Genomic DNA, 141,112 nt, shown 5'->3' on the forward strand with positions numbered 1-141,112 from the left:
AAGGAATAAGTGGGGGAGAATGTCACAGACAAACTTCTAAACAAGATGTTTGATGTAATGCTTATGTATGTCCGTGTCTTTTGGCATGTTCATGCCTTGTACAGCATGTAGAGGGGCGGTCGAAGGCTTAATAGTCTCATTTTAGTTGGGTTGGTGGCCTCTTTAGGCTTGTAAATAAAGGTTGTGTCATGTGGACACGTGTGAGAGATCTTCGGTCTATAATGAATCATTTTACCCTTTGTTGTGCAACTGTTCAGAGCTTGTAAAGTCTGTTTGTAATTCGCATTGTCTATGAAGTTTTTTTTCAGAGATGTCTGCTTGTGGATCCCGATTGAGGCATTCTCTCTAACCTGTTCTCTCTTTTGTTGGTCCTAAAGGACAATGGGAGGCTTCGGGGAGGCTGACCTTTGCGGACGGACACGCAAGGGTACCGCACGACTTAGGCAAAACCAGCTAAGTCCGTGACAATGTGGCCAGGACTCCTTGGCCACTTGGGGTTTGTTGCTTGGCCAAGAGCAGCATGGCTGCTCTCAATTTGCAACAAGTGGCCAAGCCAAGAGCCATATCTAGGGCTTTCAGCTAAGACTGCAAGCAAGCTTCGATCGATCCATAGGGCAGCAATAGTTGCTACCCCTTTCTCATACTTTTGCATCAGCAATTTTGATACCAAAACACCTCTCTATAGCACCTCTCAGTGGTGAGAAAGGGTGCTATCCAGATCTGAAAACTATGAAGAGAAATTACAACAACAATGCATAAAACTATTCTACGTAATTTATCAACACACGTAGTTCAAAAACTAATCATCACACAATGAACTTGGCTCTAATACCACTATTGGGAAACCTTAATAGAGCATCACATGTGCAATAGAAGAATAGAAAATAAAATAATTTCCTATAGTTTCGATATTGGATCATCGTGTGAAGATTGGTATGCCAAAAAACTATAAAACTAAAAAATTTGCACATCATGTGAGATTTATTACCTAAGGAGATTGTATATATCTAACATTTCTAGGTCTAAAGGAGAGGATGAAAGAGGTCAGCTATCCTCCTCTCCAATGGTGATCCACATGGTAGATGCAGCGATTACGCTCCTCCAATCGCAGCACGATCTTCCTCTCCACGCGCACCACAAGGCTGCATTATCTTCAAGGGGTCGATCCTTCTTGCTGTCCACACACCCCAGACAGGGGCTATTAGCTAAGAAGGAGAGAAGAGGGAGGAGATTATGAGGAGTGGCCAAGAGGAGACTAGCTTATGCCACCTTTTAGTCTCTCCTATTTATAGAGATTCCTACCACTTAACCTTAATGAATCCTGCCCTATTGGGTACTGGATCTCTATCCAATTATCCAAGCCACTTGGATTAATGGATCTTTATCCATTAATCCCTTATTGGCTCTTATTGGATCTTATCCAGAAGATCCAATAATACAAGGGCTTGTTGGGCATCCAATAAATAGAGGCTCCAGTAGATATCTCATATATGAACCTCTATTTGTTACAACACCGGCCATATATATGATCCTCTGGGCCTAATATTGAGTTAGCCATGAGTCATATCTATCAGAACTCCTTCTGACTTAGTGAATTATTATCTTCATGATAATTCACTCGACTCGGCGACTATGGATGTGCTAAGACACTACTACTAGTCATAGGTGCTCAGCAAGCCAATCACATGAGTGATAGCACGTGTGACTTGACACGAAATCTTTTTGCTTATTATATTTTGGTATTTATCACTTTATATTGACTATTACATATATATATATATATATATATATATATATATATATATAGTGATGTCCTTGGATCTGTGTAATAGAAATCGGATCATGATGAGATCACGATAATGAGACCGATTCATCTTTAAACACATATCCTAAATAATCCCGATCATAGGTTACTCAAGAGGGACATCAAGATAACTAGACAGACTGGTATGCTATATACCCGTCCATATGATGGATGTAGCTGGACTCATAGTTGCTCGTGTGGGGACACTATGGATATAGTACAGGTGCTTATTGGAGAATGAGTTCACTAATTGATCCACTTACAAAATGTTGGATGGTTGATGATGCCTTATTGTCAAACAACGATTTCTAGTCCCAGTGGTGTATATGGTCCTTAGACTTGAAACACCAAGGATGTCTTACATGAGTGCTTCATTCTTTGATACTGGATTTATAGGTTTGGATGTCTAAGATTTAGTACAGCCGGTCATTGGGAGTGGTAATCGACCTTACGAGGGATATTGAGTATCGATAGAGGATTATTCACTCTCGATGTCATAAGGGGAATATCCCATGTATTCTTTCTCAGACAAATCCCTGGCCAGGGTCATTCGAATTGAGAGAGAAAGAGTTCTTCGAGAGAATCCGATTAGAGCGAGACTCGAGTAGAAACTGTATGGATCTGATAGCACCATGCCTAGTATATGGCCTTTGGGATATTAGATGGATGAGGGATTATAGATATATGGTAACTGAGGACAGATGGGTCTAATGGATTCAATTCCCCTATATCGTCTAGGGACTACGGCGTAATGGCCTAGTACGTCCGCAATCGATGAGTCGAGTGAATTATTATGGAGATAATAATTTACTAAGCCAAAAAGAGTTCTGACAGGTATAACTCAAGACTAGATCGATATTGGGCCTAGAGGGTCACACACATATGGTAGGCATTGCGATGAGTAGAGGTACGGATATGAGATATCCTCCGGAGCCCCTGAATTATTGGATCCTCTAGATGAGATCCAAAAAGAGCACATGAGAGATTATTGGATAGAGATCCATTAATCTAAAAGGCTTGGGTAGTTGAATGCATATCCAATACCCAATAGGGGAGGATCCATTAGGGTTTGACAGGGGACCTCTATAAATATAAGAGATTCAGTGGTTCATAGGCTAGAGCTTTTGCTTACCTCTCCTATTCTCCTCCCCCTCTCCACGTCAGAGTAGGCCTAGAGTTTTGAGGAGCATCGTCGTAGCTATGCTGTGTGGATCATCGCTAGAGTGGAGGGCGCTTGACCTCCTTCACCCTCTCCTAGAAATCTGTAGGGAAACAGGGATATACGATCTCCCTAGGTAACACAATCTATTATATACGCGGTTTTAAGTTTTGCAGATATTTACTCACCAATCTCCGCACGATGATGAACATCTCTTTGGGAATAGGGGATTTTATTTTTTGTTCTTCCGTTGCGCATGTGATGTCGCCCCCAAGATTTCCCAACAACTACTCTATAGTCCATAAATAATACATGGGGATCTAAACCATTGGACCTATCTATCCTCAGTTATCATGCATCTATAGTCCCTTATTTATATAATATCCCAGAGATCATATACCAAGCATGGTGTTGTCTGGCCCATAAAGAATCTACTCAAGTCTCGTTATGATCTGATTCTCCCGAAGAACTCTTTTCTCTCTAAATATAAATGACCCTGGCCAGAGATTTGCCTTAGCGAGAATACATAGAATATTTTTTTTATGACACTGAAAGTGGATGATCCTCTATCGACACTCAATTTCCCTCGTAAGGTTGGTTATCACTCCCGATGACCTACTATGCTAAATCTGAAACTTTCAGACCTATAAGTTTGATATCAAAGAGTAAAGTACTCATATAGAGTATTTTTAGTATCTCAAGTCTAAGGACTAGACACACAATTGAGACCACAAAATCGTTGTCTAACAATGAGGTATCATCAACCATCCAGCATACCATGAGCGGATCATTCAATGAACTTATTCTCTAATAAGCACCTGCGCTATATCCCTAGTGTCCCCACACAAACAGCTATGAGATAAGCCACCTCTATCATATGGATGGGTATATAGCACACTGGTCTATTCGACTATCTCAATATCTCTCTCGAATAACTTATGATTGAGAATATTTAGGGTCTATGTTTATAAGTGAGTTGGTCTCATCATCATGATCTAATTCTAATTGCACAGATCCAAGGATATCATAATATATGCAACAGGCAACACAAAGTGAGAATATACCAATAATAATAATAATAATAAGGAAAAAGACTACATAATATGTCATACATGCCATCATCATGTGACTGGCTTGCACGGCACCTATAACTAGCAGGTTGCACCTAGGCCGAGTCCCTATGCTCGTTAGTCGTGCACCTCAGCATGAAGACCTGAGATCAGCACCTAGGCCAAGCTTACATGCTCCCTAGTCGTGCATTTGGTTTAAAGACCGTTAGGACTCTAGCTTAGAGAGTCCTAATTGATAGGGACATTCATGTAAAAATGTTAGGACTCTAGCTATGAGAGTCCTAATTGAGAGGGGCATTCATGTATGAGGTTTTTTCTTAGAGAAGAATTCGGAGTTGTAAGGGAATAGGAGTCTTATTAGGAGTTGGTTAGAAGTAAGAGTCTTAAGTAGGAGTCCTATTAGGAGTTAGGGTTTAGAAGCCCTATAAATAGCCATGTATTCCTTCTCTTTTCATAAGCAATAGATGAATCTTTTCTGCGGCCTTTGAGCAGCAACTTGGAGGGAGGAACCCCTATAGAGTTCCAAGGAGGCTGATCCCCTAAAGAGATCAACCCCAAGTTTAGAATCTGCAAGGGTTCTAACACCTGGTATTAGAGCAGCGTTCTTGGCATCTCGCTGCCCTTCCATTGCCATCCATCAGCCCTCCACAACCTCCCAAAGCAATTCCCACAATTGCTTTAAAGATCGTCGTCGAATTCCGCCATCATCTCCACCACCGTGGATCATCCTTTGATCTCCCCGTGAATTGCAACAGGTTCTGGTTTCCTACCTTACTGCTGCTGCAATTTAGTTATCCGTATTCAAAAATACAAAAAAAAAAAAAATGTTCCTATATTTCTGCATAAACCTTTCGTCACAAAGTTTTCATCTCTACGACGAAAGATACATTGCAGAATTCCAGCCGCATAGCACCATCTGTTTGATCTTGCTACTGTGCTTTTTCTATCCAAATTTCTATGAAATATTTATGACATCTTTGACACTTCCTAACAACAGATTTCCCTTTGGTTTTTTCAAAAAATTCTCAATATAAACCATTGATCTTTTACGTCTAATCTACTATACTTGAAAATCTGCACTGTAAAATTTCAGCCGCATAGCACTGTTTGTTTGATCTTGATACTATATTGTTTCTATCCAAATCTCTACGAAATTTTTATGATAGCTTTGACACTTCCTAACAGTGGATTTCCCTTTGGTTTCATCAAAAAATTCTCAATATAAACCACTAATCTTTTACGTCCAATCTGCTATACTTAAAAATCTGTGCTGCAGAAAATTTCAGCGGCATATTGTTGCCTTAACCCATCTATTTGCAATCTTTTTTGAATGAAATTTCTTATACACTTCATAGATCATCTTGGATTTCATCTAAGATTAATATATTAAGGAATTCATCTCTAAAAATAATTTTGTGTTACTGCAAATTTTCATCGTAACCCGCTGAAATTTTTCGACGATAATTCTGCAATCTCAACTTGCACCAATTTCCTTGCTGTTATACTACCAAAATTTTCTTGATTAAATTAGATATCCTTGCTGTCATATAAACTGTGATTTTGCTATCAATTCTCTCCTCAATTATCTTAAGTTTTTGGTAGAAATTACGTCGAGAAACCATTGTTTCTTCGACGACAATTCTACTCTTACAAGACAGCACATACTTGCTGCAACTTCCACTGATTTCTATCAAACCTTTGCTACCATCTACCACAGATCCAAAATATTCATCCATAGCCCTAAAACTCCACTAAACCACACCCTCAAACTACACCCAAAACAGCCACAAAACAAGCCTAAATCGTAGCCTACATCCACCAATCCACCAACCCTTTCGACCATCACTTCTCTCAACATATACATGCCTTTAACCTAACAACAAAAGAGAGATCTTAACATCATAGATTTGGAGGCATATACTATGGCATCTAAGGAGGCAATCAATGCTAAATTCGAAGCCTTGGAGGCGCGAATGGAGGATAAGATTCGGACGCTCTTTACCGAACTCAGATTGGGCCGACCACTAAGCCCGAAGAAATCATATCAAGGAGAGAGCTTTACCCAATCACACCAAGCTCAAAGATATGACTTCCAAGAGAGGAAAAGCTCTATGACCAACCCCAACTATCCATGCATGAGAGTAGACTTCCCTAGATGGGAAGAAGGAGACCCAATTGGTTGGATCTCGCGCGTGGAGCGATATTTTCAGTACCACAAAACCGTGGATGCATCTATGGTGAAAATTGTAGCTATACATCTTGAAGGGGATGCTATACAGTGGTTTGACTGGTTTGAACATACTTATGGAGTCCTTTCATGGCAACAATTCAAAGAAGGACTGCTGATCCGCTTCAGACCAACCGATTACGAGAATATTGATGGACAACTAGCAAAGATCCGACAAACTTCCACCATTCAGGAGTATCAAACCAGGTTTGAAAGGTTATCTAATCAAACTCATGATTGGTCTCAAAAATAGCTATTGAGGACCTTCATTGAGGGCTTGAAGCCGGAGATCCGAAGAGAAGTTAAAGCGCGACAACCGTATACGCTTATGGCAGCCATCTCTTTCGCATGACATCAAGAGGAGCAATTGAACCATGAAGCTCGGAGGAATAGGGTCGCTCCTCAACCAGTAATATTGAAGCCCTTAGCCCCCCTACTATTGACCAAGTCCCTACACCAAAGAGGTTAACAAGAGAAGAGCTTCGGGAGCCATATGCGAAGGGGTTATGTTGGCATTGTGACGAGCCGTGGAGCCGTGAGCATCGTTGTAGTAAAGGGAGACTTCTTATGATTGAGCCAATAGAAGAAGAGGTCATTGAATATCCAGAAGAGAGCCTTGAACATGAAGAAGAAGATGCAGAAGAAGAGCCACAACCGACTGATGTTACGGTACATGCACTAGCCGGCTACTCAAACCCGGAAACGATGAAAGTTGGAGGCCTTCTCAAACAACAACCGATCACTATTCTCATCGACACGGGCAGTTCTAATAACTTTATAAATAGTAAGGTTACTATCCAGATGGCCTTACCTATTGAGAATTGCAGCAGGTTTGACGTTAAGGTCGTCGACGGACGGATTTTGAATTGTGATCGTAGGCGCCCGCAGGAGAAACTATTGCTGCAGGACCAAGAGATAATTGCATATTTCTTCCTTCTCCCTCCTGATGATCATAAGGCCATGTTCATAATTAAATGGTTGACGACATTAGGTGATATTTCTTGGAATTTTATGCAACTAATTATGAAATTTTACAGTAAGGAGAAACAGGTGATACTGAACGGGAAACAAGGGGGCGACATAATGACGATTTGCACACAACAAATGGAGAAGGTTTTGCATAAAGCATGCAGCAGATTTTTTATACAACTTGAGCAGCAAACTAAGGGAGAGCCAATACAATTTGAAGATCCAAACCTACTTCCTTTGCTTGCTGAATTTTCAGATATATTTGACGAACCGTACAACCTACCTCTTACCCGTCGGCATGATCATTATATAATGATTCTTTCAGGCAAACCTCCAGCAAATACTCGGCCATATCAATATCTATATCTCCAAAAGGATGAAATAGAAAGGATTGTAAAAGAAATGCTCAAAATAGGAGTTATTCGGCCAAGTTGCAACCTCTATTCTTCACCGGTGCTACTTGTACGCAAGAAGGACGGAACATGGCGAATATGCGTTGATTACCGAGCTCTCAATGGCATAACCATCAAGGACAAATACCTTATTCCAATAGCAGATGAATTACTAGATGAAAGGGAGCATAAATCTTTACAAAGCTGGACCTTTGATCCGGGTATCATCAAATATGAGTGTGCGAAGAAGACATACCGAAAACCACCTTTTGAACCTCCGTGTCTCATTACAATCGGGACTCAAAAGAATTATGCTATAAGGGACGCTTGTGCTTGTGACAAATTCTACTTGCATCTTCAAGAGCAGATTTTGGACAAAGTTATTCCATATGCAGGGTACTAAATTGAAAAGGAGTACGACATATCACCCACAAACCAACAGCCAGCCGGAAGTTTTAAACAGGTGCTTGGAGACAGCCCAAAGCCACCCACCAAATATGACTACCCAAAGAGAACTCCAGACCCAGCCAAGTGCCATTATTGATCGACGGATAGTGACTCGATGACGACGACCCACTAATGAAGTGCTAATACAGTGGGCGAACCTACCAATAGAAGATGTCACTTGGGAGAATTATGACGACTTGAAGATCAAATTATCAGAATTCACGAATCATCAGCTTCGAGGACAAGGCTGATTTGAAGAGAGCGGGTCTGTTAGGACTCTAGCTTGGAGAGTCCTAATTGATAGGGACATTCATGTAAAAATGTTAGGACTCTAGCTAGGAGAGTCCTAATTGAGAGGGGCATTCATGTAGGAGGTTTTTTCTTAGAGAAGAATTAGGAGTTGTAAGGGAATAGGAGTCTTATTAGGAGTTGGTTAGAAGTAAGAGTCTTAAGTAGAAGTCCTATTAGGAGTTAGGGTTTAGAAGCCCTATAAATAGCCATGTATTCCTTCTCTTTTCATAAGCAATAGATGAATCTTTTCTGCGGCCTTTGAGCAGCAACTTGGAGGGAGGAACCCCTATAGAGTTCCAAGGAGGCCGATCCCCTAAAGAGATCAACCCCAAGTTTAGAATCTGCAAGGGTTCTAACAAAGACCCAAGAGTAGCATCTCGAATGAGTAAGAGTTAAAAAGGACTCGCTCCTAAGCAATACATCTCAGTGTGAAGACCCAAGGGATGCACCTAGGCTGAGTTTACACAATCTTAAGCCGCACACTCGGCATGAAGACCCCAGTATCATACCTCAACCAGATCGACGCAACACCCTAGCTTGCAAACTTCCATCAGAACACATGTAGCTGAAAGGCCTAAGTGCACATTGTTGGATAGAGTAATGAGTATCTTACGTCATTATGGATGTATCATCATTATCTAAATAATTTTAAAATCTCCATTTAAATTATAGACCGAAACAAAACTCAATTTAAGATATCTATATATTTGAGATTATCCGATAAAAATAAAACTTTATAATTTATAAAAATTAGATTTTAGAATGATGATAGAATCTTCATTATTTATTCAAAAAAATTCAAAGGTATTAATTTTTTTATCCTAATTATAGTCCAAAAACCGTAAAAACTGAAAATGGTAGATTCATTGAAAATGATAATATTAGTGGGAGTGGTAAAATATTAAATATGATTATTCAAGAAATTCAAATAGAGATACCTTTATCAGTAACTCCTAAAGTTATTCCTAACTGTTTAACAGTTTGAATAAATGATCGATCACTCTATAATGAAACTATTACCATTAAATCTACAATAAGTGAACCATAAGAAATAATATTAAGACGAACTCAAAAGCAAAGATGATTTAGACAATCTGAAAGACAAAGATGATCTGTTATTCATCATTATTATATGGTCTATTTATAAAAGTCAAAAATTGGTTTAAGTAGATGATCCAATTTTATTTTCATAAGTTGTTGAAAGCATAAATTCTAAAAAATAGACTAATGAAAGTAAAAATTCTAAAAAATAGACTGATGCTATGAAAGAAGAATTGAAATGAATGAAAATCTAAGTATGGAACCTCATTGAACTGATTGAAAGAGGATCGATTATAAATAAATTTTCAATATCAAACACAATTGAAATGATAATATCAAAAGGTATGAGACTAGACTTGTTGCTAATTGTTTCACTCAAAGAGATGCATCTAATATAAAGAGGTATTTTCACCTCTCTTGAAAAGATTCTTTCATAATTATTATGACTTTAATAGCTCATTATAACTTAAAGTTACATTAAATGAACGTGAAAAATATGAAAATTTTAAAAAAATTATATGAACAACCTGAAGGTTTTCGAATCAAAAGGAAGGAACCTATAGTGTGAACTTAAGAAATCAATATATAGACTTAAACAAGTTTCTGGATAATAGAATCTGAAGTTTAATGATATCATAAAATTTTTTAAACTTAAGAAAAACATCATTGATCTTACTAATAATTTTGACTTATTATGTAAAACTAAGAAATATCTGTATAAGGACTTTAAAAGAAAAAAATATGAGAGAGCTAATGTATGTGATATAGGAATTTAAATATTTTAAGTTTGATCACAAGACTTTTTAGGATAGTCTCAAAAAATATATATTAATAAAGTTTAGAGAGATTTAAGATGAAAAATTACTCAGTAGGTATTGTTCCAATTGACCCTTATGCAATAAAATAAATTTACCCTTATGTAATATCTAAAGAATTAATTAAAATGAGACGAAATGAAAAGACTTTGTTATTCGTGTGTCTTGAGAATATTAGTGTAACCCAAACTTACACAATTTTTATATTCTTGAAAGAAATAAAAGATTATATGCTCACTTATAAATAGATCAAATGATCTTAAAGTAACTGGATATTTAGATTCAGATTTTACTCGATGTATTAATACAAGAAAATCAATGCTCAACTATTTATTCCTTTGAGTCGGAGAAACAATTTTGTGAAGATGTGTAAAGCTCCTTTTTGCATCTATCGTAAAGTTGAGTTTGTGACGTGCTTTGAGGTTATTGCTCGTAAAATTTTATTTTAGAATTTGAGGTTATCGATGATATTGCGGAGCACTAGCCCAAGTTTATGGTGCTAATATGCTCAATTGATATTTTTTTGTTTATGAACTTTCGTTCACAATCAAATATTTTAATTCTATATGTTTATACACCTTTCCATTTGTCTCAATCTCTAAGTTGATGGTTTCGGACTCTCAACAACTGTAAGTGACAGGTAGACTATTTATTGTACTAATGTTTTAGCTTTTTAAAAAATTATCTCAACATAAGTGTAAAATTTATAGTTTTTGTCAGAGCATTTATCTCAACATAAGTTGATGGTTTTGCCTTTGGAGTAACGCTCATTGGTTACTCCCTCTCACCCATGCACAATGTGTTGACTGAAGTGGGCATTTCAGCTCGTCGGTGCCAAGTGGATCATTCATAAGCTGCCACATGATAATCCTCGATTGATAAAATAAAAAATAAAAAATCTATAATTTATTCTTTTTTATATAACTCAACCTTTTTTTCAGCGTACACCTCTCATTATTTTTTAATTTATTTTGCTAGTATCAAAACGTCCTCCTGATTGTTCGCACAGAATAATCTGTATCCCAATTGTATCTTATCTTGGAATAAATTTAGGATAATGAACATTGGCCTTGGTGTTTTACTTTTTTTATTTCGCTTTATAATATTTTAGTTATTTTGTTCTAATTGAAAGTTAAAAATTATTAATCCTGTTCTACCAGTATATATAGAGAGAGACTTTTATTATTTCCGTATCTATTATTATATACTAAGAATAATGGAATCTATCCATCCATATAATTAAGAACTTACAATAATCATGGAAAATAAATAGGCACCCACCATCACAATGCAGTTTGATGGGAATCTACACCACTGGCACCGGTCACCAATGTGAGTGTATACATTTTGGCATTCATTATTTATATTAAGAAGACGACTCATGTCGAACAATTACATGCTCAACAAAACTATATTACATGGACTCATCATTCTCAACTTACTAAACTGATATAAAGTATTCCCTAATTTACATATATCACTTTATAAAATAATATATATATATATATATATAATGTCTTAATCACAAGATTATCTAATTTAGCGTCTCCTCATCGGTTCTCTCACAACATAGTACAAGTAACATTTGTTAGTTATAAAAAGTTAGCACGTTCCCCGACAGTTCAAGATTGTCTCTCAAGATTTTATATGTAAAATTATATTATAATAATTTATCTTAGTTAAATATCGAAATTGTTAAGTCAAAATATGATTCTTGGATTGAGATATTAATTCAGAACCAATTATGATCCTATTTTTTGTTTATTTTTTATTAGTGTTGGGAAACATCAAGATGTCGAATCTTATAAAATTACCTCGGGATATGTCCATTATAACTCCCTTCATGATTAAGATATCAACTTAATGCTAAGTCAAATACATAAAAGTTTTATAAATTTTTATATGTTGAAAAATATATTTAAAAAGCCTTAGGGTTTTAGACCCAAAGGATACACGTTAATATCGGAGATGATTATATATTTTTCCTGATCTTAATAGAATTATGTTGAGAAAATTCACGAAATGTATCATACCTATATGATATGATCGGTAATGTCCAATGGATAATGATAAAATCATATGATATGTTGAAATATTAGAGATATAATATTGAAACGTTGATAATGTAGTATCATGTGTTGATCACATAACGTTAAATTATCAATCACATAATGCTATGTCATGATAATATGATAATTCAAACTCAAGTCAACGTCTCCTCTGCTAGGTATTATGGCAGTGGCGTGTAATTCTCGAACATTATTGGTTTTTGATGGGTTGACGTTGCGCCAGGAAAAATGCAACCAAATTTTGCATTAGGAATATTTTTGTTTATATTAGGGGTTGAAATATATATATATATATATATATATATATATATATATATATATATATATATATATATATATATATATATATATATATATATATATATATATATAAGCGAATAAAATAGAAGAAATTTTGAAGTCGGGTGGATAAGATTGCTCGCCTAAATCACAAATCTCGTGTGATGCATGACGGATAAAGTTCACACGTCATCCGGGCCCACGAAATCCGGATCATAATTGCACTGAATTGACAGAGTGTCATGGTGGACCCCACAGTTCACGTGGAACCTAGAGTAGTGGTGGTTGACGCAACACTGATGGGGGCCCGCCAGATGCCGAACACGGGGGACGACAGCAGGCATCCTCGCCACGTTGTAAACGAGCCACGGGCGAGGTGCATGCATCTGCCCCTCGCGTTGGACGGGGTCCCCAAAGGAAAAGCCCGGAGTGGAGGCTGGACGTGGGTCCCGCCTCTTCATACGAGCGGTGGGCAGGACGTGGATGCTGACGTAGTTCTGTTGACGTTTCGTGTTTTAACGAAGCACATAAATCAGTTTTTTTTTAGTTAAATCGTATGCGTAGTATTTTTATAAGCATACAATTCATAATTATTTAAAATAATTTTAAATTTTAATGTAAAATTATTTAATATTTTTTGTACTACGTATAGTGTTCTTTTAGTATGATTGAAAATTCATAATTATTTCATATTTTAAATAATTTAGTATTACTACATAATTATTACTACGTAATAATGTGAAAATAACTCATGTTTTTTTAAGTTGAATCTTACACCTCGTATTTTCACAAATATATAATGCATAGTTATTGTTGAAGAATATTAGGAATTGACACAAAATTCTCTTAGTTACCTTATTTTTACACTATGTTATAATTTTTTTAGTATTATTAAAAAAATATATTATTAAGAAATTCTAAAAATAGGATCACTTCCCGAAAACACTAAAAAATATATATTGTTTTTGGGAATTCATCCTACATATACTTTATACCAAAATACTTTAATATCTGTGCCCTATTTTTCATATAAATATTTTTATATAATGTGGATTAAAAAAAAATACTAACACACAAACTTTCAAAGTTAAGAACACCAAAACATAATTATATCAACTCAGTTAGCTCATATGTCATGGTTCCGTAAAGAAATATCGCACTAAAATAAAAAGTATTCCCATCATCATTAGAAAAAAAAATATCATTCATGGTTGAGCAACATTATATTATTCTTTATTTATCATACATATTCTTGTTTAAAAAATAAATAATAAAAATAAATTTTGATCCAAAGAGCTCTCGATGATTTGATAAAGTTTTTATTAGTCAAGACAGCTATAGCATTCAAACCTTTTGTTTATAGGTAAAACTTTATGTCGGATATAATTCAAGATTTAGAATCCTCAATCTTAAATATATTTGATACATCATAATTATACTAATGTCTAATGTTTTCATATATCATTATACTAATATCAATATATCCATTTTTACCTCAATATGCATCTCCGTATATTTCATCTACACATATTTCAATTAAAGAGAGTCTGATTAAATAGAACATCACAGATTTAAAAATAAATAAATAATATTATTTCTCTATTCCTATCTAAGATTAAGAAAATAAGTAATATTATTTCTCCACCCCTATCTACATAAATTTACCAAATAGGGAATTAGAGATATGCATTTAAACTATTTCCCCACCCCTATCTACATAAAACATATGAAATAGGGAATAGAGATATACATTTCTTTGTTGGTTAGCTTGACAACAACAGGAAGAAGAATGGGTCAATGTACATATCTATTTCGTTCTCAAATTTGTTTCTTTCAACAATAGCCGTCTCGTCATCAGTCGTATTCTGAAGTTTGATGGCCTTCTAAAGAGGAAAAGTCTTCTGCGAAGGTCACATCAATTTCTTATCGTGAATTTTTTTGTCTTTCTTTAATTTGTTTCGATTTTCAATTATATTCACCCAATCAAAATTATTATCGAAACATTAAAGGAAATTACACCATAATTCGAAATTTTAAAGCATATACAACTAGTTTTAGCACTGATATTATCTTCAGTCAATTTGGATTCATAAAATTATTTTCATGATGCAAAACCTGTACCACATTTATATCAGAGGATGTGGTGTCATCAATTGCTTGACTATAAAAAAAACAAAAAGTGCATAAAATATGATAACATTTTAAAGTTGGCATTATTATCACCATACGTGATAGAATTCCATCTAATGAGTGGAATTTTGACTTTAGTTGACTTTGGCCTCGAGAGAAACCTCCTTCAGGCAAACGTCGCCCCTGGCTTAACCACACGATTTGCTTGATGTGATGAGTGGTCGTTCGTCAATCTCACCTCTCTTTCTCGGCAACTACTTGGTGAGCCAAATCCTTTCCTCCGTGAGCAGACCGGAGGGTGTTGGTAAGCATCGTTGGTGGGGCACGTGACGAAGCCGGACGGAAGCAGCCGTGGCGAATGGGCGGCGCTGCCCCGCCCCCACTCCACCCTCGGTCACGTGACCTAATGGCTTCCTTTGCCAAGATATAATATGTAATTATATAATATTTATTTATTGGGAATGGATATGATGTGCTGCTGCGCAAATCATTGACTTTGATGTCATGGATTACTTATTAGAATGATTACGTGTGTGGGACTACAAATTATAATAATGATGGTGGAATTATTATATTGTTATATTGATATAATCTAAATTATAGATAAGCATTAGAGCACATGCGATATTTTCCTGAGGCAGACTCCACGCACGCATAGTGATGGTAAGTTAACCATCACCCAAAATGATGACCCACTACGCCACCGCCAGTAAAAATAAAGGATGTCGTCCACAGCCTAGAGAAGATAAAGGACGGGCCCCACTCTGACGTAAAACCTAAACGTCCGATTCCCGGGGTCGCTTTAGTGAGGAAATAAGAAACGTTTACCTCTTTCTACCTCGCTTCCTCGGCCGCTCCACGTTTCGGTCACGGGCCACCATCGGATCCGCTCACCTCCCTGGCGCCGCCAACGAGGGATATTCCCACCGGTTCGGTCTGGGTAATCGACCCTAAGGTGGTGACCACATGCTCACTCATCCGCATTCCACTCACTCTTTATAAAAGCCCACACCTATCGATTCTTTTCCAACCGTTCCCAAATCGAGTCCCGACTTCCCCCAATCCGCATGGCCGTCGTCCGCGACCGAAGGCTCCCTCACCTCAACCTCACTCTCGAGCTCCCCGACACCGGCGCCACCGCCGACTGCCGCCTCCGCTTCGCGCTCCCGCCCCTGCTGCCGCCATGCTCCATGTCTTCTGCCTTCTCCTCCGCCTCGGCCTCGGCCTCCGCCGCCACCCCGCCGTCGGCCGAGTTCCGGTTCTCGGACTTCGAGAAGATCCGGGTTCTCGGCCACGGCAACGGGGGAACCGTCTATAAGGTCCGCCACCGCCGCACCGCCGCCTTGTACGCGCTCAAGGTGGTGAACACCGACGCTGCTGACGTCTCGCTTCGCCGCCAGGTGTACCGCGAGGTCGACATCCTCCGCCGGGCGGTCGACTCCGACCACGTCATCCGCTTCCACGCCGTCGTCCCCACCTCGTCCGGCGACGTCGCACTCCTCCTCGAGCACATGGACGGCGGGTCCCTCGACGTGCTGCTCCGCCGCCGTGGCCGCCCCTTCCCGGAGCCCGCTCTCGCGGCTATCGCCCGCCAGGCCCTCCTCGGTCTGGCCGAGCTTCATTCCCGCCAGATCGTCCACCGCGACATCAAGCCGGCCAACCTCCTCATCAACGCTGCCGGGGAGGTCAAGATCGCCGACTTCGGGGTGGGCAAGGTGCTGCGGCGGTCGCTCGACCCCTGCGACTCCTACGTGGGCACGTGCGCTTACATGAGCCCGGAGCGGTTCGACCCGGTGTCCCACGGCGGTGACTACGACCCCTACGCGGCCGACGTGTGGAGCCTGGGGCTGGCGGTTCTGGAGCTGCACCGCGGCCACTTCCCGCTGCTCCCGGAGGGGGCGCGCCCCGATTGGGCGGCGCTGATGGTGGCGATCTGCTTCGGCGAGGCCGCATGCGCCGTCCCCGAGGGTGCGGCGTCGGGCGAGTTCCGGGGCTTCATCGAGTGCTGCCTGCAGAAAGAGAGCGGGAAGCGGTGGTCGGTGGCGGAGCTCCTGGGCCACCCTTTCGTTGCGGGGGCTGACCGAGTCGACTCGGAACGGGCGCTCCGTGACCTCCTCCTGGAAGGCTCGGACGAGTCGTGACTCGCCGCGCCGCCCGCTGTGTCGTTTCCCATGTACATAATGGAGGCTTTCTTGGAATTCTTTAATCCACTTACTTGAGAGGGAGGACATCGACTCTCCAGTGAAACGCACTGGAGACTAGTTCTTGGCTAGGAGTGGTGTTGATGTCATCCGCTGTGTAAAGATGTTTGAGCTAGCAAATCAAAGTCTTTTTTTCTTCATCTTCTTGGTGGTATAATACTAGCAATACTTAAACAACAACATGATGTTAATTAGGAGTGATGATTATATCCCCTTTGATAAGGGTAAAAATGGTGATGTAATACGCCATGATGTCAGCCATGCCTGGACAACACACTGCCCGAGGAAGTCGGTATTAACACCTAACTCAGGCTTAGTTCTTCACGCCACGCCAACCCCATGTCAGACGCTATCAGCCTGCCTCCTGCAAACAACCACATCAGGTAACATCAAACTCATCTATAAATACCCCAGAGTTCTAAACGAGCAGGGAGAGGACAAGCACAACGCACTTGGAGGCATCTCTTCCTCCAAAACCCTCTCCACATCGCTAACTTGATCGTCGGAGGGGTCGGGCCGAGCTCCCGGCCTGACCTATGTGCAGGTCCGAGACGGTGTCGCCTCTTCCCGGCGCTACGACGGAGCTTTCTCCCCTCCCGACCTGACCTCCCGACCCGAACCACCGTGCTCGGCCTTCGGGAGACCCCGAGGGACGGAACCCGAGATCCCCGAGATCCGAACCCCCGAACCGAGCCGCGACGGCCCCGAGGCCACGGCTTAAACAGTTGCCCCCCGCATCATTTTGGCGCTAGAAGGAGGGCCCCGTATGTCGAGGGATCCTCATACTGATCCCGACGAACTCCCTGTCGAGGGATCGTTCTTAGCAGGGGCGCAGGTCGTGCGTCCCTTGCGTGACGGGCCGTGGGATGACGACCTCCCCACGACCTCTGAACGCTACTGGCGTTCATTCAACAACCCGTATCTGCTTCCGCCTGAGGGCGCTTCGAGCGTCCCCTCGCCGGTGTCATCCGAGGCCTTTCACGACCTCGCTCGTCAAGTCCGAGCTCTGACGGATATGGTGCAAACCATCATCCCGCTCGTCTCCCAACCGACACCCCCACTTATGACTCAGCCGCTACGGCAACAAGAGCCGCCCGCTTGGGCCCACATGACGCTTCTGGAGCCTTCCACTTCTCCTCGGGTCAGACCGACCCCACTCGGGGATCCAGTAAGGACAAACCCGAGCGGTCGCCCGGAGCCCGAGGTATTATCTCCGGAGTCAACGGACTCCCTGCGAGCCCAACTATGTTTTCTTAGTCAGCGGCTCGACGAACTAGAGAAGGAGTTTTGCAACTCAGAGGGAGAGCTCGGGATGGACACACACCGAGGATCTCCGTTCGCACTAGAGATACGAGATCACGCCGTTCCCCCGAACTTTCAGCTCCCTTCTTTGGACGCATACGACGGCTCCACTGACCCGGCGGACCATGTCGCCGCTTTCCGTGCCCATTCGGCACTGTACGGAACGTCTGACGCTTTAATGTGCAGGGCATTTCCCACAACCCTGAGGGGTCCGGCCCGCACATGGTATAGCGGCCTGAAGATCGGAACGATCACTTCCTTCGGGCAACTCGCCAAGGACTTTGAGCTCCACTTCGCAACCCATGCCCGGCCGAAGCCCTCCGCGACACTGCTCCTCGGATTCAAACAAAGAGAGGACGAGCCCCTCTCACATTTCGTGGATCGCTTTACCACGCAAATCCGGAGCTTACCAGACACTCATCCCTCTCTGTTAGTGCAGGCGTTCATGGTAGGCTTGCGACCTTCCAGATTCTGCTGGTCCCTCGTAGAGCGACCCCCCACCACAGTACCAGATATGCTCTAGCGAGCCAACCAGTACGTCACGGTGGAAGCTTGGGTGACCGCAAGGAAGAGGAGTGACTCTGGGCGACAGGCCCCTTAGCAGCGGTCAAGCACCCGCGGTTGCTATCCGGTGTAATCCTCGTGCAAGGAATCTAGCCCCTTCCTCAGTCTCCTCCAAGCAAAGGCTCCATATTTACCTGACCGCCTCTTGGCTCACGGTTAGCTTTGGTCTAACCCCCCTCTTTTTTGCATTCGCACGGCTCGATCGGAGACGCCCGAGTCCACCTCAGTGCGGCCTACCCGCTTGAGCCATGTCCCTCGGTCGCAGTCTGCCCGAGTCCACCTCAGTGCGGCCTGCCCGCCTGAGCGGTGTCCCTCGGCCGCAGCCTGCCTGCGTCGAGCTTCTCGGCCATACACCGCCGAGTTCACCTCAGAGCGGCCTGCCCGCCTGAGCGGTGTCCCTCGGCCGCAGCCTGCCTGCGCCGAGCTTCTCGGCCATACATTGTCGAGTTCACCTCAGCGCGGCCTGCCCGCCTAAGTTGTCTCTCGGCCCGAGCCACTTCCCTCGGCCATGCACTGCTCGAGTCCACCTCACGCGGCCTGTCCGCCTATGTCGTGCTACTCGGTTGCATGACCATCACGACCACGCCTGCGCGGTCTGTCCGCCTGCGTCATGCTACTCGGTCGCATGACCATCGCAACCACGCCTGCGCGGTCTGTCCGCCTGCGTCGTGCTACTCGGCCGCATGACCAATGCGACCACGCCTGCGTGGTCTGCCCGCCTGCGTCGTGATCCTCGGTCGCATAATGCCCGAGACCACACCTGCGCGGCCAGCCCGCCTGCGTTGTGCTCCTTGGCCCCATGTTCCCGAGACACACCTGCGCGGCCAACCGCCTGCGTCGTGCTCCTTGGCCCCATGCTCCCGAGACACGCCTGCGCGGCCAGCTCGCCTGCATCGCGCTCCTCGGTCGCATAATGCCCGAGGCCACCTCCTCGGTCGCATGATGCCCGAGCCCACACCTGCGCGGTCTCTCCGCCTGCGTCGTGCTACTCGGTCGCATGACCATCGCGACCACACCTGCGCAGTCTGTCCGCCTGCGTTGTGCTACTCGGCCGCATGACCAACGCGACCATGCTTGCGCGGTCTGTCCGCCTGCGTCGTGATCCTCGGCCGCATAATGCCCGAGACCACACTTGCGCGGCCTGCCCGCCTGCGTCGTGCTCCTTGGCCCCATGTTCCCGAGACACACCTGCGCGGCCAGCCCGCCTACGTCGTGCTCCTTGGCTCCATGTTCCCGAGACACGCCTGCGCGATCAGTACGCCTGCGTTATGCTCCTTGGCTCCATGTTCCCAAGACACGCCTGCGCGGTCAGTACGCCTGCGTCATGCTCCTTGGCCCCATGCTCCCGAGACACGCCTGAGCGACCAAGCCCGCCTGCATCGGGCTCCTCGGCCCTTCGGCTCCATGTTCCTCGAGACCTCGTCCGCGCGGCCAGCCTGTCTGAAGACAGAAGCCATGCATCGGACTCCTCTTATACAACAACTGACGTATAGCTCCTTTCGGGGGGGGGAATATGATAAGGGTAAAAATGACGATGTAACACGCCATGATGTCAGCCATGCCTGGACAACACACTGCCCGAGGAAGTCGGCATTAACACCTAACTCAGGCTTAGTTCTTCATACCACGCCAACCCCATGTTAGACGCTATCAGCCTGCCTCCTACAAGCAGCCACATCAGGTAACATCAAACTCATCTATAAATACCCCAGAGTTCTAAACGAGCAGGGAGAGGACAAGCATAACGCACTTGGAGGCATCTCTTCCTCCAAAACCCTCTCCACATCGCTAACTTGATCGTCGGAGGGGTCGGGCCGAGCTCCCGGCCTGACCTGTGTGCAGGTCCGAGACGGTGTCGCCTCTTCCCGGTGCAGATAAGACAAGTATAGGTTGGTGAGTGGAAGAAGGGAGGAGAGGAATTAAGGAGTCATAATTCCCTACACCAGTGATGTACGTAACTCCATGAACGACAAGGAAGGGGTTCGCGGAAGCTGCTGCCGCCTGGTTTGGGAGACGGCCCGGACACATCAACAACGGTTGCCGCCGGCTCCTGTTTGCTTGGATAGCGATGCGTCACAAAGGACGCATGAGCCATAAATTAAATGCACATGTGACGTACTGTTAAAAGTCATGAGATAATGATATAAAGTATTGTTATTATTATTCTATTATACTTGAAATATTACTAATTCATCCTGATCATAATTGCTGATTCCGATTGACAAAAAAAAAAAAAAAACCAAAATTTAATCCAAATTTAAAATGCTAGCCAATGTACTAACACCATACCATGGAATCAATCTGTGTCTTTTTTTTTTTTCTCTTTTTCAACTGGTTTAGAACTGAATTAAAATCAAAATTAGTGTTGACCCGATTTAGTTTTGACTCTTAATCCATTCGATTTTGATTTGAAATGAACAAGATTGAAGATTGATTTAGATTATTTTTCATGGCCATGCAATCCAAATAGCTCCCAAGTATTTTAAGGTAAACTAATTTTAAGAAAAGAACCATGACGTCTTTTCTTAGAACTTTCTTCCTTAGGTCCCAACGTTGAATGTTTCGTCCTTTCTTTTATTCTCCTTCTGCCATGAAGGAATCTTTTATGATCTGATGTAAAAATTGCTAAGTCACATCATTATAAAAAACTCATGACAAAATAATGAAAAATCAAAACGACGACTAAAGAGACTAAGTAAATCAAAGAGATGATCACAAACAATGGTGGAAAGATCAAGTCGAACTTGATATTGCAAGGTTAGCACACACACCTTCTTTCATATTCATCGTACCTTAGGACTTTTCTATCCTTGAGAGATTTTGGATCATCATGGCTAGCAGTCGTGTAAACCCTAAAAGATCAATATTTTGTAATGAAAATTTACCAAATTATTGAGAAGGAAAGTAAGAAAAACTTTACTATTTCATTAAGATTCAAGTTCATCATTAGCATGAATATTTTTCTATTTCATCAAAAAATAAAATCAACACAGTAGATGAAATTTTTACAAAGCATAAGTTCAATAGATGCTGAACAAAAGAGATGGAGAGATTTTTTACTACGAAGGAAAAATTGTACTTATATGTAGTAAAATTAATCTTGGAGTGTTAGGATGATAATTTGATTAATTTAGACTACCTATTCTAAATAAGAATATGATAAACCATGATCTATTTATGTGTCATGAGTCTAAACTACCCGTGAGAACATCAAGTCAGATTAAGAAAAAATCGGTAAATACATCGTAAAGTACTAGTAAGGGTTATAATCAAGTTTTTTTCCTTGATAATTTTTTTATATTTTAAATTATTATAGTTCTTCTTTCTATCTATCTTTTTCTATCTTGATTTTTTATAGAATACCACTTGTCATGAAGACAGATAGAATACCACTCATCATGAAGACAACGCAAGTTAGCAAAGACAACTATGAAGCAACAAAAACAAGATAGAAACAACCACACTCAAAACCCACATGCGAGGAAAATAATCAAGAAGAAAATATCTCAACCGATCACTATATTTACAAGATTACTATTTATAAGCTTATTCTTTTTAAAATTTTAAATTTTAATATTATTTTTTAAAATAGACATAAATATATTTTTTCTTTCTCCTCGTATTCTCTCCTCCATCTATTTTTTTCTTTTTCTTCCTTCTTTTTTGTTTTTTTTTCTTCTTCTTTCTCATACTCCTTGGAGTATAGTGTTGAGGAGATGACGAGCACAATTAAATAATATTGAACTATGTAAGAGCACAAGCTTTATGACGATGATCGATAGCATGGAATATGAGCAAAGCATCGACGACAGAAAGCATAGGCTAGGAGATAAGAAATATGAGTTGGAAAGAGTGGGGGAGCAGTGATCGATGATAAGAAGCATGGGCTAAAGGAGCTTTGGTAACGACATAGTGCGTAGGTGACGATCATAGGGTCATGGGAAGAAAAAAAAAATAAAATGGGATGAATTAGTGGGATTGTAAATTATAAAAATATTTTATTAATTTTTTTAAACAATTATAACAAATAAAAAAAATCAATAGTAAAAGGGAGCTCTAAATAGGAAACTCACCACGTGAACGTGTGGACATAAGCATTTAGATCGCCGACCATCTATTTAATATCTCACGGTAGAGAGCAGAACAAAGAAATGGGAGCATGCCGCCATCAACCACTCCTTATTTATATGAAAAGAATAAAAAAGAACACTATTTAATCGTACGACCACAAAGCACCAGTGGGCTAGCTGATGGTGAACGTCCTAGTAGGTCCCATTAACATGCCAATAGACTGCAGTTTGAAACTAGCTACGTAGCCATTTTGTTAGAAGAAGAAAAGAAACGAATGATAAATACGAGAAAGGAATTGAACAAATGAAAGATAAATGTTGGCTGCCACATCGATCGATCGAGATTTAGGTGTCAGCTAAATAAAGACGACCATCATCTCGTTTGAATGAGAATCCAACTAAGCTAATAATTCAATGGTTTCAAATTGAATCAGAAGTAAAGCTAATCCGGTTTCGATTTTTAAAAATTAGAATCAAATTCAAAATCAATGATTTCAAATAGAATAAGTATATATATATATATATATATATATATATATATATATATATATATATATATATATAGTAATTTTTTCATCAATTAAAAGTAGTGGATAAAATCTAAATCAATAGTTTGTAGACTGCAATCGCCTTAAACCGATTCGGTTTTGATTCTCTATTTTGCAAAACATGGTTCACCCTAATCATGGGTACGGATTCAATTCAAATTAGAATCAAATTGAAATTGAATCGGTTTGAAATAGAAATTAAATAAGATAAACGTTTGACAATTTCGAACCGAACTGGAAGAAGGCAATATGATTATATTTTGATTTCAAACCGATTAAATATAAAAATAAAATATAAATAAGATCTTAGTATAGTGGTTAGTACTTTAGATTTAAAACTTATTAATATAGGATTTGGGTCTTGGTAAAGTCCTTTATTTTTAAAAATTACAATTAGTGGGTCAAATCAAAATCGAAACTAAATTAATGGTTTCCGATTCAATTTTAGTTCCAAATTTGATAAAATTGTAACGGGTTCATAAACCGTGGTCACCCCAGTGAGGTTTTGGGAAAGGCGAAAGGCATAGGGAATGTCTTGAGCTAACGGGTTCGGTGGTTAGCACAGCGCAAGCCCGATCCGGCCCGTTTAATTGAACCCGATTCGACCTGCATGTGGCCTACGGGCGAGCCAACTCGCCCGACTCCGGTTACAGTTGAGACGGCCCAACGTGGCTCGTCTCTAAACCCTAACTCCGTCGCTCGAACCTTCCGCCTTCTGCTAAAAGCCGTAGCTGCCTTCGGTTTCCTTCTCCCTTCGCCTCTCCTCCGCCTCTCACTTCGCCTCCTCCTTCCGCTCAGATGGCGGCGATGATGGTACATGATCTCTGTTCTATGATATCTATTTTGTCGTAGTTTTTCTTGTTTAGGGCTTACCGGTTAACCATTTGGATATTTTGGTGTGATGATTGCAGCAACCCCAGATCATACTGCTGAAAGAAGGGACGGACACCTCGCAAGGGAAGGCGCAGGTGGTGAGCAACATCAATGCTTGCACAGCCGTGGCTGACGCGGTTCGCACGACGCTGGGCCCCCGAGGAATGGACAAGCTCATCCACGACGATAAGGGCAACACCACCATCTCCAATGACGGCGCCACCATCATGAAGCTGCTCGACATCATTCATCCCGCTGCCAAGATTCTCGTTGACATTGCTAAGTCACAGGACTCCGAGGTAACGTGCCGCCTCCCAGATTTTCTGTAGGAACCCGGAGCATGAAATAGGTGTCAACTTTTAGGGTTTTGACGATATAGATTGGAGCACTAGTGGCTTTTCTACAAAACTTACAGTCTTGATTCTTGCTTATTGTGAAATAATCATTGAATCGCCGGGAACATGGAATGGGTGTCAACTTTTAGGGGTCTGATGATAAAGATTGGAGCACTAGTGGCTTTGCTACAAAAATTACGGTCTTTATTCTTGCTTATTGTGTTTGTATAATTTGCATTTTTGTCAGGGACGTATTTTGTAGGTTTTCCAGCAAGTAAAAAAATAATGTTAGCCAAAAGAATCTGTTGAAAGATCTTCATGCATTTACAAGACTAGGAATCTTCCAACAGTATTGCAAAAAGAAAAAAAAATCAACAAACTAACTCAAACCAGCAAAAATAATAGCAGCTTTGTGTTTTAACACAGCCAGTTCCACCTTCATTCTTAACAATAACATGCAAACAACATTTATGATGAGGTCAGTTATGCTCGTCCTACTGGATTAGACTGGGGAAACACCTGGGCCTTTCCTTGAGTGATACTGTGCCACGTCAAAGGGTCTGATGTGCGGATTGTCAATGGATTCTGACCTATCGAGACAGGAAAAGGGGGCTGATGAGGCCATTGTCCAAGGCTCAATCTAAGAAAATATTAGAAAGAGCTTAGAGCTTAAGGGTGCTTGAGTGCATGTAATACTTCACCTGATACATATTCTCCTTTTTTACTTGTTGCCCACAATGTGGTGCACTCTCATGCAAAGGAAGGTTAGGTTGGCTTCTTAATCCAATGTAGCAGGTGAAGTATTACATGCAGCAGGTGAAGTATCAGGTGAAGAATTACATGCAGCAGGTGAAGTATCACGATAATCAATATTGACTTTATGCCCAGTGTGCTAATATGTCCCCATTGGCAAGGTTGTCTTTGAATCCTGCTCTCAATAGGAAATTAACTCTGTAAATTTCAGGATATATTTAATTGTTATCTTAGTTAAGTTTTGCTGGTTCCTAAAGATCCCGTTATTTCCTTGAACCCAGATGTAATTGACAGCAGCAGCTACAGCACCTCTTCATGGGTTATTTACCACGGTGTTGGAAATCTGCATTTGCTAGAGAACCATCTAATCTCATGCCAAAATTCACAGATGGTTCTACTGATGTTGGAGAACTTCTGTGAAGTATCCAAATTTTTACAGACACACAAAATATGAACAATTTAGCGCTAAATCCAAGTTATATTGCAAGGCATTTCCTTTTTTTTCCGTCTTTACAATTTCTTGTGGCCAATGAATTTGTGTGGTTCTTAGCAAACTAAAAAAGAATCTTGTTTAACATGAATATCCTGTAGTGTTGGAGTTGTTGGTTTTGAACTAATGGATTGGAAGTTGCTTAAGTCAAAAAGTTCTTGTCATGACTCTTCATGGTAGGCCCATTGGCTTAGTAATTTAGATATAATGATCCTTCAATCATATAACCCAAATCGCTTCATCTTGTGTCATTGGTAGTGAGTCAATGTGGTTCTTGTATATTGTCATAACCGAGAGAAACTAGGCCATAAAAAACTTCATTCAAAAGATTGGACATCATTGTGAAGGTGTATTACATATCCTGGAGACATTTCCTATTTGGTGGCGTGTGAATCTCATGGTCTGGTCTCGCGTCTACATTGTGATATGCCTCTTGCGCTGCCCACTTGATTGGGCCCCATTGGTGGTTTAAATAGGCACATGGGCGCTCGCCTAGGCGCTTGGATGAGGCAAGGCGAGGCCCGAGTGCACTAGGCGGTGCACTTCAGTGAGGCGTCGCTTGGGCGCCTCGGGCTTGGTTCAAATGAAGCAACCGAACCAAACTTTTAAGTCTAGTTCGGCTCAACAGTGGTTAGTTAGTTCGATTGAATCAACTAACCACTTTCTTATTTGCAAAAAGCCACCCCACGCACCCTCGAGCCATCAACCCTAGAACAACTTATGCCTCTGTCACCGACGCTTCCACTACCTCCGTCGCAGACATGGCGAACTGAGGCTTCGTTTGTTGTTGATGGACAGGTCTAACAGCCTAGCCTTTGTCCATAGCTTCCTTCCACTGCTACTGCTTCCATGTGCAGCTCCTTCCACCATCGAGGTAGAGGACCGCAACTTCCTTCGTCATCGATGGACACCTCTGAAGCTTCCTTCACCCATGATGTCGTTTTAACTTCTGCTGCTGCCGCTGTTGTTGCTGCTGCTGCTGCTGCCATCTGCAGCTTCCTTCGCTATCATTCATAGCTTCCGTCGCTGCCACCGCTGCCATTCACAGCTTCCTCCACCGCTGTTGCTCTTGTCCGAAAGTTCCATTGTCGACGACTTTTTCTCCCCTTCTTAACAGTTCTTTTCTCCCTCTCTAACTACTGTTAATAGTCGTTTAATGTTGTATTTTTATTTATATAATCATATTTATCTATTATATTATATATTTTTTATATTTTAATATTTCAAAGCGTCTCGTTTCGCTCGGGCGAGTGCCTAGCACCTCGGGCATTTTGTGCTTTGGCGCCTTTTGATGCCTAGTGCCTTTTAAATCACTGGGCCCCATTCATCCACACATTTGCTTACTAGTAATCTGTGATACCAGATGTCATGATTTGGCCTAATAGGTCCATTAGCCTAGTAACTCAGATATAGGAGCCTTTAACCACATGATCCAAAAAAAGCAAACCTTTTTTAATGCAAGAGTTTCTTTTAGCTGGTGAAAGCAACATCATCTTGGTTTCATGCATTTATGGACTTATTTTTACAGTGCTAGACTTTTTATCTTATACTTAATTTGATGTGATATTTGTTAGTTTCAATTTGACAAATTCACTCATGCCCTCGTACCTTTATGGGCTTACTGATATCTGGCTAATGCTGGTTGGTTTTAACTGGTTCTTGCCTCTATGGTGATTGGACCTTTCTTTGCTGTGTTCCTGGTCAGGTGATTGTTGTCTTGTTGTTAATTGTTGCAGTGTTAATTGTGGTTAGATTTTGTGCTTATTTGATGTCCTAGGCAAACATAAAGCACTGGTGTTATAAATTATAAAAGCATGCATCTTTTTGGATATGTTTTTGGTGTTTAAACTAGTTCTGTTTGCTTGTCGGTGTCTTTCTTGACCTGAGGCTGGTTTTAGTATTGAGCCATTGTAGATAGGCCTCAAAGATGCATCTCCTTCCGGTGCAGGTTGGTGATGGAACCACCACTGTTGTGCTTCTTGCTGGTGAGTTCTTAAAGGAGGCAAAACCTTTCATTGAAGATGGAGTTCACCCTCAGAATCTTATTCGAAGTTACCGAACTGCATCCTCGTTGGTGAGTACCTGAAAATTGAAATTTCTTATGACTGGTTGTGAACCTCATTAACCAAATTTTGGATAACAAATTTCAGGCCATTAACAAAATTAAAGAACTTGCTGTAAGCATAGAGGGGAAAAGCCTTGAAGAAAAGAAATCTTTATTGGCAAAATGTGCAGCTACAACACTTTCTTCGAAACTAATAGGTGGTGAGAAGGAGTTCTTTGCTTCCATAGTTGTGGATGCTGTCCTTGCTATTGGCAACGACGACAGGCTTAATATGATCGGGATAAAAAAGGTCATGTTCGTCTTCCTAAAATGGTCCTCTAGTTCAGTAGTTTTGAACTTCCTATTATAATTTTTATGTTTTTTTGTGGGAGTATCAAATTACAGAGTAATAATATCTTATCCTACTGTTGCTTCACATGTGGACAACATATCCATCTAGATTCCTCATTATTCAAATGAATCGCAAAAAGTTTCTGTTCCATTTTACACCGAACATTTACTCATTGTTTTAAAGTATAGCTATTAGATATGTTTAGATACATGACTTGAATGCCAAAACTTGGTTCGAGTTCTAAATAAAAGATCCATATATCTTGAGAGTATCTAAAGCAGCAAATATCTATATGCTGCTTGTGGGAGTGAGAAGCTTGATAGTGATTATTTATACTGTGTCATAGTTTTTTTTTTTCTGGTTGGTGGGGGATTTTCTCTTTTTCAATCCTTTGGCTATACTTGCTTACAGGCAAAAATTAGCTCATTATTTTAATATAGAGAAATGCTAAGTTAATATTTGATATTTTCCTGGAATTTGGCTTTCAACGCGATCTTGCATTTTTGCTTCTAGTTTCGACATACAAAAGTATGATTTTGGATACTTCCTGCCTTTTCTGTCTGTTAGTATTAATATGTGGTTCCACGGCTACTTTTCTCCTTTCAATCAGTTCAAGCTAAAATAATGAAATTGTGAACGAAGATATAGCTTTTGGAAGATATTTCAACGTCTAAATTTTGGCTTTATCTGTGTAGGTCCCTGGGGGTAACATGAGAGATTCATTTCTTGTTAATGGTGTTGCTTTTAAAAAGACATTTTCTTATGCTGGTTTCGAGCAACAGCCCAAGAAATTTGTAAATCCGAAGATACTTTTATTGAACATTGAGTTGGAACTGAAGTCAGAGAAAGAAAATGCGGAAATCAGGTACACCAGCTCCAATTTCATTTATATATAGTTCTTTCTCTCTCTCTCTTTCTCTCTATATACTTTTGCCTTCTGGTTCTTCTGTAGGCTATCGGATCCATTACAGTACCAATCAATTGTTGATGCTGAATGGAATATCATCTATGACAAGCTAGATAAGTGTGTTAAGAGTGGTGCAAAAATTGTCCTCTCTCGATTGGCAATTGGTGACCTTGCAACTCAGGTATCTTCAGTCAGTTGTTAGTCACTTGAGTCATAGTACATTGAACCATAACACTTTGTCCTTTTGTGCAGTATTTTGCTGATCGAGATATTTTCTGTGCCGGTCGTGTCACAGAGGAAGATTTACAACGAGTTGCTGCTGCAACAGGTGGAACTGTTCAGACATCTGTCAACAACATCATCGATGAGGTTTCTGTCATGCTTGCTTATTTTTCATTGTTAGTTATTGACATGATGCATGAGTTATGCTTATTTTATTGAACTCTTTGATTTTGAAAACAAAGCATTTTGGTTTGATATAATTTCTAATTTCTCACAAGTATCTCTGCTTTTGTGTCAAGATTCTCGGATCCTGTGAAGTGTTCGAGGAAAGACAAGTAGGCAATGAACGGTTTAACATTTTTAATGGCTGCCCTTCTGGTCAGACAGCAACCATTGTTCTCCGAGGTGGTGCAGATCAGGTTTGTTGCTTGAAGTGGTGGTGTTCCTTTGTGTTGACTTTGAGATCTTGATGCACACAGCTTCTTGTCATTAATTTTTTTGCTATCCCTCTTCAGTTTATTGATGAGGCAGAAAGGAGCCTTCATGATGCTATAATGATTGTTAGGAGAGCTTTAAAGAACTCTACCATTGTGCCTGGTGGTGGCGCTATTGATGTAATTATATGTAGCAAAGCATTGTTTTGTTCTACTTTATCTCTTTCGGACCATAATATTTTTCTGTCAATGACAGATGGAGTTAAGCCGATATTTGAGACAGCATGCACGTACAATAGCGGGGAAGTCACAGCTATTTATCAATTCGTATGCCAAAGCTCTTGAGGTAGACAACAATGAGTATTTATGTCCTAGTTCCCTTAATATATCGGTGGTTATATCTGTTGAGCACGAGCATTTAGAGAGTTATCAATTTGCCATCAATTTTACTACTTTCTTGTCTATTTTTCTTTGGAACTCCTTTAGTAGGTTTAAATGCTGTGCAACTTAGGCAGTAAAGTGTAAATGTTTTGGTATCTTTGGATTGTGAAGATTAGAAAAACATGAGATAGTTCAAATGGAGGGGATGTACAGTGTTATTTCACATTGAATGGTTTTGAACTAAAAGAGAACAAACATGTTATAGGATTAGGATCAACTAAAATGTGAATTATAAGAAGAGCATTGAGAAGTGTCATGTTTTAAGAAAGAAAAGGAAACAATTGTCTCTTGAAAAATCATGTTCAGTTATAATGAAGAACAAAATTATGACTTCTAATAAGATGTTTGTGTCTTATTTGGTGCTATAGTGATCTAGTTGGCACTTGGGCTTCCAGAATAGCTTACCTGTAATGAATGTAGCTTTTTGACCTGGAAGGATTGCTATATATTTTCTTTGGATTTCTAGTCTTAAGAGTTCTATTTTTCTTACTCTGCAGGTCATTCCACGGCAACTTTGTGACAACGCTGGATTTGATTCAACTGATGTACTGAACAAACTAAGACAGAAGCATGCGTCTGGTTAGTTTCTTCCTTTTCTTCATAAATGAGATCACTTGGATGTTTACTTTTAGTAACACATGCTGAAATTCACAACATCAACAGGGGAAGGTTCAAACTATGGTGTGGATATAAATACTGGTGGAATTGCTGATTCTTTTGCTAACTTCGTATGGGAACCTGCAGTTGTGAAAGTAATTTTTCTATTTTCTTTGCTCTCTATCAAAATTGTGTTAATTAATGTTAATAGCATCAATAAACATGATTTGCAGATCAATGCTATAAATGCTGCAACAGAAGCTTCTTGTCTTATCTTAAGTGTGGATGAGACTGTGAAGAATCCTAAGGTAAATATTTCTTTTGAGACAGAAGCTTTCTTTAACCATGAGTTTTATGACAGGTCATTTTAGGCCTATTAAGTCCTTAGTGTTTGCTTGCTTTCCATCATTGAAAAGACATATTTATGTAGTTCTTTCTTTCCTGTTATTTCTATATTTCTTTTTAAGGGTGCTTAATCGTCTAGATATTTTTTTAGCTTTGTGTATCTTTATTGTTACAAGGGAAATCCTAATGGAAGTGAAGCTTTAAGATTTATCTATCTAATTTGACCCATCGATACTCTAATACATAACAAGTTATAATGTTCCAACTATTTTGGTTCGTTGCGTGAATCTTTTTCCATCATTGTGCTCTGCATGAAATAACATTAGTCAAACCAAGGTTCGCCATACTGATTCGAACTGATTTATCAAATGGTTGACAGTATGGTATGTACCGTTTTGTATCGACGTATCGTGTATCGGTACGACAGGGCATATCGACAACACGAAAAAATGGTTCAAAATAGCTCCAAAAATTCCTTTAAAAAAGTTAGATTATAGTTTTTAAGTTGAAAATAAATATAAATTTAATATATTTTTAGCAAAAATAATCTGAATTAGGAAAGAATAGTGGCATATATCTTTTTTGGGCTTGAGGAGTAGCGTTGCGGTACGTTTCAAGTCGTTTTTTCATTGATATTAAATTATATACGATGAAATGATTTGAATTGTTAGATTATTTATCATTCAACTTAAGGTTTAAGATTCAAATGAATTAAGTAATCGATCAACGCTTATACTTGGTTCTACCACTAAAAAGAACTACGAGACTCTACGGGTGATGCATCGGGGTCCTCGATCCTGTGTATCTATATATCAATTTGATATGTTTGTCAGACCCAATCTTGAAATTAATCTCATGATATAGTATATTAATACATTGTATGTCATTGGTACATCAATGTGATGATGGTTGTAGTCTGATCATTATGAATCACATATGTCTAAGATGGCTCCTAAGGCAAGTACGATTGTGGCATGTCTTAAAGGTTAGAGAATGTCAGTACTTTCGCCACTGATCTGTTGCTCCGTATCATAAGATTGATTACCGTATTGTTGCTCGGGGAAGAATGACCAACTATTTTCGTTCTGTTGTTGATCGTAAGATTCTCCATAGTACAATGACTATGAATACGATGAGCTTCGCTTTGTGTCTACGTTGTGGAGGTTCTGTCGCATTTACTCAAAATCATCCATTGCCTTATCGGTCGCCATTATCGGTCGAGGCACTGTTGTCTACATCATTGTCATGTCTCCGGACTGAGCGGGTTATTGAATACGATTGAGGTGTTTTGTCGCCCGACTCGTTTCTTTCCAATAGTGTCGATGATGCTACTACTTTCCCCTTTGCCTTTGCCTTGCACGTTGGGCATCTCTAGTTTCTCGAGTAGTCTGACTTGATGCTGATTGGCTCCTTCCGTCACGTTCTAATCGAGGGTGATCTTCCTCTTGTTGGGGATGTGCTTTCTCTTCTATTGCCTTGGTGGTTATACGTGAATAGCGTAGACGATCTCCCACCTCATCAAATAGAGGATCATCTTGGTTCTTTGTTGCTATGACCCACTCTAACATCGGCTGGGAATTCTCGTTGTAGTATTGGAGGTCGATGAGATCAATCTATGGTTTCTCTCGCTCCTTGTCTAGCTCGCCACATTGTAACCTTAGCCATATGTTGTAATGGATATATACAAGTTTCTCTCACCAGTAACATTCACAACCATTTGATGTCATCGTTTGTTAAAAGTACACGGACGACAACCTTCCTTTAATTGACCCAACATAGGTTAAATTTCGATTAAATCAATACTAAATACACTAATCACAGCATTAACATAGTTAATCATTCCCTAATTAGTTTTCTTTCATCATTATAAACATGTCAAACACTCTAATTGGTATTAAAGGCATTGAATTGACCCAATATGAGTCAAATTTTAATTAAATCATCATTAAACCACTAATCACAGTATTAAAAAAAATTAATTAAAACATAATTAAACCTATTATATCACAAAGATGTAAATCACCTTAATATGCTTGAAATACAAAGATTTGACTCATTAAGTGTCTAATTTAAAAAAATCAACATTAAATGTACTAATCACAACTTTAAAGGCCTTAATTTCTCTCTAATTAACACTACTCTACTATCTTAAAGACCTTAAACAACATATTAGATATTGAGAACATAGAATAGGTTTAATTATCTCATAAATCATCAAAAATCGAGAAAAAAATACATATATTTGATTAGAGAGTTCTTCCTCTAACTTAGGAGTGATCTAAAATCCTCTCTAATTAGCCTTCCAAACTTGATTCAAACTAAAAATCACAGTTTTGTGAAGTTTTAAGAGAATGCAAATGTGGGAATGAGAGAAGTGAGTGAGAAAGATATTGAGAGGGTAGAAGAGTTTGAGAGAGTGAAAGAGGGGCAGGAAAGGGTTTAAAAACCCTTTCAAATGGATTTGATCGTTATAACTAGTCAGATCTAAGTCGTTCGTTTGTAACGGTCGAAATCCGACAGGTATCGATCGGTGCAAGTTAACGATCTAATTTTGACCATTCCGATCATTACATACCCTGTAGCCAGTGATACAAGGTCATTTAGCATATACCACCTAGTACAGGGTGGTTTGCGTGTCAGTCCCCTATTGGATCGGTGTATATCGCTCATACCGGGAGGTATACCACAGCATGACGAACCTTTGGTGAAACTAATGCAATTATATTTCCTATGATTTCTAAGAAAAGTTGCTTAGGTCGTCTATCTCACATCATTCTATTGTGAAGTTTATAGGTCTCCTTTGGATCAAGGATTGGAATATCATATCATACTGGAGTTTCGAGATACGCTCGGTACGGTACGGTATTGTATATTGAGCGGTATGTTTCGGTATATCGCTTGATATATATATATATATATATATATATATATATATATATATATATATATATATATATATATATATATATATATATATATATATATATATATATATATCTTCTCCCCACGCGAGGCGACGTCGCCTCTCTTCTCCCTAAGCGGGGTGACATTGTAGAAAAATGAGACGATGCTGCCTCTTTCTATATATATATAAGTAAAAAGAATCTTATATATATATTTATTTATATATAAAAGTAAAAAAAATCTGCGACGTCGCCTCTCTTCTCCCCAGGTGGGGTGACGTTGTAGAAAAACGAGGAGACGTCGCCTTTATATATATATATATATATATATATATATATATATATATATATCTCGCCCGATAGTGGGCGGTTTATGTATCGGTCTACTGGCGGACTGGTACATACCACCCGGTACGAGCGGTATTATTCGAAATTGACGACCTTGTTTTGGATATATTCATATATTCATAAATTATTTTCTTATCACCGGCTAGAGGTGTACCTAATTGCTCACAAATGTAAACATTTCATATTCTATTCTTTTAATAAACCCATGTATCCATTTCAACATCCTCAAAGTTTAGCAACTTGACTTTTGAAACATGTTTTTCAATATACAACATTCTGTATATGAAAGCATGATTTGTTTCTTATAATTTCTTTTTATAAACTAAGAAGCATCCTATCACAGCCGAAGGAGCACACTATCAAATAAAACTCCTGGTGCTTTTCCACGCTATGACATAGAACTCCTGAAGCCTTCTTGTATCTGTATCTGACTCCAGATAGCTGCCTTTTTCTGATAATGCTTAAATATATTTTTATATGCCTATTAATATATGTTGAAATATATTTTTTATATGCCTATTAATATATGTTGAAATATATTTTTATATGCCTATTAATATATGCCAAATAATGCTTAAATATATTTTTATATGCCTATTAATATATTTTTATCTTTTTTTTTGTTGCATTTTGCTTTGCTTTGGGGTTATGGTATTTGTGCTGCTGTGGTTCTCATATTGTACTCTAGAGCTTATGGTATTCAACTATTCATCTTGCTCTGAGCCATCCTTTACTCATTATAGCACTGAATTCAATATTCAGTTGGTTGGTAATAAATTTTAGGCAGTGTTAGGAATTCGATCATATTTTGAATAAACTTTTGATGTTTGTTTCACATCCTTTTCAACTACATCAGACGGAAAGTGCTCTCATATTGTACTCTAGAGCTTATGGTATTCAACTATTCATCTTGCTCTGAGCCATCCTGCTACTCGTTATAGTACTGAATTCATTATTCGGTTGGTTGGTAATAATTTTTAGGCAGTGTTAGGAATTAGATCATATTTTGAATAAACCTTTGATGTTTGTTTCACATCCTTTTCAACTACATCAGTCGGAAAGTGCGCAAGGTGAAGCTGCTGCAAGTGCTATGATGGGTCGTGGTCAGGGTGGACCAGCCTTCCGTGGCCGTGGTGGAAGAGGCATGCGGCGGCGTTGATTCCCGTTATCAGTTTTTGTCTCCACTTCTACGCTTAAGCTTGATTGAGAGTCGGTGTATCAGGAGAGCTGCTTCTTTTCGCTTCACCACCCCTTTTAACTTATGGACATGAGAAGTTTGGATTGCAGAACCTGCTTGAACTAAATGTTGTCTCAGTTTTGTCGCTGGCATGGTTTGTATTATTTGATATTTGGTAGTGGTTTAAGAATGTGATGTATTCTCTGTAGGTAGAAATGCTTGATTGGAAACTTCTAGCCCATTGGAAACACTTAACAAAAAATTGATTCTATGATCAAGTGATCTCTGATAATAATGTTTCTAGCCCATTTGCATGTTCTTTATTGGAAACTCACTATCGAATATATTTAATTTCTTAAGAATATTTAAGTTTTTTTTATTTATAATGATGTAAGAGAAGTTTATTACTATATTATTGTTTCCTTATTATCTTTTTTCACTATATCAGAAATCTGTTTATGATCTTATTTATAATTGTTTACTTAGAATTTATATATTTATTTTGTTTTAAAATAAATATTAAAGTACGTTTCAACTAGTTGGTTCATCGGGGTGTATATCATTAAATCATTAATTACTATTTTAAAATTTAAATTTAATGTAAATTACTTAGTTCAAAAAATTGGATTTGTATGATTTGTATAGCTGTCTTCAAATATATATATATATATATATATATATATATATATATATATATATATATATCGGCTCGACTCCCACGATGGAGGCATCCGCAGTGGGTCCAGATATATCTGTCTTCGGGCACATGACCGAGACGCAACTGGGTAATGGACGAACTGGCAGGGAAAGCATCGCTCCATCCATTAAAACCGGTTCAAACCGAATAATTAAAGGTGGAACTAAATTGAATTATTATTTTTATTTGATGTGATAAAAATAAAATAGTTTGAACCGGAATCGTTCGAGAGTTATCGAATCGATTCAAGATTGTTTAATCCGATTCGATTAACTGGTTAATTGATTTATAATTTTAAATAAAAAAAAATATATTTTTAAATGAATTGAATCGAATCTAAATATTGAACCAATTGAATGACCTGCATGCATCATTTGTAAAATTAAATCTTTGAATCAATTTAATTAATCGATTTGTATGACTTTCACATTTGATTCAGGTTGGATTTCGATCGACTTCGATTCGATTTAAACAACAAATATTTTATACGATGTTGGAGGTGTCAGCATCACACTACATCACATCACAATCACCCGGTGAAGAGGCTATATAACGAGCCAAACGGACCAACGGCTGCTCCATCTCCAAGCTTCCGCCTTTCCCTCTTCGAATGCGATCCCCGTTCCTTCGCAAGAAACCTTGGCCGATTCCAATCTCTCCCTCCCCGCTCCCCTTCCTCATAAAGCAAATCTCTTGTCGCCATCATCTTGTCGTTCTCGTCCCGTTCTCAGTCCACTTCCTGGACCCGGCGGCGGCAATGGGGGAGGAGCAGAGGAAGAAGAAGGATGTGATTCGGTTGGAGCGCGAATCCGTCATTCCGGTTCTCAAGCCCAAACTCATCATGAAACTGGCGTATCTCATCGGTAATCCTGCACTTGTCTCAGATGGTTTTGGGTGGATTGTGTCCCTTTAGGCCTCCAGATTCTCTGTTTTCTGTGTGTAGTTAGTTATAGCTCGAGAAGTTTCCTTCTAAATTCTCAATCTATTAAATATAATTCATAAAAATCCAAGCTCGAACGTTTTTTATATTAGAAATTGGGAGAAATCCGTAAAAGATTTGTGTAGGGTTCGCCGGAATGAGGATATTGTTTCTTACAGAATTCAATAATGGTAATCGGACATCAAGCAGGGGAACAAGAAAATCCTAATAGATATATTAGGATCGGTGAAATTTTCAGCATCTTAAAGATCTCGCCCTTATAACTGTCTTTATCACTGTCTTCACTAAATTCTGGTTTAAAAGTGTTCTTAATGTCATTTTTATTAGAGAATCCTATAGCTTTTGCTTTCCACAGTAACACTTATACCGACTTAGTCAATATGTTACATTCTAATGTGAAGATGATCTATACACCCAGGGAGGCTAATACTATTCATTGGGTAGCCAATTTTTTCTAGAATTAATAGGCTTCGTTAGGGAGGAACTAATCATCCCTCTGGTTTATCCTGTTGCTTCACTCTGATGCTCATGGTGAGTCTTATAACCGGTGTGTTTAGTTTTGTTGTTTTGGAAGGAACAAGCTTATACCTACTAAATCATACTCCTTGGATAAAAAAACAATGGGAGACAAGAAAAAGAGAAGTTGCTTAGTTCTTGATATAACTTCCTCATTTCTTTCGCTATTGTGTATGTTGGTGATTGTAGTTGATGGGCTAATAACCAAGCAATTTGGCTTCCTTAATTGAATCTCACTTTTCATATATGATAAATATTCCTAGTTTTGAAGTACCAATTAATCACTAGTAATGATTGATTGTGTATTTCGACGCTCATGACTTTGAATGAGTTGCTTTCTTTTTTTCCAGAGCTTGGTACTGACCGAGCTGAATTCCTTAGGCTATGCAAAAGAGTTGAGTACACTATTCGCGCTTGGTACCTTCTACATTTTGAAGATCTTATGGTACTACCTCTCTCCTATTCTTGCAACATATACGGATTGGTGAATGTTTAAGATATCCAATATAGAGTTAACTGTGCACTAATATCATAGCTGTTTTTTTGACTATTTTGCACTATGTTATGTTCACTTAGATGAAATCTTGATTGATGATTTCTTTTATCTCAACAACATTGCATCTGCAGCAACTTTACTCACTGTTTGATCCTGTTCATGGTGCTCGGAGATTGGAACAACAGCACTTATCTGATGAGGAGATCGATGTTCTGGAACTGAATTTTATAACATATTTATTCCAGGTTTTTCAGTTTCCTGGTAACTTTACTGCAGTTTTATCATGATATGAAGTTATGATTTCTCAGTAGACAGCTGAGATGAACAATGTTTTTGGTTTTGGTAAATTAGATTTAAGCTGATCCAATTTCTACATGCAAGATGCTATTTATTGCTTCCTATTCACTCCTTCCAAGATTCTCGTCAGATTGTTTGAGTATTATTTTCTATCCTACTTTTTTAATGGATGATTCCTCCTAAGCATATAAGTGTCCCTGAAGCAATGGTTCGTGTCTTTTACTTGGCATGAGTTCTGTTGCATCAATCTTGTGGTTGGATACAATTGCTTTGGTGACAAGTTTTTATATATCCTAAATCCCAATGTTTGAATTGCAATTGGTTTACTCAAATTAGAACAATAAAAGAGAAATAACTTCTAGCAACCAAAATCTTTTTCTTTGGAGCAACAAGACTTCCATTTGCATCGAATTTCCAGTTAAAATAGCCATAACAATCATAACTTCTCTTTTCTGATTGAAGCAGGTAATGGAAAAGAGCAACTTCAAACTAGTGACTGATGAGGAGATTGAAGTTGCGCAATTTGGGCAATATCTCTTAAATCTACCGATCAAAGTGGATGAATCCAAGGTAACATGGTCCAATATATACTTGAAGTGCTTAAAATCTTTGATATTACCTTAATTGATCTTGTAGTTCTTTCGATATCTAGCTGGACAAGAAGCTTCTGCCAAGGTATTTTAAGGAGCATCCTCATGAGAATCTCCCGGGATTTTCTGATAAGGTATTGTCTTATTCTCCTAGAGCATTGTGCTTTTGGCTCCTTTTATGCACACAATACATAACTTACATGTACTAAAATTTACCAATTTCATACTTTTAGTTTACTTGGTGCTCTTAAGACTGCGATATCTCGATGCAATTCGTATTTGTTAAGGTCATCTTGTACTTTTTCTCAAGGAAGATCACGTCTATTCAGTCATATCATGTCAATTAATGGGATTCTCATTCTCTCCATATAGTGCCATCCTCTTATAAGACGTTTTCAATTTAATATTAGAATATGATAATTAAATAAAAAGTTTCATTCCCTGTATTCTTCACGAATATGTAGAATTTTTTAACATATGTTCAAGTATAGTCACATTTATTTTTCTGTGATTTCCCAGTAAATTTTAATTTTCTCCCTTATGTTTGCAAATAAATATATCTCTCTGCAACAACTGTAGTGTTCCACTTCATTATGTGAAGTAAAATGGAATAGATGTTTTATCTGTACATCTTATTACACTTTTGTTGCTTAGCTTCCAATCCATGATAATAACACATGAAATCCAAACTGGAACCATCAGAGAATTTTGATCTTTGGAAATGTGATACTTCTTTCCTTGATGAAACAAATATTATCTACTGAATCTATGATGAGTGATAAGATGTTAGAGCAAAAAATGCATTGTATTTTTTATTAATGAACAGAGTATTGTATAATCTGTTTCCTCTAGTGTTGCTCATCTTTTAATACCATGTCTATATGATCTAATACACAGTTATGATGTAACATCATTTCCATTGCAGTATGCTGAAAACCTTTCTTCATGATTAAGATTTTTCTGACCTATGTTCCTTTCGTTTTGGAAGTACATGATATTTCGCAGGGGGATCGGAATTGATCGTACAACTGATTACTTTATCATGGAGAAATTGGATATGATCATATCTCGTATTTGGATGTGGTTTCTGAGAGTTACTAGGTATTCCTGTGACATTTGTTCTAATAAAAATAGATAACTCTCACTTATACTAGGATGTATTCGATGATTGCAGGCTCGAGAGACTATTCTCCAAAACCGAAAAGTTGATATCCAAGAAAGATACCAAGAAAACTGATGAAATCAGTTCTGATTCAGAGGATCAAGACATATTTGTGGAACGTATTCGAATTGAAAAATTGGAGCTTAGGTTTTAATATTTATATCGGACTTGATTAATTATAAGCTTGATCTGTCAATATTATATACTGATATATTTCATTTCATGTTGACTGCAGTATCGGAAATCTAATCGGCCAGATCACAATCCAAGAGCCAACTTTTGACAGGATGATCGTTGTGTACAGGTAGATACACTCCAGTTATCTGCAAAGAGATAAAGACATCTCCAATTTGCATTTAGGATCACAGAGATTGGATTCTATCATGACTAACATGCTTGAGAAACTTTGTTTTAAGTTACCATGAAAGATAGGAAGAATGTTTTCATTTGTGAATAATCAGATACAAAGATAAAACGTGTGAGAAACATTTAAACTAATACCACGTGTTCAAGAGGCCTATAGATATTATTGTTAGATAATATGAGACAATTAGTATTAGTAATACCAGAAGAGATAAGAGGTACAACTAAGAAGATTTTATTAAAAACTATAAATAACTCTTAGTTTAACTAAAGATAAATGTTGATAAAAAAATTGTACAGCTAACCTCAAATAGTTAGAAATTATGCAAAATCCTGATATTCATTGTAACTTTCTACAGGCGAGCAAGCACAAAGACACACATAGAACGAGGAATCTATGTAAAACATTTTAAAAATATTCCTATGGCTGACATGGAACTAGTATTGGTGAGATTCCTAAACTAAATATCAGGGGCAATACACAAGATATTGAAACTTTTTATGGTATTTATGCTTGACTTATACCCTGAGTTGATCACTAATTCAACAGCCTGAAAAGAAAAACCCAAGTTTGACTCCTATGGACTGGGTCAAGTTCCTCATTTCTGCTGTGCTTGGTCTTGTAAGTTATTGCACTTGCATAAATTGACTGGTTCAGCTTTACGTCTCTTTCTGGTTCTAACAAATAACATATGATCTCAGGTTACTCTTGTCAGCTCCCTTGAGATGCCTAAAGCGGACATCTGGGTTGTCATTGCCATCATCTCTGGTTTGGTTGGTTACTGTGCTAAGGTCTACTTCACGTGAGTATACAATGAGCTGTTCGGTACATTTCGCTGATTTTAAGGTTGGAAACGGTAGTTCTATAAAACCATGCAGGTTTCAACAGAACATGACGACCTACCAAAATCTAATCACCCAGTCCATGTATGACAAGCAACTTGATAGTGGCAGAGGCACGCTTCTACACTTGTGCGATGATGTGATTCAACAAGAGGTGAACTCATGGAAAATGTTTCCGTTATTGATTTGTTTGATGTACGTCCTAATATTGTTTTGCGATCTGGATGTGCAGGTCAAAGAGGTGATAATTTCTTACTTCATTTTGATGGAGCAGGGGAAACTAACAATAAAGGTGTGAACTTGTTGTCATTCTTTTCCTGCCATATTGTTCTTTGTTAATCCTCACTACCTATGTGATGTAAGTATAGGATCTTGACCACAAATGTGAAGAACTCATCAGAGAACAGTTTCACGAGGATATCAACTTTGAAGTCGAGGATGCTGTCCGAAAGCTGGAGAAACTTGGTATTGTTGCAAGAGTAAGTTTGCGTTCTGCTGTTTCTCCAGCTTTTTGGTTCATGATACTCCATTTTCAATGCCTGCCAAATGATGACAGTTCTTGATGCTTGCTACAAAAGAAAAAGAATACTAGAGAGAGACAAATGATTTATTGCCAAAATGTAATGCAAGGTTTTACTACTTCAGTAAGCTAACAAGAAAATATCCTAATGGAAGACAAAGGCAGATTGTATGTGTCCTCCCATGTTGCTTGATTTTAGTGAATAGACCATGGATTGAAGACATTATTAGTAAACTCTAGTTTACTCTAATGCACCTTTGCACAGTTAAAATGGCAAGCTTATGCATACAGGATTCTATTGGAAGAATCTACTGTGTTCCCCTGAAGCGAGCAAATGAGATCATTGGCACCACCACAGAAGAACTGGTGATCAAAGCCCAACAAGGTCTTCCAAGTTGATCAAAGTTGAGAATCCATCAACAGCATCCAGGTTTTTCCACAGCAATATATTATTCCTAGTCGAAGCCAAATTTCCACTTAATCTTCAGTTCGACCATGTGTCGTTTTACATTCTTTATCTGTAATTATGTATCTTTTATCCTTCATTCATTAGCTGGTCTTCTTTGACTGCTGAGGGGATAATAAGAACTGGAATAGAAATATTTATATTCTTTCTTTTACGAAATAACTTTGATTTGAGTTCAGAAATTGATTTCTTTTCATGTAATGACTGCACTAACTTTCCCTTAGAAATGTATGTGCTTTACGCACATTTATAATCCAACGTTTTTCTCCCATAACCTGCTACTTGTATTATCAAGTTTGTATTCCTTTTAATCGCGAAGGTTAATAGGTGATGTCAGAAACATAGTTTCTGTAAAATTATGAATTCTTTGGTCCATTTGGCCATCTTATGGACGGGTTGCAGTTTGCAGCCCAACAAAAGGGAGAAACAGAAAGAAGTTGTTCATGCTTGAACTTATAAGATCCAAAGAGTTCATCCTCTAAGAATGATAATGATTAGTAATTAGTGTCAATTTTCATTTATTATGGAAGGAGATGAAGAGGAGGAATGCTGAGTAGTAGATTGTACCTGAGAGGAGGAAGGTGGGACGTGAAGACGGTGCAGCATGGTGACATCTGCATTCTCCCATTATTCACCAACCAATCTGCCATGACATAAACGCAATGAAGATAATTCAGATCAAAATCACAAGTCGAATGACAAAATAATAATAACAGTAGTAAAATATAACTACTGACGATGAGGAAATTCAAGCAGGAATGCTGATACGTTAATGATCACAGAGAAATTGCAGCACGTTATTTCTTTGGTTTACAGGAAAACATTGATCATGAATAAACATTCAGTAAACTCCAAACAAATTAACCCGACATGGAGAACTAGTGCAGGTATTCCTTGAAACAAGGAATTTATCTGTTTTATCGAAAGAAATTTAGATTATTACATGACATGCTGATTCTTCATCACTAATAACATAGACCTGGTGTTTGCGACATTATCTTACATACTACTTGGAACATCTATGAGAGTTCTCATTATCTATTTGCAGTGGCAAAAAGATTCTAGCATCACTGGTTCCCGTATGTTGGACCACCTTCCACTCCCTTCTTATCATCCCATCCTCTTACCCATGGCTGACCAGGATTTGCTCGGGTCTCTGGAGCAGCATGGCTGTTGAGATTTGACATGACCTTGGATTGAATGGCACAAAATACCTACAAAACCATGTTTCAAAAAACTAAAACATGAAAAGAAAAACCAAATGATAGAATGAAAACATTTCATGTTTTCAAATGCTGTACAGGATTAATCTTGACTGCTTCTGGTGGTTGCTCTTGGCCTGTTAGCCACTTCCACAAATCTGGGTTTTCCTGAAGAATTTATTAGAACCCATGATAGTGTCAATGCTATATAAAAACTTAAATTTTAGAATTATCTCTTGTCAAAGAATCTTTCTAAAAAATATAGCAATGTCATTGGCACTGAGAGCTGCAGATAAAGTCAACAAAGTAGGTAATAAATGTTGCATGAATGTGTGGCAAGTACGACTAATGGAATAAGAACCATGTTACTATCTTAATTTGTTTTCCGAGTACTAATTCCAAGTTTCCTTCTTAATAACAGCATGAACTTGTATGATACTTGCAAGTTATTTGAGTTACCGGAATCAAGAAAGATTAGAAAAACACCACCACACTAGATGATTGGTGTAAAAACTTGATGTATGTTCAGCCAAACCCTGCAGGTATCCCTGATATCACATGCAACACCCTACAGCTCAGTACAACTTCATTGCAAACCACTTGCCTTCATTATCTAAACAAAAATCCAAGGTCTATGGGTAGCGATCTGATAACTAGGATCAACATCTCATGATGGTAATTTGAAGATCGAGGGCAATCGAGGGAAAGAGATAAAAAATGTAAATCTCAAAACATAGTGAAGTAAAAACAATCAAGCAAGTACCTTTGGGATGTTATTTCAGATTTCTTAAGATTTAATAGTTAAAGCTTTAATCACCCAATTGGGTCTTAAGGTGGAAAATAGTAAAGCTTCTAAACAACATAACAAACTTAGAAGTTGAAAAGAAGTATGTTATCTAAGTTGGAAAGAAGAAACACAATTGGGATCTCCTGGATTGTTGTTACCCAGCAACACAACATGGGCACGCCCATGTTTGTTTGCTAGGTAACAGAGTTCAACAGGTGAATCTAGCTAGCAAGGTGGAAAATACTGTCACCTAAGTTGAAAAGAAGAAACACAACCGTGGAGCCAAGGCTAGATTGAGGTTATTGGTAGCTACTTTAAAGAAGTTTGTTTTGTCTAAAATCTCACTTCACGGCTAAAGATTCTTCAAACCAAAGAACCTTGATATTTCTACAAGAATAGCTGCTAGTTCTGATTCTTCAAAAATGAATCCAAGCATCAAAAATCGAGTTGCCGCTGTTTCTAATAGTAATAACATAAGCATAAAGTTTCACAAGTTGGTTAGTGAAAAGGTTTAACACTACTTCCAGAGATCAAATACATGTAAATCCACATAAAAACTGTGTGGTTCAAATCTAAATGAAAACATTATAAATTGGAAGATCATTTCAGTTGTTGTAATATATGATAATAGCTCTTCCTTCGTCTATCTCAGAATATTATTTTGTTACGATGAGATGGTCTTTAAAATGTTACACACAATTGAAGAACACTTTTATTACTTTTTGTTGCTAGAATTATTGAACCTCAAAAATGATCATAAAAGGAATTATAAGACGATTTTGTCAAAGAAGAGAAGAACAAGGGAACCTCAGTGGTTCCTGTATACCATAAACCACAATGGTTTGGCTGTAATCTAAGCATAAGGTATAACAGAAGTAAGGTAGACTCACCAGGTCGAGAACATCCATGAGGGCTCTGATATGGAGCTGATCCATGGCACGAATGTTCTCCTCTACCCATGCCCCCAGAACCAAATCCAATTCAAGGAACCCCCTTTGCCTGCTCCTGTACAACAACCTACCCACGACAAGATGCAATCTTTATGGGTAGCAGGATCGCACTACACATGAATCGACTCGACACGATGGAATAAAGAGGGAAAAACCTGTTATGAAGCCGGCGCTTGCTCTCTTCGTCGGAGAGGTCAACGTCAACCGATCCATGACCCGAATAAAACCGAGAAATGGATCCAACATGCGATCTGAATCGAGATAGAAGACCAAATTAGACGAAAACCCTAGGATCCGAGGAACCACTTAGAAATGAGGCATGAATGGAGGATCGAATCGAGGAACGAAGCATACAGGGAACAGATCAAAGGAATGCTAGGTACCTGAGGGATACTGGAGATCTCGTATCACTTAGCATTAGGGTTTGGCGTAGACGGAGGAGGGATCTCCTTAACGTCGCCATGATCGCCGTCGCGAGCTAGAAAACAGGACCTCAATATAGGATTTGGATTGATATAACGACTCCAGATTTTGTACTTGGTAGCTCCTAAACAAGAGTGGGATATGGCTCAGCGACTCGGCTGTAAAGGAGCGCGGTGTAGACTACAGAATGGGGTATGCAGCATATCAAAGATTGGGCAGCAGAAGTGCCGCCACGTGTTGTGGATTTGGTGTTCGTTTGATATCCATGAATTGGGAAAATGGAATAAGCTATTCCGTCTTTCCGTCTTATTATTCGGAGAATCAACTATGGTGTTAGGAAAAATATTATAGTAATTTTTTTATTATCAAAATAGATTCTAATAGTAAAATAATAAATCAATCACAAAGTGAGACATCAAATTTTTTACATAAAAAAACTCAATACTAGAAAAATCATGAAACTGTATTCCACTTCAAACCTCCACTATTATCAATAACGATGATAATATGTTTATAATAAGTCTTTTTCAGAATAACTGAATGATCATAATAACATTAAAAACATAGATCTTGATTCAACAATAATATATCATCATCACCGTAAATGAATTTTATCAAAGGAAAAATTTAGGTCTCACCAAGTGGATATATTAAAAAAGCATATGACAAATCATATTTCGACACCATTAAGATTATAGAGTTTGTTGGAAGGATTCTCCTCATAAAATTTGAGCCAAAATCGCTTGATCATCTAGCAAAAGTCTCAAAACCCTAACTTTTTCTCTTTTCTCTCTTTCTTTTTGGGTATTATTTCTATCATCCCAAGTACCAAAAGGTCTTTATAGCCAAGAAAGTGGTGTTCCTTGAGAAGGAACACATTCTTGGCGGAGATAGTGGGAGCGTAATATAGTTGAGCGAGGTTGGAGAACCTAGCTCAAGCACCACTCTACAGCCCGAATCTGTTCAGGTATCTAGCACACAAGTTTCAACTTTACGTAGGTTCGATAGAGCATCTCATCCTCTTAAGAGATATATAAGACATATTAGAGGAGAGGATGCTGAAAATATTGCTCTTTAGACCTATGAGGAGGTTATTATGAGTATAGACTCTAGGAAGTGATAAAAAACCATGAATTTTGAGATGGATTTCATGTATTTGAACAATGTTTGGAACCTAGTTGATGCACTCGAGGGTATTGTACCCATCGGTTACAAGTTGATCTTTAAGAAGAAGATCAGAGTAGATGGAAAGGTAGAAACCTATAAAGCAAGGCTAGTGGCTAAGGGTTATTGTCAGAAGCAATGTGTTGATTATGATGAAACATTCTCACCCGTAGCTACGCTAAAATTCATATGAATTCTTTTGGCTATTGCAGCATATTATGATTATGAGATCTGAGAAATGGATATGAAAATTGTGTTCCTCAATGACAACCTCGATGAGGAGATATATATGATATAAACCGAGAGATTCATGTCTAAGGACTGTCTAGATAATGTGTGTAGGTTGCTTAGGTCTATTTATGGACTAAAGCAAGCTTTCTGAAGTTGGAACATAAAATTTAATGAGATAATCAGATCTTATGACTTTGTTAAGAACGAAGATAAACCTTGTATATACAAAAAGGTAAGTGGGAGCACTATTACCTTCTTGGTATTATACGTGGATGACATCCTGATCATTGGGAATGATGTAAGAATGTTACCTACAGTAAAAACTTGATTATCTAGACACTTCTCCATGAAGAACTTAGGGAAATCATCCTATATCTTGGGGATTCAGATCTATAAAGATAGATCCAAGAGGATGCTTGGATTGTTCTAGTCTAGGTATACAGACACCATTGTCAAAAAATTTGACGTGAAAAATTTCAAAAGAGGTTTTATACCAATGAGACATGGGACATCGCTTTCTAGGAGTATGTCCCCAAAGACTCATGAAGAAAGAACAAACATAGATAGGATATATTATGTCTTAGCAATAGGGTCTCTCATGTATGTCACGTTATATACCAGGCTTGATATAGTGCATGCTTTGAGTGTCACAAGCAAGTATCAAGCGGATCTAGACTTGGAGCACTAGAAAGCAATAAAGTATATCCTTAAGTACTTGAGAAGGACTAAGGATCTTTTACTAGTATATAGAGGTAGTAGTCTCAAGGTTGAAGGCTACACAAACTCGAGTTTCCAATCCGATGTTGATGACAGCAAGTCGAATTCAGGGTATGTGTACACTTTGAATGGAGGAGCAGTATGCTGGAAGAATTTCAAGCAAGATACTACTGCTAACTCGACCACAGAGGTGAAGTACATTGTTGTAGCAAAGGCAGCAAAGGAGGGAGTCTGAATGAAGAAGTTCATCACAGATCTAAAAGTCATATCAGTCAGCGAGGAATCGATTCTCTTATATTGCGACAACGGAGCGATTACTCAAGTGAAGGAACCCAAGTCTCATCAGAAGTCTAAGCACGTTCTGAGGAGGTTTCACCTGATCAAAGAGATCATGACCCGAGGAGATGTAGTAGTGGAAAAGTTCCATCTGAAGATAACATCATAGATCCACTGACAAAGCCATTGTCTTAGTTTATCTTTGAGCGTCACAAGAGTCTGATGGGGATTAGACACATAGGTGATTGACTTTAGGTCAAATGGGAGATTGCTAGTCATAGGTGCCCTGCAAGCCAATCACGTGAGTGATGACACGTGTGACATGACACACACTCTTTTTGTATATTATATATTGGTATTCTATCACTTTATATTGCTTATTGTATGAATATATTATGATGTATATGGATCTATACAATGAGAATCAAATCGTGATGAGATCACAATAATGAGACCGATTCACCTTTAAACATAGATCCTAAATAATCTCGATCATAGGTTACTCGAGAGGGACATTGAGATAACCAGACAGACTGGAGCTGCTCGTGTGGGGACACTAAGGATATAGTGTAGGTGCTCATTGGAGAATAAATTCACTGATTGATTTGCTCATGGAATGTGGATGGTTGATGATGTTATATTATCTGATTTTATAGTCCTAGTGGTGTATCTGGTCCTTAGACTTAAGACACTAAAGATGTCCTGTATGAGTACTCCACTCTGTGATACCAGACTTATAGGTCTTGAGGTTTCAGATCTAGCACAACCGATCATCGGGAGTGACAGCCAACCTTACAATGACTATTGAGTGTCGATAGAGGATCATCCACTCTCGATGTCATGAGAGAAATATTTCATGTATTCTTGCTCAGACAAATCCTTGACCAAGGTTATTCGGATTGAGAGAGAAAGAGTTCTCCGGGAGAATCTAATTAGAGTGAGACTCAAGTAGAAACCGTATTGGTCTAACAACATCATGCCCGGTATACAATATCTAGGATATTAGATGGATGAGAGATTATAGATATATGGTAACTGATAATAGACAGGTCCAATGGATTGGATTCCCCAATATCGTTTGGGGACTACGACGTAGTGGCCTAGTACATTCGCAGTCAATGAGTTGAGTGAATTATTATAGAGATAATAATTTACTGAGATAGAATGAGTTCTGACAGGTATGATTCATGACCAGCTTGATATTGGGCCTAGAGAGACACACACATATGGTAGGCATTGCGACGAATAGAGGTTATATCTGCGGAGCCCATATCTTATTGGATATCCAATAAGCCCCTGAATTATTGTATCCTATTGTTAGGAATGAGTTGGCACTAAGAGGGAGTGAATTAGTAGAGTGGTAAAAACGTCGATTTCGTAAATCTTTCGTACGTTAAAAACTGATCGGAAAGATATTAACTAGGAAGCGTAAGGGAGCGTAGTGAAAGCAATAAGAAAACAGTTTGTAGTTAAAGTGAATTACTCAAAAGAAATGCGAACCATATTTTATAGTGGTTCGGTCGTCGTGACCTACATCCACTATCGATTCCTCTTTCGTTGAGACCATTGACATCTACTAACGATCTTCCTTTAATGGGCGAAGATCAACCACTCTTACAACTTGATTCTCTTTTTGATAAGTTCAGGAGAGAACCTTTACAACCCCCTTCACTCCTCTCTTAAATAAGACTAATACTTAAGTTTTGAGTGGAGTTCACACGTAATTATAATAGCGTTTTCTTTTCTTTTTTGCTCTCAATTGTGTGTATGTTAACCAGGGATGAGAGGGATATTTATAGGCTTCAAGTGGATTCAAACTTGGAGCCTAAAAGTATCTCATCCCAGGTTTTTCGGGTCCTGACAGTACCACCGCCTACAGCACTAACATTGGGCGGTACCATCGCCTGATACCCTGCCACTGGGCGGTACCACCATCTGACACAGTCTCAAAGACTATGCCATGATGATGCTACTTGTTGGGTCACTGTTTAGGTCTTCCACTTGGCCCAACATAGTCCAAACTTGGGCATAATTGACCCCTAATTGAGTTGGCCCAATTCCAACCCAACTATGTGCTAACTACGAATTCTAAGACATTCACTAAGCTAAATAAGTCTATAAGTCTATGTTTCTTTTGGCGAGCATCTGGCGATCTTCCGGCGAACTTCCGAGGATCTCTCGGAAATGTTTCTGTGGACTCTCAGCAAGCTCCTGGACTTCACGACGATCTTCTTGAAGAGTTCCGATGAGCTTTTTTGGCAAGTTCCTATTGAATCTCAGATTTTAATGATGAAATTAATTATAAATTATTTGATCTAATCTATATGTTGAGAAAAGTGTGCAGGATTAACTACGATAGTAGTAAGACATAAAGCAGGTGATGTGCCGGAGTCAAGATCGAGATCTCGTTGGAGGTTTAAGAGTTCGTTAGAAGTCCGGACATTCGTCGGAAGGTCTGTCAGAACCAACCGAGAAGTCCAAGAGCTTGCCAAAGAAGCTCATTAGAACTCGCCAATAAGATCATCATAAAGTCCGAGAGCTTATCGAGAGTTGTCGGAACATTGCCAAGAGTTCGTCAGAAGATCGCCAGAAGCTCGCCGGAAGAGCAATTGACGTACTAGAATAAAAGTGCTTTGACTATGTCTTAGTTATTATAGTTAGATAGTAGATTGAGTTAGAATTGAGAGGTAATCTCACTAACTTAATTATGGGCTAATTGAGCCCTTAACAGGGCTGAATTGGGCCGGATTGAATAGCCCATTCAACCCCTGAAAATATGGCCGACGGTGGCACCGCCCGGTGACCAAATTTCCCAGGTGGTCTGGGTGATGGTACCATCGACAGTTAATACTACCAACGGTGGTACCGCCCCTATCAGGCGATGGTATCGTCGGAGCTTGGTCTCCGAGCTCTATCAAGCGGTGGTACCGCCTAGTGTCATGTGTTAGGTGGTATCGCCCAATAATGATGGTGGTATCGCCAGTACCCCGAAAACTAGGGATTTGACACTTTTTGGCTCTGCATGAAAGGGCACGAAAGCATTAGCATAATCCTGAATTCTTAAGTGTTAAAGTGTTGCAAAAAATGCTAGAGTCCTCGTCCTCCATTTCTAAGTGTTGAGATCATTCAATAGAGGTGTAAGACTTGTAAAGGTTCTCTCCTAAACCCGTGAAAAGGAGAAAGTGTTATAAAGAGGTGGTTAGTCTTCACCTATTGAAGGAAGGCTTTTAGTGGATGTTAGTGACCTCGACGGAGAAGGAATCCGAAGTGGATATAGGTCTCATTGACCGAACCACTCTAAATTCTGGTTTGCTTTTCTTTTTGTGCAATTTATTTTACTGCAAACCTCCTTGAGCTTCTCCTTACGTTCTTACAAAAGTTTTAAGTTCAACATCTTTCCAAAACGATTTGAATCGAGACAAACTTTATCGCTGCACTAATTCACCCCCCACCCCCCTAGTGCCGCTCTTGATCGTAACAGTTCTTGGACTTCTCGGTCAATTCCGGCATAACTTCCGACGAACTCTCGAACTCCCAACGAAATCTCGTTTTTGATTCCGGGACTTCATTTTGCTTTATGTCTTGATATCGTAGTTAATCCTGCACACTTGAAACCTACTTCAATCTAGACAATTATTATAAAGCTAATCAAGTGTTGTCCGGCATGTCATTGGTTTATCGATGCTTTGTCTGATTCTTCGATGCATCGTCCTCTCTTGCGGCCTATTGTCCAATCGACCAGTTAACCTCCGCAACTCCGATTTCCTTAGCATAATATCCGCTCTTTTTGGTTTAATGCCCAAACCCATGGCCCGAAGCCTTCTGTCAATACATCGATCGATCCTTCGGCACGATATCCAATCTTCTAATATATTTTTTCCGACCCAACATGATTCTTCCTGCTTTAATTGTCTCTCCCTGATCGAAACTTCTTGTGTCACTTAAAACACAGATTAATTCATAAACACTATCAATTGGTTTCATCATCAAAATACGAGATTCAATACCTATGGATAAGATCCAATAAGAGCCAATGAGAGATTATTGGATAGAGATCTACTAATCCAAGAAGATTGGGTAGTTGGATGAAAATCTAATACCCAATAAGGTAGGATTCATTATGGTTAAGTGGACAGGGACCTCTATAAATAAGAGGGAACCAAAGGTTCATAGGCTAGAGGTTTTTGGTTGCCACCTCCTTTTCTCCTCTTCCCTTCTCCTCCTCAGATAGCAGACCTAGAGATTTGAGGAGAGTCGTCATAGCCCTGCTATATGGAGCACCATTAGAGATAAGGACGCTCAACCTCCTTTACCCTCTCCTATATATTTATAGAGATTCAAGGATATACGATGTCCCTATGTAACACAATCTTTCATATACGCAATTTTTAGTTTTGTGGATTTTGTGCACTAATCTTCGCACAACATCAAATATAATTTATGAAAAATTTAAAGTTTTTATTTTTTATTTTTTCGTTGCGCATGTGATGTCACCCCCATATTTCCATATATGTTTCTCCTCGGGCATGAAGTTAGAAATTATCTCCATATATGTTTCCCAACTTTCTACTAAATAGTTAAGAAGTAATAATTCTTGTATCTCATAATCTATATTCATTTTCATATCAACCAGCTTGTTTGCAAGATTCTTAAGCAAGCTTACGTGCTTAACAATGTTACCACTATCTTTATACTTTAAATTGACAAGCTTTCTGAGGAGATAAATTATATTTCTCACTATCTTTTTCACAAAGAGATTTTTTAACTTTTGCTAAACAACATCAACTCTGGTTTCATCAAAAATATACTCATGCAAATTTACATTCATCTATCTTCTAATATAAGCAATAACTTTTCTATATTGAACCTTTCATTCCTCATCTTCTATAGTAAAATATTTTTCTTTAACTTTGATGAGCTTATATAAATCTTTGCAATATAGTAAATCTTTCATCATACGTCTCCATATAGAATAATTTGATGAGTTCAATTTAATTATACCGTCCAACTCTTCCCTCCATGTAGAATAATTTGATGAGTTCAATTTAATTATACCGTCTTACTCTTCCATTTCAATCACACAAGAAAAACTAGCACCAACAACATGGCTGTGATATCACTTTGTTGGGAAAAACTATTATAGCTTATCCTTACATTTACATATTATGTTCTAATAATCTCATTGTAGGGATGATCCTCTTCCTTAAAAAGTGTTTTTGATTATTAATGACATTAATAGTTAAATCTTAGGTGAGATATCAATGCTATGTGAAAGTAAAATGTATGATAGCTCATAAAGCATAAACGTTATTTTATTATAATGAAGAAGATGATGATGATAGCGGTGATGCGTTTACAAATGGAATCGCTGAAGAAAGAATAAGAGAAGAGTTTGATGGTAACATAAGCTCAAATATTTATACTTCACTTGATGTTGTTGATGAATGAGTTGTATAAGGTCAAGATATGTATAATAACAATAATGAAGGAATGATGAATGAATATAATGATAGCTAAGATGATGGCTTGTTATTAAATGTCATGGTTCCTTATATGATGAATTTGCCTCTAATGACCTTTTTATTGGTCAGGTATATATATATGATAAATACATATTATTAATGATATTAGTTTATATAATATTATCTAACCTAATTTAAGGTAGAAGTCCAAAAAGCATTGAAGGAGTATGTTATTTGTAGATACTTGAGATCAAATATGTTGCAAGTAAGAGATATAACTTGAGATAAAATATTCTCAAGTGTGCCCATGGTGGAGCCGATTGTTTTAGGATTACTAAGCTTTCTAAAATATAGTAATGTATTTTTTCAAGATTAAATAAGGATCACGAAGATTATAACAATTATTTTATATGGAGAAAATAAAAGAAATTTTTTTTACAAATGATTATTATACTCCAAACATGATTATTATAGATATTAAAAAAAAATTGGAGTTGTTATACCTTAAAAAAGCTTATTTTGCACAATAAATTATACTTAATAAAGTTTGTGGTGACTTTGAGCAATCATATGATGATGTAATTTTATGTATAGGGGAGTTAAAAATTCATGACTATGGTGAAGTGCTAATGACATCGGATAATCATTTTCTTAGGAGCATGCATTAGAAATTAAAAAAAATTATATATTACTTGTATTTGGTATTGACTTTGCACATCTATTTCACAAATATTCTAGTGACATAATGATTTACTATAACTATTGAGAGTTAATAAATTATTTTTAATTGTATTTACGTTCATCAAGATTCAAAGTAGGAATTAATAGAAGTGGTTGTTGAGAATATATATTATTGAATGTTCTAATTTATCCATTATTGATGATCATAATCTAGGAATTCTATTAGTTGTGAAGGAGATCTTTCTAGAAGCAAGTGGTTATTACATGATTCATCTTTCGAAGAATATAAGTTTTAACTTTTTTGTGTATATTTTTACGGTGATATAATATTAGAGATACTTTATAAGGATAAAGATATTATGTTGAATATCGTATTTAAAAGGTACATACCAATCTATTCTTGATCTATAAAATTTATAATTTTAATCTTAACATTAAGTTATTTTGCCTTGTAGTTTTTTATTTCTAACAATCGGTATTAGATCTAAGTTATTTAAAGAAACTAGATATTATTTCTTCTTTGATGATATCAAATTATTACTTTTATGATCTTGTGGTGCTTGCAATTTGGGTGGTTTGCAGCAGTGAAGGCGTGATGGTGGTGGGGTGTAGCGATACAAAGGTGTGGGCATGCATCGAAAGATGACACGTTAAAAGGCACCGCGGGATAGGTGTCGCAATAGTATTTGCTAGCCATGGTCGATGTCGACGAGATGTTGTTGGAGGCCACGCTTCACAATAGCACAGGTTGCGATAGTATAGCATCGTTGGCGCCTATGCAATGCAAGGTCGTCGTCAATGTGCGTGGAGGTGTCGAGGTGAGGATCCACCGTTGAGGAGTTCATTATGATGAGGAAACTATAATGAACAAGTTGGCACTATGCCATGATGAGAAATCACGAGCTGCGCAATTTGGTTAAGCCCTAATTTTGACTTTGGTCAAGATATAATTTTGACCTTGGTCAACTTTGATTTTGACCCAATTTAAATCTATCTTGTGATAGGTCAATTTTGATTAATTTGGTTGATTGGTTCTATTTTATCTGGCTCAATCTATGTGGCTCAATTTAGATGGCCTAATTCTAAGCTATCCAATCTATGTGGCCCACTTAGATAGCCACTTAGTTCATTTGGGTCCTTTATATAATTAAAAAATATAAATTATGGATTTCTTTTATAGTTTTCTCACATGATATATAAGTAAAATTTTTATTGCTTATGATACTTTAATTTTAATTATTATTTTTTAAATTTTATATAGTTATTCATATGCATATATTTTGAAACTATAAAATATATTTTATTTTCTCATGTTTATTATCATCATATTAGTTTTTATTATGCTGATTATGTTCAATTGTTATTATTATAATTATTTCTATTGAATAATTTATGTATAATTAAATTAAAAATTTCAATGAATATTATTTGTAACTTATTTCCCTAAGTTTTATTTGATTTGTAACCGTTAAAGTAGTTTAGGATGATAGACTTATCGAGTATAAATTATAATAAATATTTGATCATTTATAAGATATTTAAGATATATTTTATATTATTATATTGATCTTGTAATCATCACAGCTTGAACTAATAAATTTATAAAATTATATTAAAAAATTAGTCTTAAATGATATTAAAAAATAATATTCATAATGATATACATAATTTGTATATTTATATAATTTCGAAGAAGAATATACTTTAAATAATTATATGATTGAGTAGGATAATATTATTTTTAATATCTTTGCAATTCAATATTGTATATCCAAATATAGTAATACTATGAATAGTATTGATCCTCTATAATTATAAAATCTTTAGTAAATACTATATATATCAATATTTTATCTAAAGATAAAATATATATGATATCAATAATTTATTATTTCTTAAAAACTTAAAGTATTAGTATTATATTAATTTTTATTATAATGGTACTTCATTTATTGTATTTTTTTATGCTTCAGCTATGATTTATGGATTAAATGATTCCAAATAGCTTGAGCATATCTAATTTACACTAAATATTAAAATTTGACCTTATTTATTTAAACGAACACATATTTAACTATTAAAAGTTATATGAGATAAATAATTAAAATAAATAATTATAAAAGGTCTAATATACTTAGCTTTATGATAATTATTAGCGATATTTAGATTTTATTATAGTATTCAACTAACGTATTAGAATATTTAAATATTAATTTAAATTTACTAATAAGTTATTAATTAATACCTTAATGAAAAAACTAATTATAACTCAGTATTATATTATTTAAAAAATTCTAGAATATGTCTTTATTATTACTGACAAAACTATAAATCTCAAAATATGGGACATAAATGAGTCTTTCTGGTGTATTTCATAATTATAAAAATTATTAACTATGGAGGATATTATATATATAATTAAGTTTTCTAATAAAATACTACTAAGAGGGATATTATGTGCTAACTTAAATTTAGGGAGGTAAATGTAAAAAATCAATAACTTTTTTAGTATATATATATATATATATATATATATATATATATATATTCTTGAAAATTATACTAATAAGAGGGTTACATATGTGCTAAATTAAAGATCCATAATGATAAATATCGTATTTAGAAATTGTACAACGAATAATATACAGCGGAAATATAATTAATCAGGGAAACTACCCATCAAGCGGACTAAAGTGCTATTAGGACGGGCGTAATCCTCCGCTTAGATCGGGGATTAGTCGAGGCGTCGCGGAGCATTTATGCTCGCATTGCTGCCCTTTCGGCGCGTCTCTCGCGGACGCGAAGCGGAAGAGTAGGAGAGAGAGAGAGAGAGGGGTATCTCTCGATTCTCCTCTCTCACGCCATCGGTTGCTTCGTCTCGGCCTCCTCCCTCCGTCCTCGGCCTTCCGAATGGTGTATATAATGCGGATTTAGGGTTTTCCCGGTCGATTGCTTTAATCGTGATGGGAGTCTCGGAGAAGGCGCCGGATTCAGTCGTCTGATGTGAAATAGAAGCCAGATCCGGCGTCTCGGTGACTGTCGGCTTGCGTCGCAGGAGATAGGAGGGGATCCGCGAGTTTTACTCGGTAAGAATGCGAGTGATGTTAGGTCTTACCGTTGTTACTTTGATTCAGCATACTGATGGTCTTGTTTTGGTGGATCTCTGCAATTCCTACTTCAGTTATCTGTTTTTTTGTTTCTAAAGCTTTATTGCGGGGAATGAGTTCTCTTCGTTGTGTTGTTTTGCTGGTTTCCTTGAACTCGATCATTTGTCTCATTGGAATGCCCTGTTACCTCGATTCGTCAATCTTCGTGGCCCAAGATCTGACCTTTTCTCTTTCTTGAGGACGCAATTTGAGTTGCACGTCAAGTGGTTGTTGCTCTTATTTTGCTGGCTTTTCTTTGTTTGATTCTCATAAATTTTGTGATTAGGTTTTCTATTCTTTTTCGTTTTGAGGATTTTGGCTTTATTTCAGAAATGTGTATTACTGGGAACGAAAAGGTCGAATAAAGAAAATGTGTGATGGAAGAGTTGACAGTAATGGCATTTTACAGATCTTCATTGATTTCGCTGGCCTTTTGCAATAAGAATGTACACTTTCTTTTCTGTCACTTTCATGAGTGTGCCTACAAGAAATTTATGTAATCAGTTAGTGCTCATGTTATGCTAATGTCTGTCCGGTGGTTACTGTTGGAAGTGAACACATTAAACCGTTTTACAAATGGAAAAGATTCATCTGGATTGATTATTTGTTTGACTTGATGTATAGAGGTTCTTTAACTTGTTGTTTCTAACCTGAAATAGTTGCTTATAACCTGCAATGTGGTTTTGTTACCTTGTATGTGTGTTTACGTCTCTGTTGGTTGTACCAGTGTACACTTTTTTTTGTATATGACTGTTTCTTGTGTCATTGAGGCTCTCATTTATTACGTATTTGCTGTTATCGATGCTTTGGGTAGTATCCTCAGATTGTACTGATTACCTTTTATGTGGAAACTATCAATTTCCTATTGAATGACAGTAAAGTAGGTGCATTTGTTTAGAAGGACAACAAACCTTGCTGAATATGATTTCATCATAGATAGTTTACCATTATAGTTCTTTGGTTTAATGTAAACTACATTATCACCTCCTCCCTTCCCCTTCTAAAAATGCAGCCAAAGAAAAACATTTTCTTTAGCATGCTGTAAGTTCCTAGGTATAAACTTATTGGGAACTCTGGACCTTTGATATTGGTCTTTTTCTGGATGAAATGTCAGTCATACTTGCATAGAATTTTAGCTTATTAAAGATAAAGATTTTCTTGTTTTATGATAAATATGTTGAGGTAGAATTTTCTAGTACTTGTTATATATTACTACTTCTGAAAGATATTTCTGATAGGATCTGTTGGTATACATGCGTTATATCAATTTTATTGAATGGCTTAGCGGTAACGTTTGATTTCTTCTTTTCTATCATCTTAGTTGTCTTAAACTTTTTTCCTAGGTGCTACTATGGCAGGTTTTATGCAACTTTGGCTATGACTGTTGAGATTTATTCATTGCTGTTTAGACTACCGAGCTTATTATTATTATTTTATAAGCTTTATAAACATTGTCATTATTAAACTTTTGGTTGCTGAAGCTAACTATGCATCATTCCTTTTAGAACATAGACTTGTGGCCAACAATGCATATTTTTCTCTAAGCTTGTCTTTGTTCTACTGAATTGGATAAATGTAGTTAAATATCTTTTTTACTGTGCATATGAATGTTGCTTTGAGTCGGTGATCGCAATCCTTTATACATCATTGCCCTACACATGAAGAGGTGTGTTAAAGGGGCATTCTTGGAAACCAGATCCTTAAGAAATTGAGTTTTTGCAGTTTATGTTTTGGAAAAAGCATATGAAATATGCAAATGGTGATGAAGATTAACTAGTCTGCAAGCTTCAACTTCTCATGTGTATATGTTAATCATATTATTTGTGCATTTTGTTTAACAGTGAACGATCGAAATGGAGAACTGCCCGGTGAGAGTTAATACCATTGGACAACTATACACAGATTGCGTGTCTGATAGGAAATCAAGGTTTTGGCAAATTGATAACCAACCAAATCTCAGGTCTGACGCCATTTGTCCTCAACCTCGTCGAGCTGTAAAAGTTCCCTATTTGATTCATACCTTCAATGGTGTCATTTCTAAGCCAAAGGGGTGAGTGTGAATGAAAATTATTTTGTAAACATCACCATGGCTTCATTATTTTTTTCTTTTCTCAGTCCCACAAATTTCATATTGTTGACTTGATGGCCTTATGAGTCATTTTTTGTTTTCCGACCAAGAAGCTGACTCTTCTACCTTTATGTAGTGTGCTTGAGTTCTTATAATTTTTTATTTTGCTGTATCTTGAATTTAAGAGTATCTTATGACACACTTTATGTTGTTGGGATAAGAATCCACTCAGGACATGTGTCATAAGTTGATTAATCTCCATGTAGCCCCTAGATGAGGATCCTGTATTGGAATTTGGAAGTACTTTTGTTCTTTGTTTCATGTGTCAGTCACATGTTCATCATAAGTCACTATGAAAGCTTTGGATGGTGAATACAATTTCCAAGTTGTAAAATCCTTTATAGTGGTTATGACATAGAAAGCAGGAACAGTGTCCCTTTCTACTTCATATGAAAAGACTAGTCCTTGGGCATGCTCTTAAATTGTTCGCTAACTCTGCTAAACATTCTTTGCAGCATTTTGCCTATGCACAGAGTGGATTGTGCTCCAGAGATTCTTGATCTTATCCTGAGCCAGGTAATTTTCTGAGCAGCGTATTCATGGAAGAGGGGCTTCATGTTTCTTTTAAATATTCACCATGGGCGATGCTAACAATATACCTTTCGCTGCCAGAATGACCCATACAATGAGCCAGACTCCAGCAACCAAGTGGGTTTCATCTGCGGCTCTCCTCCTGTACGCACAAGCAATCCAGTTGTCCATGATGTACAGTTTGCCAAACAAGCCCAGTCCTCAGCTTCTTCTCCACTTGGAAACTCTCCTCGCATGAAGCACGCTGGAATAGTTGAAACAGGGTCTCCGACCTGTGGGTCTTCTCGTGGAGGGAGCCCTAAAGCAAGAATTGAGGGATTCGCCTGTGGGAGCTCCGAGAAGCAACATGTTGCCCCGGCGCTAGCATGATCTCCCATCATTAACTCTGACCCTAATGCATGTACTGGTCTTGCCTAGTAAACCTGGCTGTTTAAGATGCTGAAAATGCCAGTTTTAAGCAGAGTTAGTCCTGTAAATACATGAGGTATTGTCCATAATCAGTCTGTATAGCATCCAAGATATGTCCAAGCTGGGAACTGACACTACTTGGCCTAATCAGTCAGACGTGTCTTTGTAAAGTGTAGGTCTTTTTTTGTGTCAACTCTTTTGAGTTGCAGATGCATAAATCATCAACTATTTTGTTTCTCATCTAGCCAGCCATCCAAAAAAAATATGGCTGCGTCCGTTGTGCCCACAGTAGATGGATTTGTGTTTGCTCTGGGGATGTCTCCTCTTGGTTCATCGCATCTTTGTGAGTATAGATGGATTTGTGTGATTTGTGTTTGTTCTGGGGATGTCTCCTCTTGGTTCATCTCTTCTTTGTGAGTATAGATGGATTTGTGTTTGCTCTGGGGATGTCTCCTCTTGGTTCATCTCATCTTTGTGAGTATAGATGGATTTGTGTTTGCTCTGGGGATGTCTCCTCTTGCTTCATCTCATCTTTGTGAGTATAGGCTTCGTGCAAGTTTTGTCGTGCGTGAGGCATCCGCAACGGAACGGGGAACCCTGATGGTTCTTGAAAGTAACGGCTATGATTCATCTTGTCTCTTTTGTTCTCTGTTTTGGATGGTGAAATATTTTGGGGAAGACTGTTCAGCTCATACATAGGAAGAACTATGGGAACCGGAGATTACTGCTTTCTACATGGCCTCTCCATCCGACTAATGAACATTTTGGATTAAGTTATGATTCATGTCAAAGGCTCAGACTGTTAGGAATGAGATGGATATATTTATGAGCCTTTATAAGCTAATTAAAGAGGTACAAATATAGGTTTTGAATACATGAGTTGCTCTAAGATTTGCGATATATCAATCTGATTCAGTTTGATAAAAGATCTCCTGGTGAAAGGATTTTAGCCCGGGAGAGGGCTATGATGCGAGAGTTGGAAGTCTATACACAAAGACCTATATTTAACATCAAGCTTGAAACATTAAATAGATGACAAATACAGTAGAATGGAGTGAAAGTGAAAGAGCGAATCACCAACAAAACAACAGCTCATGCAGGCCTTTACAGACGTGTTTTTAGAACCCTATGCAGCAAAGAGTGGAAATTACGGGCACCTGCCTTCGCGGCTCGAACCAGACAAAAAGCCTTTCAACTCCATGTCTGCCTACTATTCTGCCGCACCTCAATATCCATGCTGAATCTTCACTCTGTGATCATGACTCCGAGTCTTTACTCTCTCGCCGTATCCATGCTGCACATCTTGTGTCTCCCATTTGCCTCCCATTCCGAACTCAACGGACAGTGCATCAACGTCATCTGTTGTATCCCAGATCGAGTGCGGTGGCCGCGCTTCGCATCTCTCTAACGCGCCGATCTCGAACTTGTTCTGTATGTCTCCGGGCTCCTCTGCGGCCACAGAGTGCCTCTTCAAGCCAACCTCGAGGTCGAAGTTTGGCTTCGCCATGTCTGTGCTCACGGTTCGCCCTAGAGAATGTGATGTGGTGAATCGAGATAAGTCATCTGTCACCTTTGCTCTGAAGTTGTTTATGGACTTGGGAATCCCCGAGAAGAGGACCTCCTTGACGTTATAGATGCAGCCACGGTTGTAAGGGTTCATTTTGCCATCGTACCGGTATCGGAAGTTCTCATATGTTGTCTGCAAGCAGAGTGAGTTGAAGCATCGATGCACATACAGATGAAACATGTGGAGTTGGTACCATATGTTTGATCCGAGACATAGAGAAAGCAAACCTGGTTGGTGCAGACTAAGTAAAGGTGGAAGGCAGTCAAGCCTCCGACGAACCAAGCTCCTATGAATGTGTAGATGATGAGCATGCCGGAAACAGGTGATTTCAGAACAGCTCGCCAGAGATTGCAATCATAGGCCCCCATGATCTTTGTGAGGTTGACCCAGCAGAAGGTGAAGACATACAGACACAGGATGGTTGTGGAGGACACGAACATAAAAAAGAAACGATAGTTCCTCTGTTTCAATATAATGAATGAAGCAGTAAGTCATAAAATATCCAATTGATGGTGTCTGTATTCCTCAGATAATTGCTATAGATTTTCCTTTTTTGATTAACTAGATTAAAGCTAATCAGAGAGGCATGATGGTGATGACATCAAAGGTATCAATAGAGTACTGGATATGTGCAAGATGAGTCCAAAAAAAAAAAAATTGTATATCGGTTCAACTTTTTAAGTTATTATTATTTTGGATGAAAATGATCAAAACTTGAAGAAGAAACCGACTATTTTCCAACAAAGTAAAGAAACAGCTAACTTCAGTTCATCACATAATTTTTGAAAATAGATGTTTCTACCCTCGCTAGTGGGAAAAGCTGGGAGCAAACACGTAAGTGCTAGCTCAGGTCTAAACTGGCCAGGCTTAGGCTTGCAATATGAGCTCTGGGCCTAAACTAAAACTTGGACCTTCAGAGGGGCCTTGCTCAAACCCACATAAAGTGTGTAGGTTTGGTAATCACTCGGTCTAAACCATCACACAAAATGTTGAATGGTCAAGAGTTCGCTCCAGAGGAGAGAGAGCTAACCTTTCGGTACCCCCTGCGTATCTCACCGGCTGAAGAAGCATTAGAAGACAAACTTCGTCACTCACTTTGAGGCTCTGCTTGCCACTAGAAATATAGTCAACAGGATTATAAGCTTGCCAATTTTATCAGTTTTGGCTTTTTGTTATAATTTTTATGTTAGATCCATGGATGATTTTGAAGCTATTCAGAAAATCTCTCCACGTCCTATGTTGCATTTGAGTTAATGCAAGTTTCCTAAAACATTCATCATCATCCTATGTAAGACTTGATGATCTTTTTTTTAGTTTTGGGGGGTTGGGAGATATTAATTGCTCAAAAAGCAAAATCCAAAATCTGACATAAGAACAGTAACTTATAATGATAAAACCTACTGTCTTCATTTTGTGAGCATTGCTTCAATTTCTAGACAACTAAGTTATTCAGTTCCTACTCTGTTCAGTCTGATGTAGCTATTATGGACTAAGGAGACTCGTGTAATTAATCAGGCACAATAACTCTGACACCTTAAACTTCTATGGGTTCTCGTTGTCTATCATCACAATCTCTACTTCAAAAGAACAGATAATTAGTAGGAAAAAGGAGACAACAGCGAAGGATGAGTCAAGAAAAAGGAAATATGTACGTACCCTTCCAATGCACTGCCCAACCCAGGGACAATGGTGATCAAAGCGCTCCACACAGTTGTTGCAGATCGAGCAGTGGGAGCAACGAGGGGGACGATAAAGCATGCATGTATTGCAATACTTGACCTTGACGATAATGCCATTCACAAAGACATCTTTGGTCGGCGGCAAAGTTGAGGCGGTACTGTAGCGCCCTGACCACTCTGCGGATAAACTGGGGGAGACACTACCAGCGTCTGTTGGCTCAGGATGACGCGAATTTCGAGGAACAATTCCTGGGTCTCTGCCGGAAGTAAGAAAGAGCACAAGAATGTCCTGCAAGTATCCATAACCAACAATGCCGATATTCTTCATTGATGATGACAACAAAGTCAAGTGGCAAACATAAAGTTGGGCATGTATTCGTATATTCAACTACTATTTTGGCTAATTACTGGGACAGTTTCCTTGGGGTTTCCATTCTTTTTTAGTGATTCATCACCGCGAGTTTTGATTACATGGTGAAATTGGAGCTTCTTTCTATTGTTCCTTTGGCACTGGAAGTTCCCTATGCTTGGATTTGTAATATACTTAGGCTTCATGTCTAGGGTGATTTGGGGCTTTTTCCACGTGCATCCTTGCGGTTCGTAATGGTGATATAGGGGCCCCGTGACACCTATATATATATTCAAAATACATCACACGTGGAAGAACATGTAATAGAAACTCAAATTATTTTTCTTTATGAATAGATTCCTTCTCCTAATACAGAGCACAATCCAAGTTATTGTCACTCCTAGAAGTATGCCTATCTGGATTAATTCACTAACACAAAAGCAGTTTTAAATATAAATAATTTAACATAGAATCAAACAATAAATGGTGAAGTCAAATTTTCATTTCAAACCTTTCAAATATTTCATAAAGATCCTTACTAGTCAAACATTAAAACATATTTGCTTGATTATCCTTTATGTTATTATTATTATCTTAATAGATTTTTTTTTTCGAATATGACTTGGACAATATAACATATGATAACCTACGAAAAGGATACATGCAATAAGACTAATTGCTCGGGTGTTCTTAATGAATATTCTAATAATATAACACTTCACATGAATCATGACATGTCCATGCTATTTTGTTCTCCTTGAAGATTTTGATGCTATTGTTGTGTTTTAAATACGAATTCGAGGATCTCAATCAATTCTATGATTATGATTGCTAACATACGCAAATAAAACAATAGAATGATGCTACAACGCTGTGAAATTAAATGCGATGAGAAAGAGAGACTCACATATGCGGCAAATATGACAGCAAAAGCTACTATGAAGTTCCCCAAGTGATGCTGGAACTCATTAATCAGCTTGTGTGAAACAAATAGCACAAAGAGGATAACCGGCACTACGATAAGAGGTATTGTGAGCATCAGAGATCTCACATCTGGACCAAATATAAGCCTCCCTCCCAGAAAAAATCTCTGCGAGATGTCAAAGAAAAGACAATTAATTTCCGTTCCAATTTATGATCAGTTAACAGATTAATTGAGGAAAAAGGAAACAGAGATTGAGTTCGAATAGCAAACATATCGGTTTTCTTTTCACATTCTTTTTTCCTCGATTAGAGAGATTGGGGGATGGATTTCTTACGTTGCTCCCTTTCCACACTTGATATAGCCGCTTGGTTGGATCGCCTGCCTCGATTATCCTCCGATTCGATTCGGACATACGGAGTGGAAGTGGACTCCCGTACATGTTGCCTTGCATTCTGTCGGATCCTCGGGTACGATCCTTGCGCTGAGGTCCGCGATGATAAGCAAGCATGTCAAAAAGCCGACATTAGCGTGGCATCAAAACACACCAAAATCAAAATTCTTTTTCTTCAGATCGGAAAGATGAGATCCAGAAATGGAGCGATGCATTCGATTGTTCGAACTTGACACGGTGAAACGATCATGAAGCCCGATCACATGATCCATAAACACAAATACGTGAACCCAAAGGGTTAGCTAGAAATTTCCCGCAAAAAAGGAACGAAACCTACGAAATTGATTCAGACACATTGAACGGCGACAAATCGCAGAGACTCCGAACAAATCCGACAGAAAAAGACGCGATTCGAAGAGGAAAGAAGGCAACATTACGTTAGACAAACAAAGAATAAGGCAACGTAAGAGAAAACCCTAGACGGCTGCTTCCTCTCCAACGCGTTCTCCGGCAACTGTTCGTCCACCTCCGATGAGCTGACGGGCGCTGCAGCGGGAGGAGGAGACCGAAGAACTATGGATCGCCATGTCCGGCCGGGCGGATCGCCGATCCCAGGGTCATCGGCGGCGAGTTGAGGGCTTCGATTCCACCGTTCGGCGAGGAGCAGACAAGGGAGGGGGACGAGGAATTGTTGTCATTATCGTTACTTTTATTAGCAGCTAAAAAAGGCGAAACCGCGCCAAATCGGCAACCGTAAATGAACGAAGACGAAGCCCGGCTCTGATGTACACAAAAGCCCCGAAACTTTTCATTAATGACATCCGTATCCAAAACTTGACGGTTCCGTTGGATCAGTAGTTTGAGTTCGAATTGGACCCCAATCCACTCGGTTTGGGTTTGGTTCGATTTGAATGTGATGCGCTAATTCAATAGTGTCAGGCTTAGCCAACTTCAAATCGAACCAAACCCAAACCGAGTTGGAAGGGGCCCAATTCGAACTCAAATTATTGATTCAACGAAACCATATAAGATATATTTATATGATAAAATGGTCTATTGATAAGACAAAAAAAAAATGATTTTTAAATTCTCGGTCATATTTAATTATAAAGTGTAAAATAAGAAAAGAAAAAGAATTATCGGAATATAAACTGGGCTGGGCTAAATTGTGCCGCAGGGACAATGTAAGCGATTGCCTCACCGGATTTGGGCGAAATCACCCGCGCGATTCGACGCCTATAAATAGCATTCAATACATTTGAATTCGCGAAGTTTCTTCCGGCAGGGGGAAAGGGACAGGCGAAGGGGATGACGCTGCTCTGCTTCTTGCTCGATCTCCGAACCATCTCTCCTCCATTGCTCTGCGATCTGAAGCAGGTGATGCCATCCGTCTGTTAGTTGATCCTCCTCCCTCTGATCTGTTCTTCTTCCCTCGGCTTACCGGTTTCATGTTTGGACGAGTTCTTAGTACTTGTTCATAGATTTGGGATCTCTTTGGATCTTTTGATCTAGATCTACCACTCAACCTTCTATTGGGTGACAGGCTTTACTACAGCTCGCCAATCTTTATGCATCGTGGTCGGATAGAGCAGAGAGGAAGCGAGGGAAGGAGATCCCTTTTTTACGAGACAATGTCGGGCTGTGCTACCTCCACTGGTGCAGAAACTCTTCATCCTCTTGTACGGAGGTCGGTAAGACTACCCCTGATATTGTTGAGGATGATAGGGGAAACTCTTCATCCTAATTGTTCGATAGATGAATTCAGAGCCTCAAATACATTTCAGTTAGTAAAAATACGCATTCCTTTTGATCATAGGGAGCCTACTGTACTTACTTCTCTGGAATCTTGAATTGATTTGTCGATTTTGTATGGATCTTTAGCAAAATTCTATTCTGGTACAGAACATTCTAAACTTACCGACCAAAAAATGCGAATAATATGCATATTTGACTTATATCTTGCATTTAAGCCTTCCCAAAATATTATATGTTGTATAAGGTGGCTATTTATATCATGTAAAGGGTTAAAACCACTTGTTGTCGTTTCCAATCGGTGAGGAGGAAAAATAAGCTCAATGTTAATGGAAGTTCTCGCCATACATAACAGAAGACCACATGTGAAGTTTTTCTTTCTTTTTTTTTTGTTCAACCAGACCACATGTGAAGTTAAATATGTGCCCGTGTCACATGTGCAACCATGCACAGAATTACAGAACAGAGGTCATTCAATGTCTCTCATTCTCTCTAAGCACTTGTTCTAGAATTTACCATTAGTTTGTGATGTTAGGTTCTTTGTACTGAATCTGCTGGTCGAGAAATTTGACTCTAGAAACATTGAACTGGAATCATAATAAGAGACTAATTTATATCTCAATCTTCAACTTTTTGACACTCCTAGCGGCAAGCATCTTGACATGTGAATTACCAGCCATGTAAAATGGATCTTGTGGTTGATAGTTAATTATTGTGAATTACAGTCAATTATTATGTCATCAACTGTACTCTGGTTTATAGATAAAATGCTCAAATGCATTTATTGTACAATGAATTTCAATAGCTGAAGATTGCATACAGACCTGGAGAAAGGTTTAGTGTCTGTGACTTTCATCATGCTGTAAACAGCATTTCCTCGGACAACTTTTTGCCAGATGTGAGCAAGTTTATGCATACAGAAAGTAGCACTGAAGGTAATACATAGACGTTCAACTTCTTTGTTTTGTGCTGAAATACAGGAGATAAGAGTTGCAAAAAATCTGGCAATTTTTCAACTAGGCAATGTTAAATGGTGTCAGCTCATTTGGATTGCATCATTTGACTGTTCCATACATCATGGATTAAATATACTTTCTTATTTATGTTTGTCTCTTATGGAACCTTGCAGAAATGCCACTTACAGACCTTTTGAATAAAAATGCCCTGTACAAATGGGGTAGTGATGATGTCCCAAAGAAAGTAATTGTCATTTGCTCATCCATTACTACAAGCATTGAATCTCTTCGGAGATCTCTTATGGTATGTAGGTTATCTTAATCTGTTATTTATTCTCGTGAAATTTCTCCTGTTAGTTCCGAGCTGCTATTTTTGTGATCAACACTATTATTACTACTAGGATGCCGCAGAACGATGCATCACAGTGGAGTTTGTAGTATTGGAACAGGCAGACACAAATATCTGTTATGATGATGCCTTGAAGCTCATGCAATTTAGTGATGGTATTTGTGACCTTGAGAACTGTGTGATCAGGAGTTATCCTCTGGGTAAGTTCTCACAGCTTAGTAAAATGGAAATAGTTTTCTACTTGTCTGCATCAGCCTCGATTGGTTAATAACTATTCTGTTTGTTTGGAATTTTGACCTTAATCATGTTAACTGAGATTTTTAACAGTTCTGAATGTGTGTGTGTGTGTGTGTGTGTGTATTATTTTTTGAGATTTTTTTATGTTGTCAACAACACCTAGAATATTTTGAGTCATCAATGTCACCAAATTAATCTTGTGCACAATTCTTAGTTCTCCTAAAGAATGAACTTTCTGAATTGCAGATACCTGGATATTAAATTCCCTGGTGAAAAAATGGTTCCAAGAGCTAAAGGATGATACACAGGAGCCACTGCAAGCAGTATTTCTTTTCAAGAATGGCATTGTCGGTTCAGTCAATCAAATGCACTGCAACTTGTTTCCTTCATATACTCATATCATTGATGGTTTTAGCTCTTGCCAGGTAATTGAATTGGTACGGTAAAGGCTAATTCATAATGTCAATCTTTACATGCAGCACATTTTAAAGGTCGAAGCAATCTCAGATTGTTTCTTTAATTCAAAAAAATTGGGATGACTTGACATTACTTTTGTCAATGGGGATCATCATCAATATGGTTTTGTTGTTCTTCAACATATTCCATTCTGTTACTAGAAAGAAGATGTTCAACACTAGGACTCACTAGGGATAATATTTTCCAACAGTAAATGCTTTGTTAATTCCTACTTTTACCTCGCTGATAATAGCAATTGTTCTTGGTGTTGGTTGTCTTGATATGAGAAAGGACTATATATAGCACCGAGCTAATTGATACAAGAGCTAGAGAGCTTCTCTCTATTGCATGACAGGTCAATACTGATCTTTAATCCAGTTCATTTTGGACAATTATATATATTGTGTGTGAATCTATAGACAGACACAAGGATGCATAGTATTAATGAAAAACCCAAAATTATAGTTCTTTAGATGAGGATGAGCATTGAGAGCACATACCTTGTTATGTTAAAATTAAACAAATTTTTAAGTAGGGTCCATATGGATCAGATTCTGTATGTTCAACACATGTTTTAGCTGGCCAGTGGAAAAACACTGACATGAATAAGGAACATGAGACAGGTTATAATGATACCTCACACTCCGAGTATCAATCATGAATTCCAAAATTGTTGTTGGTCTCATCACATGCCTTGACTTAATGAGCTGAAATTTTAACATGTTGAGTTAATAGTAATAAAATGATGTCTGAGATATTATTTATGCTTAGCATCTTGTATCACTTGTTCCGAAAGTTAACGGAGGTTAAATTGAGCAAAAATTTATTAATGAGTTGTGTTTGAATTCTCACTTGCAAAGTTGTGTTCTAATGGAATATGTCAGGACAGACTTGCAGGTGTCATGGCTATCCCGTTGACACTGCCATCAATAATAAGACAAAATTGTCTTGTCCACTGACCCTTCATGAGTTAGAGGCATCTGAACTGATTGACAATGTTGTACGAGTAGGAGAACAGTCTGTTCTATTTCTGCCGTCTTTTGAAGGTTGTTTTAGTCCCCGAAGAATCTCTGCATCCTTAACTTTGAGTGTTATTGAATGCACCAGCTTAGCCTCATTAAGTGAAGGTAATTTTTGCTTATCGGCAAATAAATACATGGACATATGGCATCAACTTAAGGCTTATGTTTCTTCTGACTACATTTGTAATAGAGTTCAGATGATTTGTCTCACTTCTTTGTCTGATCCAACATAGTTTGATTTATTTTAGACGTGTAGAAAGGGAAACCACTCACAGTTGAACTTCTATGTCTGTGATAATTGATCTTCATATTAAGATTTTTAAAACTGGAGAATGAAAGATTCTTAGTAACCGTAACAATGAAATGTTCATTTTTAGAGTTTTTTTTTTCTTTGTCATTACTCTGCAAACAGGTTTGATAATGGGAGCATCCTTTTTTGTAACTCCATCTACCCATGAAATCGAATCTGCTTCAGATGAATCAGATAACGTGGATCTGAATGTTCAGAGTGAGTATACTTGGTTTTGACTGTTATTGCTCTTGACCAACTTCTCATCAGTCTTTGCTTTCGTTGCAGTTTTTCGAGGGTTGTGTAGAACTCTTTTCCTTCTAGATCAGGGACTCGTTTGCTCCTCAACTTGTAATACAGAAACAATGCAAGATGGTACCTTCCTGAGCTATTATCTTCTCCAACCATCAGCGGGAGGGCCAATGCTTTTGAGGGTAATCAATATTTCAGTTTTATTGAGTCATTTCCTTCTGCAGTTAGCAAGCTCATTTGCATATGGTGATGGCTCTACTGATACTGTGAAAGCTATTATTGCCGCACAGCTGGATTGGCAATTTAGAAACATGTTTACTGCAATAATCAAGTAATTTCGGATAGCATGTCTGTTGGTACTGGTTTCAGTTTAACTAATCAAGTAATTTATCTGCCCACTGTCTATCACTTTCTTAAATGCAAATGACAATCATTAAATCGTGGAAAATGCAGAGGCTTGCCTCGTCGGAGGAAATATTACCCATTCCTGAGATAGCTCAGACAAGTGAAGTAGCCATACCAGAGGAGATAGAGAACTCTATTCGTGCCTCTTTGACAAAGGTAAAAATATTCTCCCTCTAGCGAAACAAATTTCAACGAAGTATAGTTTACCACAATGAAGAATTATAGACTATGCATAAGGAAAACAATGTTGAGTTTATCTGCCTCTTGTAAATCATATGCATCATTCAGAAAGTTTTAGATTTTTTTTCTCCTTGTTCAGGTTGAACTAAGAGACTACAACCCTCTTCAACATGAAAGAGGTTTTCATGCTAAACTTAACTGGCTGGTAAAGGAGAGCTTGCAATTTGGGTAACTCCATCTTCTTATAGCTAAGAAGTATATACTTTAACTAAAAGAAGAGAATTTTAGACACCGAGATGCAATTACACCTACCTGAGACTCAGAAACTTGATATGAAGATATTCGTGCTACTTAACCAAGTCGAGTTAATTAGATGACTTGTGTCTAACTAAAGTAGCATAAAAAATGCATTACCTTATACTCAGAATAAAATTTGTTCTCCAGGTCGATTACTTCACTCTGTGTTCCAGCAAATCCAGAACTTAACCTCAATGATCTCCAGCAACAGCCATTAACTCAAGTTTCTGAAGGACAGATGTCTCTCAACCAACACAAGGAGAAGACCTCTTCTTGTTTAACCGAGGAGTGGGAGCGGCTTCTCATTGTAGATGAATTGACTAGCAGCTCACCCCCAAGTTTTCCTATCCTCAGGACTAAAACATCAAATCTAAGGGCTCAGGCTAAGCCTCTGGATGAGAAAACTTCAAGAATTCTGGAGAGATTGGAAGCTCCAAAGCAACAAATCCCGACGAATTTCTTGAACGAGGAGATGAAAAAGCCATTACTGCCATTTAATTCAAGCTCAAGTCAGCCACTAAAGCCCAACTTTCAGAAGTTGAAAAGAAAGCAAAGGTAAAGATAGACTTCATTTTTGTTACTCGCAAACTAAGTAGTTATGTTTGCTTAATGCCGATGGTAGATGAAAACTCGTAAATATAAAATCGCATATGTGCGCAAATCGGGAACATATATGATGCCACTTTTCTGAAGCTAAACAAATCTATCCCATGATGCTATAATTCTTGAGGAAGTATCGTATTCATTCATTTACGTGTGCAATTCTAAGTATACCCCTCCCAAGTTTTCTGGTGCAGCTTGGTTGAAGTTGATGGTCAGCATGGCATCTCAACATGGTGCTAAACAAGGCAGCTGGTGGAACAGATGATTCTTCTCATAAATGCAAGATACAGGTAACTTCTTTTTCCATAATATTTTTTTCCCGCAAGACATCTCCTTAGAACCTTAGGGATGCATAAATCAATACATTATTTAGTTCAGACTGTCATCATTTTGGATGATAACCAAATCGACCTAATAAATAGTATAGAAAAGATGTGGTTCCCATCTTTTCTCGACCAACCCAATTTAAACCTAAGCATACCTCCGTCAATGTTCTAGGAGTCATGAGTAAGGTTTACAATTTTGCATATCGGTATTATATCGATCAGACTGACGCTGATACGTACGATCGGTTAGTATCAATGTACCGAGCATGGCATATTCGTAGGTATTGAGTTTCGAAAAAAATAAAAATCATCAAATGTAAAGATTGTATTGTCTGTAACAGTCCGGTGCCAGTCCTGTACTGACCAGTATCGACCTTACATTGGGTGTGCCAGACAGTATAGGCCTTGTAATGATACCATGTGTATCGTCTGATTAATCTTGATATATATACTAATAACATGTCGGATAAACCTTAATCATGAGCACCACATTGAATTAGCATCTTGGGAAAAGCACGTACCAGAAGGGGACTTGGGCATCCGAAGTGTTTGGATCCGCGATTAATTAGAGTTGTCTTCCCATCTAGACGAAGAGGGTTGCCGAGGTGGCGTAGTCACATAAATATGCAGTATGTGGGTTGGAAACCTAGAAAGCTACCCTGAATGAAAGGGAGAGCTTATGAGTTCACTTGATGCTGAATCTTACTCTGGGATGTCGCTTAATCCGACTGGTCACTGTGCATTTGACAAATCACTAACTTTGGTGTGAAAATAAGGTGTTCGACTTAATGCCTGTTACAAGCGTCGTGTCATGCACCGCTCGGTAGCCATGATGACTCGAATTGAGCGACAATACGCGAGGCCAAAGGAGTTTCTGGTGGGTGCGGATGCGCCGTTGATTTCAGGCGCAAAGCTAGGCGCCCTTAGTGAGGCCGATGGGTGCAGGAAGTCGAGCAAATAAATGGTCGGTTTGACAAGGGGTTTATGAAGCGGCCGCGGCGCTTACAGATATTTATAGCCAATGCGGAAGCTTGGAGGACACGACGAGTGTTTGATCAAATGCAATAACTGGCAAACTAGATAAGCATAATAATCAAACATCTTGTCTACACATCCTGCCATCAGAACGCCTATGTTAGTCTTTGCAATTAGACAAGTTATACATATACTATTTCCTTCAAAAGCAGTCTGGAAAAACGCCTTCATAGTAAAAGAAAAAAAAGGCAAGACAAGACTCACTTGTACACCAATTCATTTCTAAATCATCAGTACATTTATTAATTAAGTAAAAGACAGAACAAATCTAATGACAATTACCTTAAAAAAAAATGTGAACAGTAACTACAAAGGTAGAACAGTTCAACTTGTGAAAATAATCTCTTTAAACATAAAAGTAAGATTGCATATAGAGATCTTTCTGACACTACAATGGCAAGAAGACAGGTTCACCTTCCTTTAGTCAACTCAGGGTCACTGAAAAAGGCAAAACAAGAAGTTTGGTCAATGTGTATAGATTATATTCTAGATATTCTGGCAGAATAAGAAGACCACAAACCTATGTATGTGATCAAGGATGAGAAGCCTAGGTCCAGGAGGGATATTGACATCTCTCAGTGCACTGGAGGAGAAACATGAGAAGAGCTTTGAGAGATATCACCACATGATTAAAACAACAATTTTTCAGCCAGAAATCTGAAGTAGTTCAGAGCAGCATAAGACTTTTACCTGTCTGTAAGAAGAGGCAAAGTGCTATCTGTAAGCAAGCCTTTCTTAAAGTTCTTCTCATACTTCTGTAGACCAAGGCACGTTAACATACCCCTTGTCTGAGAGTAATATACCTCCTCAGCTGGTGGAGACGAAAACTTCTGACCCACCTGAAGCATAAAGCAAAAGAAATTGTCTAAATGTAATTGTGCTTACTCAACACAAGCATCCAATACATATAATGTTGTGTACGTGAGAAATACAAAAGCCATCATGGACAGTAGCCGCACTAAAATGTCAATTTGTCGATCCAGGCTAGACACAGTCCCATAAGCAAATAAATCAGGCTTCACATATCACAATAACAAATGCAAACATATCCACCTACTGAAGGCCACTATCAAGTGACTCCCACTCAAAGTTGTAAGCAGGCGGTTGAAATATCACACAATATTCAATATACCACGTAGCACAGATGCTGCATATGCAGACCTGTTAGAATATTTGATTATGTACAAGATACAATCAAGTTGCTAATGAGTAAAAAATATGCTATTTAGACTCATTTAAGTAGCCACCATCTGTACATATTTAAAAACCTAAGTTTGCAATAAAAGAAAACGGGTAAATGGTCCAAGTAATGAATTTTATATCATCACGAAGACATGAACCAAGCATAACAAGGTCAAAATAATAGTAATAGTTGAGACCAAAAAAAAAAAGAACATAAACCACATATGCAACTACATTTTCATGCTTACGGGAGCCGCATGTGTGGCAACAGATTTTGCATATACTACATCTCCATATACTATGACACCACATAGTGAGAAGATTAGAGAGGGATCCTTTGATATCTAGTTTGAGAGACTGGAGTTAGGATGCTTATCAATGGAACAGTACCAGTGTACTTGTCCTGTCCCTGGCTGGCACTAAACATCTTAATTTTTGTATCTTACTTTAGTTTAATTTGCCCATTTTGGATAGCCTTAACCTTTGCGTCACAGACACCTATTTGCTGCAAGATGAATGGTATGCTAGCCATTCATCTACAGACATATGAGGAGTTGCTTTCATCTCTGCTAAAGATAGAGATACTGAAACACTTAACGTCTTAATTTTTGTATCTTACTCTAGTTTAATTTGCCATTTTGGATAACCTTAACCTTTGTCTCATAGACACCTATTTGCTGCAAGATGAATGGTATGCTAGCCATTCATCTACAGACATATGAGGAGTTGCTTTCATCTCTGCTAAAGATAGAGATACTGAAACACTTAACATCTTAATTTTTGTATCTTACTTTAGTTTAATTTGCCATTTTGGATAGCCTTAACCTTTGTCTCACAGACACCTATTTGCTGCAAGATGAATGGTATGTTAGCCATTCATCTACAGGCATATGAGGAGAAGCTTTCATCTCTGCTAAACCTAGAGATACTGAAAAAACAAAACCACATTAAGTATGTGTGCAAAAGTAAGTAATATAAAAGCACTTTCATGACTATGGCCCTACAAATGGAACATCTCCTGCTCGACCAACATTCCATGAATTAAGACAAATCAATATAAAAAAAGGATTTCTTAAGCTCATGATTTAAATAAAATTATAGCTCAAATAAACTATTAAGACATTTGTGATTTCACAATTCACAAAAGAGACTTAAACACCTGCCAATCCAGACCAATCACAACCTGAAATCCTGTGACCAATGTCAAACCCAACACAATCCAGCAAAACTCATGCCAAGATATTTCTTGGATTCATCAAGATATTTCAAACCTCCACCTTGCAGCAGAGGAAGATATTTGCTGCATGAGCAAACCAATTATGGCAGTTTCCTACATCACTAGAGCCCTTGAATCTCTCATAATTCTTCTCAACTTTGTTTAGGACCTTCAGAACAACTCACAAACCCTTCATAATTCTAAAGGAACATCATAAAAATCACAGTAGTCCACATAATTTAGACCACAAATGCAAATTCCAACTGTCATTTCCAGACTACCAAAACATACAGCCAACCCTTTCTTCAGTGTTGTCTAACCTGAACATTCATTCATACATAATTCTTCAGATGAGAAATAATCACAACATCAGTAGTTTAAATATTTTCCTATTCAGCAGAAAATTTCCACCAAATTGAGGTTTCACATCACTATTGTTTCCAGTCAATAGCAAAAGAATTATTTTGCTCCCTGCTCAAGGATTCTTTCTCATCTAAAAGGCCCAAACCATAATTTTACAAGAAATTTCACAGAACAAAAAGTTAAAATTTGATGTGGTGATGGTTGCTTTTCAGCAGTGAAAAAAAAAACAATGCTAAAAAAACTAACTAAAAGAATTCAATCATGAGCAAATTTTCATTCAAGAAAAGACTAAATTATGCAACATGACAACCTGTGAAAACAATGCTTACCATAAATAAGCCACCTTGAAAAAGAGCAAAAAAAAGTCCTGAAGTGACTGCATTAGCTGCCTGATTTGGTCCTCCCATGCCACTAACCAATGAAAACAATGCTCCAGAACCAAAGGCTGCCACCATACTGCAACAAAATAAACTTACCATAAGCCCAGGAAACTCACCATAGTTAAAATTTCTCGGGCTTTAACACAGAAAAAGCCTGGACTGAATTTACTACATAGTGGATATTTCACAAGGAAAAGAAGACAGAGGAGTTTATATAGGTGACAACCATAGATACGATGTCTAAAACAAGAACAAGTTCCACAACTAGAGACAACTTCAAGTTTTATTTCTTTGGTCTCATAAGAACCCTCCCGCTCACTCCCCTCATCCCTTAAGTCATAAGGAGTCACTTAATTTAATATAAATTATTTAAACCTTCATTGCCATTAATTACCTTCATAGTTTCCATGTTTCCTGTCATTCTAAAACATTTCTTGCACACAAATCCTATCTTAACTTTTATGAACATAGTATTGCATAAGCAAGCAAAGCAGCCTGCCAGCCCAACAGTGGAAGGGAAAAATGGTCTACTGTATATAGTCCAAGTACTAAAAACCTAGTTGTAGAAGTTATTACATCATCTGACATGTTGATGGGTCACTCCATGTGAATTATTGGCTCATAGGTTGCAACTATTCGCGACAGATATCCCACATTGTACCACCAAGATCGCTCCATGACATAAGTTTGACTCAGAGTCAACTTGCAGCATCATTTTTCCGTCCAGTGTACACCATTATAATGACACTATTAATTGTTGTTGCAGGATCTGTTATGCCTTTTGGTTAGTGTATTGACTGATCCAAGATATTATGATCAACATCTATTATATATTGTATTTTATTCAGTCAACTGAAACACACCAAATAACAAGGTGAATGGATCTGATATCCATTATAGCATTGCCTTTTCGTGCACTTACACTTGTTCTCTTAAGAAGAGAGGGAAATTATACTACGAGATTTGTTAATCTTAAACTAATATAATTCCTTCTCATACTCTTAAATCTATTGTTTAGAAGATAGAACCATTACTTTTCTTTCAAGCCTTTAAGTTTCTTGTATTTTGTTTTTCTAACTACATACATTGACCCTCCCCAAACCCCATATTGGCAGGAGTCTCATACATTGGGATCACCTTTTTTTTTTTTGACAAAAGGCAATAAACATTTAATTAACTGAAGTGAAATGCCAAGAAAAGCTTAAATTCAAGCTCACCTGCTTTGAACATCCTCCACTCCTCTTATTCTTTTCATGACAGAAGATATACCAGCATTTGCACCGGCCATGACTGCAAAATTCCGAGCTTGTACTAATGGACCACCAGCAAGCGCCTGATATTCATGTGACATGATAATTATTATATGCAATTTTATGAAAAAAAATTACAATTAGCAGTCTTTTTGCATCATAAAAGGGTAGAATGAGAGAGCATTTGAAAGTAGCAGGATCCAATGAGTCCAGAAGAAAAAGCACGTCTGATAAGAAAATCAATTATAAAATAAATTGACACTAAAGAACTTAAAAAGAAGTCCAATTCTAATTTATTAAACCATTCTTGTCTCATCAAGCAGGATACAGCATATTGCTAGCAGCAAATTAGGGTAACATATTGGCTTTCGTGCTAACAAGTAAAAGGTGGAAAAGACTTGGCACCACAGAAACCGGACTCCCATAGATCGAACAGTTCTCAAACTGTTAACTGTTATGACCCAATCTGACATAACTACTGGCCCGATAAGTTGAACATAGCAGGCCTTAATCACATGATCTAAATTGCTTCAGTCCAAGTAATTACTAATAATCACACGAAACTCATATATCAACCTTGCCCAGTTGCCCATCATCATCAACATATCGGTGAGGTTGTTTACCGGCAAAAAGCTTGTAATCCATGCATGTGTGATTCTGTAGCTAACGTTGCCTAATAGTGTCAACATTTGAAGATGGAATTGCAATATGCAATACACAGATTGCTGTTGGCAGTGACATGAAGTAGCTTGATTGGGGCAAATCACAGAAAACATTATCCTATAGTGGATCATGCTCATCTTATGTCAAGTCAAAATAACAAAAGGTCCAACAAAGTCTGTCTATGACATCTACGGGAGTATAACTCTAAAGCAAACTGGAATCTGATAATTAATCGGCCATGTATACAAAGATCCATCTTACTCATTCACTCATGGCAAACTGTTGCGAAAAGGGAACTTTTGTGGAGAAGTAAAACCCTAAATAAACCCTCTCGCCATGTTCCAGAAGAAAACCTCTAATTGAAGGATCAACGTAATGGGAACTGTTGCGGAAAGGACTCAAGGAAGGGAAGGATTCGACCTGGGCGTTCTTCAAGGACGCGATGGCCTCGGGATTGAGCCCGGCGGCGTTGGGGGTCGAGGCGGGTAACGCGGACGAGACATCCGAGGTCAGGGTGCCCAGGAGTCCTCCGATGGCGGCGCCCTGGGCTGCGTTGGTAGCCGTAACGACGGCGGCCTCAACGGCCATGGACTGCTTCGCCAGCCACGCGCGGAAGCCGGTCTCCAGCTCCTTGATGCGGGCCTGCGCCAGGGCTACTGGGTTCGGCGGAGAGGCCGGCGGAGCCAACACCATACTCTGGCCAACTCCGCCGCCACTGCCTTGTCCAACCATCGCCACCGTCCGATCCCCTCCTCTCCCGCAGCCAGCAGCAGCGACGCGACGAACGAAAGCCCCGATACTTGAGACCTACACTAATCACTCGTTTCATCGTCGAGTTCTTTTACATAAATGCCGCTTAATAATCAACCAAATTACAGATTTGCCATGTCCATAGTTGCCACTAGAAAGATAATATATGGACAAATATGTCATTTTAGTTGGGTTTTTGTTCATATTATTGATCTAACTATGACTTGAATATGTATTGTCTTACTACGTTCTTAATTTACCATTTTACGTCAAATAATATGAAATAAAAAGGGTGTTGGTTCACTCCCAATATAAATTAAATAAATCAACTATTAATATATAATAATAATAATAAAATAATCATAACATCTTTTACTATTTAGGATAGATAGCCCACCATTTTAACTCCTTAATAAATTACATCCTTAATTAAACTAATATATATATATATATATCTTTATTTATTATTTATCATATATTTCATATATTCTAATTATAGTATTTGTAGGTCTCCTCACCACATATCTCTAGTTTTATTTTTTATTAAGATTATACTTAATTATTCATGAAATATATTGTTAATCCACTTATCCATCTCAGTACCCAAGTCAAGTCATGTATTTTTTTATATATTTTTACTATTTAATATCACTATTCATTCAATAATCAAATTTTAATTTTATAGTGATTTAAATGTATGTGTGTGTGTGTGTTACACCTAATAAATTGTGATAGTAAATGTGTGGAGAAAGGGGAACTTTAATGTTTTTCTTATGCTATATCCAAGTAGATTAAGATGAATTGATTGAGACCTAACTGTTAGGATGATTTCTTTATTTTTCTTTTTTTATGGTGCTCAAAGCAATGAGAGATTTTTAGGGATCATCAAGAAAGTTATTGGGTTCTCACGTTAAATTAAGCTTGGAAAAGCACATGGTGCCAAGATTCGTGTGTTTCATCATGGGGGTGTAACATCCGTTGAATATTTGGCCTGTAGTCTTAATTGTATTGATCGTTCGGTACATATCGATGTTTGTTGGATCACATCATCTTCTCTCTCTCTCTGTTTTGGGTCGATTGATTTTGATTGATGTCGATTCCAATCTCATGTATTTATGTTGTCACCAAACTCATTGTCTAGTTAAAATATCTTAGAAGAATTTGACACATATCACCGTCCATTTTCTTGGATCAGATAGAGTTTGATGTACTCAACTTCAATGAGATAATGGGACTATGACGACGATACTTAATTCTCTCAAAATAAAAAATTTATCATATCTGACAAAATTGGTGTTAATTGTTACCAAGAAACTTATTATACATCATATTATGAAGTAGAAAATATTATATTTTCACAGCATTTCGAGTAACTCTTTGAAATTTAGCTCTTGTTGGATCTTCTATCGGTAGTACATCTTCATCGTGACGAAGGGTGATGTTATCGATTAAGATCGTTGTTGCTTGTGTAGCTTATTCTCTCGAAAGAATATTATGTTAATAATATGTTTACTTTCATTATGAATAATATCTTACAAAAAATAGACTCGTAGCATCATTTAATTTATTTTACCATAAGTTTGATTCAATCAACTTACGAGGAGAGAGTAACGTGAGAGAATAAGAACAATTCAATAGAAGATAAGATTTCCTCAACTATACGAGCAAATCTCTTTATTTTGTTGAGGAAAATCCTTTATTCTGTTAAGGAAAATCCTTCCTCATAATCTGTATAAATAGGAAAGGGACATGTTAATGTATTTAAGCTTTTTCTCTTCTTTAATAAAGCTTCTTTAATAATTGTTCTTATCTTCTATTATTTTCATTACATACCAGCTAAAATACTGACATGTGACAACACTTGTGCTCTCATAAACCAATTTAGCATATCTCACACTATCAAAGTTGGTATTAAATATTACAATCCAACTTATCATATTTTATTTTTCGAAATTAAAACATATATATATATATATCTATATATATATATTAATTGAAATGATACGAGTGATATATATTGATTTGATAAATTAATTAAAATATGAATCCTCTTATATCCGAGTGAGTATAGTAGTCGAGAGGTATATCAAATGATACATCATTCTTGACATAGTTAAAATTTAATCGTTACCAAAATATACCAATGAGTAATAATTGGATTCTAACTGAAATCAACGAAGGGTATAGATTGAATTGGTTCCGACAATCAATTTGGTCCTTGAACTTATTTGAATTCATATTTAATCCTCCCTCATATTTTACTCTATTTTTTTAATCACAGTCTTCTAACACTCTTTTTTTCATTTAATCGGTCTCTCTGTCTTACAAATTCTCACTCTTATTTAATATCAACTAAAATCATTTGGAACATGTCAAATATGTTAATTAATGTTCGAAAAAGATAAATCATTCATCCCTTTCTTATTTATTTTTTATTAAAATAAAATAAAATTTATGTTAAGTTCTAATTAAAATATCTTAATTTAGGTTTATTAAATTTTTAGATATTTTTAAATATTTTTTGAATCTATCGATATGTTCCAACATACCATATTGATACATCGGTACATATACATATTGAATTGGATAAAAGATCGACATAGTCGATCAACACAAAATTATAATATCATATTTTCGAATAAAATTAAGTAGTTAAAGACGTCTCTTATTCTGATCAAATGAAAACAATATAGATGTGTAGAGAATATTTCTCTCGCTATATAAATCAATATTATCTTCTCAAATGACATGATCGATATAAAAAAAAAAAAAATCAATCCCCTGATAAAATTTAAAGAATCATTTTTTTTATATATATTTTGGCACACAAATTATACAATATTGAACTCTCCCTGTCCTTTTTTTTATACATACAATAGTATGAGGATTTATTTGCAAACAACTCAAATGTGAATTCTCTTTTTCTTTTCTTTTTTCCAGACTCAATCAAGAATATATCGATAGATATATTATTTTGCCAGGTTTTATTTACAAAATTTTAATGTGGTTTCACGTTTCATTATCTATAAATGTACAATATGATAATAATTTATCTATAAACAAGTCATTGTCAACGATATGATCATCGGTCTTATCGATGTCAATTCAAATATCGATGCGTTGAAGGATAAAAAGGAGGCAAGTGAGGCATTTGCATCAGCGCCACACCACTCTACCTCCTCTGGTGTTGCTTTGCATCTACGTGACGCCAGAAGATGAAGAGGAGACAAGTGAGGCATATGCATCACCAACAATAACGAGAGAGTGAAAAAGGAGGAGGAAGATAAGGCAAGTGAGACATATATGTCATTGCAGCACTACTCTACCACCTCTCTCCTTCTATACTATTTTACATATGCGTTAGTATCAAAGAAGAAAGAGGAGGTAGGTGAGGCATCTGCATCATCGATGATAAAGGAGGGAGGAGGAAAAGGAGGTAGATGACATAGAGCGATGTGTCGTCGACATAGATGTCTCACACATCTCCTCTTCCTCTTCCCTCCTCATTATCGATGACACAAATACCTTACCTGCATCCTTTTCTTCATTCAATGTCGACGTAGATGTTAAGCGACGCCAATGGAGGAGCGTGATGCGGCACCGACGTAGATGCCTCGCTACTCTCCTTTTTATCTTTTGGTGTCGATGTAAATAGCTCACTACTTTGCTTCATCGTCGTTGATGTTTGGATCGATATCGACAAGCATAACAACTATGTCGTTATTGTTAACTCCCACCACGACAGTCACTTACGGTGTCATCGTTCATCATCATTGTTAATATTATCTTTTTTATCTATTATTTTTATATTATTTATATATGTGCTATTACATGTTATATTTTTCATCAATGAAATTAAAGATATTAGAATAAATAAGAATAAATAGTTTATTTTTATAATTATAAAAATTTTAATATAATTTTTTTTAAATGAATCGAAATACTAATGAGGTTCGACTAAAATGGAAGGGGTAATAGTTAATATGTAATTAGTTAGAATTCGCCTTTCCGGTTAACAAGTTAGGTATGTTTGCTCCTCCGCGGGCCGATTGACGAGCGGGATTTCTTGTATCGATCATAAGCATCCGACGAATTAGGAGTCCGGACGTAGGCAGGCGCTCGATCTACCAACGGAGATCCACGCCGGCTTCCCCTCTCTCCTCCCCTGATTCGATCTCCGCCTTGGACGCCTTTGGTGGACGAGTCGGATTAGGGTTTCTCGGTCTCCGGTCGATCGCAGAGAAGCCCGATCCGTTCCATGGCGTCGCGCGGCGCTTTTCCCTCTTCTCCCCATCTGGTTCTCGCCGTCGTCCTCCTCTTCCTTGCCTTCTCTCCGCACCTTTTCGTTGTGGCGGAGGACGAGATCACTCACGAGGACGATGATGCCCCGAGATCTCCCAACTGTAACAACAAATTCCAGCTGGTAACCGAATCCGATCTGATTGCTTGCTCTGGGGGTCGATGTTCTATGTGGAATGTTAGGACGCAATCTTTCTGATTATGGTTTCAGTGGGTAACATGTTTGATATCTTGTTGATAACGTTCCATCTTGTGTTTGGTATCTACCATAAGGATAGCTCCACAAAAACAGTAGCAAGATTTCATCGATCCAACTTCTTGAACTTGACAAAATTGTTGAAGCGAAGTTTTATTGAGTTATTTCTTCTAAACCGGAAGGAATACTTTGGCCATTCAGTGAAAACCCTGGTTGGTCCATGATTTTAGCTAAAATATTACATGTTTGCTTGTATGCTAGAACCTTCATTTCTGTACATAGTGCTAACTACTAAAGGAGACATACATGAGTAAGATCATTATGATAAATTTGAACTTGGTTTCTGTAGAATGACAATTTTTGCACCAATGCATACGGCTAAGATGATTCAGAATACAATAATGTTCTTGATGCCAAATATTAATTTCAAAGATGGCTTCAGATAAAAATAATTGTTTTCTGTTTTATTGCACAAGCTTGTGTTGGATCTCTAAAGCTTTTCTTTTGCTTCAGGTGAAGATAGAAAACTGGGTGAATGGGACTCAAGGCACAAGCATTGTTGGACTAAGTGCCAGATTTGGCACTAGTGTGCCCCGCCTAGCTTCTGATGCTCAAAAAAATTCTGCTCTTCTTACAAATCCTCTGAATTGTTGTGCAAACTTGACATCTAAGGTCTAGTTCCTTGCCTCAAAGTTGAGATCATTTATTCAATTTTCTCCGTTGGACATGAATATGGTGCTTAAAAATGTATGTTGCTTTTATTTGGTACATCACATCTCAGCCTCCTTTTTTGTTTACTGGATTTATTAGACGCATCTTCTTAAGGTTCAGATGTTCTGTATAAAGGTTGCTTTTTGTTAGTGCATAAAGATACCCTCAAATTCCAAGTATATCTTGAATAGCATAAATTGAGGACGGGCCTTGGTCCAGTGGTAATTCTCCTTTGTGACCTGGGAGACCAGGGTACGAGTTACATAAACAACCTCTTTATATTTAGAGGTAAGACTATGTATATTGACCCTCCTCAGACCCCACATTGGCGGGAGCCAAAAGGTGTTGCTATATGAGCTTATCTTGCAATATTAAATTACTGAATCTTCCAGTTAAGTTGAACGTTGAAAGGAAAACGATTAAAGTTTGTACCCAGCATTTGAAAATTGCCACAGCTCTAAGTCAAGGCTAGTGTAATAGATAAAGGGAAGTGTTTAAAAAGGAAGAATATAGTGAAGGAACCTTGTTAAAATTTAACATTAAATGAGTTATGCTACTTGTTTGGCTCTTCAATCATCGAAGATATCCCAATCTCGATGATGGACATTTTCTAAAAAAATGAAATAATAGTTTCTGCATAGCATGCTAAATTTTAATGGGCTTCATGAGGTTTTGAACTAATGAATATCTAGTTATCTTACAAGAATTACTTTCATGTAATGTATCTTCTCAATTTCCATCGTAGTAACTGAATGGTTTGCTAATATGTTCATGGCATACTGTAAAGTTTTGTATAGCAGTTCATATATTCCATCATTTTTTGACTATCATCTTCTAAATGTATTTTTGTTGATTTGTTTCACTTAGATTCTCAATAAAGCTCTTGTTGCTACAGTTAACTAATTCTGTTGCCTTGGCTAAGCGTGGAGACTGTACCTTCACTGCTAAAGCAAAGGTTGCACAGTTGGGTGGTGCAGCAGGCTTATTGGTGATCAATGATAATGAAGGCAATAAGTTTAGCATTTTACAGATGCTATATCTTTTCTTACCATTATGTTCATATTGGCAGTTTTTCAATTTCTCTTAATTTGCTAGTCTTTACTGATCATCTGCAGATCTATACAAGATGGTTTGTACAGAAAATGACACTTCTCTTAACCTGACAATACCTGTTGTGATGATACCCAAGTCCGCAGGGGATTATCTGAAGGATACCTTGATCAGTGGCCAAAGGGGTGAGCTGTCATTATAACTGTTGGACAGTGTAGTAAGGTTTTTATAAGATTCAATGTCATTGTTAGTTGGACTTTTCTAAATTAAACCTCTCTCCAATTAGTTGGTTCTTTTATTGCCGGAAAGCATACATACATATCTCATATTGGACTTTAGTATTAAAACCCTGGTATAGATAATTCACATGTGATCCTTCTAGCTTTTGTACAACCTTTGGTACCCAAATGAAAAAATATGTTTCTTAAAAGCTGTATCTTGAGGTCAAACTGGCTGATGTCTACTTTTAGATATTATGAAACCATTTCTTTATTAGTTCATGTGCCACCTGCTTTAGTTTTTTGATTTAAGTGATTGGTTTTCATGTCTTTGTAGGAAATTCACATATCCTTCTGTTATCTTATTTTATGGAAATCTTGTTTTCTGTTTTTCAATCAATTTTATGCAAGAAATCAACAATGATGATACTATATCTTAGTGTTCATTTGCTATTCTGCACCAAGATATGGTTCCTCTGTAATTTCTTGATGAATTCTTGAACTTTTTAGGAGACTTAGATCTTTCTTTAGAAACTTAAGCTATCTTCGAGTTTGTTTATAAGTTTAAGTTTACGTAAGTCTCAACCTTGAGTGTGTTATTCTGTTCCTGTCCGACCATTATTTTCTTCTTTAGACTCAACATTAGGCTGCCTTTCACCTTGCTCCATGATTAAAATATGTGTTTTTTGAACCTTTGATGGCCTCTGCATCACTATTTTTCTCTAAGTCTCAACCTTAAGTGTATTATTCTTTTCCTGTCCGACCATTTATTTTCTTCTCTAGCCTCAACTTTAGGTGGCCTTTCACCTTGCTCCATGATCAAAATTTGTGTTTTTTGAACCTTCAATGGCCTCTGCATCACTATTTATCTGATGCTTAAACAGCGGTAAATTGGATGAATTACAAGTTCAGTAGCAAATTTTGTTTCTAATATCCAGATTAATTCTTACCTGTTCACAGAGATTAAGGACTTAAGCAGTGGGATGAGCTCTTTTCAGCTCTCTTAGTCTCTTCTTCATGGGCATCTTTTTCCACTAACAAATTATTTACTAGCTTGTTGTTCAGTGTATCATGTATGAAGTATGAACCATGGTTTCAAATTTCAATTGAACTATTATGTCATGACCAGCAACAGTCTGACCAAGAATGGGTACTGAACCATACAATTCAGTACCAACCAATAGTCATTTCTTGTTTTCAATGATTCCGGTCAATGTACTTTCATTAATATTTAGGTGTAGCTTTGACAAAGAATTGCTTAAGATGGTACGGACATGTGCTAAGGAAATCTAGAGATGTCATGGTTAGAAGGAGGTGTACCGACACATGTTACTGATGGTACGGACATACGAGGTACTGTACCAGACCTTGGCTGAACCAGTACATACTGATGGGTACCAGGGTACCAACACATGTTACACTGGCATCTACGGGAAGATAAAGGAGGAGGTGGCAATGGAGGAAGAAGAGGGGGAAGAAGATGACGAAGGAGGAAGAGGAAGGAGAAGGAAGAGCAAGTAAGAAGGAAGAAGAGGAGGAAGAGCAAGAGTAAGGAAGAAGAGGAGATGATCGAGCAAGGAGGAAGAGAAAGGAAGAAGAGGAGGCGGTGGAAAAGGAAGAGGAAGAGAAGTAGGAGAAGAGGAGGAGAAAGTATACCCAAGATCACGAGAGGGCAGTGAGGTCAGCTTGGCAATGAGAAGAGGGGAGGTAGGTACCAACGAGAAGACGGGAGGTAGGTGGCAGCGGACGATAGTGAGAAGAGTGAAGATAGATGACTGCAAACGATGGTCAGAAGAGGGGAGGTAAGTGGTGGTGAATGACAACGAGAAGAGGTGTTAGAGGGCTCGTGATCGTGAGTCCTAATTTCAACTGTTATTTTTTTTATTTTTAATTATATCGGATCATATCACCTGAAACAGAGGTGGTCCATGTATTAATCACACTTAGGTTGGTATGTACTACTCGATACATAAAGGTCCGAGTGAGGAGTTCCATGAGGGCGATATGTATCACGATCTGGGAAAAGGAATTCCATGGGCGAAACAGTTATTATTAGTGGTACAAGAAGAGATAGAGGTAGACCTAATAAGATTATCCTAGAAACTATAAATAAAAATTTTAATATTCTTAATTTAATTAAGGATATGACTTTTTACACAACGATCACGGGCAGTGCATCAACTACTGTATTGATCCAACAATATGTCTAAGCTAATATTGGACTAGTATTTAAAACCATGGTATGCACCATCTCTGGAACTTCAGAATGAAAAAACTTCAACAACCAAATGAAACTCTATATGGTACATGGTCATCAAGGTCACCATCCAAGCTGTTCAATATTATAGGGCTGGATAGTAGGCACACTGAAATTGAGAAGGCTTCATGAAAGATAAAATCTCTTGGGCTGCTATCATCTTTTAAATGTAGTTCCTAGTTCCTTGTTTAGGCATTTAGTAAAGAAATGAATTCCTGAAGATCTGAAAGGCTGGTTCAGAATATAAAACATCTTAATAGGTGATTGCAGCTTAAGCTCACAAAATCAGGAAGAACTTTGCTGAATTTCTCATAAATCTTCAACTTTGTTTTTAGGATATCTATCTGTAGCATTGTCTATTTTATTATCAGTTACAAAAATATAATTGACTTTTTTCTTTTTGGTGTGGAGTATTGTTTTCCCACTAAACTTCCTGCCAATGATTTAAAAAGGCGCTCAACTGAGGCGAGGTGAGGCCCGAGCACCTCGTTCAAGGGCCAGGTAGCGCACTTCAATGAGGTGTCGCTTGGGCGCTCACCCAAGCCCAGGTGTCAGACTCTTCGGTAGAGCGCCCCGTTGACATAAGGCGACCGAACCGCTTAAATTGACGTTAGTTGGTTCGATTGAACCAACTAATGCATATAGTTATATCAGCGTGTGACCCCGATTCCGAACCCTACGCATGCTTCTCTCTCTATTTTCGTCGTCGATGATTTCTTCCTCTGCATTCGTCGTCGACGATTTCTCCCTCTGCCTCCGCCGTCAATGGTTTCTCTCGCTACCTCCGAGTCTTCCTCTGTCGTCGACCGAGTCTCCTCAGCTTCCGCTGCTGTCCGTTGTCCATTGCTTACTGTTGTCCGTGACACGACTCCGTTGTCGTTGTTGTTGTCCGCTGCCTGCTGTTGTTTGTGATTCCGCTGCCGCTGTTGCTGTCTGCTGCCTGCGACTCAGCTTCTCACTGCAACTTCTCACCATGACTTCTTCGGTCTCTACTCTTCTCTACTGCTATTAACAATAAATATATTATTAACAGTAGATTATTAATTACTATTCAAAATATTTTTTATTTATTAGATTAATAATATACTATTTAGATTTTAACACTGTTAATCTTTGTTTTTAATTTAATATCATATTTTTATTTAAATAATTATATTTATTAATTATATTATATTTTTTTTTATATTTTAATATTTTAGAGCGTTTCGATTCGTTCGGGTGAGCACTTAGTGCTTTTTAAATCACTGCTTCCTGCTTGAGTTGTGCAGTTTTATTAGTACTCCCTCTTTGAAGATTGGTGTGAAAATGATGTTGCTTTGCACAATTTGCTTGTTGTTCAATTCATTGTATGGTTGTGGCTTTGTGACAGGTCTCCTTATAGCAAAAGTGCAGAATTTCTGGCTATATTTTCTTTGCATCTGATAGATTGTAATTCATCTTATACAATTTACTTTATATTCAGAGCTTTTCTCCTTGTTCAGATGTGTTAGTCTCATATCATTATCATGTTTCTTTACCTTACGCTTTTTCTTTTTTATGTTACTGCACACACTTTTCTCTTGCAGTGGAAGTTCTCTTGTATTCCCCAAATCGTCCAGTTGTGGATCTCTCAGCAACCTTTCTATGGTTAATGGCTGTTGGAACCATAGTTTGTGCTTCACTATGGGCAGAAATCATTGCTGGCGAGCAGATTGATGATCGATACAATCAATTGACTAGGAAGGTCCTTTTTCAGATCACCTTTCCTCTCATTTATACTGTTTACTCTACTTTAACCAAGTGTTGCAGCACCTTACATAGGGAACTGTTATGCTTGATTAGTTGATAAACCCAGTGCATGAGGTTCCCTCCTATTATAGGATTTGTGGGTGATTAATATTACACAACCTTGCCTCTATTGTTTTTGTGACCCGAAGCATGGTCACCTAGGTCACAAAGGAATAACTTTACCCTTACGTCCATGGCACCTAGGTCTGATACTAACCGACATGGCACAACTGTCCATGGTACGTTGTTTACATCAGGTTCTGCAGTACCGAACTGTACAGCCCGGTACGGGCGGTACGTACCGGTCCGACCGGTTGCAATGCTACAGTACTCAGCACACCTAGGTGTACCGCTCGGTACACCGTACCGTACTGGTACCGAGCCCAGGTCGAAATATCGGTACGGTATGGTATTGCGAACCTTGGTTTACATATTGACATATATCATGAAGCAACATCCTGAACATGATGTGCTTGTGGGTTGCACTTTATGTGAGCATGTATGCCCTGCTAGGCTAGCTTTGACTTTATTACTTACATGCACTGACAGGATTTTCGTGGCTTTTGTTATAATCCATCAGTGGCCCATATCATTTCATACCTGACATGTATACAACAACAACAAGAAAATCCCAACTATTTGGGGTCGGCTACATAGATCTTTTGACATCATTGAGATATGTGAAAAACTATTTGTTTAGTTAAGTTTAGAATACTTAAATCTTTATTTATAGTTTCTATTAAAGTCTTTTTATGTCTTCCTCTACCTCTACTCATACCACTAACATTAATCATTTTACCTCTTCGAATTACCACATCCATTGGTCTTCTAAGCATATGTTCGTATTATCTTAAATGATTCTCTCTCATATTATCCTCTATTGAAACGATACCTAGTTGTTCATAAATAAAAATATTTCTGTTCATATCCTTTATTGTAACTCCATACATCCGTCTCAGCAATATAAACTTTTTTATATGTGTTGTTTCTTAATTGTCCAACACTCTAAACCATAAAGCATTGTTGGTCTCACAACTATCTTGTAAAATTTTGCTGTTAATCTCAAAGATATCTAATGATCACCCAAAACTCCTGATGCCCCTCGCTATTTTAACTATCCTGTTTTTACTTTATGAATAACATCTTCATCAATCCGTCCTTCTTGTTAAATAATCGATCTAAGATACCTAAAGCCTTTATTTAAAGGAACTTCTTGTTCATCCAACTTAATTATATTCTCCTAGCTGTTCCTAGTTTTACTAAATTTGCATCTTATATATTTAGTTTTAGTCATACTTAATTTAAAACTTTTAGTTTCTAAAGATTACTTCTATAGCTCAAGTTTTTAATTAATTCTACCAGGTGTCTCATTAAATAAGACCAGTGATTGAAAAAGGCGCTCGGGCGAGGCGAGGCGAGGCCCGAGCGCCTCGCTAATGCCCCAGGCGGCGCGCTTCAAACAGGCGCCGCCTGGGCGCTCGCCCGAGCCTAGGCGCTGGGCGCTTCGGGCGAGCGCCTGGGTAAACCAAGGCGACCGAACCAGGATTTTAGGTTTGGTTCGGTTCTGGTTCGGTTGGTTAGTTGGTTCAATCGAACCAACTAAACCGATATAACCCTTACCCAACCCTAACCCGCTGCCGCTGCCACTCCCGATCCCGATCTCGATCCCGATCTCGCTGCTCGCCGCTGTCGCTGCTCGCAAACGCTGCCTCTGTCGTCTCTCGCGCTTCCCGCTGCTCGTCGCTCCTATCGCCGCTTGCCGCTGTCGCTGCTCGCAAACGCTGCCTCTGTCGTCGCTCGCGCCTCCCGCTGCTCGCCGCTCCTGCTCCCACTGCCGCTGCTCGTCGCTCCTGCTCCCACTGTCGCTGCTCGCCGCTGTCGCTGCTTGCAAACGCTGCCTCTGTCACCGCTCGCGCCTCTCGTTGCTCGCCGCTCCTGCTCCCACTACCGCTGCTCGTCGCTGTCGTCGCTCGCGCCTCCCGCTGCTCGTCGCTTCTGCTCCCTTTCCCGCTGTCGCTACCGTTGCTCGCCGCTGTGCTGTCGCCGCTCGCCGCTGCGCTGTCGCCGCTCGCCGCTGCGCTATCGCCGCTCGCCGCTGCTTCCTCATTTCTCAGTCAGCAGGCTCAGTATACAGTATACTATTAATATTAAGTTTATTTGAAATGATTAATTTTAAATACTGTTAATAGATTTTCTTAATTTAATAGCATATTTTTATTTAAAATTTTAAATAATTATATTTATTAATTATATTATATATTTTTATATTTTAGCGTCTCGCTTCGCTTAGGCGAGCGCCTGGGCGAGCGCCTAGCGCCTCGGGCGTTTTTGGACCTTGGCGCCTTTTGGCGCCTAGCGCTTTTTAAATCACTGAATAAGACTATCATCAGTAATAACATACATCGGGGAGGTGTATTATGTAAATGACTAGTAAATTTATTCATTATCAATGTGTAAAGGTAGTGACTTAATGCGGATCCTTGATGTAATCCTTTGCTAATAGGAACTCACCTGACATTCCCTAACATTCCCTATAATTCTAACACTAGTAGCTATACTACCATAAATATCCTTAATAATATTAATATAATTAGTGAATACATCTTTTCTAAAACTCACTATAACAAACCTCTAGGAACTCTATCATCGGTTTTCTCTAAGTCAATAAAAACCATATGCAAATCTTTTTTTTTTCTCCCTATAGTTTTCCATTATTTGTTTTAATAAATGGCATGCATCTAGTCAATAAACCATACTTTATCTCCCTACAGCTGTCATGTATTCTAAGAATTGAAATAGATCTGTTGCATGGTTATGTAACATACCACTATAACTGTCAAGTATTCAGATTTTTTTGAAGAAATTCTGTATCTAGTAGTTGCTTTTCCATCATCAGACATAAAACTATAGGAGGCAACATATGTTTAATATCTTGCTTATTCTAAATTCTAATGTTGGCAGGATCAGCTCAATGCCGGTGCTGAAAACAGGGAAGAATCTGAGAAGGAGATCCTTGAGATTAATGCGAAGGGAGCTATAATTTTTGTTATAGCAGCATCAGTTTTTCTCTTGCTTCTTTTCTATTTTATGTCATCTTGGTTCATTTGGCTGCTGATCGTATTGTTCTGTATTGGTGGTACAGAGGTAAATTGTTGTTTTAGGTTTTGATTTATGTGTTTTAAATCTCTATACAGTTTATGGTTATTCCCCTTTGTTTAAATCTGAAACTTATGACTGTTTGTGTTCATTGACTATTTTATTGTTCAGCAAGAAGGATTATTTAATCTTTATTGAATTGGACATATGGAACTGAGTTATAAAGTTGAACTTTCAGATGAATTTTTTATTTTATTGGTTTCGTTGTTCCAGAAAAGGCTATGATGTCCACCATGGCATCTTCAGCATGAAGGACACAAGCCATATTATATTAGTGTTGGCCTATTTTGGGTTCATAGTTGGTCCATTAGCAGGCCCCAGGTGACAATGGGATCTAGTATGGGCATGTGTTGTGTTAGCAGTTTAAACTTCTATCACTTTGTAACATGAGTTCGCATCTGATGGATGACTTGCAAGTAGCTTGTGCCAATTAATAGCTTTGAAGTGATTTTTCAAAATCTTCAATGGATGGTTTTATTAGCTTTTAGTTTCCTATCATCTCAACCATACATAAGGTAATTGGTTTTTCGTTATTAAGATATATCATAAAATGTTTGGAAGGACTTTTACAAGAAATAAATGATGTATCTGAATATTTTGGCCTTCACTATTACTGCATATAAGACAACTGGCTCTGTTGTCCTCTTAATTTATGAAGAGAGGTCTACAAATTTGCATACAGAATTCAGTTATATTCCTCGAAACCAATGGACTTTTTGCATGTCAAGTTGGCTTTAGAATGCCAACCTAATAAAGTTGGTAATATCTTTCTTCAATGATCAACTTCTTTATTGCACCTCATCCTAGGGAGATGAGTCTATACATAAACAATAAAATTTATATTATTATACCATATGATAAAAGTGGTTTCAACTCTTAAGAAGAGGAATTGATAACTGCATGATAGATCAACTTGAATAGAATGATAAGAGACTTGGATAAGGTAGGCAGATAGTGGCGGTCTAATTATACAACATTATGCTGTTAAAAATGTCTCATGAAGTTAGGAATTGATATCTTTAATCATATTTCTTATTGCAAATTCTTTTCCCTCTTGCATAAGGAAGTCTTGCCCTTGAATTTAGTCAACATCATTATTGTTCTGATTTTCTGGACTTTAGGTAACCATTGAGTTCCATTCTAGATCAATCAAGATTCCTGTTATTGGAAGGTGTTGCCCATCTTTTGCGATACTTCTTTCTGCAATGCAAAGCCTCAAACCAAAAGTCAGCACATTTTCACATTATACCTACACCTTAGGATGAATAAAACTGAGTTGAACCAATTCATTCTAAGCCGATTTGCAATTATTACCTGACAGCTCCTAGCACACTAAGCTGAGTTGTGACTGAAACTAATCAACTGATCTGGTGTTGTCGACCTTAAGACACTCTTTGCTCCTTCAATGTCTCCTTGCAGTGTTCCTTCAACAACTCCAGTTGATGCCTTACACCTGTCACCAATTGTAGCCTGCATGTTTGATGCTGTCTTTTGGCAACAAGATAGCACATGAAGATATCCCCCGACGGCAATAGATCATATATAACATATATACGTGAGAGAGAGATGTTCAGTTTTAAGGTTACCTTTCTCCGTTAAGAATGGCAAAAGTTGACCAATGAATGGCCCATTGGGTTCATTTTCTTCTCATGTATGTGTGTATGTTTCGGTACCATCGCCACGCCACTGCATGCTAAGCATTTGCAATTGGCATGCTGGCACATGGTGTTCTGGTGGCTAGCAAGATTGCTTGGTTGTGCTTGTGAGTTGTGACATCTAAATACTAGTTGTGAGGTACATTTTACTAACCATTACCTCCATGACAATGGGAGACACAAGACAGGTGAAAAATGTTATCTGCAGATCTAATCATATGAACCCTATGTGCCTAATTTAAAATGCTAACTGTCATGAATGCTGGCATTTGCTTGGCCTAGTGAACCTCCGGACCTGTTGACAGAACTCCTTTATGTCTTTCTATGTGATTGAGGCAATAGATTGTCTGGTTGTATCCTATATTCTCATCGTGATTCTTATCCTACATGGAGTATTGTCATTATGGAAACCTATAGCTACTGGCAAATTATCAGTGTTTCCTGCATGTCATCATGGTACTTTTTTCCTGCATCCTGTTGTCAGTTCCTTCTCCTGACTATTACAAACTGTTGTTAATATTGGAAGTTATTATCAGTTTTGGATTCTTTATATCTCCTAGTGGATTATCTTTAAACTATCAAAGAATCTTTCTTTTGATGTGCTTTATAGTTTATACGTACTTACTAAAAGGCTTTCTTTTACAGGGTATGCATGTTTGTTCAGTGACTCTGATATCAAGGTAAAACATCTAGTTGGTTGTGATGTAATCTGGCTATCTCTTTCCATCTTACTGCATTTCACTTGTTGATTATATTAAATTACTTTCTAATTCTGCTTGATTAATCATATTATGTTCTACATATAGGTTTTGCAAAGACTGTGGACAGAAGACTGTAAATCTTCCCATTATTGGCGAGGTCTTGATCCTTTCAGTCGTAGTACTGCCATTTTGTGCTGCTTTTGCCATTCTGTGGGCTGCAAATCAGCATGCTTCATATTCTTGGATTGGACAAGATATTCTTGTAAGAGACATTTACCCGACCACGAGTTCTTTCTGCTAATCTGTCTTTTGGTTTTAATATTAGCTGATATATCTTTTATAAGGCATGGTAGGAAATTCTGCAAATCAGCCTATAGTTTAAATCATATAATAAAAATTCAAATAAATCTCCATCTATTTATTTCCATTCTTCATTCATCTGATTAGTGGCTTCTTAATTTTGTTTTATCAGGCTAGTACTATCACATTCTTTATTTTCTAAAACTAATTTTTGGAGGCTTACTGCTTTCTTAAATGTATATCCAATCTACCATTTAGATATTTTCTTCTCAGCTATGTCATAATGATCTGCATTTATTATGTACCTTGTATCCTACTGAATACTAATTATGTTACTGACAAGCAGTATAAGATGATATGTGCTTTCTACTAGTGCTTGGCTCAAGCCCATCATGATCAATAGCTGCAAAAAACAACCAATTACACTTTTCAATGCTGCATACGTGTTATCATATAATTGGTAGACATAAATGCACATTTAAGTCTGGGTTATATGATTGCCATTCATTTCTTCAGCTAAAAGTAGACTTTGATGCTGCAATTCAAGACATATTGATGAAGCTTAACCTTTAGTTTCAATGAAAAGTGGACAATTTATCATGGTACATCTTTTCTTATATAGAACATTGGGTCAGCTTGTCTGTGGTGCAATAAGAAAGATGGACCTGAAAGAATGAATGGAGTATGTCTAATAGAAATCTTGACTTCACAAGGTCCTTCTAGTCGTCCTGTCAGTAACTAATTCAGATTTCCAGGCTTCTCTGTGTCAAAGCTATTTCAAACACTCCTGAGTCAGCTCTTGTGAATTGTCTTTTTTTAGCCCTTCGTACACATATAGAACATTGATAGTGGCAGTCATAGTTGTGGTAATTCAACTGTCAGTTTAAGGTGATTGTTTCTTTCATGTGTTAGTAAAGCAGAAGGTATCAGCCTAACATTACAATAGACACAGCTAAGATTTTTGAACAAGTAAAATTATAGTAACTTGCATAATAACGATTTGATGGACATATCATCAGTAGTTATCTGGCTTCAAATATTCCCTCTTGAACTAGAGGGCCCATAATAAATGGATTTTCCTACTTGAACTTATATGATACCTAGAGTTCTAGGTACTTTATTGCCATCATTTTTGACTAGTTCTTCATTTTTCCTAGTAATGCCTCATTTTATGTTATATACTGCAAGTTATTATTCAATCCTATTTCATCTAATGCACACTCTTTGGTTTATTATAGGGCATCTGTCTGATGATTACAGTTTTGCAAATGGTTCGGTTACCCAACATTAAAGTAAGTATTTTACCAGTGGGCTCATTTTCAAGAACTGGTTTATATAATGTTTGCGGCAACGACTACTCATGACCCATGTGACATTTCATGTTCTTAGGTTGCATCAGCTCTTCTTAGCTGCGCTTTTGTGTATGACGTATTCTGGGTGTTCATATCACCGCTTATATTCCATGAAAGCGTCATGATTGCCGTAAGTCAAATGGATGGTCCTATGTTTTGTGTTAACTTTCTCTTTAAATTCCTTAGATTTTCATTGTATTGTTGCTATAATGAGATTAGTGATGTTGCCCAAGAAGTAGCAGTATTTGTTGTTAATTGCTACTGTCGACTATTGAAATTTTTGCACCTTGGATACTTGTGTAGGAGAAAATTTTGCACTATCTGCATTGATAAAATGTATCTGAATTGCACCGACAGTTTTGTTCTTGGTTAGCTGATCATCTTTGTTATATGTTCACATAAATTCTTACCTAGAAATATTTGTGTTTATATATTTTCTTATCGGTAAAATGTTTATTCTCGATAAACAATATTTTGTTCCTAAAGACGTGAGATCATGCTTATAGTGATGAATTGCAAGCTTAGCTTATTTGCTTGATTCCAGTGATAATAGAAAATATTATAACTGGTTTAGATAAAGTTGTGATGAATTAGTTATTTGAAAGAAAAACATCCTTAGAAGGCTCTTTACTGCATTCCTTTTCTTGTTTCTTTTCCTTCTCTCATTTTTATTTTCTTTTCCTTTTTCCTTATAACAACATCCTTGTTTCTTTACCGCTTCCTTATTTAGCCTTATGCTGGAGCTCACTTCCTACACACAGAAATTTGATTGAATTTTCAGGTTTAGCTCAAATAGGGAGCCTGCTTGCTACAGTAAGTTTGGTAAAAGAAGGGTTAATAGCTGCAACTTTTGTCGAAACAATAAAAAGATTGGCACAAATAACTCACTTTTAGGAGGAGCCTCCCATCAACATGGTGGCATCAATCAAGAGTACTGGGCATTAGAGTACTGGGAGATGAAAATATTAAGAGTATCGATGATGAGGATATTAAAAGTAGCGTCCAGTCAACAAGGTGACATCAATCAACAACTTCAGGGTATTCGAGTACTGGGAGATGAAAATATTAAGAGTATCCATGATGAGGATGTTAAGACAGATGGTTAATTTGAAATTAAACTAATGAAAAATATTGCATGTGGCTTGTGTTCTGGGGAAAGCTTGTGTAGCATCAACTCTGGGGAAAGTTTGTGTTCTGTGGATATGATGTATTAGTATTAAAAAACAAATCTTTTCTAAGTTGGAGTGGTCATAATGCAAAGTGGAATTTCAAAGACGATTTGAACAAATGTAGTAAATAAATAATCATTGCTTTCAAAGTATCGAAATAAGATGCCGTAACATAGAAGGACTAAGACTTAAGATATTGTTGCTTTGGTATGTGTTAGAAGATTATTATGTCCAAAAGGCTGCATTCTATTTTAGTATTTCTATAGTCATGAAAAAAAGGGCATCTTATTCAAGATCATACTGATGTGAACAAAGTAAAATCTACAACAAGGACACGCCCGAAAACTTATAGTCAAGAAAGTGTTTGCTTAAGATTTGATTAGCAAAGAAAGTCATGGAAAAAGAGAATATTGATATAACTAGTTGACAGATAATTGCGACTCTTTGAAGAATCTTTTCATTGGTTCCGGATACTGCTCAATGGACAAAAAAATTCTACATCTATGGTTGTGTTATATACACACACCTATACATAATAGTTGCATTTGAATCTCGAATAAATAGGTGTACTGTACCTGTTCAAACATTTGTGTCATAATTATCTTCAAGTTATTGCAATTTGTGTCCTTTGGATTTTCGAAAAATATCCATTTTTGAATTGTTCTCGTGGTTGTACACGGTACCTCAATGATTTAAACACAATATATTGTCATCAGAGCAATGCAACATCACCTTATAAGCTTAAAATCACAAAGTGAGAATCAAGTTCAGATTGGTGCGTATTGACCCGTAGATATTGGTCTTGACCAAGGACCAGGTTCTAATTATGTAGATTGATGCCAGTTAATATTCAGTTTGTTTTTAAAGTTTCTTTGGTGATACTTGGCAATATGAAGCGGCATATACCGCCTAGTATTATGTATTGTACCAGTTCGACTAGTTACTGAAATCCACTTCTAATCAAGATTTAAATTCTTGATTGAAGTTGTGATTTTGTCTAAGCTACACATGTCATGTCTTGATGATGATGAATGCCTGCCAAATGATGTATGTGGATCAGTGGATGAAATCGAGAGTCTCAGCCAAGCATTGGCCTAGACCTGGGAACTTTTAGGTTGAAAAAAGGTGTAAATTTATATCAACCTATACGGGACAATATCGATCAGTATTGAACTTGTACGCACCTAAATCTGTCCTGTATCAACCTGTACTGATTGGGATACCATGGTCTGCCTTGTCTGAGTAATTACCAGTACAACATAGTCCATCTCCTGATATTTTATCAGAGCATTATCTACTGCCTGTACCAAGTGGTATGGACCAGTATGACAGTCCATGTTTGAAATACAGTACTTATTATCTCATCATGTTAGTCCTAATATTGTTCTTGAGCATTACGCAAACTCTCTGTTTAATTTTTTCTAGTTGTAGCACTTGTGGACAGAGTAATGAAAGATATGTTGTAAGTCTCAAAGAATCTGTTTTATGTTAAATTAGTTTGCATTCTTCAGTATTTAGATGATCATAAAATGCTGTTGCACTTTATGATGATCAACCTAAGGTAAAATTCCAAAATTTTAGCATCATTATTTTAAAGATGTTCTTCAGTCTTCAATCTTAGCATCATTATTTTGTGTTGATTGTCAGATGTTTATCTACTAAGTTTTAAAGGTGAATATTTTACCAATACTAAAGAATGTATTCGTTGTAAGCCTATAATTAGAAATAAATAACTACTATCGTGTGATGGCCTTCTTAAGAGTAAGGCTGGCACTCAAGAGTTGCCAAACAGAACGAGTTACCAAACTAAATATTTATGTACCACATCCATAGGCATTCAGACATTTAAGCCTGTCAAGGTGAAATGGACAACCATCTATAGACCTAACCAGTTGGTTTAACATGTATATTCTTTGTCCTCATAGCACATCTCAATCTCCCTTCCAATTGCAATACATTTCTTTCATGAATTAAATGATAACAGCAGCAGTTGGATCTTGTTAACCGTGTGAGATCTAGCAATGCTATATTTTTTGTACTAGTGTTAACTGTGTCAATTAGCTTTACTACTAGAAGTGAATTTTTTGAACAATGGTAAGCTCTCTGTCTTATATTGCTTGCCAGATTTTTCTCCTATCAAAGTTTTTTCTCTGCTATAGTGCTACTAGTCCAGAAGATATTCATATTATCACTTGTATTGCAAATAGCTTCTTAGATGATAACCAAAGTTTATTGCTTTATAGGTAGCTCGTGGTGACAATAGTGGTGGAGAAGCTATTCCGATGCTTTTAAGAATCCCTCGCTTTTTTGACCCTTGGGGTGGCTATGATATGATTGGCTTTGGGGACATTCTCTTTCCCGGTTTGCTTGTTGCATTTAGTTATAGGTATGTTCTACCATTACTTCAATATTTATCTAAAAACTGGATATTACAATGTGTGTGTGTGTGGCACGGAAAAATAAACCATGGTAGTTTGTTCGTCATCTATGTTTGAATTTGAAAATGCCAATAGTACTCTTGGTATATATATATAAAGGTTTTGAATACCATACCGTATCGATATACTAATCAACTGTCGATATGGTATGTACTGAGCTATACCGAGCATACTGACGCATGATACATTAAGTTGTACCAATGTACCACCCATACCGGTTCTCTATTGGACTGATACGTACCACCCGTACTATGCGTTATGGTACGATATTGCAAACCATGATATATATATATATGGTTTGTTTTATTATCATGGAATGCCTGGTTCCTTTTTTAGTCAAGGAAATTGCTTCTAATCCAGTTCAACCTAGATTTGGATGTAGTGACCAGTTATTGTTCTGTAATTAATTAAATAATTTGATTATTAAGATAATGTAACTATTTCAAACTCGAAATAACAGTATACATAGAAAGGGAATCAAGACCTTGAATTCGTTGTTTCACCAACCTACATTGAGTGTGAATATCAGATATGTACAGTATTGGAAAACTGATTTGGTCAATGTCTGCAGAAAGGTCTGACCTTGCTGAGTTTTCTTGTGACTCGTTTGCAGACATTACCAAGACAATGGACTCTGATTTTTTTGTTGCCACATCTTTTTGGCTAATGTCCTGATGATATATCACTCGTCTAAACCAAGACTAAGACTAGTTGCCAAGTTGTTTCAACTTGTCAGCAAATCTTTACTGTTATGTTTTCTTATAATTGTTATCATGCTTGCTGTGGTCAATGAAGTTCCTTGGTTATTTTCACTATTATTGTCAGCATAAAGATACATGTTTATCTTCACAACATGGCTCTAATTGCATTTTTCCTTTTTTTGATTCCCTCTATCAAAGACCAAAATAAAACATTCTTTCATTTTAGTCAGTGTATCTGTCATGTTTTGTAGGTGGCCTAGTAACCCAATTCTAAAAATTTAATCCAATTGAATACATGAAAATAGAAAAAAGTTCATTTATATCAAACCAAGACAAAAATGAATGTATACTGTTCTTTCTGCTGATATGGGTAAATTTGGGTACGTTTGCCCTTCCTAAACTCTGCATTGCCAGGAACCTTGTGCCTTTTTTTTCAGGAATAAAAAGTAAAATTTAAATTATAAAAATTTAAAATTCATAAAGGCCCTTTCTTCTATTTTAGGGATTTCATCAATAACTCCATATCTTGTTGGTTAATTTTTGACCTCATGGCTTTAATGCTGTCTTGATTTGTTCAATTCTACTATGTCATCTTTTGCTCAAGTTTTTCTATGGCTTGTGCCGATATCAGTTATGTCACTTGCTGCGGCTCCTGACCTACACTACCATATGAATCTGGCCCATTTCAAGCATTGCACATAGTGTCTCTTGTCTGGCACCAGAATTTGCAGCTTCATTGCTGCACAAAAATGAAATATTAGAATCGCCTATAACTCCATATATTGTAGGCAGTTTGCTTTACCATAAGATATTTTGCTTATGTTCTCTAAAAAATTGTGTACTATCAATCACACTGCTTTTAGCTTTGTGTTTCTTTTACTTATCGTCTACATTAAAGCGAACTTGATTTATTAGTTCTTATCAATGATTAAATAAATGAAAGAAACAGATTCAAACTCCTAATCTTAAAAGACTCTACCCTATAAATCTTACCATTTACAAACATTGCACACCTTGCCTGTTCTTGTCAACAAGGAACTGCCTCTTGAAACATGATTTTGTTAATCGTATGGCTCTAGATTCTCTGGCATCTTAGTTTACTCTGTCAACACACTAGCATGTTCTTTTTCCTGGAAATTAGTCTATTAGATTAGTTTTCCCCTGTTATGTTTTACCTGCTGATAGATGTCTGTTTTCATCCATGAGCAGTACGTTGTTTGTCATGACTGATATAGTATTCTGCTAGCAGTTCTCTAATGAAGGCATAGTATTCCAAATGCCAATTTTTTTAACAGGAAACATCTTGAACTTTTGCATTTTCCAGATATGAAAGATCAAAGAAGAAGGGCATCTTGAATGGTTACTTTCTTTGGTTGACAATTGGATACGCATTCGGTTAGTATAAATTAAGCCTTGCTCCTATAATGTAAGAGATGATGTTACTAGGCTGGGTTAGCTTTTGTAATGGCCTCATTTATCTCAGTGTAGATCTGGAATTTTCAGGTTTTTGAGTTTGAATTGCCTGGTGGCATATAATGTACTATTAGCTGATTTCTATGTATTAGATGGCTGCCAACAAGGTTTGCCTTCTCGGGTACCGGACCCATTTCGGCAATCTGCTGGAATGGTATGTATCAGCCTGTCCTGGTGTACCAACACATGGTATGTCAGTGCGTACCAGTGTTTCGGTGAGGAAGAAAAAGAGGTTGAAGAGGAAGGGCTGGTGGAGGAATAGATGAGGAAGAATAAAGAAAAGGAGGAGAAGAATAAAGAAAAGAAGGAAAAGCTGGAAGCACAAGAAGAGCCCTACTCTGCTCTTTTTTTAAAATAAAAAATTTAACGCTGAAATGGACTGGGACCCTTCACTTTTCAATTTTTTATTATTTTAATTCGGACCGCCTGAAATGGGGTGGTCCGTGTATCGGTCCATGCTCGGACCGGTACGTACCGTACTGTTTTTAGCAGTACAGCAATTCTTGGCTGCCAAGGCCTCTCTTTGGTTTCTTTGTTGGGATCACAGGCAAGACTTGCCTCAGAAGTTTGGCAGCCTTTAGTAATTATCAGTTCATATGGCTCATGCATATCGTTCGATGTCTGTGGATCTAGAGATCTCCATGAGTATGGTGCACAAATTTGTCAGTGATTGCTTGATGCAAGCATCAAGTCTGTTGTAATGTACATGATAGAATAATCCCTCTTTGGTCTCACTTATGGTTGGTGCGACCCACTAGCAACCCTAATTTCTGATATGCATGCACATAGTCCAGTTTTCACATTGACTGCCTGCAGCTCTGATTTGGTTCCAGTTGCAACTGAACCATGTTTCCTTGTTCTCAGTACATGATTATAAAAATAAAAAAAACCATTTGCTGGCTTATCACTAACTTTCACTTGAGCTATTCTTGGCGCAATATTTGTGCCACATCATGTTTTCTCTAATTGCTGCATATTTTCTGAGTAGTGGTTTTGCTTTTGCAGGTCTGTTCCTCACCTATCTTGCGCTATATCTAATGGATGGGCATGGCCAACCCGCCTTGCTATATTTGGTTCCTTGCACCTTAGGTAACAAAATTCGATCATCCTACTGTTACCTGAGTCAAAACATGTACTCTCTTGATTCAAATGCTAGCTAACACATGGTAACTTTGTGGCTCCACGAATTAGGGCTTACAATTATACTAGGGTGGCTGAGAGGAGACTTGAATGATTTGTGGAACTACGGCAAACATCAGACGAGTAGTATTCCTGCCGAAGAATGTTGAGCATTGGGTACATCAAAAGCTGGTGAGAGATGAATATGTGTAAGTTCCTTTTAATCAAGGTGCTCTCATGCCATATTTTGATCCACTGGTGCTCTCCTAACTTGCATGCCTTGAATTGTTAGATCCAACTGCATCAAGGAAATTTGATAAAGTTCACAGAAACATGGTTCAAGTTACTGGAAGAACATTATCCGTAAAACACACCATTTAGCTGACGAGTAGTAGAAGAAAAATTCAGAAATTCTTCTTTTATCTTCTCAGAAATGTAGCTGTAAGCTGTTCCAATCTGGAAATTTCTATTTTATTATCCACCATTGTCATAATAGTTCATCTGATTTTTTTTCCTTCCAAATATTACTCTGGTTGAGCAATGTGCATACTGCAATTTACTTTATTTCCCAAAATGTATGAATGGCGCTTATAATCGTACTCAAACAGACTTTTTCCCCACTGAGGATATGTATAACTTGCGCAGACTCCAAGCAAATACCAAAAAGAAAACAGTGACTATCCAACACCGTTTTCCTTAGGTAATATGTATGAGTAGAATAATAGCAACTCTCAGAACCACCGGTGGCAATAAAAGGAAAAACCATACAAAATACCAATAATGCATCAAACTAGAAGACTTGGTAGTATCTTTAGGTAATTGATTAATTTGTTCCAGTTTGTTGGCAGGATGAAGAGGCAAGTGGTCATTGAAAAAAAGTGTCTGGTCCCGTTGTCAGTGCCCCTAGTGCAATCAAATATGTGAGTGATATGATGATGATCTTACACTAGTAGTAGTAGTGTCTCGGTCCAGTTAGATTAGTACAAGGTTGGTTCGTTTAGACATTAATACGTCGGAACAGGAGACGGTGAAGAAAGAGATGCGGGAGATAGAAAAGGCGAATCTCGAGTGAAGTCGTGAGCCTCAGCGCAAAAAAGAAAACTTACGTTAAAAGCCAAACCGGACCAAAACCTTTCGGATCAATGGTTGAACCGGTAAATTGCCAACAAAACCCTAGCAAACCAAGGCAAAATTACGAAGTCCTAAATAGTAGCAACTAAATTTACGAGCAGATCCCCTGAACAATATGTCAATCCTAGAGTTCCGTCACTGACACACACTCATCGATGGCAGAGTGGGAAGAAGACAATTAGCTAATAGGGAAAGAGAAAACGGGAAACCGTAATGGCAAAATGGGGGCACAATTAGCTAATCATCATCAAACACCATTCACATGGCATTTATTATTCTACATTTCTATGCATTGGCTACTAGAAAAAAATATAAGAGTGCAAGGAACACAACAAAACTAAATAAAGAAAACCCTATTCCAGAACGGGGGTACCAATTAGCTAATCATCATCAAAACCCATTCTCATGACATCTATACTCTACATTCTATATATTGGCTGCTGGCAACAATAGAATGCAAGAAACAAAAATTAAACTAAATAAAGGAAACCCTATTATGATAAAGGGAGTGCAATTAGCTAATCATCATCAAACACCATTCTCATGACATATTTATATTCTACATTTCTATGTATTGGCTGCGTGCAAGAAACAAAACTAAACTCAAAAAAGGGGGCATCATAAGTTAATCATGACATGTAGAAATCAAACACCATCCTCATGACATTTATATTCTACATTTCTATGTGTTGGCTACTAGCAAAAATAGAGTGCAAGAAACAAAACAAAACAAAACCTCCCACTCTTGAGTTGTTGCTAGAACAATAGGAAAGACAATATTCCAACTAATCCAAGGACCAAAAAGAGCACAATCCCGAGGGCGAGTCCCTTGGTTCAACTATTGGTAGATCTACTGATGGCTGATGAACCATCACGGCTTCCTAAACCACCGGCTTCATCCGATACGATCAACCCCTATGGTACCCAACATCACTTCCACGATTTGAAGAGGCTCCCCTACCATTACCTCTGACTCCAAATTCAGGTCTGGTATTGAAGTCCCCTCTACTGTAGCCCCTCCCACCATAACTACCACGGCCTCTCCAGTCATTGCGAAACCCACCCCCTCTACCAGGTGGAAATCTTCCTCTGTTACTAACTGCAGAAAAACAAATTTTGCAATAAATGTGCTGCTGATGGTGATAATGAATTAAAACAACTAAATCCTTTGTTTCAAAAAAAAAAAAAAATCAAACAAATAATGTTACAAATGAAAACTTAAAGAGTGTCGCTATGAATACAAAAAGGCCTAGGATAGAGAGTTTATTCGACACTTGCCTCTTGAACTTGTAGCCCGCTTTTCCTCGACATAAACTTGGCGACCACCTATCGTTACAGGCGAGGCCTGCAATTTGAACAAGCCCCATTATAGAAATTTATTTGCCAATCTTAAATATCAAGCAAGCAACTCTGGCCCTAGTATTTGCTTACTCTGACCAGTTTCCAACAGTTTCACAGATGCCCTTTTTATTCATCAAAATGAAGATAGTTAACAGGAACATAGATCAACCTGTACCATCTCACTCTGGTCTCGTAGATATAAATAAAAAGACATAGATAGCATATGGATACAATGGATAGGGTAACATTTGTTTAAATCTGTTTTCGTATCCAATGGGAGAAAGATATATTTTCACAAATGTGTATTCATGTCATATTTGTCATTATCCAAATTCTGCAAATGCAAGTCCACCAATTATGGGAATAGATATAGAACAGTTCCATCAGCAATCAGCAGTATAGAAGTATATATTATCTGCACTCATAAAAGCAAAACAAATGTTTGATATGTTTCCCTAAGTATAATAAATTCATCTTTTCATTCCTTTCTTTTTCTATTACATCCACCTTCAAGTTGTTCCATCTACAAACTGTTGTTGATAAATTTGGGTTCATTTCTTATTACATGTCAGCAACTTATCTGATTTATGTCGAACTTACATTCATATCCATCTTAAATCCAATTTTAATTGGTCTCTGTTTATTTATTCCATATCTATCTTAAAGAAATATGATTAAAAAATTTAGCACACATCTATTATCCATATCCAAATAACTTTCCATTTACTGGATATAGATATAGACATGATTTTTACAGTACTTGAGCCTCTTTACCACAACATACATAGAAAGATGTGTATAAAATTGATGTTTTTTTTGCAAAAAGACAAGAATAATATTGAGATGAAGTGAGAGAAGCTCTGCTAAAGTTAATACATAGAAAGAAGCATTTTTCTCATGGCCGCCAATGATCCCTCTTTGACAACAGTGCCCATCTCACAGGCTCTATCTGTTCATGCGGTGGTCTCTCACTCCTGCGAGCTCCACAGACCTCATGTTGTTGAGGCCTTCCTCTCAAAGCCTCCCTCGTTCCCGTGACAATGCCGCTGTTGGAGGCATCTCCTTTTCTCGTGATGATGTTCTCTCTCTGATGGTCTTTAGCGCCGCTGCTTACCCGTTCTGTTGCTGATGCTATGGTCTGTTGCCAAAGTGCACCAGCAGTTGCCTTCCCTCTTCTATGGTTGCTGGTGTGCTCAAAGAATCTGATGCAATTAGGGCCACTAGACGACTGACTACTGCAATTCCTTCCTTGACCACCTTGTCCATGATTCCCTTTTCTGTTGTTGGTGTTTCTTCACTATAAGCCAATCCAATCCATTCCCTCCCTATTGCAATCAAGGCCAATGCTGCCCCTTCTCTATCATCCAGTTTCAATTCTAATTCTTCGACGATCCATCTTCTAGCAACCGAGGGTTCACCAACAATAACTGTTGTTCTCCCCTTATCACCCAACACCAATGGCGCCTTATTTATGGCTCCTCTTCTTGCTGTTGGAGTGATTTCATAGATGGTTGATGTCTCACATTCCTCGTTGGTGATCCCTTTTTCACTGACCGATTCCATCTCTTTGGCGATTAAAGCCGATGGAGGAGTATCGACTGCCGCTTCTTTGCTACTTGATGCATGTGCTACCTCTCCTCCTACCTCGGTGGCTCTTTCTAGGTGACTACGATGACTACTATTTCATCGAGGGTCTCCCCATGTTGGACCTACCACCTTTGGCAGAGGGATAGCACCTACCGCACAAGGAGCTATACTTCCCACGATGTAACAATGCTCTCTACATCCCCTCTTTTGGATGAATCTGTGACTTTTTGCTCCCCTCATCCAATGCTTGGTTTGGCCCTACACAAAAAGCATGGAGTTCTTCGTTAACTCCAATCTCGAAGCCTAAGAGATGTTGCTTATTCCATGAACCTCTCTCTTTCTCGCATGGAGTTCTTAAAATCCAAGCTTCTAAGGAGGAAATCCTTGAGGGGGAAGAGTATTGAAAGAATTTACTAATTGATTATTTTGTTGGTCCTCACTTGCCCTATCTCATTGTCAAAAATTGCATAAATGTTTTCTAAAAGGCTTTCGACTTATTGGAACTTCAATGCACACCTTTTGAAAAGCTATTACACTTCTTTTTACTAGTTAGTTGATCCATAAACAAAGACTTCTCAATGCCACTAGCAATAGAGTTGAGAAATTTAAGCATCCACAAAAATATATAAATGTTGAATAATTTTACCCAAATTGGAATTAAAAGAAAATCGATCTTCTCCAATTAAAATCACAATCCTAGGGTCGAAGGATAAGGAATTTCTTCTGAATATACCAAGGGCCAAAATCCAACACCCTATTAAGATCATTTCGGTTCCCAAAGCGAAAGATCAAGAATCCAACATCCATAAAGAGAACTTCCAAGGAACCAGAAGGCTTCTAAGAAGCATTTACCCGGAGAACCAACAAGGTAACCAATCAGCAAATTCTTTTGGTACTCTTTTCCCTTAAGGATTTCCTCCTAAAATGCTTGGATTTTGAGAACTCCATACAAGAAAAAAAGTAGTTCATGAAATAAGAAAAATCTCACAAGCTAGGAGACTAGAGTGAACAAAAAACTGCATGCTTTTTGTGTGAGGCCAACCCAAGCGCTCGACGAATAAGGGGAGTAAGAAGTCGCAACTTCATCCAAAAGAAGGGACACATAGAGAGCACTGTAGCATCACATGAAGTAGCTCCTCGTGCAACAGGAGGGACGACCACTCCATCGAGGATAGCAAGGTCCAACACGGTGGAGACCATCAACGACGAGCAAGAATCAATGGTCATCGTGGTCACCTGCAAAGAGTCATTGATGGCAAGAGTCATAGTTTAGGCGCCAAGTAACAAAGGAGTCGCAACCGATACCCCTCCACCAACCTTAATCACTGAAGAGATAGAATCGACCGACGAATAAGGCGAGGAACACGAGACAACGAACGTTTGCAAAATCACTCCAACAACAAGAGGAGTCACAAACGAGGCACCACTGGTGTTGACCGATAAGGGAAGAACAATGGTGATTGTCGACGAAGGACCCCAAATTGCCAGAAAGATGGATCAACGAAGAATCAAAATCGATGTAGGACAATAGAGAAGGGGTAACATCGGCCATAATCATAACTAGGAGGGAAGGGACAAGATTGACCAACAATGAAGAAACACCAACAAGAGGAAGGCGAATCGTTGATGGGGTGGTCAAGGAAGGAATTACAACGATCAGTCATCCACTAACCCTAACCGTATCAGATTCTTTGAGGACACGAGCAACCTTAGAAGGGGAAGGCAACCACGGGGGTGCTTTAGCAATAGACCACTAATGTTGGTAATAGAAAGGGCAATGGTGATAAAGACCATCGGAGTGATAGCATCTTCACGAGATAAGGAAATGCCTCCAACAGCGACATCGTCATGAGAACATGGGAAGCTTTAAAAGGAAGGTTTCAACAACACAATGTCCATGGAGCCCACAAAAGTGGGAACGTAAGAGGAGTTAGAGACCACCAAGCCAACATATGGAACATGTGATATAGGCATTGCCGCCAATGAGGAATCCCCAGTGGCCATGAGGAAAATGCTTCTCTCTCCTCCCAAACGCTTACAATGCTTCCTCATAAAATTGATGTCATAAAATTAGGAATTACCAAAACATGAATTGATGGAATAGCTTATCAATTAATTTAATAAGCCTCAACCATCCACACAAGCTGCTTAAGCAAAATCAAAAGTAGTAGTCTAATTTAGCCCTACAAACCAACTCAATTCTTCTACTTCCAATAAAGGGACTACACTTAGATACTACAATCTCTCACTTAAGTTTTGTATCATCGTAAGGGAACAAAAAGAAAGCACAACATCAAAGGTCTAAGAAATATCAAAGCTCAAGAAAAACAAGGTTCTCCCTGGAAGTACTCATATAAGCATCTTCCACATATCACAAAAGTTGACTTCTTAATAACTACTCTCAAATCCAAATCCTCTAATAGAGTACCAAGATGCACCAAAGTACCCAAGCAATACTGATAATCCACAAGTTCACTAAGCATTTTTAGTAAATGACATTTAGTCAACACGCAAGATGATACCATCCATCAAGTTATTGAATAGATCCTCAACTTATAATCAATAGTTTATTAGTAAATCAAACAAATCAATCCAATAAATTTAATCTTGATATCTATTACTTTGTGAAATAATAATCTAAGATGATGGTTGCTTCATGATTTCATTGGTATATGATATAAGCCAAGGAATGATTCCAACATAACTTAAACTGTACGTACAATCTAATATACCATAGTTGCCATGATGCACAACCTATATTTACATTAAGCACAAACCAATTTCAATAGTTAATAGCTAAATTATTGGGCATGAATCTTATACACTTACAAAATTGAATGAGGATTCATTGAGCTCTTAACCAAATTTAATAGCAACCCACCAATACTACAAGTAGCATGCAGGGAATAAATAATAATACAAGGAAAAAGCTAGTGATAGTATTCATAGAGTCACCTCTATTGCACTTTGAACAGCACTAGCCACCTCAAACTCTACAAAACCGAAACAGTAACCTTGCAGCTGCATATAATTAATAAATGGTTTTCTTAGATAATTGGCAACAAAAAATGGTAATGAGAACTGAAGTAAACATCAAAGGACAATGAATAGAAAACAACCTTATTGCTTCTAACTTGTACGCCATCTGGCTTAATAGGACCATATTTCTTGAACTCTTCCTCAAGTTGAGCCGGTGTGGCATCCAAAGGCAAATTCTTCACATATATGGAATATCCATCAGCTGGACAGAAGCATAGAACGAATGAAACCCAGAACACAGAGCTACACTGAAGTTAATTAATTGAAATATCAATAAGATAATAATCATTATAACCATCTGTTTCTGGGACATTGCTGCTTTCAGCAGCAGAACTGGATGTGGGCATATCAGTTGCTTGAGTTGCAGGAGGAACAGGGAGTGCCGGTGGTTCTGTTTTAATTGATACTGGCCTAGAAGGAGCATATACTGTAACTGGTGCAGAAGCTTTATCTTTCATCGCCTTCAACTGCAACCAAAGTCGAACAAGATATTACACAACTAGATTCTTTAAATACAGTTCTGCAAAATTTCATAAGCGAATTATATCTTTCTGAATGCCGGTTGGAGACTTGAAGTAGTGGAAAAAAAAATTAATTAATATATATCATTAATAAACTCTTCAGCAGTCCACACATGTCCGGAGCACTAGCTAAAAGCATACCCTTCAGATTCATCTGTTTAAAACTAAGTAAAATTGGCATTCTGATGAGAATAAGAGTCAATGTAAAAGATGTAATTATTACAATATATTCAAATTGGACACTTACAATTGCAGCATATGACTTTTTTGGCGCTTCCTCTTGGGCAGTATTGACATTTGATTCAACCACAACTGCCTGAGAAGTGTTTGGAACTTCATCGATCACCTCACAACTAGGGTCTTCCTCTTCCACAATCTCCCCATTGTCTTCAGGATTATCAACTTCTCCCCCGTTCATCTCCTCATCTCCTACTGGCAATGAGATAGTTTGGTCCGGAGCATGTTGCTCTTGTTCTGGAGGTAAATCTGCAAGTAAAAAGAAAGAAGCATAAAATTCCCAAATGAAGACAACAGATGAAAGGACAATGAAGCCTTAAGCCGTAGAAAGACCAACCATGTTCCACTACATGAGGTTCGGTAGTGCCATTCGCCAAACCCTGGTGTCCCTGCTGGTGATCGGCCTCTTCTACAAACCTGAGTATGTCATTCAGGACATAATAACCCTTGTCCTGGGGAGCAAGAAAGAAGGACTGGGTGAAGTCCCTTTTAATACTGTCCTCGCCAGTGAGGTACCCTGTCACGAGCACAAGCACACCGCCACCAAGAGATTCTTGGGCGTCCACCGTCTTCATCTCCGCTCTAACAACGCCCATAGACAATATCTTTTCATTGATTGCCTGCATCTCATCCGTCGAACAATTTGGGTAATAAGTTTGCCATCAAAAACAAATGATCATCATTCTGAAAGATAATCGAACCCAACTAGATAACTCAGGGCTATGTGCACTCACATTGGTGGTGGTGACCAAGCTGATGGCGCCATGGGCATCCGGCCGCCCGAGCTTGCTGCTCTCCTGGTAGAATCGGTACACCAGCTCAGGCGATTGCTGGAGGATATGGTAGTACTGCTGAACAAACGCGTTCCCTACCTGAACCACCGACCTCCAAATCAGATACAACAAAGACAAGATATCAAAGCAAGGCCAAACAAAGACGAATCCGCTACCACTTGAGCCGAAAGCGGAGATCGTTCGGCACTCGACGGATGGGCGGCCATCTTGCGACGAGGAAAGCAAGCGAGGACGGTAGAAACCCTAGTGATGGATCCGAAGGTCGCCGACCGGAAAGATCGATCGACGTGAGAACGATGGATAAAATAGGGGATCGATCCGCGGAAAAGAAACGCTATTGATTGCGGGCGGTTCTCTCCCTCGTTCGTCTCCCTTTTCTAGGGTTTGGAGCTCCGGATCTGATACGGAGGGCAGCGGAAGAACAACTCCATTTTCCATCAATTTAAACCGGGAGGATTGGCACGTGACCGATGACGTCGGTCCAACAAGCATGTGCGTTCGGTGGTTTGCGGTACGATGTCCCGCGGGCGGGCGTAACGAACAAGAACATGCGATGGAGATCTCGAACCTGTTATGATCATCCGGACGATGTGGTACGTCGGATCGCAGGGCGTGTGTCAGCACAGGTTAAGAGTATGCGTACCCTGAGACTAAGCTCAAACAAAACCATTCAATTTTAGGAGTCGCAAATAACACCAATAAAAAGAAAAGAAAAAATTGAAAGAGGATACATTGGTATGTGGTTGAGTTGGGAATGACAGCTCAATTAGCTTTGTGTGTGAAGTAATGAGGAAATGGGTATTTTACATACAAGAATTCCTCCAAAACTATTCAAAATCTCATCAAGTCTCATTTTGCAAAATCTAAATGATGGAGAGGAGATTTGATCTTTTTCTTTCTGTCAAGAAGGATAAATAAGGTACAACGTTACAAAAAAAAAAAAGCTCTTGGACTCCAAGCACAAAAATTGGAGAATTCCACTCCCCTCTCTAAAGACAAGAGAAGCTCATTCTAGTATTACAACTCAGTTGCCAATCTCATTTCTTTCTCTATATACATGAGCGATTTCATACTCATCAGAATTTACATATTCAATGATGCTATACACAGTTAGGAGGATAGAGCTCTTCTTAAGCAAAATTCAAATAACAACTTCATAGAATGATAAATCTGAAACCAACTGCCACATCACGACATCTGAAGTTCTTCCCTCAATGCAATGACCGCGTAAAATAGCAGGCTTTGCTACTTCACAAATCTACACCCAGCAGAAACAGGATCATCAATATAGATGAGATTTGATTTGAACATCTTAAATTAATTGACATCTTTGGTGCAATAAAAATTGCAGTTGCAATTGTAAAAGAGGGTGGGGATTTCCTGCTTCAAGAATGCCTCACCAGTTTGAACTAATGTGGAATCTTTTAATTCAAGGAAGGGTAACATTGTTTAAATCACATCAAAGACAAGGCATACCTTAGTATCTGCTTCCTTTGCAAGCTCAAGTGGGTTCTTCATGGGGATTGGAATTGAGATCAACCAGGATGAGGATCTGTAAACAGAATTTACATCGTTTATTAAGCTTAGGATGAGAAATGTGCTGAAAACACAATGCAAACACAGGTTGGCTAATGTGCTCTTCTGCAGGCCAATTGCTATATAAAATACAGACTGTAACAATGACCAAAAATAAGGAAAAGAAAATAGTGTGGATAAAGCCCTCTGATATGAAGTCCAGAGAGAAAATTCTGTGAAACATTATTCTGTGTTGATTGCACAAAATCCAAAGCCTCTGCAGAAAAGTGTCATTGGCAAAAAAAAGAAGAAAAAGCTAACAGATTCTGATTCCTAAACCTCTCTGACTTGAGAGCATAATTCTATTCCTCTGCTTTGGTTAGAAGCTCCATATAGACTACAAGCATTGTTTCCTACATGCACATCAGCATTATAGCATCAATAACACTTCAAAGTGTAGCTGGTAAAGTTACTATAGGATTTCACCATTACACAGACATCAAGAAAACCAACATTGAGGCAGCAACTCAGGTAGAAGTTTGGTTACTGAGTAACCAAACCCAGATGCAGCAACTACGCAATAACTTAATTTCCCTTCTATGTTGTTCCTATTAAACTTATTATTTAAGATCAATCCCATTGACTTTGGATCTAATGTCAACATACATGTCCTTTTGTGTTTCAGGACCAACTGCAAAATACAATTTGTGACAATCTGAAATCCCAGATCTGATGCCTTTAGTTAACTCAGCATTAATCATTAAATTAAACAACACAAAGCAACTATCATGAACTCATTGTCTAAGAAGTAGCATTCAGTATTCAGAGTGATCATACTTCTCAACCATTTGAACAAGAAAAAGGAATCCTTTCAGAATAGACTATCATGTCAACTACTACTAAGAATATCAGCTTGCTTGTCTGCCCTGACACCCACAAAAGACGCACTAAAGCATAGATAGCTGCAGTTTTGTTCTAAGAACCCCAAGATCAGGACCTAAAATCATTGGTAAATAATGAGTAAAAGGCATGCCTTGTCGACACCACTATCATTCTATTATCACTATAGTTGCTTCAGCTACATATCCTTCACAAAACTCTTTGAAAGGCTTATACATCCATGAACAATACCTAGTACTGTAATTGGTTATTTCCTTTTTTTCATTTCCTTTCAATTTTAGTCGCTGCTAGTGGTATTCTTTTCAGCCTCACCTACATTGTAGCCCTTCAAAACAGTATTAATGCCATGTCCACATCATGACAATGGAATATCCACACCTTTGACCTTTGGCCTATCACAAAACACTAAGATTGTTGCATCTTCTACATTCTCTGTGATACTCTTTATGTTTCACCACATTTTTACCAGGTCTATCACATAGGGACTTTGCAGACACCTTGAGCAGTTAAAATACTGAACCATACAACATAAGTGCTTTATGAATATTACAAACTTATGCCTCATGATTAAAATGCATCCATCAAATCACATCCATTTTCAGCCTGTATTAAGTGCTTACACAATTATCTCTCAATATGCTACAACATAAGACTAGGATAAAAATGTTATCGTTTAGGCATAACATATGATTTGTACACTTTTTTGTGCAATAATGGGATGATATATACAGATGATTTCGACTAAAAGATTATTATTGTTTTCTCTGAAAAACTTAAGATTCAAATGTTAAAAGATGTTGATTCAATACATGTTCCAACGAGAAACACATTTGATCTCCTAATCAAGCTCCACCTGAGGTGTCCAAACACTTTGTTGCAGGATTGCAACAATTATTGCAGCAATTACCTTTTTGCATATATGACTCCTCAGGTTGAATTTCTCACCATGTCAAGCATGTTTTAGAATCAAACCAAGTGTTAACACCATGGTTAAGTTTCTTCTTCATGGCGACATGAATAACCCAGCTGGACCATTACATGATGAGGGAGTAAATAAGTTCTCAAGGCACCTGGTCTGCTGACAATTTGATCTCTGTTAGTTCCTACAAAAAATAGTCATTTATGTCCTTGACCTAAACGAAGTCAAATCTAACCTTGTGGCACTTTTCATTGTTTATGATGCCCTTTACAATCTTTATTTGAGAATTTTTCTCATGATACGTAATTTACTAATGATTACTCTTAATACATGCCCCTTGGGAATCAACTAAAGGTTTGGTTCATAATTTAATCGATGACAGTATTACCACATCAGACAGTCTATAGATATTATGTCAATGTGGGATGTGATTTAGGTAGCAATCTGCTACTTACTCAGCAGCCATACAACTTAATCCATACCATGTCAAAGTGGGATGCGATTGCTTCCTTAATATTACATCATGTTCATAAATGCTAGAATGTTTCTTGTCATATTCATCAAAGAATTCTTCTTCATCCAGAAGACACAATGGATTCTGGTAGGCTAAAACTTCTATACATAATGGACTAAGTAATTCTTTATATAATCCTCTTGCTAGGCTACTTATTGTGATGCTAGTGGGAAAAAATTCTAAAACAAGGACTTTCTACTGATTAACAATGCTAGAAAAAGATGTATATTGATTTATGTATTTTTTGCTTGAATAACATGCAATTTACCAAGCACAAAGTTTTCCTGAATAAGATCATGTCTACAAATATGAAGTTGATGAGAAGATACTAATGTCTACTGAATACAAAATCAAGCATACCTTCACTTGCACTTATTTCAATCACAGATTCGTATTTGTTTATTTCTAGCCTACTCGAAGAATTTCACATACAAGTTTTTGTTTACTTTTTCCCTTCTTTGTTCCTTTATTGTTTGGATAAGAAATACAAAGTAGCTTCAAATTTCAATTTCCGGAAGATACAATTACACATAAAGGAGATAGCTAAGAAAATAGTAACTCACCAGACTCTGCCAGTAATGTACTACTCAGTGCACATCGTTCTCCTCCATGCGTCAAGATCAAAGAAATTCATAGGGGATAAGTTCATATACTGATAATGAGAATGAAGCAATCTGAAACATGAATCGACTGAACCTTTCACTTTCCCGTCCTTATCAATCTTCCACAGTGATGTGAAGAAAGGAATTCTGTGAAGCTTCGGGTACATCTCAGGCAAGGAAAACCTCAATTGGTTCAGCATTGACAAGTACTTGGGGTTCCTAAACTTCATGTTTGTGTCTTTGGGTGGCATTCTCCAGCTTGTTGTCGAAATCGGACCATTGGAGGTTTGCAGACTCGAGCTGCTGGAGAACCGCGCACATAAAAACACTTGGGGGGAACTTGTACCCCTCGACGGCTCTCCATTCGATGTGGGAGCCGGAGTGATCTTTCAAAGGAAACATGAACTGCGCTGCCCCAAGGTACATCCGATCCGACATGGAAGGCATTCACGGAAGCATCGCAGACGACGGAGTTCACCATTACGGATGAAGCAGGGACATTGTCCGAGAAGATGGTAAAATGGTACAACTTTGGGTCTTTGAGCTCCGCTGGAGGGGTCGGAATCCGGTGGCGGTCCTCGTAGAGGGGCGAGGAGGAGGGAGAGGTTGCTCCGGGCTCTCGATCTTGAACCTGAGCGTGTACGAGGCTCAGGCGCGGCGGCAACGGCAACCCGGTCGCCTACCCGCTTCCGGACCAGCTCTGCCAACGCCCGGAGGGGGTCCGATCGGACGGCAAGGACCGGCGCTCCGGAGAATGGAAGCCGGAAGGGTTCTCCTCCGCCATCGCCGCGGCGCCACGCCGGCGGAGTAAAGGAAGCGAAAGAGAGCGAGGGCGCGGAGGAAGTGTTGGATCGCAGCATTTCGGTTGGCGTTCGGAGTCGCCACGGCGGCGGCGCCGGAAGAGAGAGAGAGGGAGGCAGTGGCTCTGAGGAGTATTTTAGATTAACATGATACGGCGAAGACGGGAGAGGGGAATGGGCATGGTGAGGGAGGGACCACTCGAGTTTCTAATAGGCGACAGAGGTTATGGTATACCGCGGAGGAGTAAATGGTTCGCAGGGCAGTCACGCGGGTTTACGTGATCCTGTCGATGAACCGGTCGAACCGGACCGGGTTTGTAGTGGAGTGGTGATCAAAACCCAAAAACTATACGTATTTACGATACAAATAATTGATTGACTTTTCATTTGCATCGATTAAGAAGAATAACAGCGATACATATTATTTTTATTCTGCGAATATAATAATATTTTTTCTTAATGATTATTAATATTCTTCACTCTGTGTGCAAGAAAGTTGAAGTTTAATGATGAAAAACAAGCATCAAGATTCTATCACTAGCAGTAACAGAAATCATACTATAATCAAGAATAAATAAATAAATAAATAAATATTGTAAGAATCATCATCTTATAAAAATAAAGAGCTATTTTATAAGATTATTCTGTAAGCTTATCTTCTTAGAAGATGGCAAAATATAATGTATTAAATCATCTTTATTTTCTTTTAATTTATTTTTTTCTTGTATTTATGGCATATATATAAAAAGGATAAGAATTATAATCGATCATCAATCTTTAAATGAATAATATTATTATTTTTCATAAAATATACGAGTAGTGAGAGATGATAATTTTTCCTAATATAAATCAGAGACTTCGAGCGAGTCCACTTTTATCATTTTAATATGATATTTATTTTTTTACTTAAATTAATATTTTTTTCAAATATTTCCTCTCTATGTTTTAATTTTTATTTATTTATTATCATCTCCAACTGAATCTCTCACATTAAACATTTTCTTAGGGTTATCCTACATCACATAATTAATATAAAAATATGTTAGAAAAGAATAGTAGAAAAAGAAAGACATGACATGACATCAACATCAATTGTCTCCAAAATGGATCTTCCAGTGATGAGCCAAATGAAACCTGACCTACTTGTTCCAATCATTCAAATCATCCATTTCAATCCTTTCACATCACTATCATCAATGATCACATCCCAGTTGTTCCCAGCTTCCACATGCAGCAATGCCGAACCATCGGAAGAAGAAGAATGTGCTCACCGACACCATAAGCTTCCACAGACATGGAGAAGAACTCCAGCAACGTCAGATCTGAAACCAAATCGCACTACAGGGACTTCAAATTCCCAGCCAAGCAAACTGAGCTGCAAGAACACAGCCAATAGCCCTTCTCTCATGCTCTGTGGCTCCATAAGATTCTTCTTCCCCAGGCAGTTCTCTTCGCAAAAGACGCTCACCCTTTCTGCTTTGCCCCATGTTCACGTGTGCTGTGGGGGGGGAGCAGACACTCACACTGTCCTCGGAAGCCATGGAGGAGGAGCAGTTATGGTACACGGAGAATGGCTGTTCTGAGCAAGATGCCAATTGCCCGGCGACAACCGGTCCACATTGATGACTCAGGTTTTAACTACATGCTTACATAGTAGAACACCACCCGTTCTCGTAACAACATCACGATCTCATCATCGACGCCGACTCACTCGCCACCGTAAAGACGATGACAACCACTAGAAGACATTTCATGAACCATTCATTATTGACCGACTCTAATCACCTGAGGTGAAACTGGAGCTGGAGAACAAAGGAGATCGAAGTTGACCCATCAAAATAAGAGAGTCAGATCCAGAAATTCTCCTCTCTCAGCTACCAGGGCAAGTAATCTCTTTTCTTTACAGGTAAATCTTCTAAATCTGATTAGAATCTTTCAAATACAACAAAGAGTCAACTATAGCTTGATTGACTGAGTCATGAATCATCAAAATGAATCTATCCATAGTCACATGAAGAACATTTCTTCACACACCACACATGACTGCACTATCTAAAAATTACCCACCCATCTGCTCTGCATGAACTACAACAGTTCTTTTTCAGTTGGTGGTGGGGTGCACATGCATCAGGCTGACTTTGTACAGTGCCATGAGCTTCTTGTGAAAGAGATGAAGTAAAACCTCAGCAACAGAGGGCCTAAACAATTCCTTCTTCTTTGTTTCCAGATCTGCTGATCCTTCACCATGTAGCAGCAGTAAAGGTAGGTTCATTTCAAATGTCTCTTCTCAGAAGTTCCACTTGCAGACGTCAAAGTCAATACTTCTTTCCCAGGAAGACCATGCCCATCACCAGCTCTTTGTTCCCAAGGAAGAAATGGGACAAAGAGCCCTCTCCGCGCTCCTCATCTCCATGCTAATCTTCTCCTTTTCCCCTTGTTCCGATGGCCAGCAGCAATGTGCCTTCACTGGTGCAGGCTCAGCTCAGGTCAGAGCTGGCTACTGGTTCTCCCTGTACAGCCATGACTTCCCTGTTTCGAGCATCGACGCATCCCTCTACACTCATCTCTACTACTACTCCCTCCCCCTCTCCTATGATGAAGCCAACGCCGGCGTCTCGGTCTTGCCTCATGACCAGCTCCCTCTCCTCGGCATTTTCTCGAACAGCCTCAAGTCAAGTAGCCCTTCCCTCAGAACCCTGTTATCCATCGCAACCGATGATCACCAAGCTAATGACTCAAACGCCGCTTTCTCCGCCATGGCAGCGGATCCAGTGCTTCGAGCAGCCTTCATTAACTCCACCTTAGAATTAGCCAGAGCAAACAGATTCGACGGGTTAGACTTGGCATGGCAGTTCCCGAGCTCGCCATCGGACATGACCAACCTCGGAATCCTGCTCGACGAATGGCGAGCTCGGATCGGCGAAGAAGCTCGGAATTCCTCATCGGCTCTCCTTCTGACCGCCACAGTGTACTTCTCGAACCACCTGTTTGATGAAGCCACTGACAACCTCGACTACCCGACGGATGCAATCTCAAGAAACCTGGATTGGATCAATGCTCTCTGTTTCGGCTACCACAAGAACAGCAATGTCACTGCCCACGGTGCTGCGCTCTTCGACAAGACCTCCCACTTCTCCACCAGCTATGGGATCACCTCGTGGTTGGACGCAGGCATCCCTGCGAGCAAGCTGGTGATGGGTGTGCCACTGCAAGGCAGATCTTGGTTTCTCAGGAACAAGATCAAGAACAAGGCAGGTGATCCGGTGGTGGCTGCAGGACCCAGGCAGAAGATGAGCGACCGAATTGGCGTGATGGCCTACTCAGAGATCGAGGAGCTCATGAAGGATCCACGCTCTGGTTTTGTGTATGACAGCCAGACTGTGAGTTCCTACCTCCACTCCGGAGATCTGTGGGTGAGCTTTGACAGTCCTGAAGTTGCGGAAGACAAGATCAGATTTGCTCAACACAACACTTTGTTGGGATACTTTCTCTGGCCAATCAATTTTGATGATTCAAACCGCACAATATCCAAACAAGGTATGTGTTTGCTTGGATTCTGCAATCAGGAACATCATCTCATGATTTCTATTTCATTCTGGCACAACTGATCCGATTCTGGATGCAGCTTCCGATGCCTGGCTCAGAAACTATGATTCTTCCTGCTACAGAGATGAAGATGGCTTCAAACAGGCACCATCTCCTTCTGTAGCACCACAGGAAGATGCAGCAGCACCATTAGCAGCCATTTCTGGATCAGCACAAAGGTCCGCAAAGATTGATTCCTGTCATCTGGCTCTGTATCTTTTGCTGTGTTTTCTGTTCATTTGACGACAGTGTGTGCAGCCAAACACTGTAAAGAGAGAAAACCTACAAGATTCTTTTAGCAGAGGCCTCCAGAGCTGCTTCCACACTTCAATTGTCACTCCAAAATTGGACCTTCGCTGTCGCATCTTTGTCGATCATCTAATAGAATCGAACATGACTTCCAATCAACATTCCAAGCCAGAAGAATCGCATCGCAGAAGATCGACATCGTGGTACGGTCAATTTTGATCGTCAATCCGACATCGCAAAATTTATTTGATATGTTATTTTCTGGGTGTTCTCTCGCGTTTTGGAAGACCAAAAGAAAAGCTCGATTGATCGAAAAAAATCATGCAACTAAAGGCCGGAGAATATTGACATCACAATGGTCAATTTTGATCGTCAAGTTGATTTGATCTGTTGAGGAAAAGAAGCTCGATCGATCGATCGATCGATCGATCGAAAAAAATATATATGTTAAACGAAGGCCAGAGAATGAATCCACAGAACACACAATGCATAATCCAACCAGACTATCAATCCTTTATAAGGTTCTCTACCGTGTGTCCCAACTCACCGACCAGGCTCCCAGAAAGCCCAGAACTGGAGTCGATTCACGCGGCGAACGTTGAAGGAGAAGAGCATGGCCGCGAAATCGGCCCAAGAGGAGAGCTTTTCCTTCCCCCGCGGTTCGAACGCCAAGCAATCGAAGAAGCGTGTATGAATCTGATGCCTCCGAATAACCAGAGGAAGTCTCAATGATGAATAAATGTGGTTGCGTCCAAGGTGTTTGTGGATGTGTCGACAAGAACTTTGTCGTCTTAGAAGGTTGGCTGGAACGATTGGGATATTGGCTTTGTTGTTGCTGTTATTGCGATCTAAATGTGATGATGGAATTGATGTTCTGACGCACATGAAGAGTATAATCAGATTCGGGAGGAGACGGTGAGATCTCCAGGTGTGTTCGCAAGCTGCAGCTCAACTCGTCTGAGAAACTCTCGGTCGAGTCTGGAACTGGTAGCACCGAGTCATGGACCTCGCCCGAGTCTGAAACCACCTGATTTATGTGAAGTCGCATGGGGGTACGGTCACCAAGATGAGCGTGGTTTTTAGCAGCACCCCGTCCTTTGAAGAATAGCTAGGGCATCAGCGGTGAGCCTTCCACCTCTCCGCCGCGCCGTGCACCGCTGGTTCCAGTACCGAAGGCGTGACCGCCGCGGCGGAGCGGGGGCCAGGGGCAACGGAGAGGAGCGGTAAAGAAGGAATCTTAAAGGTGGAATCCCTGCATGATCGGCGAGCGCTGAGTTAACTATCTTAGTGCTGTTCTTGAAAAGCCTCTCTCCTGCGACAATGTGTTCGACTGGTAGAATCATTTTGTTAGTTTTTGGGAAGGGCCGTTTCCGCTTCAAAGATTTGAGCTTTCGTTTTGTTGTCTTTCTTAACGCTTAATCGCTCTGTGGTTTTTGTCATCATCGCCCGAGTGATGAACAAAGATCGTATCTTTTTCGTGTTGTTGGATCGTTGTCCAGTTTGTCATATTGTTGTCCTGTCACTAACGATGGAGACTTGCATCCGTCATTGGTTTAGTTCAGTTTGGATTGGCGATTGATTCTAAGGAGATTATGATCTTTTGTGCAGGTGTATAGGTTTTCTTACAACTTCTGTTTCTTGAGGGGCAGATGAATCTGGAGGTGGTTATCCTGAGAGAAGACACAGAAAAAAATAAAGAAAAAACAAGCAAAAAGAATCCCGACGATACAAAAGGTAAAATGCCATAAATAGAGAGGAGGCAGAGTTTTTATCGTTTAGCATACTGATTGCTTTTTCTTATTTTCTATAATTATTTATTCTTGTTGCTTCTTGGTTTGGCTTTTCTGCTGAATCATTTGTCAGTTATCCTAGGGTATGAATTATGACAAGTTTTTAGATTTATGTAAGTTTTATGTCTCAATATTTGGTCTTACTGTGTAATTCTGGATCTGGATAAAAGTTAAACATATATATGAAATCTCAATTGAGCGTTTAACTAGATTAGGCTCAGTTGACCTTTTAGATGAAGCCAGGTTCTCAGGTTGTCAAAGTATGGATTATTTAATGATAAAGAGTATGAAACCTTCATCAGGTGAATTCATTATGTGTTACTTAATGAAACTATAATATAGGTAACAGAATCGAGGGAAAGCAAGACAGCCATTTTAGATGACCAATGAGTTTAGTATTTAAAAGGTTAGAACCTATTTTCCTCATAAGCAGATTTAATAGAAATATGAGCAAAAAAGAAAGCCTACACAAATTTTGTAATGACATGGAGAACCCTTGATGAGGAACAAAATAGGTGCTTCAGTGGGTTAAGAAGGAAGATATAAATAAATATTAATATGTGAATTTACTTTGGTTATGAAGATATGGTCATTATTATTTAGAGTTTTCATAGAATGCTGAAAAATATACATTTTTACAATTGTCAAATTGTTATAGATCAGCATTCAAATCCAGGATTTTATCATTTGATAGTCTGGATTTTAGTGTATTGTGTATTGTTTTCCATAATAGTATTGATCAATTAGAACATGATGGCAAGATCTCCTTTCGATATCAGGATTAAGTAGGAAGGTATTGGAGGAGAATAGAGTACTTCATCAAGAAGATTGAAGTGAATTAGTTCTCAATCAGGTATTACAGACACAAGATAGCAAAGAACTTATGGATTGTGCACAGTATAGCTCAGAGGAACTGAGCAGTTACCATTTATATGGTTAATGGAACTTGTATAATGAAACTTAGAGATGCACAGAGGTATTAATTTTAGTGATGATACCTGTGCATCTTTATAGAAGAGAACCTACAATCTTTCTTGGTGCAAGGTGTTGATCATGAAGAGTGAAGACCAAAGAAATCTCATAGCAGCAGACATCTATCGCTTTTGGCTTCTATAAATTCACTGCAGATATAATTTGGCAGCCACAAACTTAATGACCAAAACTGGTCTATGGTCTGCTTCCCCTTCTCAAAAGATGACAAACTCTTGGAACAGTCCAGCATTGCTAACATGCATCAGTGCTGGTTTTCATGGCTACCTTGATTGTATACACTGGAAAAAAATAATATTTTTTAACTGCTCTACTGCTTAACTTTGCTAATGTGCATCAGAGATGCCAATATCTTTTAACTGCTCTACTGCTTAACTTTGATGATCATAGCAGCACAGCAACTAGGGAGCAATTTGGCTGAGGGCAAACCCTCTATTATTACTAATTGTTAGTCATTTTATCTTGCTGTGTCGAAGTTTGTCACACCCATAATTTAATTTCTGAAATTATAAAATCATGTGACGGTATCCATAGGTGAGTTCGCTAGCAAATTTTGCATGATTCTCAAAAGCTACCTCATCCTGTGGATTGATGGTAATTTATATGGTCTATTGAACCGTTTTAGGGGTGGCAAGCTGCTATGTTTTCAAGAGTCGCTTGCAAGAGTATGCACAAAAAGTAGGCATTCCTACACCTGTGTATCAGACCCTCAAGGAAGGTCCTTCCCATGAGCCTGTTTTCAAGTCAACGGTTATTGTTAATAATACTAGATATGATTCTCTTCCTGGTTTTTTCAACCGCAAGGCTGCAGAACAGTCTGCTGCTGAGATTGCACTCATGGAAATTCACAAGTCTGGCCTGATGACTGAAAATATGCCTACAGTTGTATTCTCCTTTTACCTTATAATTTTAAGTTAGTTTATTTAGAAAATATTATGACTCAAAATAAACAAGCAAATGATGCTACATCCTGGATTAAGTATTCTATTTTATTTATTATTATGGCTTTTTAATGTGTAAGATATTTAAGTATGATTCTTTGCATGGATAACAATAGCTTAAAATGAGTTTTAGTTTTTGTTTGGGTCTTCCTTGCCAACATTTAGTACTAAACACATAATGTGGAAACTTTTGTTCTTAATAGTTTGTTATATTGCAGTTGCTAGTGTTGTATTGTACATCCAAAAAACTTGTTTGTCTCTCCCACAACCTGGGTTAGAGTTAAGAGTTGTGGCCAAAATAACTTCTTTCCTGCAGTAAAAATACCTAAATGATTTATAATGAATGCCACGAATCAAAATAATGTACTAATTAAAGTTATGCCTTGTGTACCCTGGACTTGCGTTCTTACCACCTCTCAGAAGGTTCCACGTCCACATCATTGTCAAAAGAACTCTAACCCAAAATTTAAAATTTACACACAAAATAGCATGCATGAGATGGAATTTAAATAACATTATTATAAAAAAAAGGAAGATTTGCAATAGAGGAACAAGGCTAGGCTAAAACAGGATGTCATAAAAATAAAAGAGACGAAGGTTGCAACAATGGGCAATCCATCATTCGAAGTATAGCCTTTGTATTGATTAAAATTCATACTGTTGCCTGTATTTATTAATAGACTGAATATAAACTTCCAGGAACTTTACTAAAATCAATTGTGATTGCATCTGTTCCAGTCAATCGACTCATAATCATTGCACATTAGAACTGTCAGTATTGACACATGGAGTGATCCTTTTAGAGGTGGTTGATTGATAGAGAATTGGGATTTATGAATAACCAGTACCTGTAAAAAGAATACTATAACCTGATGTTGAGCTTTCTAAAATAAGAATTTATCTGAATACTAGAAAGTAAGAACAACAGAAGAATCCCAAACCTATTATTGGCCTGATCTGGCATAATCTGAGATAAAGCCGACCAATATTTGGACTTGATCAAGTTGCACTCCTTCTCCTATTGTCGATAATTTATCTCAACTTTGAAGACAAATAACTGTGATCAAAATTATCGATGGTGTGAACGTGCATTATGACACTGGTGATCTATTCGAGCCTAAGCTTGAGGAACAAGACAAAAACACTTACCTCAACTAAATGAGGCACACTTAGAATGACAATTACTGAAGATGTTATTTAAAAAATTAAATCAAGCAATGAATTATTAATTTATTACTTAATAGTATTTAAATAGCTAAACATTTATTCTTGCTTATTAGCTTAAAGCCTCAAATGTTTGAGCCTTGTGTACATTGTGGAATGAATGTATATGAAATTGAGGTTCGAGAAGGAAAAGAAGTTCCTGTGACAATGTCATAGCGAAAACAAAAAGTAGCTGCAATAATGCAACAAAAAAGCATGGCAAAAATAATGAAGAGGAACTAAGAATAGAGCAATATAAATACAATGAAGAAACTGATCAATACATAACAGTAAAATTGATTTAAAAAAAAGGAACAAAAATTAAAAAGGGACAATAAAGCAGCAAAAACTTTATAAGATTAATTCTTTTCTTCCACAAACAGAATTGATGAGAGTTTCTCCCTTCATAATTTTCATCTGTACTTCATTGAAAAACATCATAGAATATACAACGAAACAACAGACAGCATGTGATTACCTTTATACAAGACATCCTATATGTCTTGTTGAAGCCGCTGAACCTCAGTTCTGGTGAGGTGCAAGATGAGAGTCTTGGAGACCTTAAGTGCACCCTAGATATGCCCTTAGCAATGCCGGTTATGGTTAAACTAGCTGATGGGTAAGTTCAAGTAATCTTGTATGGTTAGCTCTTCTATCCTACTTGTTCAACAGGTAAGCTACATGCTCAGAATGGATCATGGTATGGTTCTTTGTGGTTCATCCTGCATTGTTCTGTGTTCCATAGGAGCATTCAAGAGCTTCATATTTAATGATTTCTGTAAACTTTGAATTTTGATTGAATCCAACTTATCCAGCAAAACTTGGAACCCTAAGTTGTTATTTGTAGTTTTTGCCTGTCATTCTTACGTTAAATATTGCATGATTCGATAAATAAAAACTGTATGCGACCTGCTCTCTTTGTATTTTAGGTGCATTCATGGGCTTTATATTAAATGTTGTGTGAATAGTGCTCAATTCCGTGACTTATACATCAAACTTTTGGATTTTGGATGGCTTTTATAGTTTTTAACCCACATCGCTTACATTAAAGATCACATGATTTGGTAATTAGAAATCCTATGCAACTTGTTTCAATAGTGAGGGGGGAAGTTGTATAAGGATAATCATTTTATGCTAATTCCTTATCATGTTATCAAGATTCTTGTAGTTTAAGTAATCTCTTTTTTTTAAAAAAAAATTGGGCTATTTTCTCCGGCACGAAACCGGCCTATGCAAGAATCTACTTCAAGAGTATGCACAGAAAATGAACTATGCAATCCCATCCGATATATGCACCAAAAATTCCTCTGGAGCAACTCCTTTTACATGTACGGTTGAGATTGGTGGAATTCAATACATAGGAGCTGCAGCAAGGACAAAAAAGGAAGCTGAGATAAAAGCAGCAAGGACAGCTCTTTTAGCGATACAGAGTAGGGCAATCATATCATTATGCAGATCGATCTAAATAGATGGTTGCTCTTCTTTTTTTTTTTCCAGTTATTTTGCATTACTAATCTTTCCCTGTGCAGGTCAGTCTCAGGGGGGGCATAGGTGGTGCCTTGCAGTACACTGTCCTTCCAGGCAAAAGGAAGGTGAAGGAGCCAGAGCTGCCAGCTGAAGCAGTGAAAAAGATTAAACCCAAGAAGGCCAACTTTAAGAAGTGGTCGAAAAAGCGGTTCCAACGAAGTAAAGACAATCAAGTAGTCCAGTCAACCAAAAATGAAACTGAGGTTTATATGCTAGAAGATGCTTCAAGGGTGCCCAGCAGTGCTATCCAAATCGAGGAGGCTGCTCATGATTCTTGAGGTGAGCATGATCAGTCCAAATCTGGAGACCTGAGCTCGTAGTTGACTGTAGAAACAAGTGGATAATTGGATGTGAATGGTGAAATTTAGAGCTTTGTTGAGATTGGTAGTCTGTAAATTTAGGTCTCGACACACCATAGAGTTACAAAAATCACTTGTGTGAGACTAGTTTAGAGTCAGCATAGAAGAACAGGTTCTGGTTGGATGTTATTTTCAGTCTACAAAGTACTGGGCAGTCTCTCTGTTGGCCATTATTTCTTGTTCTTCAATCTATTATAGTTTACTGTCCAAAAGTAGGTTTCAGGGAACTACTTGTGACAAATTACTCATTTGGATTAATATGATCATGTGTGAGAGGAATTAGTTAGCTGAATCCACTGGATGTGTTATGCTCTTTCTTTGTTTGCTTCTTTTTTTGTTTGTCATCACAGAATAATAAGCAAGTCAATTGCATTGCAAGTATGGCATCAACTTGTACATGTGAATCTAATGCTGGAAAAGATAGTTCTGCTTTTGTTCTGTTGTGTGAATATAGGGATTATCCATATTTCATATATTTGCAGTGTGATTCTGAAGAGTGTAACAGAGTGATGAGATAACTATTATTCAAATTAACTTACATTCTAATAATATAGGGATACAAATATTTAAATAGTGAAACTATAATTTTTTTTTAATGAATACCTGTATTCAAATTTTACTTTTTTAGCAACTTTGTGAAAACAAATGTATCAAGGTTCACTTACCAGAGTAACAACATAAATATTATCCATTTTACTAAATATTTTCACCATAGAGAGGAAACAACATTGTAATAATGAATATATATATTTTATATTCTTGTATGAATTCAAGGATATTTGTATTAAGAGTCTACATTTTTAGCGAGTGTAATGAGAATTATATAATATTTTAAAAATATTATCCATTTTACCCTGTGCAAATAACATAAGAGTAGTGAATTTATAGTTTTTGTTATTTCTTTATAAATATAAAAATATTTATATTTAAGTTTAATATTTTTTAGGTATGATTATGTGATACAGTGTAATGTGTATGAATATAATGAAGATGAGAAATAGGCCATGAGGAAGGAATTAAGATCACATATGATGCTGAAGTTATTGGTGAAGGGGGGAGAGAGAGAGAGAGAGAGAGAGATGAGAATGACAAAATAACTAAAAATAATTTATAAAAGATGAATCCAACAATTGCATCAGTTCATTAAAAAGATGAATCCCCTTCCTTTTCATCTAAAATGATAATTTTGAGTTTTAGTTTCAAGTGTATATGATAATTTCACAATTAAAAATAAATAAATAAATAAATAAAGGGATCTAACAAGTGGCTGTACCCCATAGAGGGTCCGTACTTGTGGAATTGAAGTCGCTCCAAGCCGAGATAGACTGCCGAGACATCACCCGCTAAGAGTTCTTCCACTCACCCTCCTGAAACGCCTCCGGAACCTCCTCCCCCTCCGCCTGGTGACCCCTCCGAAGCTCCTCTCTCATGGGCGGCACAGCTTCCTGAAAGCCAAATGCAGCTATCCAGAGAAGATCCAACGCATTCCGGGCAGTTCTGAGGAGGTTGATGCCGCTTGGCAGACTTGGAAGACAACCCATCCATTAAGCTCGGCCCTTCCAAACTTCGGCCGTCGAAGAAGCTGCTGGTCCATATCATAGACATGACCGATCCATGTTATAGACATGACGATGACTTGTTTTGGTTTAAGACGAGATGCTAATAGGAGGTCAAACCTCGAGCTCGATTCGATTCCTGGGAAGGAGATATTATTTGATTCATAGTTATCTAGTTATCATGATCTAGTAGTTACAGGGTGATTTCAATAACTACCTCATGATATTATTTGAGAATATCTTATAAGTGTTCTTGTCAATCTTCCTGTTTTAAATACTACATTAGTTTTTTTGAATCGAAAGGATTCATTTTATTCATATCGTAGTATTTTATTTTTTCCTTGCTCTTCCATGCCCAACATTTGTGGTATCAGAGCCTAGTTTCAATCTGAATTGTGCATTATGACTTTTAATGACAATTCTATGTCTCAACCCCTTATCCCCATCTTCTCGAGTAAAAGTTATGAATTTTGGAGTTCTATTCAAGTCTCAAGATCTTTGGGACTTAATAGAGAATGGATATGCGAATCCGGACGACGAAATCAGGTTGAGGGAGAATAGAAAGAAGGACTCAAACGCATTGTTCTTCATTCAACAAGCTGTAGATGAGATAATCTTCTCAAGAATTTTAAGGCTCATCAAGGGTGATTATGGTAAAACTTTAAACCCTTCGTCGTGAGTTTGAAATTTTATTCATAAATAGCAATGAATTGGTGCAAGATTTTATTTCTCGAGTGACTAAAATTGCTAGTCAAATGAAATCTTATGGTGAACATCTTCCTAATCATATAATTGTTGTAAAAGTTTTAAGAAGTTTAACTCCGAAATTTAATCATGTTGTTACCGTAATTAAGGAGTCAAAAGATTTATCTACATATTCATTTGATGAACTAATGAGTTCCTTACAAGCACATGAAGTAAGGTTGAACAGGTCACTTGAAAAAAATAGGGAGTCTTCTACTTCAAAAGAAGATAAAAAATCAGTAGGAAGAGGATGTGGCAGAGGAGAATTTCGTGGTAGAGGCAGAGGACACTTTGATGGGCATGATAAACAAAGACAATCAAATTATGATAAAAAAAATTACAAGAGTGGAATTCAATGTCACTATTGTAAAAAGTTTGGTCACATGAAGGCAGATTGCTGGAAAAGAGAAAAGCAAGCAAGCTATGTGGAGGAAAATGAAGAAAATAGTAAGTTGTTTATGACTCATTCACAAGTTTATAATATCTCAAATGATATTTGGTTTCTGGATAGTGGATGTTCTAATATATGTCAAGCATAAAATTAATATTTAGAGATATTGATGAAACTCACAAGTTGAATGTTAGACTTAGAGATAACAAGCAAATCCAAGTGGAGGGGAAAGAAATAATTGAGGTGAAGACAAATTAAGGAAAGGTAAAATACCTTGATAATGTTTTCTTTGTTCCACTTTATCACATAACTTGTTGAGTGTTGGACAATTGATAGATGATAGATATTTAATAATATTTGATGATGGTTCATGCATTATTAAAGATAAAAATATTTAAGATATGGACACTTTAACATTAAGGGTTTAAGATTGTTAAGTCAAAAAAGAATGATTTTCGGATTGTCCAAGATTAATACACTTGATGTATGTGAAGGATGTATTTATGACAAACAAAGTAAAAAACTATTTTCTATTAGAAAAGCATGGAGAGCATCTAATTGTTTTGAATTAATTCATGTTGACTTATGTGGACCTATGAATATAAAATCATTTGGCGGAAGTCAATATTTTTTATTGTTTACAGATGATTATAGTCGCATGAGTTGGGTATATTTTCTGAAATTGAAATCTGAAACATTTGATAATTTTTGAAAATTCAAGGTACGTGTAGAAAGACAAAGTGGTAGACACATCAAGACACTTCAGACAGATAGAGATAGTAAATTTTTATCTAATGAGTTTAATTTTTTTTGTGAAGAAAATGATATTCACAAAGAATTGACAATACCATATACACCGGAGCAAAATGATGTAGTTGAACATAAAAATCGGACTGTCGTTGAAATGGCAAGAAGTTTGCTTTAAGGAAAACAAATTCCAAATCAGTTTTGGGTAGAAGCAATTGCAACAACAGTTTATTTGTTGAATATTTCACTAACAAAGATTGTTATGAATCAAACTCGCTTGGTATGATATAGAACCAAGTGTAAGACATCTAAGAATTTCATCACAAATTTGATGAAAAATATGAAAAATATATCTTAATTCATCGTCAACCACACCCAATAGCAGTTCAAATTCTGATTCCTCGTATAAAACCTCTCCAAAAAAATTTCAGATGGTTAACCGAAATTTATGACTTAACATTTGAAAAAAAGGAAGTGAGAAAACCGAGCAAATCGAATTTATTTTTAATTAAATTAAATTTTGTTAATATGGGAGAGAGAGAAAGATAAGTTTGCATCCTGAAAAGAGCAAAAACGACCCTTTGTGCCGAAGTGTAGCATACAAAAAAGACCTCATGCTTTTGTTTCGGTCGGCCACAAACTAGAAGGATGCCCTGATAAGCCGTCGTCGACTCCTAAGACCGGAGCAGCCTCGGCGGCCATCGCTGCAGTGTCTCCTAAACCAAAACCACCCTCCCTCAAGTGCCTACAACGAGGAAGAACTGTACGGTGGTCCAAAAACGAGGTAAGCCTAGGCCTAGAAAGGTCAATCCCAAGAACCAAGTACTCATCACTTTTCCTATACCTGGTTTGGAGCGCGCAGATCGTGCTCGTTCCGGCAACGATCGAGGCGCCCATGCCTCAACGAGGGATGGTGGTGGGGACTATGGAAACCGCGACATCTTCCACGGCGACGGGAGGAAGCTGCAGCTATACGGCGAGTAACTCCCATACGAGGAAGAACCCGAATGGTAAGAATTCTCCCAGAAAGATGGACCAAAATCCCATCGTATACCTCTTCAGGGAATTCGCCCCAACTCAACCCTTTTCTTGAAACATAGGAACAAGACAGGGGATCACCCATCCTGGAACCATACATGTCTGATCATTGTATGTTGGCCATAATGCTGAAAAAATTAAAAAGCTTAAAGGAGAGTTTTAAGTAAGTCTTTTGGCCGCTCGAGGCGCAAAAAGGAGTGCAACACGAGGACTTCCCAGGGGGTCACTCATCCTAGTACTACTCTCGCCCAAGCACGCTTAACTTCGGAGTTCTGATGGGATCCGGTGCTTTAGTGCTGGTATGATCGCACTCGTTTTGTGTGCGTCGTCCCTCGCCTTTGTGCACGTCGCGGACGGCGCATATCGACGACCGGAGCCCATTGCGCGCCCCGAAACCTCTCGAACGATCTCGGAATCGCCATCGTCGGATCTCTCCGATGCCCACGAGGCCGACCGCGTACCGGACACGGCAAGCGCGCGCCGAAACCATCGGGACTTTCTCGAACGAACTCGGAATCGCTATTGCGGCCCCATTCCGGAAAGCTCTCTCCGAGCCCCACGAGACTGACTGCGTAACGGTCACGGCGAATTCCGAGGCCCAAAACCATCGCCTCGGAGGTCGACGGGAGAGGTTTTGGCAGCTCGGGGCGCAAAAAGAAGTGCAACACGAGGACTTCCCAGGGGGTCACCCATCCTGGAACCATACATGTCTGATCATTGTATGTTTACGAAGAAATTTTTAGATGATGATTTCATTTACATGTTAATGACACATTTACTGTTGGCCATAATGCTGGAAAAATTGAAAAGCTTAAAGGAGAGTTTTAAGCAAGTCTTTTGGCCGCTCGGGGCGCAAAAAGGAGTGCAACACGAGGACTTCCCAGGGGGTCACCCATCCTAGTACTGTCACGCCCCTCAAAATATCCATGATTTTTTTTAAAATTTTCATCACGGATCAATCCAGGATCCAAACTAACGTTTGAGGACACTGAAAAACATTCAATCAAATTCACATCCATAAAACCTGTGCATTTTAAAATCATATATCACATCACTCGATAATTCACATTTATGGCAACCCAAGCCAACTTGATAAACATGAACAACATTTATAAATCCACAAGCTAAATAAATTATACAATCAGAACTCCAACTATTCACCACAAGTTCATATCGTCATAAATTAGACTTAACATTCCGAAATTCCAAATAAGAGAGATCTTCTAACACTTTTACACAGTATATCCATTTCGATTCATCGACAACATTTCATTACATACAAAACATACTTATACAACAATATCATAATAACCACCCAGACTTGCCCATAATTCTGAATAGCTATCCACTGCCTCAGCCTAAATCAACATCTCGAAGAGTGACAAGCTGACCTGAAAGATTTATATAACAACGGAGTGAGCCAAAAACAGCTCAGCAAGTGACAAAGCATATTCAAAATAAAAGGAACGGTTTCAAACGAGTAAGGTATCATAATGCAAGGCAGAATACAAGAATTCTCAAGGATACCATCTCAATAGATACCAAATCATACGTATCATGTCATTCAAAACATATTTGATCCATAACGAATGGAGCATAGAGTAATTGGAACATATCAATGGCAGATAGGACATTTCAGAACATATCAGTTCATAGCAAATGGAGCACAGGGTAATTGGAGTATATCAGTAACAAAGGAAACATATCGGAGCTTATCAATGGCAGATAGGACATTTCAGAACATATCAGTTCGTAGCAAATGGAGCACAGGGTAATTGGAGTATATCAGTAACAAAGGAAACATATCAGAGCTTATCAATGGCAGATAGGACATTTCAGAACATATCAGTTCATAGCAAATGGAGTACAGGGTAATTGGAGCATATCAATGGCAGATGAAATGTTCCGGAGCATATCAACGACATATGGAACATTTCGAAGCATATTATCAGTGAATGAAGCATTTCAGAGCATAACAAAAACAAATATCGTACAGAAGCTCAAACGTCGTCTTTGACGTTGCAAACATATCAATCTTATCCAAAGCATGTACAGAAACACATAACCAAAGCTCTGGATATCATATCAAACATACAGAAGGTGTAGTGGGATCTCAGTCAGACTGACTGCGTAGCGGTCACGGCGAATTCCGAGGCCCAAAACCATCGCCTCGGAGGTCGACGGGAGAGGTTTTGGCCGCTCGGGGCGCAAAAAGAAGTGCAACACGAGGACTTCCCAGGGGGTCACCCATCCTGGAACCATACATGTCTGATCATTGTATGTTTACGAAGAAATTTTTAGATGATGATTTCATTTACATGTTAATGACACATTTACTGTTGGCCATAATGCTGGAAAAATTGAAAAGCTTAAAGGAGAGTTTTAAGCAAGTCTTTTGGCCGCTCGGGGCGCAAAAAGGAGTGCAACACGAGGACTTCCCAAGGGGTCACCCATCCTAGTACTACTCTCGCCCAAGCACGCTTAACTTCGGAGTTCTGATGGGATTCGGTGCTTTAGTGCTGGTATGATCGCACGCGTTTTGTGTGCGTCGTCCCTCGCCTTTGTGCACGTCGCGGACGGTGCATATCGACGACCGGAGCCCATTGCGCGACCCGAAACCTCTCGAACGATCTCGGAATCGCCATCGTCGGATCTATCCGATGCCCACAAGGCCGACCGCGTACCGGACACGGCAAGCGCGCGCCGAAACCATCGGGACTTTCTCGAACGAACTCGGAATCGCTATTGCGGCCCCATTCCGGAAAGCTCTCTCCGAGCCCCACGAGACTGACTGCGTAGTGGTCACGGCGAATTCCGAGGCCCAAAACCATCGCCTCGGAGGTCGACGGGAGAGGTTTTGGCCGCTCGGGGCGCAAAAAGAAGTGCAACACGAGGACTTCCCAGGGGGTCACCCATCCTGGAACCATACATGTCTGATCATTGTATGTTTACGAAGAAATTTTTAGATGATGATTTCATTTACATGTTAATGACACATTTACTGTTGGCCATAATGCTGGAAAAATTGAAAAGCTTAAAGGAGAGTTTTAAGCAAGTCTTTTGGCCACTCGGGGCGCAAAAAGAAGTGCAACACGAGGACTTCCCAGGGGGTCACCCATCCTGGAACCATACATGTCTGATCATTGTATGTTTACGAAGAAATTTTTAGATGATGATTTCATTTACATGTTAATGACACATTTACTGTTGGCCATAATGCTGGAAAAATTGAAAAGCTTAAAGGAGAGTTTTAAGCAAGTCTTTTGGCCGCTCGGGGCGCAAAAAGGAGTGCAACACGAGGACTTCCCAGGGGGTCACCCATCCTAGTACTACTCTCGCCCAAGCACGCTTGACTTCGGAGTTCTGATGGGATCCGGTGCTTCAGTGCTGGTATGATCGCACTCGTTTTGTGTGCGTCGTCCCTCGCCTTTGTGCACGTCGCGGACGGCGCATATCGACGACCGGAGCCCATTGCGCGCCCCGAAACCTCTCGAACGATCTCGGAATCGCCATCATCGGATCTCTCCGATGCCCACGAGGCCGACCGCGTACCGGACATGGCAAGCGCGCGCCGAATCCATCGGGACTTTCTCGAACGAACTCGGAATCGCTATTGCGGCCCCATTCCGGAAAGCTCTCTCCGAGCCCCATGAGACTGACTGCGTAGCGGTCACGGCGAATTCCGAGGCCCAAAACCATCGCCTCGGAGGTCGACGGGAGAGGTTTTGGCCGCTCGGGGCGCAAAAAGAAGTGCGACACGAGGACTTCCCAGGGGGTCACCCATCCTGGAACCATACATGTCTGATCATTGTATGTTTACGAAGAAATTTTTAGATGATGATTTCATTTACATGTTAATGACACATTTACTGTTGGCCATAATGCTGGAAAAATTGAAAAGCTTAAAGGAGAGTTTTAAGCAAGTCTATTGGCCGCTCGGGGCGCAAAAAGGAGTGCAACACGAGGACTTCCCAGGGGGTCGACGGGAGAGGTTTTGGCCGCTCGGGGTGCAAAAAGAAGTGCAACACGAGGACTTCCCAGGGGGTCACCCATCCTGGAACCATACATGTCTGATCATTGTATGTTTACGAAGAAATTTTTAGATGATGATTTCATTTACATGTTAATGACACATTTACTATTGGCCATAATGCTGGAAAAATTGAAAAGCTTAAATGAGAGTTTTAAGCAAGTCTTTTGGCCGCTCGGGGCGCAAAAAGGAGTGCAACACGAGGACTTCCCAGGGGGTCACCCATCCTAGTACTACTCTCGCCAAAGCACGCTTAACTTCGGAGTTCCGATGGGATCCGGTGCTTTAGTGCTGGTATGATCGCACTCGTTTTGTGTGCGTCGTCCCTCGCCTTTGTGCACGTCGCGGACGGCGCATATCGACGACCGGAGCCCATTGCGCGCCCCGAAACCTCTCGAACGATCTCGGAATCGCCATCGTCGGATCTCTCCGATGCCCACGAGGCCGACCGCGTACCGGACATGGCAAGCGCGCGCCGAATCCATCGGGACTTTCTCGAACGAACTCGGAATCGCTATTGCGGCCCCATTCCGGAAAGCTCTCTCCGAGCCCCATGAGACTGACTGCGTAGCAGTCACGGCGAATTCCGAGGCCAAAAACCATCGCCTCGGAGGTCGACGGGAGAGGTTTTGGCCGCTCGGGGCGCAAAAAGAAGTGCAACACGAGGACTTCCCAGGGGGTCACCCATCCTGGAACCATACATGTCTGATCATTGTATGTTTACGAAGAAATTTTTAGATGATGATTTCATTTACATGTTAATGACACATTTACTGTTGGCCATAATGCTGGAAAAATTGAAAAGCTTAAAGGAGAGTTTTAAGCAAGTCTATTGGCCGCTCGGGGCGCAAAAAGGAGTGCAACACGAGGACTTCCCAGGGGGTCGACGGGAGAGGTTTTGGCCGCTCGGGGCGCAAAAAGAAGTGCAACACGAGGACTTCCCAGGGGGTCACCCATCCTGGAACCATACATGTCTGATCATTGTATGTTTACGAAGAAATTTTTAGATGATGATTTCATTTACATGTTAATGACACATTTACTGTTGGCCATAATGCTGGAAAAATTGAAAAGCTTAAAGGAGAGTTTTAAGTAAGTCTTTTGGCCGCTCGGGGCGCAAAAAGGAGTGCAACACGAGGACTTCCCAGGGGGTCACCCATCCTAGTACTACTCTCGCCCAAGCACGCTTAACTTCGGAGTTCTGATGGGATCCGGTGCTTTAGTGCTGGTATGATCGCACTCGTTTTGTGTGCGTCGTCCCTCGCCTTTGTGCACGTCGCGGACGGCGCATATCGACGACCGGAGCCCATTGCGCGCCCCGAAACCGCTCGAACGATCTCGGAATCGCCATCGTCGGATCTCTCCGATGCCCACGAGGCCGACCGCGTACTGGATACGGCAAGCGCGCGCCGAAACATCGGGACTTTCTCGAACGAACTAGGAATCGCTATTGCGGCCCCATTCCGGAAAGCTCTCTCCGAGCCCCACGAGACTGACTGCGTAGCGGTCACGGCGAATTCCGAGGCCCAAAACCATCGCCTCGGAGGTCGACGGGAGAGGTTTTGGCCGCTCGGGGCGCAAAAGAAGTGCAACACGAGGACTTCCCTTGGGGTCACCCATCCTGGAACCATACATGTCTGATCATTGTATGTTTACGAAGAAATTTTTAGATGATGATTTCATTTACATGTTAATGACACATTTACTGTTGGCCATGATGCTGGAAAAATTGAAAAGCTTAAAGGAGAGTTTCAAGCAAGTCTTATGGCCGCTCGGGGCGCAAAAAGGAGTGCAACACGAGAACTTCCCAGGGGGTCATCCATCCTAGTACTACTCTCGCCCAAGCACGCTTAACTTCGGAGTTCTGATGGGATCCGGTGCTTTAGTGCTGGTATGATCGCACTCGTTTTGTGTGCGTCGTCCCTCGCCTTTGTGCACGTCGCGGACGGCGCATATCGACGATCGGAGCCCATTGCGCGCCCCGAAACCTCTCGAACGATCTCGGAATCGCCATCGTCGGATCTCTCCGATGCCCACGAGGCCGACCGCGTACCGGACACGGCAAGCGCGCGCCGAAACCATCGGGACTTTCTCGAACGAACTCGGAATCGCTATTGCGGCCCCATTCCGGAAAGCTCTCTCCGAGCCCCACGAGACTGACTGCGTAGCGGTCACGGCGAATTCCGAGGCCCAAAACCATAGCCTCGGAGGTCGACGGGAGAGGTTTTGGCCGCTCGGGGCGCAAAAGGGAGTGCAACACGAGGACTTCCCATGGGGTCACCCATCCTGGAACCATACATGTCTGATCATTGTATGTTTACGAAGAAATTTTTAGATGATGACTTCATTTACATGTTAATGACACATTTACTGTTGGCCATGATGCTGGAAAAATTGAAAAGCTTAAAGGAGAGTTTTAAGTAAGTCTTTTGGCCGCTCGGGGAGCAAAAAGGAGTGCAACACGAGGACTTCCCAGGGGGTCACCCATCCTAGTACTACTCTCGCCCAAGCACGCTTAACTTCGGAGTTCTGATGGGATCCGGTGCTTTAGTGCTGGTATGATCGCACTCGTTTTGTTTGCGTCGTCCCTCGCCTTTGTGCACGTCGCGGACGGCGCATATCGACGACCGGAGCCCATTGCGCGCCCCGAAACCTCTCGAACGATCTCGGAATCGCCATCGTCGGATCTCTCCGATGCCCACGAGGCCGACCGCGTACCGGACACGGCAAGCGCGCGCCGAAACCATCGGGACTTTCTCGAACGAACTCGGAATCGCTATTGCGGCCCCATTCCGGAAAGCTCTCTCCGAGCCCCACGAGACTGACTGCGTAGCGGTAACGGCGAATTCCGAGGCCCAAAACCATAGCCTCGGAGGTCGACGGGAGAGGTTTTGGCCGCTCGGGGCGCAAAAGGGAGTGCAACACGAGGACTTCCCATGGGGTCACCCATCCTGGAACCATACATGTCTGATCATTGTATGTTTATGAAGAAATTTTTAGATGATGACTTCATTTACATGTTAATGACACATTTACTGTTGGCCAAGATGCTGGAAAAATTGAAAAGCTTAAAGGAGAGTTTTAAGTAAGTCTTTTGGCCGCTCGGGGCGCAAAAAGGAGTGCTACACGAGGACTTCCCAGGGGGTCACCCATCCTAGTACTACTCTCGCCCAAGCACGCTTAACTTCGGAGTTCTGATGGGATCCGGTGCTTTAGTGCTGGTATGATCGCACTCGTTTTGTGTGCGTCGTCCCTCGCCTTTGTGCAAGTCGCGGACGGCGCATATCGACGACCGGAGCCCATTGCGCGCCCCGAAACCTCTCGAATGATCTCGGAATCGCCATCGTCGGATCTCTCCGATGCCCACGAGGCCGACCGCGTACCGGACACGGCAAGCGCGCTCCGAAACCATCGGGACTTTCTCGAACGAACTCGGAATCGCTATTGCGGCCCCATTCCGGAAAGCTCTCTCCGAGCCCCACGAGACTGACTGCGTAGTGGTCACGGCGAATTCCGAGGCACAAAACCATCGCCTCGGAGGTCGACGGGAGAGGTTTTGGCCGCTCGGGGCGCAAAAGGGAGTGCAACACGAGGACTTCCCTTGGGGTCACCCATCCTGGAACCATACATGTCTGATCATTGTATGTTTACGAAGAAATTTTTAGATGATGACTTCATTTACATGTTAATGACACATTTACTGTTGGCCATGATGCTGGAAAAATTGAAAAGCTTAAAGGAGAGTTTCAAGTAAGTCTTTTGGCCGCTCGGGGCGCAAAAATGAGTGCAACACGAGAACTTCCCAGGGGGTCACCCATCCTAATACTACTCTCGCCCAAGCACGCTTAACTTCGGAGTTCTGATGGGATCTGATGCTTTAGTGCTGGTATGATCACACTCGTTTTGTGTGCGTCGTCCCTCGCCTTTGTGCACGTCGCGGACGGCGCATATCGACGACCGGAGCCCATTGCGCGCCCCGAAACCTCTCGAACGATCTCGGAATCGCCATCGTCGGATCTCTCCGATGCCCA

At 38.8% G+C, this 141,112-nt stretch overlaps 11 protein-coding genes, 2 long non-coding RNA genes and 9 other non-coding genes across 40 annotated transcripts; 8 read left to right on the forward strand and 14 right to left on the reverse strand.

The window, feature by feature from the left end:
* The first annotated feature begins 15,710 nt into the window (after nucleotides 1–15,710).
* On the forward strand, nucleotides 15,711–17,034 carry LOC135645523 (mitogen-activated protein kinase kinase 9-like). The gene has a single exon (XM_065163977.1). The coding sequence runs from the start codon at nucleotides 15,761–15,763 to the stop codon at nucleotides 16,832–16,834; it is 1,074 nt and encodes a 357-aa protein (XP_065020049.1). The 5' UTR covers nucleotides 15,711–15,760; the 3' UTR covers nucleotides 16,835–17,034.
* Nucleotides 17,035–24,036: 7,002 nt separating this feature from the next.
* LOC135645522 (T-complex protein 1 subunit eta) lies at nucleotides 24,037–35,907 on the forward strand. The gene is made up of 14 exons (XM_065163976.1): nucleotides 24,037–24,191; nucleotides 24,290–24,550; nucleotides 27,778–27,903; nucleotides 27,980–28,183; nucleotides 28,921–29,090; nucleotides 29,178–29,313; nucleotides 29,385–29,501; nucleotides 29,654–29,773; nucleotides 29,870–29,968; nucleotides 30,045–30,134; nucleotides 30,727–30,808; nucleotides 30,893–30,981; nucleotides 31,060–31,134; nucleotides 35,477–35,907. The coding sequence occupies exons 1-14, from the start codon at nucleotides 24,177–24,179 to the stop codon at nucleotides 35,579–35,581; spliced, it is 1,689 nt and encodes a 562-aa protein (XP_065020048.1). The 5' UTR covers nucleotides 24,037–24,176; the 3' UTR covers nucleotides 35,582–35,907.
* A 988-nt stretch (nucleotides 35,908–36,895) lies between these two features.
* LOC103994783 (uncharacterized) lies at nucleotides 36,896–42,573 on the forward strand. Its single transcript, XM_009415221.3, has 15 exons — nucleotides 36,896–37,159; nucleotides 38,103–38,197; nucleotides 38,380–38,493; nucleotides 39,011–39,115; nucleotides 39,198–39,269; nucleotides 40,124–40,236; nucleotides 40,310–40,444; nucleotides 40,533–40,601; nucleotides 41,020–41,107; nucleotides 41,211–41,282; nucleotides 41,363–41,463; nucleotides 41,540–41,657; nucleotides 41,736–41,795; nucleotides 41,872–41,982; nucleotides 42,315–42,573. The coding sequence occupies exons 1-15, from the start codon at nucleotides 36,907–36,909 to the stop codon at nucleotides 42,420–42,422; spliced, it is 1,614 nt and encodes a 537-aa protein (XP_009413496.2). The 5' UTR covers nucleotides 36,896–36,906; the 3' UTR covers nucleotides 42,423–42,573.
* Nucleotides 42,574–43,262: 689 nt separating this feature from the next.
* LOC103994785 (succinate dehydrogenase assembly factor 2, mitochondrial) lies at nucleotides 43,263–46,070 on the reverse strand. The gene is made up of 5 exons (XM_009415222.2): nucleotides 45,812–46,070; nucleotides 45,584–45,679; nucleotides 45,369–45,495; nucleotides 43,791–43,859; nucleotides 43,263–43,703 (listed from the first exon to the last, which is right to left on the reverse strand). The coding sequence occupies exons 1-5, from the start codon at nucleotides 45,889–45,891 to the stop codon at nucleotides 43,557–43,559; spliced, it is 519 nt and encodes a 172-aa protein (XP_009413497.1). The 5' UTR covers nucleotides 45,892–46,070; the 3' UTR covers nucleotides 43,263–43,556.
* Nucleotides 46,071–57,127: 11,057 nt separating this feature from the next.
* Nucleotides 57,128–60,835, forward strand: LOC135644620 (uncharacterized). Of its 2 annotated transcripts, none has more exons than XM_065162355.1 (4): nucleotides 57,128–57,468; nucleotides 59,370–59,488; nucleotides 60,112–60,172; nucleotides 60,269–60,835. In XM_065162355.1, the coding sequence occupies exons 2-4, from the start codon at nucleotides 59,382–59,384 to the stop codon at nucleotides 60,554–60,556; spliced, it is 456 nt and encodes a 151-aa protein (XP_065018427.1). In that variant the 5' UTR covers nucleotides 57,128–57,468; nucleotides 59,370–59,381; the 3' UTR covers nucleotides 60,557–60,835. The 2 variants fall into 2 exon arrangements, with proteins under 2 accessions (XP_065018427.1, XP_065018426.1); XM_065162354.1 differs by having other exon boundaries at nucleotides 57,131–57,468; nucleotides 59,370–59,578.
* Nucleotides 60,836–61,571: 736 nt separating this feature from the next.
* Nucleotides 61,572–66,193, reverse strand: LOC135645188 (probable protein S-acyltransferase 6). Of its 2 annotated transcripts, none has more exons than XM_065163341.1 (6): nucleotides 65,982–66,193; nucleotides 65,450–65,596; nucleotides 65,098–65,280; nucleotides 63,819–64,130; nucleotides 62,390–62,623; nucleotides 61,572–62,294 (listed from the first exon to the last, which is right to left on the reverse strand). In XM_065163341.1, the coding sequence occupies exons 2-6, from the start codon at nucleotides 65,564–65,566 to the stop codon at nucleotides 61,821–61,823; spliced, it is 1,320 nt and encodes a 439-aa protein (XP_065019413.1). In that variant the 5' UTR covers nucleotides 65,567–65,596; nucleotides 65,982–66,193; the 3' UTR covers nucleotides 61,572–61,820. The 2 variants fall into 2 exon arrangements, with proteins under 2 accessions (XP_065019413.1, XP_065019412.1); XM_065163340.1 differs by having other exon boundaries at nucleotides 65,944–66,083.
* A 615-nt stretch (nucleotides 66,194–66,808) lies between these two features.
* Nucleotides 66,809–72,354, forward strand: LOC103994788 (uncharacterized). Its single transcript, XM_009415227.3, has 12 exons — nucleotides 66,809–66,883; nucleotides 67,050–67,193; nucleotides 68,064–68,193; nucleotides 68,388–68,518; nucleotides 68,616–68,763; nucleotides 69,047–69,225; nucleotides 70,146–70,383; nucleotides 70,691–70,786; nucleotides 70,856–71,001; nucleotides 71,273–71,380; nucleotides 71,544–71,632; nucleotides 71,849–72,354. The coding sequence occupies exons 1-12, from the start codon at nucleotides 66,815–66,817 to the stop codon at nucleotides 72,258–72,260; spliced, it is 1,890 nt and encodes a 629-aa protein (XP_009413502.1). The 5' UTR covers nucleotides 66,809–66,814; the 3' UTR covers nucleotides 72,261–72,354.
* A 1,484-nt stretch (nucleotides 72,355–73,838) lies between these two features.
* LOC135644638 (chloroplastic import inner membrane translocase subunit HP30-2-like) lies at nucleotides 73,839–79,536 on the reverse strand. The gene is made up of 6 exons (XM_065162399.1): nucleotides 79,140–79,536; nucleotides 78,024–78,139; nucleotides 76,756–76,882; nucleotides 74,356–74,504; nucleotides 74,186–74,248; nucleotides 73,839–74,103 (listed from the first exon to the last, which is right to left on the reverse strand). Exons 1-6 carry the CDS (start codon nucleotides 79,449–79,451, stop codon nucleotides 74,076–74,078), a joined length of 795 nt encoding a protein of 264 aa, XP_065018471.1. The 5' UTR covers nucleotides 79,452–79,536; the 3' UTR covers nucleotides 73,839–74,075.
* A 3,953-nt stretch (nucleotides 79,537–83,489) lies between these two features.
* LOC135645992 (signal peptide peptidase-like 2) lies at nucleotides 83,490–104,545 on the forward strand. Its single transcript, XM_065165013.1, has 15 exons — nucleotides 83,490–83,892; nucleotides 84,478–84,636; nucleotides 85,571–85,682; nucleotides 85,791–85,910; nucleotides 89,766–89,923; nucleotides 92,929–93,111; nucleotides 95,424–95,458; nucleotides 95,585–95,741; nucleotides 97,018–97,071; nucleotides 97,169–97,261; nucleotides 100,544–100,686; nucleotides 102,764–102,834; nucleotides 103,918–104,001; nucleotides 104,104–104,240; nucleotides 104,324–104,545. Exons 1-14 carry the CDS (start codon nucleotides 83,728–83,730, stop codon nucleotides 104,199–104,201), a joined length of 1,632 nt encoding a protein of 543 aa, XP_065021085.1. The 5' UTR covers nucleotides 83,490–83,727; the 3' UTR covers nucleotides 104,202–104,240; nucleotides 104,324–104,545.
* Nucleotides 104,546–105,885: 1,340 nt separating this feature from the next.
* On the reverse strand, nucleotides 105,886–113,058 carry LOC135646104 (nuclear transport factor 2-like). The gene is made up of 9 exons (XM_065165257.1): nucleotides 112,837–113,058; nucleotides 112,622–112,759; nucleotides 112,225–112,507; nucleotides 111,898–112,136; nucleotides 111,425–111,596; nucleotides 111,210–111,331; nucleotides 111,046–111,111; nucleotides 106,441–106,507; nucleotides 105,886–106,261 (listed from the first exon to the last, which is right to left on the reverse strand). The coding sequence occupies exons 1-9, from the start codon at nucleotides 112,885–112,887 to the stop codon at nucleotides 106,071–106,073; spliced, it is 1,329 nt and encodes a 442-aa protein (XP_065021329.1). The 5' UTR covers nucleotides 112,888–113,058; the 3' UTR covers nucleotides 105,886–106,070.
* Nucleotides 113,059–113,671: 613 nt separating this feature from the next.
* On the reverse strand, nucleotides 113,672–118,091 carry LOC135644798 (uncharacterized). Its single transcript, XR_010498592.1, has 3 exons — nucleotides 117,093–118,091; nucleotides 114,158–114,233; nucleotides 113,672–113,939 (listed from the first exon to the last, which is right to left on the reverse strand). It is a non-coding gene; the product is annotated as an uncharacterized LOC135644798 (long non-coding RNA).
* Nucleotides 118,092–119,989: 1,898 nt separating this feature from the next.
* On the forward strand, nucleotides 119,990–128,871 carry LOC103994793 (nod factor hydrolase protein 1). 17 transcript variants are annotated; one of them, XM_065165501.1, is made up of 5 exons: nucleotides 119,990–121,468; nucleotides 121,557–123,111; nucleotides 123,374–123,499; nucleotides 124,335–128,119; nucleotides 128,219–128,871. In XM_065165501.1, exons 1-2 carry the CDS (start codon nucleotides 120,307–120,309, stop codon nucleotides 121,757–121,759), a joined length of 1,365 nt encoding a protein of 454 aa, XP_065021573.1. In that variant the 5' UTR covers nucleotides 119,990–120,306; the 3' UTR covers nucleotides 121,760–123,111; nucleotides 123,374–123,499; nucleotides 124,335–128,119; nucleotides 128,219–128,871. The 17 variants fall into 17 exon arrangements, with proteins under 17 accessions (XP_065021573.1, XP_065021575.1, XP_009413505.1 ...); XM_065165503.1 differs by having other exon boundaries at nucleotides 127,927–128,119; XM_009415230.3 differs by having other exon boundaries at nucleotides 121,557–123,098; nucleotides 127,927–128,119.
* A 3,752-nt stretch (nucleotides 128,872–132,623) lies between these two features.
* On the forward strand, nucleotides 132,624–133,202 carry LOC135645258 (uncharacterized). The gene is made up of 2 exons (XR_010498706.1): nucleotides 132,624–132,797; nucleotides 132,876–133,202. It is a non-coding gene; the product is annotated as an uncharacterized LOC135645258 (long non-coding RNA).
* A 43-nt stretch (nucleotides 133,203–133,245) lies between these two features.
* Nucleotides 133,246–133,364, reverse strand: LOC135647007 (5S ribosomal RNA). The gene has a single exon (XR_010499754.1). It is a non-coding gene; the product is annotated as a 5S ribosomal RNA (ribosomal RNA).
* Nucleotides 133,365–135,468: 2,104 nt separating this feature from the next.
* LOC135647248 (5S ribosomal RNA) lies at nucleotides 135,469–135,587 on the reverse strand. The gene has a single exon (XR_010499990.1). It is a non-coding gene; the product is annotated as a 5S ribosomal RNA (ribosomal RNA).
* Nucleotides 135,588–136,336: 749 nt separating this feature from the next.
* On the reverse strand, nucleotides 136,337–136,455 carry LOC135648176 (5S ribosomal RNA). The gene has a single exon (XR_010500865.1). It is a non-coding gene; the product is annotated as a 5S ribosomal RNA (ribosomal RNA).
* An 815-nt stretch (nucleotides 136,456–137,270) lies between these two features.
* On the reverse strand, nucleotides 137,271–137,389 carry LOC135647215 (5S ribosomal RNA). Its single transcript, XR_010499956.1, has one exon. It is a non-coding gene; the product is annotated as a 5S ribosomal RNA (ribosomal RNA).
* An 815-nt stretch (nucleotides 137,390–138,204) lies between these two features.
* Nucleotides 138,205–138,323, reverse strand: LOC135648114 (5S ribosomal RNA). The gene has a single exon (XR_010500804.1). It is a non-coding gene; the product is annotated as a 5S ribosomal RNA (ribosomal RNA).
* A 544-nt stretch (nucleotides 138,324–138,867) lies between these two features.
* On the reverse strand, nucleotides 138,868–138,986 carry LOC135648129 (5S ribosomal RNA). Its single transcript, XR_010500819.1, has one exon. It is a non-coding gene; the product is annotated as a 5S ribosomal RNA (ribosomal RNA).
* A 546-nt stretch (nucleotides 138,987–139,532) lies between these two features.
* LOC135648125 (5S ribosomal RNA) lies at nucleotides 139,533–139,651 on the reverse strand. Its single transcript, XR_010500815.1, has one exon. It is a non-coding gene; the product is annotated as a 5S ribosomal RNA (ribosomal RNA).
* A 546-nt stretch (nucleotides 139,652–140,197) lies between these two features.
* LOC135646458 (5S ribosomal RNA) lies at nucleotides 140,198–140,316 on the reverse strand. Its single transcript, XR_010499208.1, has one exon. It is a non-coding gene; the product is annotated as a 5S ribosomal RNA (ribosomal RNA).
* A 546-nt stretch (nucleotides 140,317–140,862) lies between these two features.
* Nucleotides 140,863–140,981, reverse strand: LOC135647492 (5S ribosomal RNA). The gene has a single exon (XR_010500229.1). It is a non-coding gene; the product is annotated as a 5S ribosomal RNA (ribosomal RNA).
* Nucleotides 140,982–141,112: the final 131 nt, after the last annotated feature.

The sequence above is a fragment of the Musa acuminata genome, chromosome BXJ3-8 (genome assembly GCF_036884655.1).
Source record: "Musa acuminata AAA Group cultivar baxijiao chromosome BXJ3-8, Cavendish_Baxijiao_AAA, whole genome shotgun sequence".
Lineage (NCBI taxonomy): Eukaryota > Viridiplantae > Streptophyta > Magnoliopsida > Zingiberales > Musaceae > Musa > Musa acuminata.

Excerpts from the sequence above, each read along its gene's own strand:
- LOC135645523 (XM_065163977.1), top strand. The coding sequence starts at position 15,761 with ATGGCCGTCGTCCGCGACCGAAGGCTCCCTCACCTCAACCTCACTCTC.
- LOC135645522 (XM_065163976.1), top strand. Across the intron at positions 27,904-27,979 it reads ACCGAACTGCATCCTCGTTG|GCCATTAACAAAATTAAAGA; the intron begins GTGAGTACCTGA and ends AACAAATTTCAG. Across the intron at positions 29,502-29,653 it reads TCAACAACATCATCGATGAG|ATTCTCGGATCCTGTGAAGT; the intron begins GTTTCTGTCATG and ends TTTTGTGTCAAG.
- LOC103994783 (XM_009415221.3), top strand. The coding sequence starts at position 36,907 with ATGCGATCCCCGTTCCTTCGCAAGAAACCTTGGCCGATTCCAATCTCT. Across the intron at positions 37,160-38,102 it reads GAAACTGGCGTATCTCATCG|AGCTTGGTACTGACCGAGCT; the intron begins GTAATCCTGCAC and ends CTTTTTTTCCAG. Across the intron at positions 40,602-41,019 it reads AGGATGATCGTTGTGTACAG|GCGAGCAAGCACAAAGACAC; the intron begins GTAGATACACTC and ends AACTTTCTACAG.
- LOC103994785 (XM_009415222.2), bottom strand. The coding sequence starts at position 45,891 with ATGGCGACGTTAAGGAGATCCCTCCTCCGTCTACGCCAAACCCTAATG. Across the intron at positions 45,680-45,811 it reads AGATCTCCAGTATCCCTCAG|ATCGCATGTTGGATCCATTT; the intron begins GTACCTAGCATT and ends ATCTCGATTCAG. Across the intron at positions 43,860-45,368 it reads TCATGGATGTTCTCGACCTG|GAAAACCCAGATTTGTGGAA; the intron begins GTGAGTCTACCT and ends TAAATTCTTCAG.
- LOC135644620 (XM_065162354.1), top strand. The coding sequence starts at position 59,382 with ATGGAGAACTGCCCGGTGAGAGTTAATACCATTGGACAACTATACACA. Across the intron at positions 59,579-60,111 it reads GTCATTTCTAAGCCAAAGGG|CATTTTGCCTATGCACAGAG; the intron begins GTGAGTGTGAAT and ends CATTCTTTGCAG. Across the intron at positions 60,173-60,268 it reads TTGATCTTATCCTGAGCCAG|AATGACCCATACAATGAGCC; the intron begins GTAATTTTCTGA and ends TTTCGCTGCCAG.
- LOC135645188 (XM_065163341.1), bottom strand. The coding sequence starts at position 65,566 with ATGCAAGGCAACATGTACGGGAGTCCACTTCCACTCCGTATGTCCGAA. Across the intron at positions 65,281-65,449 it reads AAGTGTGGAAAGGGAGCAAC|AGATTTTTTCTGGGAGGGAG; the intron begins GTAAGAAATCCA and ends GACATCTCGCAG. Across the intron at positions 64,131-65,097 it reads CTGTCATATTTGCCGCATAT|GACATTCTTGTGCTCTTTCT; the intron begins GTGAGTCTCTCT and ends GGATACTTGCAG.
- LOC103994788 (XM_009415227.3), top strand. The coding sequence starts at position 66,815 with ATGACGCTGCTCTGCTTCTTGCTCGATCTCCGAACCATCTCTCCTCCA. Across the intron at positions 68,194-68,387 it reads TACAGAAAGTAGCACTGAAG|AAATGCCACTTACAGACCTT; the intron begins GTAATACATAGA and ends GGAACCTTGCAG. Across the intron at positions 68,764-69,046 it reads GATCAGGAGTTATCCTCTGG|ATACCTGGATATTAAATTCC; the intron begins GTAAGTTCTCAC and ends TCTGAATTGCAG.
- LOC135644638 (XM_065162399.1), bottom strand. The coding sequence starts at position 79,451 with ATGGTTGGACAAGGCAGTGGCGGCGGAGTTGGCCAGAGTATGGTGTTG. Across the intron at positions 74,249-74,355 it reads TTGCCTCTTCTTACAGACAG|TGCACTGAGAGATGTCAATA; the intron begins GTAAAAGTCTTA and ends TTTCTCCTCCAG. Across the intron at positions 74,104-74,185 it reads ATCCTTGATCACATACATAG|TGACCCTGAGTTGACTAAAG; the intron begins GTTTGTGGTCTT and ends TGCCTTTTTCAG.
- LOC135645992 (XM_065165013.1), top strand. The coding sequence starts at position 83,728 with ATGGCGTCGCGCGGCGCTTTTCCCTCTTCTCCCCATCTGGTTCTCGCC. Across the intron at positions 85,911-89,765 it reads CTTGATCAGTGGCCAAAGGG|TGGAAGTTCTCTTGTATTCC; the intron begins GTGAGCTGTCAT and ends TTTCTCTTGCAG. Across the intron at positions 97,072-97,168 it reads TTCGGTTACCCAACATTAAA|GTTGCATCAGCTCTTCTTAG; the intron begins GTAAGTATTTTA and ends TCATGTTCTTAG.
- LOC135646104 (XM_065165257.1), bottom strand. The coding sequence starts at position 112,887 with ATGGCCGCCCATCCGTCGAGTGCCGAACGATCTCCGCTTTCGGCTCAA. Across the intron at positions 112,508-112,621 it reads GCTTGGTCACCACCACCAAT|GCAATCAATGAAAAGATATT; the intron begins GTGAGTGCACAT and ends GATGAGATGCAG. Across the intron at positions 111,332-111,424 it reads CAATGTCCCAGAAACAGATG|CTGATGGATATTCCATATAT; the intron begins GTTATAATGATT and ends GCTTCTGTCCAG.
- LOC103994793 (XM_065165493.1), top strand. The coding sequence starts at position 120,307 with ATGGGACAAAGAGCCCTCTCCGCGCTCCTCATCTCCATGCTAATCTTC. Across the intron at positions 121,469-121,556 it reads CCGCACAATATCCAAACAAG|CTTCCGATGCCTGGCTCAGA; the intron begins GTATGTGTTTGC and ends TTCTGGATGCAG.